This window comes from Melitaea cinxia, chromosome 13 (genome assembly GCF_905220565.1).
Source record: "Melitaea cinxia chromosome 13, ilMelCinx1.1, whole genome shotgun sequence".
Lineage (NCBI taxonomy): Eukaryota > Metazoa > Arthropoda > Insecta > Lepidoptera > Nymphalidae > Melitaea > Melitaea cinxia.
In genome coordinates, this window is record NC_059406.1 from 10,632,937 (window position 1) to 10,769,250 (window position 136,314).

The window sequence follows — 136,314 nt, forward strand, 5'->3', positions numbered from 1 at the left end:
CTGGCCTTAATGTAAAAATTGTTAACGGAACGTAAAAATCGGAAGACTTTGTTTTGAAGTAAAACTTTTTTACGCACGCTTGACTTAGGGAGTAAACTAGTGAGTGCGTGACGAGAGCATTATGAAAAGTGTGATCTGTTGAAGCGAACGGAAGTTGAAAAGGAGATATAAGTCAGTGAAGATAGAAAGAGACAGTTACTTTTCGTACATTACTGTAGGATCAAGTACAACAGTTTTACTTCAGTCGTGTGGTTTAAAGCATTTGTTTTTTTCTAGCTGTTTTATGAGGAGAGTAGATTTAAAACGAACTACTTATTTCATAGTAGTTGTTTCATAATATGATGATAGAATCCAATTATATGAAATATATCCGTAATTACTTTAAAATTATAATTTCAAATTTCCTTGAGCTTGGAACTCGTAACTTTACAACACAGTACACATAATAATAGTACTTGTTTTGTCCAAAAATTAGAAATAATATTATTTACATTTCTTGAAGTCGTGTTTTTAAAAATGGTAAATTATCATAAAATTTCACGAAAACAATAAATATGGCTACTTTCTTTCTAGAATTCTAGACATCATTATTTGTAAAACAGATTATATAAAATTTTAAATCCTGTTAAATGCATAGATCAAGTAAAAAAAGGTAGATAACGCACCTAGAACAGAAAAGTGAAGCCACTTTTTTAAAGATGTGTGAGTGAGTGAAGTGTTGACACCTTTTAAAAAAAGTCCCTAAAATTTTTATTAAACAATTAATTTAATATAGGTAAAATGGGTATGTGAAAATAAAAACCTGTTTATAGTTTTAAATAAATTTACTAAAAATAAAACAAAAAATCGGTAGAATAATAAAAAAATATATTCGTAAGATAATCGTATGAATGGACACTTCCTATCCCCTCTGTTTATCTCTTTTCAGTTTGCAGTCGGTTGTTTTTTAACTATTTTTCTTAAACCTAGAATCCTTTATGTTGTATAAGTTTTTTAAATTTTTGTCGCTTAGAACTCAGAGTCATCGTCATTGTTTGCATTTTACTAATGTGATGTAGTCTTATGTTCAAATATTTTTCAATCACTAATCGTATTAAATTGACTTTATGCGCATGGCCAGCATAATCGTGGTCATTTTCTCAGTCTTACAGCCGCTACCCATTCACCTCTTATTAAAATATTCGTTGGAAACCTAAAACCATGAAATTTGATAGTAAAATATGGGTATAGTTCGCGTCATGTAAAAAGAACGCTGGCCTTGAAGCTGCGCAGAAGCGATTTATCGGTCTATTTGGTGGTACGGGGTAGGGGGACAGGAGTGTTTATCACGTGTCGCATGCTTGCCGGTGTGCTATTGGTTGACAGCGGTTGACAGTTCGACGTCGACTCAAAATATTATCGCGCACAAAAGTTTTAAATTACAAAATTCTCCATTTACTATTTATTTCACTAAAAAACAAATATCAATTTATCATTTTAAACACATAAAAACTATTAAGATACGAATATCGAGAGTACAGATAATTATTATTTTTGAATACGACATTTCAATAACTAAAAAATTTGTTATTGCTTTTGTTTAAAAAAAAATTGTGATTTTGTAAAGTGATAATTATTATACTTATTTAGTCCGAATTATTCACACTTGTATTTCTAGTATTTTTTAATGTACCTACCAATAACCACTATACGAATCCGCGAGTGAAAGCCTAATTAAAAAATAAAACAGTAGTACTGGTGCGCGAGTATACCCATGCGCAAACGCACCCCCTCCAGTTTCTTTCAGCGTTCTTTTTACATGACGCGAACTATACCTAGTTTACTCAAAAATTGTAAAAAGTTAAAACATAAAACAAACGAGTTAATAATTCATAAATATATTTTGATTTTTTTATTTTTAATTTATGTAACATAAAATAACTTTTCTTTCGTCTACTTTTTACTTAATTATTTTTCTGATTGCGTACAATTTACTTACCCACATTTTGGGGTATTGAAAAAAAGAACTACTGGCAACACTCCCGTAGTACGTCATTTCGTGACATTGAAATTATAAGTTCCGAATAACCTCAATATTATTTTGAAATAACAATAAATTTAAAGTTTTATATGTACTTACGTGTGAAACGATATTCCTTCAGATTTTTTGTTACCTTTGGTATTGTTTTTGCACCATTTAATCACACAAGACGGCATTTTATAAGCAAAGTTACTGTATGAAGCCTCGTGACATACTAACGAAAATGAGCGTAGTTTGATGCATATGTGTGCGTGAGCGCGTGTATTTACTTGAAGGAGCCGAGTTTTGTGGCTTCACTAACAACAAAGGCCGCGCATTATCTACTTTTTTTTACTATATCTATGGTTAAATGTCATAATTTGTGGTTTCCTTTTTATTGTTATCTCTTTCTTATGTGATATAGGTATTATACGTCATTCTCTCACGTTCGATGTGTGGTGTCATAGAGAAGTATTCGTGATCATTCAACTTACAGAAAAACTAATTCCAAATGCAGAATTTTATTTCATACATTAACTATGTAATATATGTTTAAAAATATGGTCGTGTCGTGCAGCTACTTGATGGAAATATAACAAGGAAATTTTAGTTATAATAGCTCATTATGAACTGTCATCAAGTACTTAGTGGTGCCTGTAATTCAGGAGATCAATGTTTTGCTGTTGGTTCTGTCGAAGGAATACCTTTTACAGTAAGTGTATAGTACGAACATGAAACTATGCTAGTGGTGTAAAACTCGTGACTAAATACTTCATATGGTTGTCATCGTTTCACAACAGCAATGGTCTTAACAGGAAAGTCTAATTTAGACCAGAATTATAAGAATAAAAAAGTTTATTGTGCTTGCTTTGTATAATGTATATAATTTTTAAATATTTAGTTTATTTAAACTAGAATTATGTCACTAGACCAATGGATCTAAATATTTCCATTAACATTAATTTGCATCAGTTTATATAAATATTGTAAAGGTATTGTTTACCTTGAATATCTATTATTATGTTAGTATTTTGTTAGATATACACATCATTTTCAAGCACAAGTAGAGATATTTTAAAGAACAAATATGTTTTGTTTGACTTATATATATTTTTTATTTTTTTATCAATTACTTTTTCCTAAATTTTGATTTACTTTCAAGTATATTAAAGAAACTAACAAGTAGTAAGCTACTCTTAACTGTATTTAATTTTAAGTAGAATACAAAGTTCTCTATCACTATTATATAATCTTTAACTTGAGTAACTTGAAACTATTTTTAAACTATGCTTTTTTCATTATTTTCTCATTTTAAGTAAATTTTTAGGCTTATGCAGCGGGATGTAACATAGTAATACTTGCATCAAATTTTGAACGTGTCCAAATCATTCCTGGTGCCATCCATGGCTATGTTCGTATCAGCTCACTCGACTGTAGCACGGATACTGGTAAAATCGCAGCCGCATATGGTGCAGAAGTCTGTATCTTTGAACCAACACCTCTAATACATACAGCTGCCACTACTCATGTAAGTAAAAAATTAACTACTTTGGATTAATAGCTATTTATATTTTATTTAAGACATAGTGTGTTGTTTTGTAAGTCTAAATGTTAGTGTCCAATAAAATAATAATCCTTAATTGGACATTATTTTAAATATTGTAAGTATTAAAATAGTACTAATAACAACGTTTGTATCATTTCAAAATAAAATATAGAATAAAAGAAAAAAATTAATAAGTATAGATTTATTTAAGGACACATTTTATTATTACTATTAATATAAGTGTTATCTATGTTAAATATTATGTGCTCTTTGTTATTATCACATTATTTCTTCAAATCAAATGTAGTGTTCTTATGATTGACTACCCAAATAAGTCAGTTCCTAAACAAAAATTAGTTATTATTTTATAATACATAAATTAGTAATTATTCTTTGACATTAAAATAATGTTATTCATAATTTCGAAACATTTATACAATTTGTCAAATTTTCTAAATTTTCACCAACCATCACATGATTTTGATCATATTACATAACCCTTTAGGGTGGTTTTGTCTAGGCATGAAATAGATAATCTAGAGTATTTTAGTTCTTAAAAAGAGAGTAATGTCCATATCTATTCAATTTATGTCTGGAAAATGGGGGTAATGTTTTTTTAAATTTTTAGTTTAGGTTACTAGAATTATAAGTTTGTTTGACGATAATGATGATTAATGAATTATTAATTAGTCTTCTCTGTGACTACAACTTTTGTTTGATTGCTTTATATTATTTTGAATCTTATTAAACTGTTTAATATGACTGTGTGGTCACAAATCTCATTTTATTAGACAGAGTTTAGATTACAATCTATATTTAAAAAAAATATATAATTATATATATCTCATAATTTATACATATAATAAAACTTGATGCATACAGGCAGGCACAGGTTAGCAAACTAAAAAGTTCTGATATTGTTTTCTAATGTTTACGCGAATTTCACTCATTATAATAAAACAATTTTTCGGATTTTATCGCGGTTTATTAAGTTTTTAGAAGGCCACTGTTTCGGATAATTTACAGCAACCATCCTCCCATGACCATGAGTTCATTATAAAAAGTTTTGTTTTTAGGGTTCCGTACCTCAAAAGAGAAAAACTTAACCCTAAGGTAATGACGTAACATTCCGGCGAGAAATTTATGGGGTTGGGAGAAAAAGGGGGGGTGGGGGTGGGAGGGAGTGTGGGTTTTTCATCCCCCCGGACAACTATTTTCGTGTGAACCCCGTTGTTCAGAGATATCGTGGTTGAAGTTTTGAGGTTCAATTTTTAAATCGGAAAAAATTAACCTACCACCTTTAAGGTTAGAGTAACGCTTGGCTCCGGCGCTGCGGGAAGTTTCTCCCTCCGCGCCTCCGGCTTAAAAAAAACACTAGGGGTAGGGCAGACCAAGTCCACGTGGACAGTGGGGTGCTCCGATTCGGTTTTGGGTATTTTTCGAATTTCTATACCTATATTCTAGCACGCCATGTTATTAATTTTATTAGAATATTATGTCTGACGCGTTATTATGTTTAAAAGTGTCTATTTGTCAGTCCTTAAAGGTCAGTTCGTATCGTATTTTGAGTGAAGATCGTTTTTACGTAAATTTACGAATGTTCGAAAATAACGCGTGATAGTCGAAGTACGGAGCATGAGTACACTTACCGCAGCACCGGAATTAAGGTAGTCAGAAGTAACAAAAATTTAACCATCCAAAAAAAATCTACCTGTAATGTACATAATAGCTAATCCTTATATCACATTGTTGTCTGTTTCTCTGTCAAGACCTTTTTTCTCAGGAATGCGTAAAGGTAGCAAGCTGAAATTCATATTAAATACTCAAGTCTACTGTCCCTAAGACCAGTGAAAAAATCAAACTTCTAAGCTTACGCAATCAAAAGATACAGCCGTTTATGCTCCAAATTTTCGATACTCGAAAGGGAGTCAAAACTTACTGGGTACTTTCCGTGAACTTACAATCTTGATGTTTGGTACAAAGTTATTTTAAAAATTGTGAAAAGCATAAGTTTTTAGTTACATCATATTATAATAAAAATATTTTTAATAACTTTTACGGAACCCTTCCTTTTCTGTTTGCCGTTTTTTTATTTTTCTGTATAAAATACACCAGTGTTAAACAATACTGCTTCGCTTCGTGGGATACCTGGTGGCATTTTGTTTTACTTAGTTTTTAGAAAACTCGATAACAAGCCTGCTAACCCGTAAAATGTAGATTCTGAAAAGATGAATCTTCGAAATCGATATTAACGATAACAAGTTTTCGAGTCATATTGTGATGCAGAATCGGTTTTCATGCGGTTTCGAACCGTTCAGACGTCATCGCGTTTCGATAGATGCATGGCTCATTATTCCACTGATATCGTGGAGCCGTCAATACTAATAACAAATAATGTAATTAAAATCGTGCAAAAACGTTATACGCGTGTGTATAATATTGTGAAACAATGAAAAAGTTCAACCTCGACCGAATATGGATAGCACTTTTGGCGTGAAATATGGAAAAACAAAACTTAAGTGTACATTTAGTATTATTACGATCATCTTCCGCAACCTGTTACCCAATTAACATTCCTAACACGACAAAGATGACAGGTTGGGTATAAATTAAAAACGCCAAAAACGCGCCGAAGCGTTTACCTTGACACTAAATATTCAAATGTCTATTTTGTTTTCAATTACACGCTAAGAACACATGATATCTAGGTACATTACAGCATTCCAGTGGTGGTAAAATTAGTCTAACGATAAAAGTTTTAACTCGCTGTGACATGTTTCGTGGTGCCTGCATTCGTATCAAACGAGTTTATAGAATTATAGTAAATTATCCACTGGAATGATGTTTTTAAACTATATTAAAACATACTAAAAGTTTTCATTGTAAAAAAAAGGTAATTTAGGTACACGATGCGCTTGTATTGTAATAATTAGTCCACCCGCCATTTGATTGCTTACATTCATTTAAGGCTATGTAGATACTCATTAGCGTCGCATGGCTATTATGTTCATTACAATATAAATAAAAGTTTATTCAAGAGGAGATCTCGTACATACCTACGTGTAGGCAATAAATAAATATAGATGAAACATTTTGCTAGTGTTCAATTCGTTCAACGCTCTCGTAAGTCACATGATGTGCAATTGTATATTAAATTGCTCTTCATGATAATGCATTGTGATCGTGCTCACCTCGCAGTTACATCACGGATATATGAAAATTATTAATAGTTGTAAAATGCAATTTTCTCTTTTAATTAATTACGTATATATTTATTCACAATTTGTAAGGTAAGGTTTGTAAGGTAATATTATACCAAGTATAAATTTAAAAAAGTTTTGAATCAATAGTTTTTTACTATTATATTATAAGATAAAAGACTTGTCGAATTGTTATCGTACTTTACGATTTCAGTCGAAAGATATAAGATAAATCTTTAAATATAAACCAATAAATGTTCTTTTTAGTGGACGTTAAAATGTCCAGATATCCGCATCGTCAATTAAATGTATGGTTTAAACAGTTAACGTGCAAAGATTACAGTAAAAATAGAAACTCCAATTGAAAATGAAGGCTATCGCCCAAAGAGTTCTTCCAGGCTATGTTTAGCATTAATAATAAATCTTATCGACTGTATATCTTCCGAAAGTGAACTTATTACAATTTATGAATTTTATGACATTCATAATTAATTCTGGAGTTTCTAAGATGATGACGACGGTTACTCTTTACTAGCATACAGTCACAAAGGTAGGATTTACTTTTTTCCTGAAATTATCCCAGGATCGAACAGTAATACTCATAGGCCGTGAAAAAGTGTTTTTTTTTTCACGACGTTTTTGAATACATATGTAATACTAGCTTTTACTCGCGGCTTCGCTCGCATTGATTTTTTTTTAAAGTATCCTATTTTACTTCTAATACCTCCAAGAATATGTGTACAGAGTTTCATGATTATCGGTTAAGTACTTTTCGCGTGAAAGCGTAGCAAACAAACTTATATTCACATTTATAATACTAGTAGGGATGTATTCAAAACATAATCCTTCTACTCTCATAATTTATTTTTACATATCCAAATATATTCGAGTATGTATTCATATGAATGAGTATTGTGTCTATATACATATTAATTCATTCCGGTTTTTGGTTATAAAAAATGCCTTAATTTGAAAGCAACGTAAATTAATTTATTACTTGAATTACTTGTCCGACGAAAGCTAGGTACTACTTTTCCCTATTTATCGGTTAATTTACGAATTCCATTTGGAAAAATAATTCAACGTTTGAGGCCATTTCAGTTTCATCTATTTTTTAACCGACTTCAAAAAGGAGGAGGTTACTCAATTCGACCGTGTATATATATATTTTTATGTATGTTCGGGGATAACTTCGTTGTTTATGAACCGATTTTGATAATTCTTTTTTTGTTGGAAAGGAGATATCCCTGGTGTGGTACTATGATAAGGAAACCAGGATCTGGTGATGGGATCCCAGAGAAGACAAGGGAAACTCTCGAAAATCCGCATAACTTTTTACTGGGTGTACCGATTTTGATGATTTTTAATTTAATCGAAAGCCGATATTTCTCATGTGGTCACATTTAAATTTCATCGAGATCTAATTACAAATTTTGGAGTGATCTTTGATAATGCGTATTTACTTGTCTATTTTTTCATGTACCTACGTTGTATGACTTGTCGATATACCTAATTGAAGTCGTTTTTTTTCGTTTGCCTGCAAACACAATTATTTTAACATTTTCGAAAGAAGTGAACTGTTGGTCTGATAAATCACGCTGCGTCTTTTGGAACAACCACTAATCATAGGGACCCATATCCGACAAACACAGCAGGAATGGTAAAATTTCGTACATACCTACACGCTATTTAATAATGTTCCACCAGTACCCCAACACCAACCTAACTAACTTTGTCTTGTGTTTTCTCGTATACTGGTCACTTTTTTCTTAAGACCCGGTTCAATGGCGTTTATAATGAATAACTGTAATGAAATCACCAGGTTTTAGCAGATCATAATATACGATATCCTTTTAGTCCCGCCAGATACACAACGTTACCTTCAAAACTTGAATATTTGGTTTTGGTGTTGATAGAGGACTTAAGAGTACGTTTTATTCTATGAATTGTCTTACAATATCCATTTTTATTTTTCCTCATAACCAGATGCAAAAACCTTTTTTTTTTTTGTCTTTGAAGTAAAAAATCACCTTCCTACGACACTCTAAACTATTTTCTGTCTCCGAATTTTTTGACTCCCTTGTCCAGGACTTTCTCAACACTAAAATCGCCATTCTTGACACGTGTCTTTCTCTGCGTAATTTATCAGTTGGAACATTGTCACCATAAGGTTCTTAGAGCATTATTATTATTAAAGCATTATTATGCGCCTCAGCTAGGGTTGCCAACCATACTTTATAATAAAGTATTCTACTTTATTTTTGGTAAATATACTTTATACTTTTGCATTCAAATAAAGTATATAAAAATACTTTATTTTCAACCTTTACTGTGATGCGTGAAACAAAATATTCATTATGGGTACTTAACTATTTAACGGTACACATAAGGTAAAACGGATGATGGAAAGGATTTAAAATTACTGAACGAAATGTTAGATGTCAGATGTGGTGTTTTGAATGTGACAGGACAGGTGACAATCTGACATTTGTCACAGATGTCACTACTCACTATCAACGATATTGTAGAAAAATTGACCGTTGGCTTTGTTTATATGTAGTTAAGGAATCAATGGTTGGAAAAATGGTTTGACCTTAGCGAAGATAACTGGCTTTCAATACTTCCTAACGTGTACTTAAAAAATGCGGTTGAATTTGAACATTTTGAAATGATAATTATAAAAACTAAATTACAAGACAGATTAAATATTAAGATGTAGGATATATATTCCGAATGTATAAGACTTAAAGAGATCCAAAAAAAAAACACTAATGATGATAAAGAATTTTTAGTGGAAAGTACAGTTGAAAAATGGCAATATATACTTAAAAATGCACCTGATAGCTTACCAAATATTAAAAAAAATCTTACTTACTCTCTGTTCCCACTACTTAAGCTTTCACTGAAAGGGTTTTTTAGTAATGAATCTAAAGTAGCGAGAAAAGAGAAATATAGCGTCAATAAATTTAATTAGAAACGAATTTTTATTTATATACATTTAAATATTGATTGTAAAACGAGTTTGAAACATTTAAACATAACAAAAAATTGTTAGCATGTGCTAAAGGCACACAAAAATACGTTTTTAAAGCAATAAAAACATAAAATTTGAAAAATACTTTTTTTTTATTCCAAATACTTTATTTTTTCCTATCCAAACCTTTTTATACGTTTTTTTTGTCAAAAAAAGTTGGCAACCCTAGCCTCAGCTCCAATTTTCTTCAAATTAAAGCAGCAAAGTAAAATCTCCCGCAAATTCCACTAATTACAAGAAATTCTGTATATTTTCAACTCAAAAAAATAAGTAGTTTTTTTTTTTAAACTCAAAGCAATATGTACTGTACATTATGTACAGCTGTCTAGCTTTTTAGAAAACACCACAATCTTCTATTCCTACATAACATACAGCCATCTTTTAAAAACTGACCGAATATGTACACCCAATACATAGGTACTATTTACACGTGTCATTTGCAAACGGTTTGAATAAAAAAAAAGTTATTTAATGGATTACTTATTTGTTTGTACTTATTTTCATTAAGGTTAAGTTACGAGCGGCTTTAGCGGTTACTACGAGTGATATTTAATCCTTTATTTCTTAAGTCGTAATAAAACCCTTTTATTCAGACAGTTGTGAGCCTCACTACATTATGTTTAAAGTGATTAGCAGATTAAAATACACGTCATATACAGATTAACCAAAGAAAGTTTTTTTCAAAGATATCTAATCTCGGAATAGCGGTCCGATTAAAATTTATTTTCTTTTGAAATTCTCATAAAATATAAACGTTTAAAAATATAACGCTATATTAGAAGCGAAACAGTGCCTAATCGTTAACAACGGTAAATAAATAAATGAGAGCTTCACACTCAAAGGCCCGTAGTAGTAAAGTGAAAACCATGTTTAGGGAGTCCTTAAACACACACAAGACTAATACTAAAATCCAGGCTACAATAAAGTGTATTGCCAATATGTGTTTTTTTATTAGAGGGCATCGAACCCGCTACCGCTAACGCAGCCGGTGTTTTAACCTTTGCAACAAACCATGAACGTTAAATGGTGTGATTTTTGTTTGTTATAAATAATACATATTTATAATAATATGTCCCATTTTTGTTATTTTTATTATGCATAAAGTTATGATAACTTTATTAGAAATATCATTTAAGTACCTAGTGAATTATATAACAATAAGATTTTTGTGCTGTTGTTTGAAGGGCCTAGAATATCGTTGGGTACAAACGGGAAAATTGGTGGCAGATGGTCCAATAACTGCCCTTTCATGGAACCTCGAAGGTACGCGGCTCCTGACCGGCGGTAAGATCCTCCAACTATGGCACCAAGCATCGCTGTATCAGGACGACAGTCAACGTAAGTGCATTCCTTTCCTCCCAGAGTATTTATTTTTTTGAATATTATAGTATACATTTTTTTGGATATCGATATTGGACATTTGACTCTCATGTTTTGGTTTTAAGTACTACAAAATGTAGATAATATATAATAATAAGTAACTGTGTGCCAAATTATTGACCCCTAGTACGAGAGATCGTAGGCGAAATGGCACTTGGTGGTTACATTTGAAAAATGATCTAGCAAAGTTAAGCTTTAGACTGTTAAGTATGCCAGAACCCTTTGTCTCGTTAAAAATGAGTATAAAATATAATATGCTCTTAGTTATAAGTATAAGCCGTATTGGCGCGATCCTTTTGTTCGGAGCGAAGCATCGTAAAATGATTACCAAAGTTGCGGCTCCAGCCGTGAGACGAAAAGCCATATCATGAATAAACTGCCGCACTGGCACATTTCCAGCACGTTTCTGGTAACAGTTTTATCGATTTTGTGTTATTCACTTAAATTAAATTGATATAAGATTTAAATAAATTATAGCTTAAAAAAAAACTAAAAAACCACGCTTTTATAACTAATCGAACTAAAAAATAGAAAATAATTTTTAATTACAAAGAGTTTATATTACTGTAGTAGAAGATCGAACAATAAATCATAATTAATTACTTCAAAATAAAATTATAATAAAATTTAAGTTATTAAGAGAATAATTCAATTCAGAGTAAAAAACGTGGGGTTGCATTATACTATATTTTCATAACTTTTTACTATGTTTTTATAACTCTCCGCACATAGATAGTTGCAAGTAGAATAATTGTTACATTTAATATATCAAGCATATCATTGGTTTTGTATTCATTATAAGAAGGATCGGAGCTTAATCCACCACGCTGCTCCAATGCGGATTGGCGGATACCTAATAAGAGTAACGATCGCTATCAGGTGTACATGATAACAACGGGGACCAACGGCTTAACATGCTCTCCGAGGCACGGTGGGGAAACCCACAAGGACTGCACAAACACCCAGACCACGGCAAACACCTGTGTGGCCAATACAAATGTTTGTCAGGTGCGGTGATCGAACCCGCAACCGCCAGCGCAACAGGTACAATCCATGGCTGTGACCGTTGCGCCAACGCGGCATCAATATTATTCATTTATTAATCCTGGCGATCCTGATAAGAATATTAGGAAACTGTTATTGAATTATTGCATTGTCATCGGTCCTTGATACGTGCAAAGTTTCAAATTAATCAAACATCTGGAAGTTGGTGAAAATTATGCTCAAAAATTCCATTACATACATACAACCCAAGCTAATAAAAGCGTGGTAAAAATCATTACTGTTTGTTATTTTCGTATTATCTAAACAATTTAACTAAACATTTAAGTAACATTCATTTATTTCTAAAACTACAGTAGTCTAATGAAGCGAATTCGTATGTAAATGTACCTAACATGTTATATGTGTGATTCAGGTGCATATAACTTGTGAAAATGTGACGAACTTTTCAATAATCTGAGATTTAAAAGAGTTTGATTTTACAGCTCACTTTTATTGCGCAACCTGCATTGATTTTGAGAGACCTGCAGCGCGAAAATGGCATTTCATAACATTAGATAAAAAAATAATAATAACATACATTTGATAACTTTTTGAGAATAAAATAAAACGTTTTATTTTAAAAATATAAGATGGTATAACGTATTTTTGATTTTTTTAATACGAAATTTTCTTTTATAAAATTGATACGCCAGTTATTATATTTGTAAATAAACAAATATTGTGATTCAAAAATTTTGCCTACACAAACTTTTTACCGACAAACGTCGGATAGTAAGAAAACACCCCAAAATATTTAATTATTTTTTTTTTTTTTTTTATAAAAAAGTCGTTTGTTATACGTTATTCTTAGTTTAATAATACCTAAGCTAAGCATGAAATTTATTGATTGCAGCAAGTTCGGGAGTCACATTCCAAATAGGCGGTGATAAAGATGAAAAAACGAAACCTCCCGAAGAAGATGAACCTGTGAGTAAAACGCTCGGTGATCGCGGGCTGTCTGATAAGATAACGGATACTACCTGATACCTTTCTTCCGCGCAGCGCACGAGTATTTATAGTGTTATTTATAGTTTGCCATCGCGCACGATTTGGATTTGTTTAAACTGTGTATCGCCGTGACGCTCGTTAAACTGACTATTGTTTATCTACCAGGCTGTCACTTTAGATATTGAGATGATAACGCGATCATAATACGTTTTTAAATTTGGTTTTCTTAAAAAGGTTATTTGAAATATATGTATAGTAGGTTTAATTAAGATTTTAATAATAATAATACGTTACATACATACAAAATAATTAGCGTAGAAAGAAAGAAAAACAAAAATAAACATAATTAAACAACAAAACGTTAGAAATCGAAAGCAAAATGCATACATATAGTTATACCGAGTAAATTAAATATATATATTTTTTAATGTCAATAATTAGGAAATGCTATGACAACCAATAAAATAAAATAATTAATTAAACAAAAGAAAAAAAATCATTACATTCAAAATGTCAAATATAAAAAAAAATAAAAAAACAATAAGTCAGTGGTGCCCTAATACAAAGCACATCAACCTATGTTGGATCGGGTAGTCTTGTGTGTGAAGCAATTATCTTGAGGATGCCATTGTTGCTGTCTCTCAATCGTCTTGATAAAGAGGCAACTTCAGAGAGGAACTTAAGAAAAACATAAGCGACGCCGACCAATATGGAGGCAGCCCGACAGCATCCTAGAGATGTTGTTATATTGAACACGCAGAACTCTGGCGGCCCGACGGTTATGACTCACCTATAGCTGCTCGTGTAAAATGATTGACAATAGGCCTTAAATAAAGTAATTTTTACTGAAATGAAGCATCGAGCGAATCTTCGGGCTATCATATTCCATTGGACCGCCAGTACCCTGCGCCTCCGCTCCAGAAAAATTGTCATCGGACAAATTGTCCATTACAATGTGCCCGAGATACCTAAAACAGGTTACCCACTGCAATTTCTCATCATATAATTTAATTGGAGAAATACAGACCGACACGGACACACTTAGTTTCCTCTTAAACAGGACTATTTGGCTTTTCTCTGTGTTATATATGTCAGTTCATGTTCCTCCGCGTATGATGCACATATATCTAACATTTTGCGAATAGACCCCACTGTTGGTCCCAGAAGCAACATATCGTCCTCGTAGCTAACATTATTGATACATACGTTATCAATATCAGAACCGGTATGAGTGCTGCTGAGCTCAGTGATGAAGATTTAAGAATATATTATAAAAAAAATTACTTGTCATCTCTCTGTTGGTATATTTTTATTATACTTTAATGTAAAAATAATATTTAAATTTTATGTATAAGTATTGTAAATGATATGTTGTAGGGGTGGATATGTGTCTGGCAATGTCACACGGCGACGCCTGCGCATCACTTAGCATTTTCACCGGACGGCGTTTTGTTCGCTACTTCCGGAGTCAATGATAGGCTAGTCAAAATATGGTACCAAAATAAAGGTTTGTTCTTTAACTGACTGATAGTTGATTGATATTTTAGTACGGATACATAATATCAATGCATTATTTTCAGTGTTGAATCAGGCGAATAGCGAACACAACCAACCCGAGCTAAACTACACCTTCATCTACGTAGCGCATCCGCGCGCCGTGACCCATCTATCATGGCGAAAAACAAGCAAATACATGCCCAAGTTAGTTCTTTATCGCTGTATAGTTTGACTGAGCAGAATAGGGGGTCCAAAGTTTTCCAAAGACCATTGGGGAGAAGCCTTCTTGCGAAGCTTAAAACAGCAGATGGCAGAACCGTCTGCTCTCGCCCTCAGGTCCGAGAAGAGGTTGAGAATTTTTATGGACAGCTGTACTCGTCGAGCGCACGCAAGCCTGCGACTTGGGACACCGAAGATCCACGGGCACCACTGTTGCGCCATTATTCGGAGTGTATCCCGGACTTCGAAGAGGATGAGATTGGTGCAGCGCTCGGGCAGCTTAAAAACGCGAGGGCCCCGGGGGATGACGGAGTTACCACTGAACTCCTTAAAGCCGCAGGGCGACCTGTCCTGAAAGCCTTGGCAAGACTATTTAACGCCGTCATCCACCGAGGTACCACGCCGGAGGCGTGGTCCAGGAGTGTGGTGGTGCTGTTCTTTAAGAGAGGCGATAAGTCTCTGTTAAAGAATTACAGACCGATCTCACTTCTGAGCCACGTCTATAAGCTGTTTTCGAGGGTTGTTACGAATCTTCTCGCCAGAAGACTCGACGAATTCCAACCACCGGAGCAGGCTGGGTTTCGAAATGGCTACAGCACCGTGGACCACATCCATACTGTTCGGCAGATTATCCAAAAGACGGAAGAATATAATCAACCGCTGTGTATGGCATTTGTGGACTACGAGAAAGCCTTCGACTCTGTGGAGACCTGGGCTGTCCTGGACTCTCTGCAGAGATGTCATATCGACTGGCGATATATCGAGGTACTAAAATCTATGTACGACGCGGCGACGATGACCGTTCATGTCAATGACCAAAGAACAAGACCTATTTCCCTCCGGCGCGGGGTAAGACAGGGGGATGTAATATCACCGAAACTGTTTACCACTGCGCTAGAGGATGTTTTTAAGACCTTAGATTGGGGGGAACGAGGCATCAACGTCAACGGTGAATTCATCTCTCACCTTCGTTTCGCCGACGATATTGTCATCTTTGCGGAGACGCTGGATGAGTTAGGCCAAATGCTGGCCGGCCTAAACGAGTCCTCTCGACGTGTCGGTCTCTGTATGAACTTGGATAAGACGAAAGTTATGTTTAACAACCAAGTCATACCGATACCGGTATCGGTCGATGGTACCCTTCTCGAAGTTGTTCAGGATTATATTTACCTAGGCCATACTATCCAACTAGGCCGCAACAACTTCGAGAAGGAGGCCGATAGGAGGATTCGGTTGGGCTGGGCGGCGTTTGGCAGGCTCCGTCGAGTCTTCACTTCGAAGATTCCGCAATGCTTGAAGACAAAAGTTTTCGAGCAATGCGTCCTGCCTGTGTTAACATACGGAGCCGAGACGTGGACACTGACGAAGGGACTGGTCCACAAGTTTAAAGTCGCTCAACGTGCAATGGAACGGGCTATGCTTGGGGTCTCTCTCAAAGACAGGATTAGAAATGAGACTATCCGCGAAAGAACGAAAGTAACCGACATAGCCCACAGAATTAGCAAGTTGAAGTGGCAGTGGGCTGGTCATCTGTGTCGCAGGACCGATGGCCGTTGGAGTAGACGGGTCCTAGAGTGGAGACCGCGTCTTGGCAAACGCAGTGTGGGACGTCCTCCGGCCCGTTGGACCGACGATCTACGTAAGATTGCCGGTGTAGGCTGGATGAGGATTGCGGAAGACCGGGATGTGTGGCGCGAACTTGGGGAGGCCTATGTCGAGCAGTGGATTGCGATAGGCTGAAGTGTGTATAGTTTGAGAGGGCAGTATGGATCATTATTGTCTTATAAAAGTTTGTGAAGATAGATGGATATTTCGTTTTATCCTGAAAATACTGCAGGATGGGGTTAAAGCTAGGCCCCGCTAGTAATAAACATCGAGTAGATAGGTATAATGTTCTTAATTTGTTCCAGGGGCAGCGTGGGCAACGTCCTGGTGACGTCGTGCGTGGACAACATCTGCCGCGTGTGGGCGGAGACGCTGCTGCCGGAGGACGAGTGGGGCGGCTGCGTCACTGCGCACGCGCGCTCCCCGCCGCGCCGCCAGCGCGCCACGCACCGCCACAAGCACCGCTTCATGCAGCGCTTGAAGCACATGAAGTGAGTAACTACTTGTTGGACGTCGTTTTCGTCTTTTCTTTCGTCGCAAGTCTTCACCACCACTCATTTATTGTACGTCGCTTTTGTGCAGTGCTTAAAGCGAGTGTTCGCTTCTTCACTCACGTGGAGCAGACGTCGCTTTCGTGTAAGTCTTGAAGCACATAAAACGGGTAACTCTGCGGACTTCGTTTTTTTGTCTAGTGTTCTTAAAGTGAGTCTACTGTCACTTATTGTGGGTCGTTTTCGAGCAGCGCTTAAAGCGAGTTCTCGCTGCGTTACTAAGTAGACGTCGTTTTCGTGCAGCACTTAAGAGAGTCTCCACTACGTCACCAGCTAGACTACGTCTTCGTATAAATATTACGGTGAATTCTAATTTTTAACAATAATTCATTTCAAAATACCCATATCCCGTTTGCGTCTAGCGTCTATTATGTTTCTATTTTATCTTACTGCTCAATAAACTATCGGTCATATCGGGTTGAGGGTGTACAACGCGCTTACAATGCTCCTGGTGTTGCAGGTGTCTATAGGTTACGGTAACCGTTTACCATCAGGTGGGCAGTACACTTGTTTGTCGACCTACTTGTATAAAATATATGTCTTTATTTGTTAAATTACTTTCTGTTAAATTAAAAAAAAAAAAAAAAACTGTACTAAATAATAACTTAACCTTAAAGTACTATTATTCAAATAGTACTTATGGTCATATTAAACAATCAGTATAATTTTCGTAACCCAGGACATGTTTCCACATCCGGCGGAACGCGCAGTCTTCGAAGCAGCCGGGCGCGCCGATACCCACACTCCCCTCCACGTACAGCGCGCATGACTTCCACAACCCCTACCACTCCACTTCCTATACTGGAGGTTAGTACAAAATACAAGTACAGATACTCTTTATTGTACAGTATCAGAGAAAATATTTACATCGAAAGAAAGAAAATATAAACATGTACAAAAGGCGGTCTTATCGCTAAAAGAGCGATCTCTTCCCGACAACTTCTAGCCTCTAGTTAGTATTAAATATTATTAAAAACTTCTTTACGTCAATAGATTTTTGTGAACGTTGTTACTTTATTATACATTGTTTCAAGATTTATAACTCAATGGGAATATAGGAACTAATAAAATTAATATAATTATAATTTGAAAAACGAGGATTCAAAACTGCATTTGAAATCTACTTGGATAAAGATTTTTTTTTTATGAATAGATTATAAACTAATAATATTCACAGTAACTCAAAGAATTAATTCATCCATTTTATTATGCTTTAGCTCTGTGATTATACAGTTACTGATGCTCTGATAATCACAATAAAATACTCGCTGATAACGAATATATTTAATTTGTATCGTATTTATCATCATCTGAGTGTTGTGTGCCCTGGACTGGGATAGTACTGATCTTTAATAATTTAATTTACGTTAAAATCCCATTTATTTAAATATGATTTACAACACCAACAACTCATAAGTAGCATATATGAATTATAAACAATTTTAATTATTAATTTATACTTTATTGTACGTTACGGTGATACACGTTAAATTTATTTTAAGGTAGGTACAGACTGTGTAGTATACTCGTAATAGATGTACTTAGTGCTAGTCACAGCTATCGATATATATCGAGCTCCTGATATAATTGATCGCAACGTCAAGTTACGCGGTTCGCCAGGGCTCCACTTCCACCTGGCGGCGTCCATCAACGCGGAGACGGACATCCCGCTGGTGCCGTCGCTGGCGGGCGGCGGCCGCTTCATACTGCACTGGCTGCACAACAAGGAGATGCACTTCACCAGCCAGGCCGAGGCTATACTGCATGATCTTACTAAAAAAGTTCGTCGAACTAGCCTAATAGATTCATATTATTTTATAAGGGTATATCTATCCGTGCATGAGATATCTTCTGGTGCACATCATTTGCATACAGATTACAATTAAAAACATAAATACTACTCATAACTATATCATGTAATTTCCCCATTTTATTGGTAAATTAAAAAAAAAATGCTTGCTTCTTTAAAAATCTGTAGATGCTACCCTTCTCGAAGTTGTTCAGGATTATATTTACCTAGGCCATACTATCCAACTAGGCCGCAACGACTTCGAGAAGGAGGCCGATAGGGGGATTCGGTTGAGCTGGGCGGCGTTTGGCAGGTTTCGTCGAGTGTTCACTTCGAAGATTCCGCAATGCTTGAAGACAAAAGTCTTCGAGCAAGTCGTCCTGCCTGTGTTAACATATGGAGCCGAGACGTGGACACTGACGAAGGGGCTGGTCCACAAGTTTAAAGTCACTCAACGTGCAATGGAACGGGCTATGCTTGGGGTTTCTCTCAAAGATAGGATTAGACATGAGACTATCCGCAAGAGAACGAAAGTAACCGTCATAGCCCACAGAATTAGCAAAGTTGAAGTGGCAGTGGGCTGGTCATCTGTGTCGCAGGACCGATGGCCGTTGGAGTAAATGGGTCCTGGAGTGGAGACCGCGTCTTGGCAAACGCACTCTGAGACGTCCTCCGGCCCGTTGGACCGACGATCTACGTAAGATTGCCGGTGTAGGCTGGATGAGGATTGCGGAAAACCAGGATGTCTGGCGCGAACTTGGGGAGGCCTACGTTCAGCAGTGGACTGCAATAGGCTGAACTGACTGACTTTAAAAATGGTGATAATAGAACTACTTAAGGTATGAACCTTGATTATATGGCTTCAAAGCCTTAAGCGTGTCTTAAAACGTCCAAAGTGTACGAGAGACTTAAACATAAATGCAAATGGTCGAGTTTTCAATGTCACTTACCTTATATGATAAGAAGTTTATAATGTATTTTATTAATATACATTATTTTGTTTTGCTTAGATTTTAGATAAAGAAGAAACAGATGAGGGTGGTTCAGGGTCAGAGCACACTACACATCAGGATGGAGAGAATGAAACAAGTATTAAATTTATTATAAATAATAATCCCCCTTCGGAACCTTCGTTAGATCGTTTTGCTTAAGTCGGTGTTTTTAATAATGATGATAAGCTTCTTCATCAGTTATTACATTATTAAATAGTTAACTATATAATAATTGACGCCGATAACGCGCATTACAATTTCGCTTAATGTTTTTTTATTTTATTTTATCATTTACCAAAGTGACTTAATAGCCTAATCTTATACGATGTTTTATAAGCTGTCATAATTTAGTTTTTATCGTTTTGTATACATATGTAATCAATCTAAAATGCTTCACTAGGGAATTGCTGGGCATACCTTAGATAAATGATGCAATCGTTAATAAATTGCCTTTTAAAATGTCGTGGCGCTATATAAACAAATGCTTTATATTTTTACTCGACTGCCTATTTCATGCTGCTATGTAGGACATAGACGACCGAGCCAACATTTAACTAAAGTACTTTCTGAGGATAACAGCACTAGTGACGAACAACCAGGTAAAATATATGTAGCAGCTGTATGACGTTGACATTTCATCTAGAATTATGGTTATGCTTCCTAGCGAATAAATGAACAAGAGACACTTCATGCTGTTATATAGCTCTTTTTAGCAATATTTGACTTCCTGAATAATTGTAACTAATTTAGTTTTACTGTTTATCTCTTTCTTGAATGATGTAATTTATTCTCTTTAAGAAACTATATACAAAATAAATAATTTTTCAGCCAGCGGCAATCACAGCCACCCAAGCTTGTCTAATACAACATCAATAAACTCGATAGCGACGGACGTCACTTGCACGCATCTCCCCGACTCGCTCGATGCTAAGATAGAGGCCTTGTTGCGTGACTGGCATCAGAGTCCAGATTTGTTATTTTCTATACACCCCGTCGACGGCAGTTTTCTTATATGGTAAACTTAATATAAATTTCCATAAAGTTAAACATTTAGGTATTAGGTGTTTTTTTACGCAGAATTACAAAACAATTCTGTGCTTAAAATACTGTTTCTCTGGCTAATTATTTTTACATAGGGGCCTGTCCATTAAATTCGTTACACGACATTTAAAATTAAGAAAAAAAATTAAGGACGTGCTAACGTCATATTTCCTCAGATCCCTCCAACCCCCGTGTCACACTTTGTCACGCTAAGCAAAACCTTCCTCCCCTTTATCTGCGAATGTATTTTATGGACGAACCCGTAGCCTAGAGATAGTTGTATTATATTTGGTTTAATTTATTGCTGCTCCTGTATATTATAAGTGTAATATTAATTAATGGATGAGCGGTGCTTAAACGCTGACGGTCGTGGGTTCGATTCCCGCTCGGAGTGGATATTTGTGTTTATACAAATTTTTATTTCCGGTCTGGTTGTTAATCCTTGTGGGTCTCCCCACCGTGTGCCCGGTCGTTATCATGTACACCTGATAGCGATCGTCACTCATAGTAGGGAATATATCCACGGTGGATTGAGCTCCGATCCTTCTCGTACGGGGAAGGAGGCCTATGGCCAGCGGTGAGCTATGACCGGCGAAGCGTGTGAGAGAGCGCGTGTAGCGAGTACAAGTGGCGGGCGCAGGGTGTGCGAGTGGCTGGACGAGCTGCAGGCGGGCGCGGTGCGGCAGGCGCAGGTGTCGTTCTCGGCGCGCATCCCGGCCGCCTTCCCGCTGGGCGACGCCACCACCATGTGCACGCCCGCCGCGCTCTACCACGCCGCCGCGCAGCCGCTCTACGTGCGCCACCGCACCAAGCCCGTCACGCCCGGTGAGCCAACCGACGACTCTTTATCGACTTCCGAAAGAATATTCTCAAATCTCTTCACTAGTTCTGTGGGTGGTTGTAAATTAAAATAGGTTGTTTCTATTTGAGAACGAACACTATTATTGATCATTACAGCCTATACAGTCCACTGCTGGACATAGGTTACGTCAAAAATAACGTGAACTCATGTGTTTTGCCCATAGTCACCACGCTGGGCAGGCGGGTTGGTGACCGCAGTACTGGCTTTGTCGCACCGAAGACGCTGCTGCCCATCTTCGGCCTGTGTATTTCAAAGCCAGCAGTTGGATGGTTATCCCGCCATCGGTCGGCTTCTTAAGTTCCAAAGTGGTTTTGGAACCTTGTTATCCCTTAGTCGCCTCTTACGACACCCACGGAAAGAGAGGGGGTGGCTAAATTCTTTAGTGCCGTAGCCACACAGCACAGAATATATGGACTGGGCGTCAGTGCGTCTGCGAAACGGACGTTATGTGTACACTCGTGAATGCATTGTGCACTTGTTCTTAAGCAGAAATGGGTTATTAAATTAAAGAATTATTTATAATTAATTAATTGTCATTGATAGGTCAGCCTGCAGGAGAAACGATCACAACACCGCTCGCGAGCGTACAGGAAGAAAAAGAGGAAACGGAGTGGCCTCAAAGCGACGACAAAACGACACAGCAGGAGAATGGTAACGATAATCTAAGAGTTGTTATAAGATTAAATATAATGATGACTGTGCTAAAGATGTTTGTATTTTCTAGGTGCGCGGGAAGAAAGTAGTAATGACATGAAAAGAAAAACAAGTGTCGCTACTGAGGAGAACAACGAGATTCAAGAAGGAGACGTATTGGAATCGGCACCAGTCATATCTATGGTCACGAACCATACGAATGGAACGTTGAATTTGTGGCAATTAACATTCGACGATAAGTCGAAATTTTCACAGGTATTTTCTTTAATGAAGTTTAAATTTATCGTTTAGTACATAAAAATTTATATAATAAATATAACTTTTTATTAAAGGTGCTATCAATAGGACATGCTTCTAGAGCGTCCGGACATAGATTTAGAGTTAACGACATCACATGCCATCCAGTATTACCACTATTACTTACTACGAGTCACCACAACATATCAGGTAAAACAACTGTTTACATATGTGAAATAATATGAATTAATTAATCGATCAAGCTCTAATGCTTCATATATTAATAGAAGATTGTACAACAGTGATTGTAGGTTCGATTTCCTCTCGGGAGCGAAGTTTGTATTTTTAGAAGAGAGCACGTTAAGCAGTCGGTCTCGGTTGTTATTATACACACCTGATAGCAGTCGTAACATAGAGTAGAAAATGTAACGCCGTTTTTTGATATACATTTGGTATTAACAAAACACATTTTGATTTGAAAAAATACGTCTACAACTCTACACCCTACATGCAGAAAAAGACATCTCATTTGCCCGGCCGTGGGATGTTTTAGGTTGAATCATGTAATTGTATTGTATTGTATTGTTGTGGGCTCGGTTTTCCGCATTTAGAAAGGTGGTCCGTTGTGTGTGAAAAGAGGGCTGACTAATTCAGCCAGCCTAGCTCCTTCCAGAAGCTCCTGGGGCGTTCACAGGCTTCTTGGAGCGTCCTTGTTTCCTTAAGGATGGTAGCCCGGTGTGCGGTCACTCCCTCGCATTTCAGGATTACGTGGGTGGCTGTTTCTTCAGCAGCCAGACAGCCCCTGCAAAGAGGGCTGTCTGTTGCATTCATGATGAATAGTTGGTGATTTAGTGCCATTATGGCCGGTAATCGTGCCAACAACTATTCTGATGTCCAAACGGTTAAGACTGAGCAGTCGGCATGCTAGGTGCGGTGATACTTCCGTGAGTATCAATTTAGACTGTCTACAGCCGGTTTGGTTTGCCCAAAGGGCATTGTGATTTGCACGTGTACGTTGCCTTACCCACGAGCGCAGTTGTCCAAAAGGTAGCGGCATTAGGATAGTTGGGTTGGATCATGTAATATAATAATACAAATATAGGTATCAGCACGAATATTGAGCGCTTGGCACCAGAGTGTAGATCATTGTGCGTACCGTGCAGGCAAAGGAAAAAAAGTTTTGTTCAGTACAAAAAAAAAATAAAAACTGTAATGGTATTTGGTGTTCATTTAATGTCTGTATTTATTTATATTGTATTCATAAAATGTTGAAGTGCAGGTTAGCTCACAATCCGTGGCGATAACTATACGTATGAGAATGGCAATAAATGAATATGATAATATTTTCGTGGTCAGATAACGAGCGCGACGCAGCTGGCGCGACTGGGGCGGACGCGGCGGCGGGCGGGCTGTGCTCCGAGCTCATCATGTGGCGCGTGGAGTGCGTGGGCCCGCTGGGCAAGTCGGGCGGCGTGGCCGAGCTGGCGCGCGTCAACTCGCCGCACCTGTCCGCCTTCAGCAACGTCGCCTGGCTGCCCACGCTGCTGCCCAGGTAACAGACCGACCGAGCCCGTCTCGAGCTCGTCATGTGGCGCGTGGAGTGCGTGGGCCCGCTGGGCAAGTCGGGCGGCGTGGCCGAGCTGGCGCGCGTCAACTCGCCGCACCTGTCCGCCTTCAGCAACGTCGCCTGGCTGCCCACGCTGCTGCCCAGGTAACAGACCGACCGAGCCCGTCTCGAGCTCGTCATGTGGCGCGTGGAGTGCGTGGGCCCGCTGGGCAAGTCGGGCGGCGTGGCCGAGCTGGCGCGCGTCAACTCGCCGCACCTGTCCGCCTTCAGCAACGTCGCCTGGCTGCCCACGCTGCTGCCCAGGTAACAGACCGACCGAGCCCGTCTCGAGCTCGTCATGTGGCGCGTGGAGTGCGTGGGCCCGCTGGGCAAGTCGGGCGGCGTGGCCGAGCTGGCGCGCGTCAACTCGCCGCACCTGTCCGCCTTCAGCAACGTCGCCTGGCTGCCCACGCTGCTGCCCAGGTAACAGACCGACCGAGCCCGTCTCGAGCTCGTCATGTGGCGCGTGGAGTGCGTGGGCCCGCTGGGCAAGTCGGGCGGCGTGGCCGAGCTGGCGCGCGTCAACTCGCCGCACCTGTCCGCCTTCAGCAACGTCGCCTGGCTGCCCACGCTGCTGCCCAGGTAACAGACCGACCGAGCCCGTCTCGAGCTCGTCATGTGGCGCGTGGAGTGCGTGGGCCCGCTGGGCAAGTCGGGCGGCGTGGCCGAGCTGGCGCGCGTCAACTCGCCGCACCTGTCCGCCTTCAGCAACGTCGCCTGGCTGCCCACGCTGCTGCCCAGGTAACAGACCGACCGAGCCCGTCTCGAGCTCGTCATGTGGCGCGTGGAGTGCGTGGGCCCGCTGGGCAAGTCGGGCGGCGTGGCCGAGCTGGCGCGCGTCAACTCGCCGCACCTGTCCGCCTTCAGCAACGTCGCCTGGCTGCCCACGCTGCTGCCCAGGTAACAGACCGACCGAGCCCGTCTCGAGCTCGTCATGTGGCGCGTGGAGTGCGTGGGCCCGCTGGGCAAGTCGGGCGGCGTGGCCGAGCTGGCGCGCGTCAACTCGCCGCACCTGTCCGCCTTCAGCAACGTCGCCTGGCTGCCCACGCTGCTGCCCAGGTAACAGACCGACCGAGCCCGTCTCGAGCTCGTCATGTGGCGCGTGGAGTGCGTGGGCCCGCTGGGCAAGTCGGGCGGCGTGGCCGAGCTGGCGCGCGTCAACTCGCCGCACCTGTCCGCCTTCAGCAACGTCGCCTGGCTGCCCACGCTGCTGCCCAGGTAACAGACCGACCGAGCCCGTCTCGAGCTCGTCATGTGGCGCGTGGAGTGCGTGGGCCCGCTGGGCAAGTCGGGCGGCGTGGCCGAGCTGGCGCGCGTCAACTCGCCGCACCTGTCCGCCTTCAGCAACGTCGCCTGGCTGCCCACGCTGCTGCCCAGGTAACAGACCGACCGAGCCCGTCTCGAGCTCGTCATGTGGCGCGTGGAGTGCGTGGGCCCGCTGGGCAAGTCGGGCGGCGTGGCCGAGCTGGCGCGCGTCAACTCGCCGCACCTGTCCGCCTTCAGCAACGTCGCCTGGCTGCCCACGCTGCTGCCCAGGTAACAGACCGACCGAGCCCGTCTCGAGCTCGTCATGTGGCGCGTGGAGTGCGTGGGCCCGCTGGGCAAGTCGGGCGGCGTGGCCGAGCTGGCGCGCGTCAACTCGCCGCACCTGTCCGCCTTCAGCAACGTCGCCTGGCTGCCCACGCTGCTGCCCAGGTAACAGACCGACCGAGCCCGTCTCGAGCTCGTCATGTGGCGCGTGGAGTGCGTGGGCCCGCTGGGCAAGTCGGGCGGCGTGGCCGAGCTGGCGCGCGTCAACTCGCCGCACCTGTCCGCCTTCAGCAACGTCGCCTGGCTGCCCACGCTGCTGCCCAGGTAACAGACCGACCGAGCCCGTCTCGAGCTCGTCATGTGGCGCGTGGAGTGCGTGGGCCCGCTGGGCAAGTCGGGCGGCGTGGCCGAGCTGGCGCGCGTCAACTCGCCGCACCTGTCCGCCTTCAGCAACGTCGCCTGGCTGCCCACGCTGCTGCCCAGGTAACAGACCGACCGAGCCCGTCTCGAGCTCGTCATGTGGCGCGTGGAGTGCGTGGGCCCGCTGGGCAAGTCGGGCGGCGTGGCCGAGCTGGCGCGCGTCAACTCGCCGCACCTGTCCGCCTTCAGCAACGTCGCCTGGCTGCCCACGCTGCTGCCCAGGTAACAGACCGACCGAGCCCGTCTCGAGCTCGTCATGTGGCGCGTGGAGTGCGTGGGCCCGCTGGGCAAGTCGGGCGGCGTGGCCGAGCTGGCGCGCGTCAACTCGCCGCACCTGTCCGCCTTCAGCAACGTCGCCTGGCTGCCCACGCTGCTGCCCAGGTAACAGACCGACCGAGCCCGTCTCGAGCTCGTCATGTGGCGCGTGGAGTGCGTGGGCCCGCTGGGCAAGTCGGGCGGCGTGGCCGAGCTGGCGCGCGTCAACTCGCCGCACCTGTCCGCCTTCAGCAACGTCGCCTGGCTGCCCACGCTGCTGCCCAGGTAACAGACCGCGTCCGTATTAATACTAGACTTTTACGACGGTGATTACTATTTTTTTCGACGCTAGATCGGCATTAATATTGCGTGCCCGAAGCACTTGCGCTACGTCGTGCCACACCAGCACATGTATAATTGCTTTCCGTTACTGTTGGATGAAGATGTTCCGTCAAAATTACCTTTTAATTATCGAATAAATTTTGCATTATGGAGCACTAAATTTTCTCATTCATCGTACTAATGGGGCTTTCATACCGCTCATTCGTTTAGAAGTGAAACCTGCATTATTACAGCTCAGTACTGTTTTATTATTTTGTAAAAAAAATCCTTTAAGACTAAAAGAATAAGATAATTACTATAAATAGAATTTGTTATGCTTTAAAAAGATGATCAATATGATTTCTATATGTCGATACCAAGGTTTTTTGATAGAAAAATTTAATGACCTTAAATTTTTATGGTACAAAATTTAAGTAGTATATCTTATTTTTTACAGCACTACACTAGGAAATCTCTCGAATTCCCCATCCGCCTGCTTCGTGGCGAGTGACGGTGAAAGTTTACGGTTGTTTCAAGCCGTTATCGATGCACGGACTTTATTAGCTGAAATCGCTACCTCGGAAAGACGTCACAAGGATTTTATGGTAAGACATACTCAATTATACATAATTATAATAAAAATGTAACGGATCGCTGTCTGTACTTTTAAGATATAATTATGAGAAAAAATATTATTAGGACCTTCATCAACGCTAATAGCACCCAAAACAATTATTTGCGAGAATTTTTGTCTGTTTGTCTGTGCGTTTGTGCACGCTTATCTCAGAAACGGTTAATCCGATTTAGATGTGGTTTTTATCAATATATTGTGGCAAGCTTAGCTTAACGTTTAGTTTTTGTTTCATGTCAATCGGTTCATAAATAAAAAAGTTATGCCGATTTAAAGAATCACGTTGAATGTGTAAAGTCACTATTCCACGCGGACGGAGTCGCGAGTACAGCTAGTATTATTATAAATACTTACAGTCCTAAATTGTGTTTAATTCTATGTGGCAATTATGAGTACCTTATAAAGTACGTTTCTTATATTTAAATACTAGCTAACCCGAAATACGTTATCCTCTATTAAATGTTGAAAAAATCAATTTTCTAATAAATACATTCCAAATTTCTGGACAATTTTTTTTTTCATAAGAACCTGCCATTATTTAGAATACAAAAAAAATGGCTAGTATTGATCCGCCTTAGAGCTTTGCACTTTGGATACATTTAGCGATTTTTTATATATAGATCCTATTCTATTACTATATTCTTCTTAAATACACTTTAAGCACCTAAGTATGAATTATATTTACACTGGAAGTTGATAAGGCTAAACTTATTTCTAAAAGTGTTCTCTACAAGTCTACCCATTGGGGTAGAAGTTATGTTACCGCGAAATTATATGACTACTTATGTATAAAAAAACTAGCTGTACCCCGCAGTTTCACCCATGTTGATTTGAGGAAAAAACATACTAAAATATTATATACTTTAGATTAGCGCATTTAAACAATCATTTTAGCTTTATAATATTAATATAGATATATAACACCATTAGTATCCATTAGATATATATTACATTGAATACGATATAGAAAATAACCTAAGGAATAAGGAATAAAGTAATAAAGTGGATATCCTTGTGTTTTCCTTCCTGTCTCGAACGAACTCGTTTCAGCACGACACGATGTCGATGTCGTCGGAGTCGTCGGCGGGCCCGGGCGGCGTGCCGCTGCACGACCGCATCAAGATCGTGTCGCAGCAGTCCACGGCGCGGCCGGGCGCCGTCATCCAGCTGCACGCCATCGCCGACGCCACGCACGACTGGCACAACACGCAGCTGCTGCACGTCTTCCAGGAGCAGCTCATCACCGGTGACGTCTGTTGTTTAACCCTGCCGCATTGTTGTCGGTCATTATGCCACCACTGTATGTCCACCCTTGCCCTATTATTGTGAAATAATAAAGCACGTTTTTTTTTGTACAGTGCACCTGATGGTAAACGTTTACCGTAGCTTATAGTCTCCTGCAATACCAGAAGCATCGCAAGAGTTAAAGTATCGCATCTTACTCACTACAAAATTCTAACACTGCTTGAAAGCACTATTATTTAGCTATGTTCTCCTGTAAAGTCCAGGCACTTGCCCTGTTGGGTTGCTCCAGATTTTAAAGAGGATATTTCCTGCTGTGCCCTACCTCAGTTATATAATTGTATATATTATTTATTACAAAAAAAAAAAAATATTAAATAAATTGATACAGTTGATCATATACAAACTTTGCTAGCAATGGTGAACTTATCTTTAGAAAAGATCTCTTCCAGCACACCTGGATAGAGAATTAATGTTACTAAAAACATGCAGTAATATAGATAATATACTTGAGAAAATATAGAGAGATATTTGAAAAAATATAAATATACATTATGCGTCGTATACCTAAAATAAAACTACATTACATTGTAAATGGTGGTTTGTGATGTTAACTTAGATGAATTTGTGGATTTCAATAAAATTGGCTTATAAACAGTTTTTGAATATAAAAGCTAATAATTCCTATTCTCCACATTCTTATTGTTGAAGACAAAACAGTATTCTAAAACTTTTATATAATAAAAAGAAAATTTATAGTTAGATAATAAATTAATAAATATTATATTTGCAGGCGAACGAACAACAAGCGATACAGAAAGTTCAGATTTGGGTGTGGAAGGTTCTGAAGTGAACACAATCACAGAAGCCGGCTTGGAAGCAATAGTCGACTTAAGGAAGGCTGCCGTTTTCAATGAACCATTCTATATTGTTGTATTAGAAAGGACTGATGGTGGCTCCACAGTCCATATGTGGCGGCTCACCGTGTCTTCCCAGGCAGATCCTTCAGGTATAATAACATTTTTATTTAACTTTATTTTGTAAAATTGATGCTCGGTGACAGTAGATAAATGTGATTTAGATACTAAATTTTCTTTAATTTTTCAAAAATGAATATAGTACTACAATGTATAAATAAAGCCGACCGGTGGCGGGATAAACATCTAACTGCTGGCTTTGAAATACACAGGCCGAAGACGGGCAGCAGCGTCTTCAGTGCGACAAAGCCAGTACTGCGGTCACCAACCCGCCTGCCCAGCGTGGTGACTATGGGCAAAACACATGAGTTCACGTTATTTTTGGCTTAAACTTGTGGAGGCCTATGTCCAGCAGTGGACTGTATAGGCTGTAATGATGAATGTATAAATGTTTAAGTCATATTGACATGCCGTGCTATGTCTATTAAGCTTGTGTACTGTCAAATAAAATGTAATTAACTTATAAATATAATGTTTTGTATTGTATACTTAAATCAAGGCCATGTGTCAAGGTAATTTCAATGACGTAGTTCACGAAATGGGACGAATATTAAAAATTATTTTTCATATTCCAGATGACTTTACCAACAGTATGATGTACGTCCCAGACAGCGCGCTAGTGCAGGAGGAGGAGGGAGAGTCTAGAAAGAATTCAGTCTCGATAGACGCGGAGCGGCCCGCCGCCCCCACCACCCTCTCACACCTCTCTATTACTACGAAGAAGGTAACTGACAAAAATAATGCACTATTTCGTCAGTCCATTCTTGTACTTCGTGATCATCGTTGTTAGCAGTGCTACCACGCGACTGCTATATGGTCGCGCTTTAACCTAGCGGGGGTATTGGTAGACCTCTCGTCTAGAGAGGGTGTACCAATACTGCGCTTCCGAATCATTATCTTCGAACCTCGGATTTACGGTGACTATATTATGTATGTTTGACAATACATTTTTTATTATGATTTGACATTTATGAGGACGTTCATGAAAAGGAAAAAAATAAAATTACCAAAAATTGAAAAATGCTCTCATTTCAGATTGAATATTCTGTCTTTGATTTTAGGTTTGCGAATGTCCACTGGCGTTGCCCGACGGCGTAGATGTTATTCACGCTACTCCGGCTGCTGGACATCTAAGTTCCGCGTCCATTTACCCCGCTTGTTTAGCGCCTTATATATTAGCCACAGCTTGTTCTGATAGTACTTTGAGGTATTTGGAAATTAATACAGAGATTAATTTACATGTGTATATTATCATTAAAATTATAGCAATACATTTTTTTTCAACACAGATTTTGGAAATGTAACGTTACTAAAAAAGACAATGATGAATTCGAGTACACATGGAAGGAGTGGGAAATGATGAATAAAGATCAAGAATCCACGATAGACATTCCAGGTGAGACATATATTGAAATTAATTAAGACTATTATTATAAAGCTGAAGAGTTTGTTTGTTTGAAGAACTAACTGGTTTGATTTAAAAAATCTTTTTGTGTTGGATAGTGCATTTACCGAGGAACGCTAAGGGCTATATAATATTGATATATTAAGTATCAGTATTATAAGGATTGCGGAAAACCGGGATGTCTGGCGCGAACTTGGGGAGGCCTATGTCCAGCAGTGGACTGCTATAGGCTGAACTGACTGACTGACTGAAGTATCAGTATATATTTTTTAATTATAATTAAAAAAAAATTTCAAATGAACGTGAGAGAAACCTCGTAGCACACCTAGTGTTAAAATAAAAACACGCGATATTATTACTCGACGTACATACGATAACCCAGTTCCACTACCACCTTGGAACTTAAAAAGCCGACCAATGGCGGGATAACCATCCAACTGCTGGCTTTGAAATACACAGGCCGAAGACGGGCAGCAGCGTTTTCGGTGCGACAAAGCCAGCCCTGCTGTCACCAACCCACCCCCCCAGCGTGGTGTGGGCAAAACACATGAGTTCACGCCGTTTTTGGTGCGAACTTGTGGAGGCCTATGTCCATCGGTGGACTGTAGTAGGCTGAAGTGATGACGATGATGAGTGATGTACATACGATGCAATACTATTCTCCTAAGCCGGCTTATAGCATCGTTCGCTCGGCCGCAGGGCAGCCGCTGCACATCAGCGCGGCGTACTCCGGGCGCATCGCGTGCGCGTACAAGTGCGGGCGCTCGTTCACGCGGCCGCGGGCGGGCGGCGCGGCGGGCGGCGCGGGGGCGGGCGGCGCGGGCGGCGCGGACGCGCGCTTCGTCAACCTGTGCGTGTGCGTGTACGAGTGCGAGAGCACGGGCGGCGCGGAGTGGCTGCTGGAGGACACCATCCCGCTGCGCAACGTCAGCCTGCCGCGCGTGGGCGTGTGCGCGGACGCGCAGATCGACCTCTCCTACCTGCACGACACCTCCTTCATGCAGAAGAAGCACAGGCTCACGCAGGTCGCGCGCTCGCTTCTCACTTCATCAGTTCACTTATTTCAAAATTATTATAAACGACACTAATTTTCGTATTTTACAACTAAAAACAATAGTTCAATAGTATAATTATAACCTTTGTATTTAATTTTGTTGTTTTGATATTTTTTTATTTTATTCTCTTGGTATAGGTTCTACAAACGTTATCGTCGGACGAAGGCCGCAACGGTCGTAACGGCGAAGGCGACACGGGAAAGTCGGCCGGCTTACTAGCGGTGCCGTCGTTCAGTACACTTCAATCGTTGCGCAAGAGTATCATGGAAAACGGCAACACTTGTCCGCTCACTCAGAAACATCTCGTCCAACTCGACTGGGTATCTAAAGAAGATGGTTCACATATATTGACCGTTGCGGTCGGTTCCAGAGTGCTGTTGTTCACTCCAGTCTCTAGTGACTTGGCTCAAGCGAACTTAAAGGTCAGACATTCATCTATTACGACATAATAAATAACTTAGTTAAGATATTAGACTAAGTTTTGACTTTATGTAAACATTTAATAAATCCACAGTGCACATCCTGGTTTCGACATAAAATTACCTCGAAACAAAATATTTGTAAGATCTCTGGTATTAGACTTTCAGAATTTGGTTAATTCAACTTCTTTCAAATAATTTTACATAGGTTATTTAATGCGTTAATTATACATAAACTATGGCACTTTAATAAAAAAACAACGCAAAATGCTTCACAATTGCTTTTGTTTTTAGGCTATGAAGGAATCAATAAATAATAACCGTCCCCTACTACGCAAAGCTTCTTCGCTAGCGGCTCCATTATTTGTAGAAGAAATACGTTGGATGCAGCTTAGAAGGATTCAGCTTAAGACTGCTGATGGCTTGCCTCCACTACCCATGCAGATATCTTGGGTCCGAGACGGAATCTTAGTTGTTGGTATGGACTCGGAAATGCACGTATACTCGCAATGGAAACCCGAAACTCCTCAAATCACCTCTGGACAAAACGGTATTCAGGTAAAAGACTTTAAATTAATGATTTTTAATCTATTAAATATAATCGCAAGATAGCAAAAAAAGAAGATATATTTTAGTTACATAATAACAAGTTTTTTAATGTCTATGTAGAACAAAATAAAAAAAAAAAAAAAATTCTATACCCCCAACTAACTTTTTTCTTGTAGTGCTATAAGTGATTTAGAGTTGTCTAAAAAGTAATCTAAATTCAATTGTATGTCTATGTATTTTTGTCAGGAACAAGATGAAGGCGGTGAGTCACGCGCTCTCCGCGACTCAGATTTGCGAGTGTCCGCGCCGCACTTGCAGCGAGTGTCGTCGATCAACCTGCAGCTGTTAGAGCGAGACGCTAGACGGCGGAACAAAACACAACCGGACCAACCGCAAGTATGTATAGTTTCTCCACCTCTCCTATTCACTATACGCAATACTCATGTGTGTGTATTAAAGCTATAAGCGACCTATGTTTATATATACAATAACAGAACAAATTGTGATATATGTAGGAGCCATAATATTAAAATGAATCTTTTTAAAAGTTTTGTCGGTCAGCTATGTATTTGTTGTGCAAAAATTTACTTTTATTTGTTGTGTTCTTAAAGGTGTGAGTCATAATATCTATTGTTTTGTTATACTGAGTAGAATGATTATAGTTACAAAAGATAGTCACGCATTGCTTATTATTACTAAATATTTTTGAAGTAAAACTTCTTTACTCACGCTTGCCTTGGGTAGTAAGCTGGTGAATACGTGACAAGAGCGTTACGAAAGGTGTTATCGGGCGGAGTGAACAGAGCAAGAGAGAGAGATGCAAGCTCACAGTTTCTTTCTCTCTTTTACTCATAGCCAGTTACATTTCGTATATCTAAAACACAGTGCAGGCCTATTGCTAAAGGAGTTTTACTTCAGTCGTGTGGTCTAAAGCATACTTGTTTTTTTAATTGTTAGAAAACATATTTTGTAATCAGGAAAATGAATAACATTTTGATATTTTTTTGCAGCCCCTTTTGGACTACATGCCGGACTACGGCTTATTCGAAGCATCGCAGATGGCTTGTCCAGTATTACCGCAGTATCACCCCAAGCAGTTGATGGAACTTCTTAATAGTGGAAAAATTCGATGGGTCAAAGCAATCCTTGCTCATTTAGTCAGGTAACTTTGAATTTGTGTGAAAGAATTATAAAATATTTTAATCTTCGTTCGTTATTATAGATGCTTGTTAGAATAATAATATTACAAAGTTAATTATTTTAGTTTTTTCGAATTCCTCGATACAGAGATATAAATTTAATGTAGTGTTGTAAGTGTAATAGCAATTTTTCGTAGATGTCCTTATATGAAATTCATGATATACATATGTTATATTTGTAAAAATATATATTTGTATTTATAAGGTGTATGGGTGGCACTTACGCGAGTCGCAGTTCACAAGGTGATGAGGACAGCCTGTCAAGACAAGTATGACTTTTTACTCTTATTACTGTAAATATGCTTGTCACATGTATGTTGCTAAAATGCATTGTTCGATATCACTATCAGATTCACGTAAACATAAATTAAATATTTTACGCCGAGTTGGACGAAACAAAATTAAAATTTAAGTAGAGATTAAACTAATTTAATCACAAGAATTTCATACAATACTTGCGATTAAATTAGTTTAATCACTACTTAAATTTTAATTTCTTTTCGTGCAACTCGGCGTATGTTATAAAATATAATTAAAGATTTTAACAAGAAATATGTATAAGATTATATATATCACTGGAGAATGTGACAACTCTTGAGCATTATGATTATCAAGTGTAATAAAAATACATTTATGTTATAAATTATTGCTTTCACTGTAGTGATAGTTACCACGAACGTCGAATGATGATAACAAGCATTTAAATTTACACTGTGATGCTATAAAACGATATGGCCGTCAATCTATCGCTTACACTTCAATTTGTAATCGCATCAAGAACGTTTTATATCCTTTCTAGCTTTGCATATATGAGTTGCACTACATGTTGAACTGCCATACGATCGGTCTCAGTATTGCTCTTTTTTATTAGAGGTTAGACATTTAAATAAAATACGGTTATTTTTATAAAAAGTGGATGAAGTGTAGAATATTTGGAGAAGGTATTACCTATCTGTATCCACTACCTTTCCACGTCAGTTTAAAGCGATAACAATTTATAAAATGCCGAACTGCATAATTTTTCTCAAGATCTAATTTTTTTAATAGCGTGGGTACAGTAGCTGGCTATATATAGCTAGCTGTGACTAGACCTTTGGTATCGCCGGAAGTTGACGACTGCGTTTAATTCAACTCAGTTAACATATAAATATTTGATAATGATAAAAAATGGCAATCTGAAAAGGCCGACTAGGGTACCATAAAGGTATGGCAGCTAGCACGAGGCCGCGCGAGTATTGCACGAGTGCCGTGTGTTGCAGCGCGGCTGGTCGCGCTCGCGCACGCTGTCCGTGTCGTTCGCCGCGGGCGCCGCCTCGCCGCTGGACGGCGCCGCGCAGGTACCTTACACTATACGCTATCTACACGCCTGGTACCGCGACTGACGACCACTATTTAAGGACTAGCGCCCTCGCTGCACACGAAACGGCTATGTGTGTACAGACTGCGTGCTACACTTGTGTGCCACTTGTACAGTCTGACCGCTGCATCAGCCTATACCACTACACGAATACTCGAGCAGATCATGACTATTTATTTTTATAATGACGTTGCAATAGTATGTAATGAAATTTATGAGAAAGTTATGAGTTCCACACTAACGCGGAACTCGTCACGTTCGTTTAAGCTAAAAAGGAGCCAACATTATATTTATATCGAACTAAAATTTATTTTTATGCATACAGCTTTACACAAATAAAACTTGATTTTTTTTGGTACTTTAATTAAATTTGTTTTCGAGTACCAAACTATCGATAAGTACTAGTTGTAAAGATTCGACAATATTTATCTTTTAGCCAAAAAAACGTTTCGGAATGGTTTTAAAATTGCAATCCAAAAAACGATTTTTTTACGATAGTTTGTCTGAATATCTATTTCTCTGGCTTCTCTGTTATTTAAACAAGTTACCTAAACAAAATAATGTTAAAGCAGTGTTTAAATTATATTAATAACGTCTAGATAACCGAAGACGTGCAACTAGATTACGCAGAACTGACATCGGTACCGCCGCTACCTCTTTGGACCTTACTAGTGGCGGACAAGGAGTCCGCACATCATCCGTCCACTATTCAAGAAGCTAAAGTAAGATATAATAATAATTATTATACTTTACACCTAATAAATGTATTTATTTGTCATTAAAGAAGCAACCAAAAGACTGAAAAAGTTCTAGATACTGCAATAAAATAAAAACTTCTGTATATTTTATTTTGTGGAACTTGATCTTTATACTAAACATAGATCAAGTAAAAAAAGGTAGATAACGCACCTAGAACAGAAAACTGAAGCCACTTTTTTAAAGATGTGTGAGTGAGTGAAGTGTTGACACCTTTTAAAAAAAGTCCCTAAATTTTTTATTAAACAATTAATTTAATATAGGTAAAATGGGTATGTGAAAATAAAAACCTGTTTATAGTTTTAAATAAATTTACTAAAAATAAAACAAAAAATCGGTAGAATAAAAAAAAAATATATTCGTAAGATAATCGTATGAATGGACACTTCCTATCCCCTCTGTTTATCTCTTTTCAGTTTGCAGTCGGTTTTTATTTTAACTATTTTTCTTAAATCTAGAATCCTTTATGTTGTATAAGTTTTTTAAATCTTTGTCGCTTAGAACTCAGAGTCATCATTGTTTGCATTTTACTAATATGATGTAGTCTTATGTTCAAATATTTTTCAATCACTAATCGTATTAAATTGACTTTATGCGCATGGCCAGCATAATCGTGGTCATTTTTTCAGTCTTACAGCCGCTACCCATTCACCTCTTATTAAAATATTCGTTAGAAACCTAAAATCATGAAATTTGATAGTAAAATATGGGTACCTAGTTTACTCAAAAATTGTAAAAAGTTAAAACATAAAACAAACGAGTTAATAATTCATAAATATATTTTGATTTTTTTATTTTCAATTTATGTAACATAAAATAACACGAGAAAAAAAAAAACAATAACTATGTCTACTTTTTACTTCATTATTTTTCTGATTGCGTACAATTTACTTACCCACATTTTGGGGTATTGAAAAAAAGAACTACTGGCAACACTCCCGTGGTACGTCATTTCGTGACATTGAAATTATAAGTTCCGAATAACCTCAATATTATTTTGGAATAACAATAAATTTAAAGTTTTATATGTACTTACGTGTGAAACGATATTCCTTCAGATTTTTTGTTTACTTTGGTATTGTTTTTGCACCACTTAATCACAGAAGACGGCATTTTATAAGCAAAGTTACTGTATGAAGCCTCGTGACATACTAACGAAAATGAGCGTAGTTTGATGCATATGTGTGCGTGAGCGCGTGTATTTACTTGAAGGAGCCGAGTTTTGTGGCTTCACTAACAACAAAGGCCGCGCATTATCTACTTTTTTTTACTATATCTATGATACTAAAAAAAAATATCTATACATATAATAAAATGGTAGGAAAGTCAAAACTGTACATTGAATATTTTTTAAAAGAATACTTGGGGTGTGATCTATAATCGATACCGAAGCCAAAAATATGGTTTTTAGAATTTTTGTCTGTTTGTCTGTTCGTCTGTATGTATGTCCGGGATAAACTCAAAAAGTACTGCATGGATTTACTTCAAATTTGGCACGAATATTATTAAGAAGTCGGGTCAACATATACGCTACATATTATCACGCTATCACTTACGGGGGACGAGCAGTGAACCTTTATTTCTTCAACGCATTCTGTAACAACGCGTAATCTAAAGACGCATATTTGAATGTTGTTGTTATTATGTTAATAACCATGCTATATAAGCTGGCTTCACACTATAAAAATCAAGCAATATAAGTAACTAAGCCGATAAACGTAATTAAATGAATATAAGTAGACAAGACAATTTTAAAGCAGCGCCATCTATGAGATTTTTCCTGTAGATATGAAATGTCAAGAAGAAACGGGTAAATGAATGTTATTTTAAAAGGTATAATCGTAGGTATTTTTGGTGCTGTATAGCGTTCACGCGAAGACGTCGTGGGCAGCAGCTAGTATAGATATGCGCTAATTTGCTAATAATTAACTACTACCTCACTATTTTGATATAATTGTAAGCAGAAGACATGCTTTCAGTCACTGTCTAACTTTATTTTAAAATTATATTCCAGGATTATAATGAACTATTTGAGGGAACTATGGAAATAGAAGAAGATCTCGACACTCTGCTGCTTGGCGAGGAAGAAGGTATCGATCGACGACCTTCTATGCCGGAGCGGCAGCCTCTCTCGCACTTTGGACCGCGGCAAGGTGATGAGAATAATGTTTCATATTTTAATTATAGATTAACAATGATTATCGTCAAATTACAAATATAAATTCTACTGTAATCTAATATAATAAAGTGAATCGCTAAATTTGCTAAGCTCTTCAATCGAGGTTGGCTGAACCAATTTAGCAGATTTTATTTGAGATTATGCCAGAATATTAGAAAATATCAGAAAATGTAATGATTATATGATACTAACTTAACGCGTTCGACAGTTTACAAAAAGGACGTCTGTCGCACCAGCTTTACTGAATTCATTTTTGTAAGAACAGTGAGATTGTGATTATTTAATATTTTCGTGCAGGACGTATCCTGTCCAGACTGCTAACTCACACGCACCTGCCCGGGCTGAGCTCGCTGGACCAGATGCACCTGCTGGCGCTGGCGGACACCGTGTCCACGTGCGACGCGGACTTCGCCGAGCGCCTCACGAACAACGCCAGGGTGGACGTGGCTCAGGGCGCCGGCCAGGAGATACTGCCTGGTATTCGAATTTATTTGTTCTCAAATTAACGGTCATAGAGTGTAATGGTTTCATAGAACTGTGTTTAAAAATGGATTTAATTTTCAGTTTACAGTTTTCTTTATTCACCTATTTTCAATTAAGAGATGAAAAAAAAAACTTCAACTTTAACATTCATTTTTATTTAAAAAAGTAGATGTCTGTCATAGGATTTTTTAATGTTTTTTTTTTTTTTTTTTTTTAATTAATATAACAATTATACATGATCTAAGTTGGCCGTGTCTTTCGTTGAACGTCATGCATTATAATGCTCAGCATACAGGCGAATAATAATTGTTCCGATGTCGCTGAAAGTTTAAAATGGCCGCCCGCAGACTCGCTGGACGACTGCGGGCTGCGCTTCCTGCTGGCCATGAAGCACTACGGCTACCTGCTGCGCTGCCTGCCGCTGGCGCAGCGCGCGGCGCTGCAGCGCGCCGGCGTGGGCACCTGCAACCTGGTGTGGGCCTTCCACTCGGAGACGCGCGAGCAGCTGCTGGCGCTCGTGCCCGGCTACTCCAAGGGGCAGCCCAAGTGGGCCACTATGAGGGAGCTCGGTAATTCGTAGCTAGCTTTTTGGTTTGCTTCTAAACTCGCTTTTTGTGGGTTTTTTGTGCGATTACGGTTGATACGAACATCCTGACATTTTCATTTGAGACCTCCTAGCGAATAAAACCAGAAAAATTTATTTCTTTGATTTTTTTAATGATATTATGTATTAGAATTAAAAAATCTTAAAACTCGTCGAAAGTCATGTTCGAGAGCAGGGAGTAAATAAATAAATATAACTTACAAACACTGTTTTCTGTTTCTAAGATAGGCAACTTAATGCCTGTGATATATATTCGACTGATATAACTATATTTTTTTTATACCTGCAAATAATTCATATATAAATAAATACATATATTAAACCTAGGCTCATAGTTCAAGATAGACAAACTGAAAGACATATTTAATGACATCCTCTCGGTATAACGTCGGTGATACTGCAATAACTCGTAACTAACACTATAAAAGTTGGTTTCTCTAACATTGTACAGCAAACTCCAGTTTTTCTCTCCGGCCGTCATAATGAACGTAAGGGATATAACGATTATAATTAGTTCCCGGAAAATGCTGTAAACAGAAGGGCACAGCAAGAAATTTCCTGCTCAAAGTATGAAGCAGCCCGACTGGGGTAGTACATCGACCTTGCAGAAGATCACAGCTAAATAATACTTTTTTCAAGTAGTGTTGTGTTCCTGTTGGTGAGTAAGGTGACCACAGTTCCTGGAGGGAATTCGGGGATAGCCGGGGAGCTGTACGCTTGACCTTGTTATATGTAAAAGAAAAAGGCTATTCTCGAAACTTGGACAAGACAATTAAACAAGAAGCTTATGATACTGAATACAGAAAAACGTATATCGAGCTTAAGAAATTCTATCAAATGGAACCAAAGCCTGACAAAGTTTTGTGCTCGTAGTAAAATTTTGTTTTCCGACAACAAATTTTTAAACGCGTTTGGATCATGACATAGACGAAGAAAAAATCTCAATAAAAAAAAAATCGAACAATTTCAACGATCTCGTGCCGAAACACGAGTCGTAAGCAAAAGTAAGAAAGCTTTTATGTGACATCTTGGTAGATGTAAACATTTTAGTTTCAACCTTAAGAAGATTTATATAAGGTAGAAAACATTTGTATGGAAATTACCGGAACCACATGATTATACTAGACTTAAATTTTTGGTTGAGGAGGCTTTATACGACGATACATTATATTATATTATACTTTATACGTCCCATACTGCGTCTTGGCAAATGCAGTGTGGGACGTCCTCCGGCCCGTTGGACCGACGATCTACGTAAGATTGCCGGTGTAGGCTGGATGAGGATTGCGGAAGACCATGATGTATGGCACGAACTAGGGGAGGCCTATGTCCAGCAGTGGACTGCGATAGGCTGAAGTAAAAATACGACGATACGTGTATGTAGTCGCTCGGCAGTGTGTATAGTGTAGCGACGTGTCCCGTGTGGCAGGCGTGGGCTGGTGGGTGCGCGGCGAGCTGCTGCGCGCGTGCGTGGAGCGGCTGGCGCGGGCGTCCTACATGGCCAAGCAGGACCCCATGGACGCCGCGCTCTACTACCTCGCCATGAAGAAGAAGACGCTGCTGTGGGGCCTGTTCCGCTCCAACCGCGACGACAAGATGACCGCCGTAACTTACTTCTTTGTTTTGTTCTTCTCCACTAGAATGTGTGACATTATACAGATCGACAGTTACTAACTCGGTGTACCTGAGTAGTTTTGTTTCGTATTAGATGTCATACTGTTTTGTGAAAACTATTATTAAATTGTTATAAATTTGATGTATAAATAGGATATTATCTCGAATACAAAAATGAGCACAAGTATGAACTCTTCGCTACATTTTATTGAGGTAAGGCACGGCGTGATCCTACACATAAAATCTAGAGCAGCCCGTCTGGGGAAGTATTTCAACCTTATAGAAAGATCACAGCTAAATAACACTGCTCTCGAGTTGTGTTCCGGTGGTGAGTAAGGTGGCCAGAGCTCCTGGGGAGGGTCAGGGATAGTGTGGGAAATGCCGTGTTATCATTACACGAATTATTTATTATCGATTGATGGTTTTTATTTAATTATTTTTCAAATTAATTTATTTTCCTACTTATAGTTCTTTGCGAACGACTTCTCCGAAGATCGTTGGCGTAAGGCGGCGTTAAAAAATGCCTTTGTCCTCCTTGGAAAGCAACGCTTCGAACATGCAGCTGCATTCTTCTTATTAGGTGGTGCCTTAAAAGACGCTTTAGAGGTAACTATTATTAACATACCTAATTGCGCTCAAACTTTCCACCTATTCAATTTCAATAAGCAAATAGTTCAGATAGTAATACTTTTGTTGGCTCCAATTTGAAGCCCAACCTGCAAATGTTCTATTTTCTGGGTTATCATAACTTTGTAATAATATTAAAATTTTATATACTTATTTGAATAGTATAATTTTTATTTTAGGTTCTCATAACAAGATTAGGAGATTTACAACTGGCAATGGTCGTGGCTCGTCTGTACGAATCAGAAAATACTTTGCCGAACAGCTTGAAGAAATTACTCATGGATGAAATATTGGGGTGAGTAAAGGAAAAAGTTTTACATAGATGACTCAAATGTGCACTAATTGTGTTTGCTCTTCAACGCAAAGAAAAATTTATTTGAAATTTCATCGATAAGTAATACAACATAGGTATTCGAATAAATATTTAAATGAATACAACCAAATTTATGTGGTACCACATGGCGAGCACTAGCTTCACTAGCTTCAAAGTATTTATCAGGTCTCGATCAAATTTAAATGGGACCACAAGTCAAGCATCAGCTTTGGATTAAAACAAGAATTATCAAACTTATTTATAAACAATAAATTGACACTCTGCCCTCTTGTGGATAATACAGTTCACAACGTTATACAATAGTTCGAACCGAAAATAACTGTGTTTGCAGGCAAACGAAGAAAAACCGACTTCAATTATATCGACAAGTAATACAACGTAGGTAGACGAAAAAATAGCCAAGTAAAAACGCATGATCAAAGATTACTCCAAAAGTTGTTATCAGATCTCGATGAAATTTAAATGTGACCACATGATAAACATCGGCTTTCGATTAAATTAAAAATCATCAAAATCGGTACACCCAGTAAAAAGTTATGCGGATTTTCGAGAGTTTCCCTCAATTTCTTTGGGATCCCATCATCAGATCCTGGTTTCCTTATCATGGTACCAAACTAGGGGTATCTCCTTTCCAACAAATAAAGAATTATCAAAATCGATTCATAAACGACGGAGTTATCCCCGAACATACATATGTGAATGAGTATGAATGAGTGTGTCATAAACGCGATCGAACGACTCCCTCAGCGGCGAGCCGGAAGAGGGCGCGGAGGAGGGGTGGCTGGACCTGGAGCGCGCGCACCCGGACCCGTTCGTGCGCTCCATGGCGCTGTGGGAGCTGCGGCGCTACGGCGCGGCGCTGGACACGCTGCTGAGCGCGGCCGGCCGCCTGCACGCCGCCGCGCGCTCCGAGCCCGTGCCCAGCGTCTTCAACTTCTACGTCTACCTGCGCACGCACCCGCGCCTCAAGCGCACCAACATGCCCAGCCAGGCGAGTGCCACGTCGCGAACTAGATATGTGTACACGGAGTGAAGGGTGCAGTCGGAGCTCGGCAAAGTATTAATCGAGAGGTTTGCTCGATTGGTGTTAGATGAATGCCTTAGTTCGTAAACATTTAGGAAGCTAGAGAATTAGGAATAGTGCGATAAATATATAGGTCATAGATGTAGATTTGCTTCAACTAACTTCTGCCTAATAAAATTTACTTCTACTTACTTAACTTCCAGGGCGGCACCCTAGCGTTACTGCAGCAGGAGGCGGATGAAGGCATAACGCGTCTCGAGCGGCGCCTGTACTTCCAAACAGCGCATGGACACTTCAAAGCGGGCTGTCCGGCGTTGGCTCTGGAAGTGCTGTCCAAGCTCCCGGCGCGCGTTCGAGACGAGCGACCTCGAGCCGCCGCACCGACAACCGCGACTCGGCCCGACCACGCCGTCATACACACCGGCCAGCTCAGCGAGGACTCGACTGTTAAAAGTACGACTCATTCACGTCCGTTTGTACGTCGCTATATCTGCCTTTGTTTTAGTCTACGATTCACTAATAATAAGCTTAACGAGCGATAACGATAGAAATCATTAATTTTATGCTAGCTTAGGTTGGTAACAAAGGATGAGGAGCTAATTGATGCGAAATAGGAAAGAGTATCGAAACTCAATAAGAGTATTGAACATGTTTTATGATAATCATCCCCAGTTCAGGCAATTTACCTTTGAGATTAGGCCAGTTAGCCTTACAGCTAGACGCTGCTATATACAAAAACAATCCAATCAATAGTTTTTTATCTTTTTATTAAACCTTCAATTAAAAAAAATTACAAAATATTAAAAATATAAGGCATACCATCTACATATGTATAAACTTAGTCTTGCCCTAAATATTGTTACAAAGAAAAAAAAATTTATTGTACGTACCATTAGTCTGTTAGTTTAATGCATTAATATAGAACCATTATATAAAGCTTAATTAGCAAAAATATATAAAGCTTATTGGAAGTGGACTAGATGACGGCCAGTCTTCAGCTCTGGTGAAGTCTGCAACGCTGGTTTTCTAACTAGGATTGGGAGGATCGAGCTTTATGGCCTGGCGACGAGTCTTGCTGAAAGGACCATTCTTGTTTACTGCAATGTTGTTGGGGGCTTAACTACCTTCTCAAGAATGGTATCTTGATACTCTTGTGCCGATGTTTTCATACCTCTTTCACAAAAATATAGTCACTCAATCACTCCTTCATAGCTTACACCCCAATAAACCATCACTGAAGTAGGATAATGGCGACGTTGTACTCTGTTGATTAATTGGGAAGTTTCTTTAGAGCTTTGAGCATAATATGGTCATTTTGTTTGTTAAAATATTGCTCAATTGTAAAAAATTTCTCATCTGTAAACAAAATATTTCTGTGATTCCCATTGCGTACCGCTTAAGTAGTTGTTTTGATTTTATCACTCTATTTTTTTTAATTATCACTCAAGAAATGACCAGTGTGTCTCTTATAGGCTGCAAGTCCTAAGTCATATTTTAAAATACGCGACATGGTTTGACTTTGGACTAGCTGCTATGTTCATCTCCCGAGATAAAATCCTTTGCTTTCTAACAGGATTTCTTCGAATTCTTTCCCTTACTGCTTTGCAAAAGGCGATCCTTTTTCTTACAATCAATAAGTGGACGGCCAGATCTTTTTCTGTCACAAACAGAAGAGGTTTTATTGTACCTATCAATAGCCCGGTACACAAACTTTTGACTACCAAGAATACCAAGCGTATGGAGAGTTTTAAAAATTACATTTGACTCTATACCTAGTTTACAGCGATTCGGTTTTCTTTATCATCTCACTCCATTTTAATATCACAAAATATTTTACAACGTATTGGTGCGAAAATGAAAAAACACAGGTTCTTTGCTTAATGGCTTTTAGTTGTGTCATGAGAGAACACAATGAACAATCATATAAAAATGACAGATTCCAAATTCAAATGTAATATTTTGTTTATTTTTAATAGTAACAGTATTTACGGCCAGACTATGTATATCTTATGATAAATTATTTAATGAGTATCTGAGTAAGTAAAATATGAATTTGTTTTTAACAGAAGAAGAAGAAAATATGGATTGGGGTACATCAAGTGTAGACTGGAGTGCACCAGTTAGCACTGCTAAGACTGATGAACTTGTCCTCAGTTGGGATGACGAGGAAGAAGAAAAGTAAGGATTGTTCTTTAACAAAAATATTTTTGTATTCTTTTGAAGCAAAAGTCTGCTATTACTATGTGGAACATCATTTTCATATATGCAAATTTTGTTTTAGTTGCTTTTAGTTGAATCAAAGTTTACCAAGTAACACCATGATCAATAACTGATTTTACAGTGTGATATGATTTGGGTAGTAAACTCCATGCTCTTGTAGATCTATCAATTTTTCTTATTTGATTTGGAATTCTGAACATTGCTACTTGAAAATATACTCAAATATCTTAACAATTTTCAGCATCTTAAATGTCTAATATTTTGTATTTATTGGTTCAATAATGTTATTAATAATTATTATGTACATCATAGATCAGAAGCGTCCGAAGCGTCTACGCCACCAATAGGAATGAAAATGGATCAAAACGATGAGGTGTTCGAGAACAACGAGAGTGGGAAACAAGAAGAACCTCCCACCGTTGACATCATGGCGCAGCAACTGAAGTTTGTAGCGTGTCTCAAGATACTCATGGAGGAGTTGAGTACGCTGGCCACGGGCTTCGAAGTGGACGGTGAGCTAGTACCCTTATGCTATCTTCAGGGAGTTTATGCGAAAGAGTAACAAAAGTACATTTAAAATATTTAGTAGGGATCAAAAGTTGTAAAACTAAATGCAAAATTGATGATGGGATAAAATTTGATGCACCACTTGGTTTTGAATTTTTTCCGATTGAGCATCCAAAATACATATTCAGGTAGTCAAGTCTGAACACTTAAACAAAGGAAAAAATTGATAGATCCTGTATAATGTTTTTAATGCCTAATACTATCTAGTCCATAAGACAAAGTCGAGCGCGTCCACTCGTCGGTCGTGTATTATGTTGTGATGAGTCATGGCTAACATAACGTAGCATCGAATGTTATAAAATGTACAAATGTTTACAAATTTTTATGTGTTTCAAAAAAAATACTTGCAAAATCGCTTTTCATTTCGGTCTCTTTACTGTATGTATGTATGTAAAACCTCAATCACTTACTTGCATTAATCAACCTATAGATTCATATATTTATTTTTGTACTGAAATTTTTACTGAATAGTGATATGATAAATGACATTGCTTTAAGACATATATAATTAATTCAACAGGTGGGCATCTCCGCTACCAACTGTACATCTGGTTGGAACGAGAAGTGGAGGCTTTACGTCGACTCTGTGGCTATGTGTCGACGCCCGGCGCCGCTTCCGGAGGAGAACTAATCTGCGCGGACTCGGATCCTTTGCCTTTGCCAGAAAAACCGACTTTGCATCAGCTGCTTATTAGAGAGAAAGCTGATTTCGAGGCTAAAGTGCAGAGAGCGGTGCGACGCAAGAAGTGGTTGAAAGGTATGTTTTAACGTAAAGTTAATTCTGATTATTCTAATCTGATATACGTATATTAATATTTGTAAAAAAATTAAGATAAAAGTATTTAAAGTAAAAATATTCAGCTATTTTATTCATTTAAGATAGTATCTGACTTGGCCTGGTGAACTTAAAGTACCTGATTCTGATTGTACCATACCTGATTGAATCCGAATTGTCCATAGAATTGTAGAATTGCTTAGATAATTTTTTGTAAAGTTGTCTGTCTGTCTGTGAGTCTATAATACTTATGAATTTTAACTTTAGTTTATTCAGTATTTGTGCTTAATAGTAATAATAAATAACTTTATCTCTTGTGACATACTAACTAAATTAATATTTTACATCAATGTTTAAGAAACTAAATAACTTAGAAAGTAGAATGTGGAAGTATTTAATATCATGACGATGATTTTTGTAATTATTTCTTGTATCAATGTTTGATTCTGATGTACTGCGTCTTAATTAATATAAACTCCACAGACGGTTTCAATAATATCGTACAAAATATGCATTGGCAAAAAATGCTTCTTTCTCGAACATTTTATCGTGACTGACACTGTAGAGCATGAATGATTAGAATAATCAGAGGGTATAACACATTACATTTATATATTTAAGTTTATTGTAATAATCGGCGTCAGTATCACGTACGTCTTAGTATAGTAGCATTGTGCACTTGTCTGATCTCAGCAAACGAAACTTTACTGCGCACGCTGCTCTCGTACTGCTCGCTGCATGGCGCTGGTGGCGGTGGGCTGGCGTCCGTACGCATGGAGCTGGTGCTGCTGCTGCAGGAGCTGGGCCAGGACAAGCAGCACCAGCAGCTGCTGTCGCCGCTGCCCTTCCCCACCACGCTGCCGCTGCTGGCCGCCGCCGTGGCCGCCAACAACACTGTCGTCGCCGACCCTGTGCGCCACCTGCAGGTACTTGTACCCTACGCCACCACGTTTCCGCTGCAGGAGCTAGGCCAAGACAAGCAGTACCAGCAGCTGCTGTCGCCGCTGCCCTTCCCCACCACGCTGAAGCTGCTGGCCGCCGCCGTGGCCGCCAACGACACACGTATCTATGATGGATTTTCACTACGTTACAAAAAAAAAGGATTGTCCGCTGGTTTCTCAGGGTAGAGCCCTAAAGCCCGGTCATTTGATCTCCCTTCTGGGGCGTAATCTTCCACTCGCTTATATTTATATATGCAAGTATATGTAAATTTATTATATAATTTTTATGTATTTATTACTATATGCATATATTGTTTATTAAACGGGTGGAATGATATCCAGGATAAGGTACTTTTATTTTATTATTATTTTATACTTTATTGTACACCACAAATATATTACAAACAAAGCATAAAGATAGTTACAGACAGTGAAGTACAATGGGCGGACTTATGGCTAATTAGCCATTTCTTCCAGACAACCCATACATAGAAAGGAAAGTTATTATCTAAATTGGGTAGGTGGTGTAGATGTATAATAAACTTACATACAAATGTCTACAATCAAATACTTATAATAAAATAAAGAATTTATTATTATCATTAGCACTATCATAAAAAATACATAAATAAATAAAAAGAAGAATAAAAATATAATATAATATATATATTCTATTATAAACTAATAAAGTATGTAAGCAATGAACGTAAATTGAAGATAACAATTAAGTGAAATGATATAAACACAAATATACATATATTATAAACAAAATGAGAAGAGAAAAAAAAGAAAAAAGAAAAGAGATTGCACCATATATACACTAAATCGTCTCCGTCTTAAGATAATAATCCTTAACGTTTTTTTTAAAAGTCAACAGTGATTTGGCCTCCCTTATGGCTAAGGGCAGACTATTCCATAATTTAATAGCCTGAACAGTAAAAGACTGACTAAAGTACTTGGACTTATGTACGGGTAGCTTCAGCATAAGTCTTCGAGATGTTCTTAATTCTGAAGCTTCGCCGAGATATATAAATTTATCTTTTAAATAAGAAGGAGAATTTGGATTAAATAGCACACAGTACAACAGAGAAAGAATATGTAGGTTCCGGCGAAGGCGTATAGGAAGCCACTTGAGCTTGGAACGAAACTCCGAAACATGATCAAATTTGCGTAGACAAAATATGAACCGAATGGCAAGATTTTGAAGTCGCTCAAGCCTATTAAGTTGATCCTCGGTCAAATTAGTGTAGCTCGCATCTGCATAATCTAGAATGGATAAGAGAAGAGAGTTTGCTAACATAATTTTTGTAGGGATTGGCAGAACGGATTTAAGGCGACGTAACGAACTCAGTGTCGCAAAAGTTTTCTTAGTAATTACTTTTAAATGATCCGACCATGACAGCGTCTTGTCTAAGTGAATGCCGAGATCTCTGACAGTGGAGCAGTAAGGCAAGCTAGTATCATTATAGGTAATAGGTGGTAAATTATTTATTTTTGCGATCATGCCAGGACTGCCTATAACAATGACTTCCGACTTGCCAGGGTTGATACTAAGCCCATATCGCTTGCTCCAATCAGAAATTTTTTTAAGGTCCATATTAATTAAGTTGATTGCACTCACAACATCCTCAGGCGTGGAATGGCGATAAATCTGAATATCGTCTGCATACATGTGGTAGTGAGAAGAAATATAGTGAGTAATTGAATTAATAAAAATTTGTTAAGTGCAATTAAATATTTTATATTGGCAACATTGTTAAAACTCAAAATACTCTGTGGTGAGACGCAATGGCGTTTAAGTTGGTCTTCTTGTTGTGTGTGCTGCGATTATATAAAAACAGAATAAATGAGCATAATAAAGAAATATAAGCTAGTTTCCTTCCAAAGTCCTAACAGGTTATGGGCCCAGTGCTCATAATTCTGTTTTAGGTGAAAATCGCAGAGATATTTTTTGGTGCGATCGTGCCGGGTGGCGCGGTGACGGCGCGAGCGGTGTGCGGCGTGTTTCTTGGTCTGGTGAACAACACGGGGCTGTGTTGTTGTTGACAGCGGCGTCTGAAGGAGGTCGTGTGGAGTGCACGAAAGGCAATCACGGCATCAGATTTCCGCGGGGTGCAGTTTGCAAATGTCGGAGACAGACCCTAGCATCATGGCGATGGCGTCACCCTCGGTCATCAAACTGGAGGGCCAGCGCAACTGGAGCGTGTGGAAGTTCCAATTGACAGTCACTCTGAAAGGAGTTGATGTATTTTCAGTGATTGATGGAACGTTGGTAAAACCAGAAACTGGCGATTTGACAGCCTGGATAAAAAAAGATAACAAGGCGCAGAGTATCATCGTATCTAGACTGAGTGAGGAGGCCATGATTCACGTTTTAACATGCGAGACGGCGGCTGAAATGTGGAATAAGTTGCATAGCGTTTTTGAGGCAAAGTCTGCTACGAGTACATTGATGTTGCAACAACGTTTTCTTCAGTGCAAGTTTGAAGAAGGAGAGCTTTCTATATACCTAGCTAAGCTGCAAGAAATGGCGAGTCAATTAAAACAAGCTGGTGAAACAGTGTCTGAAAAGTTTTTAATGACTAAGGTCCTAATGTCATTACCAGAATCATACAGCCACTTTGTTTCAGCTTGGGAATCGGTCGACACGGATAAACAAAATTTCAATGATTTAGTGGCGCGGCTACTCGTCGAGGAGGAGAGAATTAAGTCTAAGGGCCATGAGAGTGAAAGCACGGCGCTGTTTGTAAAGAAAAGCGGCTTTGTCAAGCGCTGCAATCGGTGTTATATTCCTGGTCATCTGGCTAAAGACTGTAATAGTAAAGTGGAAAATCGTCGTTGTTTTTCTTGTGGAAAAATCGGACATTTAAAAGCTCAGTGCAAAAAGGGAAATCTAAACAAAAATAGTGGTCAATATGGCGGCGGACATTCAAAGGGAAACGCATTTACTGTGATAGGAATGATAACCGGGACCGGTTGTGAATATTTGAGTGACTCGAGTGGTACAGAAAATCGTTCAGTGAATCAGTTCAAAAATAAATGGTTGATGGACAGTGGCGCTAGTGCGCACATGACCGGTGAACGAGAACTGTTTACGAACTATACGTCAGTGTCAAATCAGTTTGTTATTGTCGGAGATGGACGGCGTTTACGCGTTGCCGGGACTGGAAAAGTGGAACTAAATATATATAACGGTGAAAGTTATGTGCAATCAACACTCCATAACGCATTGCATGTACCGGACTTACGAGTGAGCTTGTTTTCTTTGTCGACTGTTACAAAAAAAGGTCACAAAGTTGAAATGACGTGTGGTCAGTGTTTACTATGGAAAGACAATAAACTGTGTGCTGTAGGTAATCGCGAAGGTGATAACTACATACTAAATGTAATGAGCGATGTTAATAACAGTGTCGCGGCAGTTGCCACTTTGTCAGACTGGCATGAAAGACTTTGTCATCAAAATGTTGAGCAAGTGAAACAAGTGCTCACCAAGAATAACATCAAGTACACAGGAGACAGTTTCAAGTGTGTTTCATGTCTGGAAGGTAAAATGCATAAACTACCATTTGCTAAAAGTGAACATTGTGCTAATGCACCTCTAGAACTTTTGAGTGCTGATCTGTGTGGTCCAATGGAGGTGGAGAGTGTTGGAGGCTCCAGGTATTTCTTGCTAATCAAAGATAACTACTCAAACTACAGGACGGTCTATTTTTTAAAGAAAAAGAGTGAGGCAGTATTATGTATAAAGCGGTTTGTTGCTTGGGCCGAAAGGCAAACTAACTACAATGTAAAAGTCATACGTACGGACAATGGACTAGAATTTTGCAATGATGAAATGTGTAAATTTGTGCAAGAGAATGGCATACAGCATCAAACAACAGTGCCCTACACGCCTCAGCAAAACGGCAAGGCGGAGAGAGACATGCGTACACTAGTTGAAGCGGCAAGGACCATGCTGAAAGCGAAGAGGTTGCCAAAGCAATTATGGGCAGAGGCAGTGAATACATCAGTCTATGTATTAAACCGTACTTCGAAGAGCAAGCAGGAAAACCAATCACCATACGAATCCTTTCATAAACGGGAAGTAAACATCAATGATCTAAAAGGAGTATTTGGTGAACGAGTATTTGTGCATATACCTAAAGGAAAAAGGTTGAAGTGGGACGATAAAGGAGAAGAAGCAATCTTTGTCGGCTACGAAGACACAAAGGGATTCAGAGTGTATTATGAGAAACGACGAGAGGTTCATATTCAAAGGGATGTAGTATTCCTGGATAGCAAGAGAATAGAGGAACCAAAATGTGACCAGAAGGAGGTGATAGAGGAAGTGGTTTTGCTGGACATGTCATCTGAGGACGAAGAAATAGAACAACATGAGGAAAGTGAAGAAGAGTTCCATGACACAAATACAGTTGAAGGGAAAGAACAGGATAAGATACCGGAGAGGACAGAAAACATACCGGAGAGGACAGAAAACATACTGGAGAGGACAGAAAACATATCGGAGAGGACTGAGGAAGGGAGAAATCAAAATGAGAATCAGACTACAGGGATAGGAAGTCAAAATTCAGCAACGGAAGATCAGAATCAAAGACAAAGAAGCAAAAGAAAAATAATAAAACCTAAGAAGTTAGAAGACTACTGTATGTATGTTACTCTAGAACCTAAAAACTATACAGAAGCAATGGCATCACCAGAAGCTGAAAACTGGAAAGAGGCCATGAGAAAAGAGCTCAACCAACTAAAAGAAAATAACACATGGACAGAGATAGAGACAGTACCGGAAGGAAAAGTAGTAATCAGCTCTAAGTGGGTTTTAAAAAGAAAAGGAAATGACTACAAGGCGAGGTTGGTAGCTAGAGGATTCGAACAAGAATGTAATGAAGATTTATATGCGCCTGTAGTAAAACTTAATACTTTTAGAATTTTTGTATCTGTAGCTACAAAACTAAATTTAAATATTAGTCAAATGGATGTTTGTGGGGCCTTTTTAAATGCTAAGCTTGATGAGGAGTTATATTTGTCATTGCCAGAGGATACTGAGGTAAAGATTGTAAAACTAAATAAATCAATCTATGGTTTAAAGAGGTCTCCTAAATATTGGAACGAAACATTTAATAATGTAATGTTATCTATAGGTTATAAACAGTGTGATAAGGATTATTGTCTATATTCAAAATGTGAAGGGGAAAATAAAACATTTTTATTGTTATATGTAGATGATATATTGTATTTTGGTAATAACAAACTTGAGCTGAGTAAATTAAGAAATATGCTATGTCAAACATTTAAAATAAAAGAATTGGGGGCTATAAGTAAATTTCTGGGTATTGATGTAAAGCAAGATTTAAATTTAGGGGTCACTATAATTTCACAAAAGGACTATTTAAGAAACATTTTGTCAGAATATAATATGTCAGATTGTAAAACATTGTCATTGCCTATTGATAAGAATTTTAATTTTCATATTCTAAAGAGGGAAAATTCAGAGAGTGTTCTTATTGAAAATAAATGTAGAAGATTGATAGGAAGTTTAATGTATGCGGCAATGGGCACTAGGCCAGACATATGTGCAGTTGTTAATATTCTAAGTCGGTATCAAAACAGTGCATCCACACTTTTGTATAAACTATTGTTAAATATTTTGAGATATTTAAAGGGTACACTTGATTTATGTCTTATATACTATAGAGATTCTAATGTTGATGAGGTTATAGGCTATGTTGATAGTGACTGGGGTGGGTGTAATGATCGTAAGTCAACAACAGGGTGTATTTTTAAAGTTTTTGGAAGTTCTGTAATGTGGTTTTCGAAGAAACAGCCGACTGTTTCATTGTCCTCTACTGAGGCTGAATTTATTGCTTTGTGTTCGGCAACAAGTGAAGCTTGTTGGTTAAAAGATATTCTTTTCACTTTTGGGTTTGATATTAAAATAGTAATTTTTGAAGATAACCAGTCTACTATCAAGATGGCACAGATGGCCACTGGTAATTCTAGAGTAAAACACTTAGAGATTAAGTTATCATTTGTAAAAGAAAAGTTAGATAAAAATATTATTGAATTGAGATACATAAATACCAGTGACCAACTCGCAGACATATTAACTAAAGCGTTGGGGGGAATTTTGTTCAGAAAATTAAGGGATAGGTTGTTTAGTAAATAAGAAATCATAATGTTGTTAAAAATATTTTATTGAGGGGAGGTGTTAAGTGCAATTAAATATTTTATATTGGCAACATTGTTAAAACTCAAAATACTCTGTGGTGAGACGCAATGGCGTTTAAGTTGGTCTTCTTGTTGTGTGTGCTGCGATTATATAAAAACAGAATAAATGAGCATAATAAAGAAATATAAGCTAGTTTCCTTCCAAAGTCCTAACAAAATTGAAAAAAGCAAAGGAGATAAAACGCCGCCTTGAGGTACCCCAGATTGGACGTCGCACCATGAGGAGAAAGCCTCATCAAGACATATGCGTTGACGACGCCCCCTGAGATAACTCAGAAACCAATCTGTCACCGATGGAGATATGTTGAAGGAACGCAACACACTCAGTAGGATGTCATAATCAACACAATTGAATGCATTACTGAAATCAAGTAGAGTCAAAATTGTGAGTTGTTTATTGTCCATAGCTAATCGAATATCATCAGTAACTTTGACTAGAGCTGAAACCGTACTATGACCTTTGCGGAAGCCAGATTGGAGAGGACTGAGAAGCAAGTTTTTGTTGAGGAAAAGGTTTAACTGGTGAAAAACTAGCTTTTCGAGAATTTTTGAAAGGAAAGGGAGGATGGAGATTGGTCGGAAGTCACAAAAGTTGGAAGCATTAGCTTTTTTAGGAAGCGGGATAATTTGAGCCTCCTTCCACGCGTCAGGGAATTTACAACTGGTGATAGAATAATTTATAATGTGAACTAGAACGGGAATAATAATATCTAGGATAGGAATGATCATATTACGGCTTATATAGTCGGTACCAACAGCATTCGAAGCCACGGACAATACGCTCCTTCTAACATCACATTCGGTAAAAGAAGAGAAGGTAAACGGTGAAAAATTAAAAGTTGGAAGCGAAGAAAGAAAATTTAGCGTTCGTTGTTTTTCTATATTATCGAGTAAAGTAGAAGAGGAAAAATGTTTATTTAAAAGTTCAATGTCGATATTAATAGAAGTTTTACGAGATGCTTTACCAACTCCAAGTGTTTCGAGAAATTTCCAAGTCTTACCAGGGTCGCCGTTTTCGACTGATTTTTGGATGTAGCGACGTTGAGCGTCCCTACAACATGCATTGCAGCGATTTCGAATTTTTCTATAAATTTCGCGGTTATGTTCAGTGTCATTGGACTTGAATCGAGATTTGGCTTTGTTCTTTTTATTTATTAGCTCCTTTAGATCTTCAGACAACCAAGGAGCTGGAAGGTGCTTAAATTTAATCGGCCTAATTGGCGCGTGGATGTCATACAGTTGAATGAGCTGCGTATTAAATAAGTCCACTTTCTTGTCTATAGTGTCAGCGTCAAAAACTGATGACCAATCTATGTGACAAGCATCGTCGCAGAGTTTACTTCTATCCATTCCCCCAAAGTTACGTCGCAGAAGTGTTTTACATTTTGCTTTTGGAGGACGAATTTTATACGAGAGGAAAATCAAGTCATGATAGGAAAACGCATCAGCGGAGCATTGTCCGTGCTTGGAAACTAAGTCAGGAGAAGAGACCAGGATTAGATCAAGAAGCGAAGGAATACACTTTTATTGTACATTAGAAAAAAATTCATCATCATTTCATTTCATTCTATGACAGTCCACTGCTGGACATAGGCCTCCATAAGCTCGCGCCAAAGATGGCGTAGTCACCACGCTAGGCAAGCGGGTTGGTGACCGAAAAAATTTAAGTACCTAAATTACAAAAACAAGAAAAAGTACAAAAGTCGGCCTTATCGCATAAAATAATTTCTCTCAGGCTATCATATATAGAATTTAGCCGTATTAGTAGAATAAATAAATATAAAACATTAAAAAATTTATACTAGGATACATATTGTGCCATAACCTAATAAAAAACTATCTATATTGTACATATTTATGTCATTGATGGACAGTGTCTGACCAATACCACTTGTCCCTGTTGGGTCACCATTTTCGATCCCGTGTCAGTCTATAACATGCCAATGCTGGACATATGTCTCTTTCTCCATTTAAGAAAAAGGAGAAGAATTGAAGCTGAATCCACCACACTGCTTCACTGCGGGTTTTCGGATATATTTTCTGTTATGAGTAACAATCTTTATCAGTAATTTATGATAACAAGCGAGACCGAAAGCTATAACTGCTTTCCGAAGCTCAGTGGGGAGATCCACAAGGACAGAAATCCGAAACGGAAAATAATTGTGTTTGCTCGCAAACGAAAAAAAAACCGACTTCAATTACATCGACGAGTAGTACAACGTAGATCGACGAAAATATAGTCAAGTAACTGCGCGGTATCAAATATTACTCAAAAAGTAGTTATCAGATCTCAATAAAATTTATATGTGACCACATGACAAACATCAGCTTTCGATTAAATTAAAAATTATTAAAATCGGTACACCCAGTAAAAAGTTATTGCGGATTTTCAAGAAGTTCCCTTGATTTCTCTGGGATCCCATCATCAGATCCTGGTTTCCTTATCATGGTACCAAACTAGGGATATCCCCTTTCCAACAAAAAAAGAATTATCAAAATCGGTACACCCAGTAAAAAGTTATTGTGGATTTTCAAGAGTTTCCCTCGATTTCTCTGGGATCACACCATCAGATCCTGGTTTTCTTATCATGGTACTAAACTTGGGATATGTCCTTTTCAACAAAAAAAGAATTATCAAAAATCGGTACATCCAGTAGAAAGTTATGTGGTATAATACAACGTAGGTCGACGAAAAAAGCGTCAAGTAAAAACGCATTATTAGATATAACTCGAAAAGTAGTTGTTAGATCTCAAATAAATTTAAATGGGACCAATTGGCACACACCACCTTTCGATTAAAAGAAAATTTGTCGAAATCGTTCCACCCAGTCAAAAGTTCTGATGTAACATACATAAAAAAAAAATACAGTCGAATTGAGAACCTCCTCCCTTTTTGGAAGTCGGTTAAAAAATGTATAAATACAAATTTGCAAACCAGTGTGGTTGTTGTCGTCATTACGTCAGGTTAAAGTTCGCCTCGTATTTCAGTCCGTAGCCCACGACATGCTGGGTACGATCGGCGAGCTCGGCATCCCGGGAGGTTCGGCCACTCGCATCCTGCATACCCTGAGAGAGCTCGCCGTGGCGCTGTCCGCTTGCATCTACCAGAGTCTGTGCGACTCGGACACCTTCAGCGTCAAGCATACGCAGCATTATGACGGGTGAGGTTTAGTTCGCTGGTTTTATACTACTATGTATTTAGTAGAAAATAGACTTAGTTATCTATTTGAGCTAGTAAATGAACTTTTTAATGTGGTTAATCCTAAGAAGATGTAAGAATACCATTGTAGTCGATTCAACAAATCTAAAAAGGGATTTTTTTCAAAAAGTATTATTTCTCAATATTGTAGGATGGTTGCTGACACACCTGCTACTAGCAACTTCCTAGTAAGACCGAGGCGATACTCTATAGAAGAGCTCACAGTCACTACGCCGCCTAATAAATGGCCAGGTAGATAAAAGTATATTATTACACATCATTTTGCAAAGCGTTGTGGTTGTTTGAAGCCTAATCACAGAATCTACTAACTTGATTTTTAAATCATTTTAGAAATGATGTTTATTTTGGAAGCTAAAGTACTTGAAAAACGAATAATTAAAATATTTTTTGCAAAATTTCAATTAGATTACCCGAATTAAGACTATTATATTATCGTAGGTGTATCAGCGCTTCGTGGCCTAGCACTTCGCGCATCAGAAGAGGAAGACGCTCCCCGACTTCCAGTTCTTCTCGCGGAAGCATTCTGCGCTGTGTATTTAGCTTTACTGGGGTGGGCGCTGGCGGCCAGAGACGCGCACTTACTGTACAGGCTAGCGGCCCATACTGCGGATAATAAAGCGCATTCTAAACTATTCGGGGGTGGAGTCAGAAGACTTCTGACCACAGCGCCAGCGCAACCACAAGTAACGTTATTAATTATTTTTTTTGGATTAACTAGTCTGCGTAATTTATTTCATAATTAATTTGTAGTTCTTTTGGACTTACACAAAAAAAAATGCTCAACTATGATGAAAAACACTTAAGGGTACAGGCCTTTGAAGACATTTTGGAAATCCACTAACCCTTAGTAAAGAAAGTTGGGAGATTGAACTCTAGTTTCTCTTTTGTCTTTGTCTTTGATCTAGTAGCATATTAACAGAATTTAATTGATATTGTAAATCCTTGTAGTTTTTTCAGACTGTATTATACACAATTTAAATATAACTATCTAGATCTAAGTGACTAAGAATTATACAAAAATTGAGGGAAAATAATTTTTATTATGGTTCTTACAGCCGAAGCTAGTTGAAAGGACCGAAGGCACCTCAGTCTGGTCGTCCCTAAGAGAGAAGAGAGCTCTGTTACACATGCGGTTACTTGGTCTTGGACCGACCGCGCCACATAAAAACATTCAAGAAGGACGACCCACATACAGGGAACAATTTGTTCCACCCCTCTGCAGTATACTGACCTTCTTACTAACTAAGGTATTACATCAAGGCTTGCTAGGTTACGCATAAGAATCTTATGTTTTCTTTTGCTTTCTTAAATGGATAGATGTCCTTAAGAATGTCTTTCATTATTTTATCTCCAGTTTTAACACTCACTTTTTTGATTTTATATAAAAAAATTGTCTTTAGTAGACAAAATAACAGATATTTACAGATGTTACACGAAAGTTAAGAATGATAAATTTTAGGAATAATAATTAAAATAATAACTTTCTTATTCAGCCCACTCCTGAACAAGATCCTGAAAACAATGATTACGATTCTGCGGAATCAGGAGCTGAAGATGCAGAGGAAAGCGGAAGTGAGCCTGATGACGATGACATCTTCGACACCTCTACTACAAAGTGAGCATTTTTTTTGAATTCCTTAATCCTTAAATACTTTTGTGTTGGTTTTCTAATACAATCTACAGTAGTATAATAGTGAAATATAAACAGGCTTTCATCGTATAAATACATGATTACAATCAATTTAGCCATTCTTAGCAACTGGCTGACAGTTATCGATTGTTTTAAACAATTAAAGAATTAGTATATAAAAATGGAACTACTTTACTGGTACAATTGAGTATTAATTTATACAGATTTATTGGAAAATTTTCAATAATTGAATATTTGAAACAGAAGATCAAAATTAAATCGATAACTAAACAATACCAATTACTATTTCGATAAATTAGCAGTAATGAAATAAAACTGTGTAGGACGGAGAAGCGGCGCAAGGGCGCGAACACGGAGCACTGCGACCCGGACTCGTACTCGTGGCACGTGATGCGCGTGGCCGTGCTGCGGCTGGCGCAGCACAAGCTGCAGCACTTCCTGCAGCTCTGCGGCATCGAGATGTCCGGTGCGCGGCTGTACCCTAGCTACTGGGGCGCGGGCGTTCACTGGGGATGCTTGTTACTCTAGCGCGCTAAACTACTCGTTGATTGCTCTTCGCATCGCGGGTTCGATTCCCGATCTGAGTAAATATTTGTATTTGTACAAAAAAAAAATTGGTCTGTGAGGAATGTGGATATTCCACCTGTACCTCTGAGAGCATGTTAAGCTGTTGGTCCTGGTTGTTATTTTAGACACCTAACAGCGATCTTACTTGTATTTGAAAATATATCCTCCGACTTGGAAGTTGAGCAGCATTGCGAATTGAGCTCAGACCCTTCTTCTACAAGGAGAAATAGGCATAGGCCTATGCTGGACATAGGTCCAGCATTCGGATTTACAGGCTGAATCAGCCACCAGCTAAAGCCACTTAACTGACCACATCAAAAATCGATACTTAACCGGAATAAAATAATAGTGAATGCCTTATTTTAAAATATGTTACTTCACCTTTTAATAGAGTACTTTCGGTAGTGATAAATAAATTATAAAATTTGATAAAAATTAAAATTTATGTAGAAATACACTTAAATATTCTGATTTGGAATCATAAAAGCACATTATTGTTTTATTATATGGAAATTAAAAGTCGTATATTTTAATCTGTATATCACGTGACCTAAAGCACGACCCGCCATGGTATGACGTCATATGGGCAAAAACAAAATTCTGTCAGTGCTGTAAACAGCTAGGTACATAATTATCTATCAACTTTAACTTCAAGGAGTAGTAGTTGTGCTCTTTCGTTAGTGCATTTCATTTGTAGCTATTTGTTTATTAAAATGCAAAAAGGTTTTGTAAAAACAAATAGTACGAATCTGCCAAAAATTGATTCAATGATAGTTGCTAAGTTTTTTGCACGTAACCCAGACTTCGGTTCTGTCGAATTTCGGAATGTTAAAACATCTTTGTAAGTATTACTTGTTATATTATACTGTTTTTTTATGTAAGTGCCAGGTATACCTAATTTGAAAAATAATGTTAGAAAGTGTTAGGTTATGTTTTATTCCTTTTGTTACTGCCAAATTAAGACTTAATAGTTTTTTTTTTAATACTATTATAGTATTTGTACAGCTAGACACTACACACCAACGATAGCTATTGTAATTCATTGTTTTACACAAAAACACTAAATATTAGTAGCTGTTAACGTTGAACGACAAAGAGTATATGTATAAGGTATTGAACTTTTGACTTATTGAACGAGTTCGGTCTTACATACGTCATACACGACCACCAAAATGGCTGATAGCGTTTTCACGGAAATAAAAAAGGTTTAAAATGTAATTTAATTTTATGGCATGAAAGCGTGTTTATTTTGCCAATTTTTTTTATGGCTTTTAAGGGAAAATCAAAATTTTCAAGTACTTTTACAAATATAGTGGAATACCCTATTCAAAAGAGTGATCCAGATTAATGGTGTCGTTTGTAAGTTATGCGCGTACATACATTTCGGTGATATATTATATAGATAATGTATATTATGCCAAACACAGTATACTATCGTCATACATCATGTGGGCAAATAGATAGTCGAGCAATGAAATTACGTAGTAAATGCCATAATCTTCGTTTTAAGATTTACACAAATTGTTCAATCGTGCGACGTGTCGACGTCCTGTCATCTTGACCGAATTGCCCGACAGTGCTGACAGCCACAAGACGCCGCGCCAAACTTCTTTTCCGTTCCGTATTAATGAATGTCTCCGACATATATACACATTATGTACAATTATTGATGTCAAGGTAAGAATGTGCTATGTAACGGTTCCGGTGTGTCGGTTCCAGAGCTGGCGACCACCAGTCCCACGGTGCACGGCGCGCTGCGGCGCTTGGAGCAGTGGCAGCAGCAGCTGAGCGAGGCGCTGGAGGCGCGAGCCTGCCCGCACGACTACATCCCCGGCTGCTTCCCCGACCAGCAGACCGCCGGCCCGCCCATCAACAAGTACAGGTAGCGAGGCCCGCACGACTACATCCCCGGCTGCTTCCCCGACCAGCAGACCGCCGGCCCGCCCATCAACAAGTACAGGTAGCGAGGCCCGCACGACTACATCCCCGGCTGCTTCCCCGACCAGCAGACCGCCGGCCCGCCCATCAACAAGTACAGGTAGCGAGGCCCGCACGACTACATCCCCGGCTGCTTCCCCGACCAGCAGACCGCCGGCCCGCCCATCAACAAGTACAGGTAGCGAGGCCCGCACGACTACATCCCCGGCTGCTTCCCCGACCAGCAGACCGCCGGCCCGCCCATCAACAAGTACAGGTAGCGAGGCCCGCACGACTACATCCCCGGCTGCTTCCCCGACCAGCAGACCGCCGGCCCGCCCATCAACAAGTACAGGTAGCGAGGCCCGCACGACTACATCCCCGGCTGCTTCCCCGACCAGCAGACCGCCGGCCCGCCCATCAACAAGTACAGGTAGCGAGGCCCGCACGACTACATCCCCGGCTGCTTCCCCGACCAGCAGACCGCCGGCCCGCCCATCAACAAGTACAGGTAGCGAGGCCCGCACGACTACATCCCCGGCTGCTTCCCCGACCAGCAGACCGCCGGCCCGCCCATCAACAAGTACAGGTAGCGAGGCCCGCACGACTACATCCCCGGCTGCTTCCCCGACCAGCAGACCGCCGGCCCGCCCATCAACAAGTACAGGTAGCGAGGCCCGCACGACTACATCCCCGGCTGCTTCCCCGACCAGCAGACCGCCGGCCCGCCCATCAACAAGTACAGGTAGCGAGGCCCGCACGACTACATCCCCGGCTGCTTCCCCGACCAGCAGACCGCCGGCCCGCCCATCAACAAGTACAGGTAGCGAGGCCCGCACGACTACATCCCCGGCTGCTTCCCCGACCAGCAGACCGCCGGCCCGCCCATCAACAAGTACAGGTAGCGAGGCCCGCACGACTACATCCCCGGCTGCTTCCCCGACCAGCAGACCGCCGGCCCGCCCATCAACAAGTACAGGTAGCGAGGCCCGCACGACTACATCCCCGGCTGCTTCCCCGACCAGCAGACCGCCGGCCCGCCCATCAACAAGTACAGGTAGCGAGGCCCGCACGACTACATCCCCGGCTGCTTCCCCGACCAGCAGACCGCCGGCCCGCCCATCAACAAGTACAGGTAGCGAGGCCCGCACGACTACATCCCCGGCTGCTTCCCCGACCAGCAGACCGCCGGCCCGCCCATCAACAAGTACAGGTAGCGAGGCCCGCACGACTACATCCCCGGCTGCTTCCCCGACCAGCAGACCGCCGGCCCGCCCATCAACAAGTACAGGTAGCGAGGCCCGCACGACTACATCCCCGGCTGCTTCCCCGACCAGCAGACCGCCGGCCCGCCCATCAACAAGTACAGGTAGCGAGGCCCGCACGACTACATCCCCGGCTGCTTCCCCGACCAGCAGACCGCCGGCCCGCCCATCAACAAGTACAGGTAGCGAGGCCCGCACGACTACATCCCCGGCTGCTTCCCCGACCAGCAGACCGCCGGCCCGCCCATCAACAAGTACAGGTAGCGAGGCCCGCACGACTACATCCCCGGCTGCTTCCCCGACCAGCAGACCGCCGGCCCGCCCATCAACAAGTACAGGTAGCGAGGCCCGCACGACTACATCCCCGGCTGCTTCCCCGACCAGCAGACCGCCGGCCCGCCCATCAACAAGTACAGGTAGCGAGGCCCGCACGACTACATCCCCGGCTGCTTCCCCGACCAGCAGACCGCCGGCCCGCCCATCAACAAGTACAGGTAGCGAGGCCCGCACGACTACATCCCCGGCTGCTTCCCCGACCAGCAGACCGCCGGCCCGCCCATCAACAAGTACAGGTAGCGAGGCCCGCACGACTACATCCCCGGCTGCTTCCCCGACCAGCAGACCGCCGGCCCGCCCATCAACAAGTACAGGTAGTGAAGCACGCTCTACTACAGCCCGCACATCAACAAACAAGTACAAGTAGCGAGACCACTCCGACTATACCATAATTCATAATTGGGTACTATATTCAAATCGGTATACTTAAAACTTAGTAAAAATTCTTATTTTTAAGTTTAATCCAAAGGTTGAAAGAAATTGCTTTACATGATAAGGCCGGCTTTTATACATTTTGTTATTTTTGTAATTTACTATATTTTCTATTTCTGGCGTACAATAAAGAATGCATTATTATTATTAATAAAAAGCTGTAATTATACTTTTGTGTTTAAAAAATCTTTTACAATAATCTACATACGACACAAGGGTGAAAAAAAAGAAATATATAATAAACGTACCTACTTTTTTTATAAGGAATTGGTTTGGATGAAATCAGATTACAAATTTGGTTGGAGTATGATTGACAAATATATAACACTCGCGGAATTTTTATTTTATATTATCGAAGTTTTTATTGATGACCCGGTCTTTTTATAGTCGGTTAATATAATTATAGTTTGACCTTTGTTACATTTTCAGATGTCTCTTGGAAAAACACAACACACCATTCAACTCGGCACTATATAGCGCGGCGCCGGCTCAACGGCTATGGAACTTCTTAGTTCGACAAGAACAAGTTCAAGTAAGATTTATTATTTAAGTTACGATATCATTTCTTTTTAATGAAGTGTATGACAGTAATAAAATATAGCATATATATAGATTTTAAATTAATAATTGCACTTTTGCTCCTATATTCCTCAAGTAATACTGTATATAGCTTTGCTTTTGCAAGTTTCTCTAGAAGTCTAAATCAAAATTTTCTATATCATTAAATTATATTGATGGTTACCATCTATTATTGAAACTTAACATATTAATATAATAATGGATATATCTAAAGGTATCTTCCACGTATTTAAAGTCAGACATCTGACATGATATGACCTGCCGCAGGAGGTGTTCATCCGCGCTGTGTTTTCCCGGCACCGTTCGAGTGAGGCTCGCTCGGCGCCCACCCGCGCGCTGGAAGACGATCACGGAGCCGTGAGAATCATACACAAAGAGCAGGACTCCATCGCTGCCTTCTGCCTCAACCGGGTACGTATTTTTTTTTTATACAACTAGGTCGGCATGCAAGCGTACAGCCCACCTAATGGTAAGCGGTTACCGTAGCCTACAGACACTTGTAATACTAGAAGCATCGAAGGGTGTTGCCGACCTTACCTCCGACACTCCCCAGGAGCTTTGACCACCTACTCAAAACAGGAACACAACACTATTTGATTGCAGTCTTATTCAGTTATGATCTTCTGTAAGGTTGAGGTACTTCTCCAGTGAGGCTGCCCGAGATAAACTACTTTACTACGTACTTAATAATACCGTTTACGTTACGTAATAATACCGTTTATTTAGTTACAAAAAATACGATACTTTGAACACATATTTAATTATTTATACGTTATTTCTTTTACCTAAGCATAGCTGAACAACCCTGAACACACACACGCACAAACATTACCCTCCTTCTGCAGTAGGATTAAAAAAAATGTAACTCTTAATAAAAATTTGTAATCATTCAGGTGGGCGGCGGTCTCCTGGCAGTGGCCACGGCTCGTGAAGTGCAAGAGATGGACGTATCGCTGCTCCTGAAGGGCGGCGCGTGCTGGGCGGAAGACGAGTGCGAGGTCGATCTTCTGGCCCTATCCTCAGACCCGGCGTCCTTACCGGATACCGGTTTCCTGCTTATACAGCATCATGATAAGTAAGTAAACTCTTCTTTAGAAAAAATTCTAGACTAATAAAATTTGCACTTGTATCATAAATCCATTTTTTTTAAATAATTGAAAAAAGAAGGTTAAGCGAGTATTAACAGAATGTTACAGTGAGTGTACAAAACTTATGTTTCAGCCCTTTTTGGCTATATACTTATTTTATAAACCTACATATGTTATGGATAATATAATGACATGACGTCTCTCAAAAATTAAATCGAACCACCTTTTTCACGAATTCCATTACTTGTGATAGATCAAATGGCGGTTCTGTACCCGGCACGGGTAACAGTTCACCGCTCAACCCCAATGCACCGCAGGCTCCCGTTGGGATGGCCGGCCAGAGCGGCAGGGGTACTAGCGTGGTAAGACTTGTAACATTTAATACCATTAACAAGGAAACATATAAAGGTTACTAATATAGCTTGTAGCATTTTAATTAATTTTATAGCTTGTAGCATTTTAATTAATTATAATATTTTATTATTAATTAATACTGTCTTATCACTTATCAGCTATATATTAATATTACTGCATTATACAGAATAAAACTAAACCACTTGTTGAAAATGTTAATATCATCATGGAAATTACAAAAACAGTTTCTTAAGTTCTATTCCAACTAATATAAAATTCACAGCACGAGCGAAGGGCAAGCCAATCAAAACCAACTGGTCACGAAGCGTACGTTGTCACAGTACGTGTACGATGTATTTACTAACGACGTGTGTCTTATTTATGAATGAGATAGTGAAATTATTCCTAACTCCTCTTGTTGGGTGTTTAAAATATGTTTTTGTTATGTCTGAGCTTGACATTCGGTCTCAATAAACAAAAAACTTAAGAAAGATTAATTTCTTTCATTCTCTCATTCATCAAGCATTGGGCAGTTGGTACGGTGTGGGTATGGTGTTTGTTTTTACGTGGTATTGTTTCGTGTCGCCAACGCGCTTCGCTTGTACTTTTATAATACTAACAACCTAAAACCGTCTGCGATTAATACTCTGCGATAGTAATTTTAGTTGCGTATAATCATAAATATATAAACTATAATATATATTAATTATGAGATTGTAGAAGTATTCTTAGGAGGTGTATCTTAGGATTTTCAAGCTCCTGATTTTGGCGATCGGATCTTAAGCGTAGGTCTCTTTTGGTTCAGTCTCAATGAGAATATGCGAGCGTGAGTGTAAGATGTATGGGTGTAACCGAGTGTTGGCCGCAGGTGAAGGGCCTGCAGTTCCCGGGTTGCCACGACGCGAAATACTGTCGCCTGGTGCTGCATCGCTCCAAGCTTCTCATGAAACCGGTCAGTGGTAACCGTGTCCCCCTCCCCCTACCTTGTCCCTTTCCTCGCCCGATTTTACTAGAAATAACTCCTACACACAAATGTTTGCCAGGTATGTAATACTGCGTTACTACTCTGATTCGCGTTTGGTTTTATTCCACCATTAATACTGATTTGTACTACTGAAATGCCGAGAAAATATTCAATTTGTATAGTTTCGTAGTGACTTATCTGGTGGACATAATCCCATGCACAACCATTTTACTACTTCTCCTTCTTCACGAATTTGCACCCTATTTTTTAAATACTGCAATTCCGCAGTACTTCTGGTCTTCGTTGTGTATTTTTTTCTATTTTGTTTTGTGGTCTTTTATTTTCTATCACGAGCCAGTGTCCATTGGTTTCTTTACCTTTTTGGTTTAAATCATTCTTGTTTTATTTTGTTCATCTCATTGTAGTTTATGCAGACTTAAAATAATTATCAGTATAGTGTTTTTATTTTTCAATCGTTTTTCGTTTTAGGCTTTAACTGTAAAATGAGAATCATTGCTTTTCGTTTTTCCTGGAGCTTTACTGTTAGCTGTATCAATATATCTCAATTGGCTTTTACTGTTTTTAGCAATAGCTTTTGTTAATTATTAATGATGTTATTGTTATGTTAGAATATAGAAAAAAAATATACTTTTATTGTTAAAATATTTAGATATATTTTCAATCATCATTTATACATAAAAATATCAACATATTTATATGAATGACGTTGTATACCTGTTAATATTTGTTTTTATAGAAAAAAAAAATGATAATTCCTTATTTGTTAAGTTTGGATTAATATTTTCATAATTTTATTCAGGTACTAAAACACAAAATTGACAATATTAAACGAATGGCCGCGCATCCTTCTCAACCATTATGTAAGTAACGACAGATTTTTAGTTTTCTCTTATCTGACATGGAGACAGAGACAACATATTTTACATTTTTATATGTAGGAAAAACATACCAACATAGAAAAAGTCATAACATTCGAAAAGTAATTAAAAAATAAATAAAACAATTGCAGTAAATCTGAGTTTCATGCATACTTATTCATATTAAAACTTACCTGATTTTTTTTTTACAGCTTTAATAAAATTCCCTTGAAAACCAATTTTGATAACTTTGGCCTCAATATTAAGATTTTTATAGGAACTAGAAAAAAATGATTTAAATTTTTTAAACTTAAAACTAGCAATAGTGCTCACCATTTTTTTTACCTTACAATTCTCCTACACAGAGAAAGACACCTATAGACTTACACTCAGCCTCACTCCCCCGTTCGAGGCTAAATCGTATTCGATCAATATCTTTATGTATAAACTTGCCAACGCTATAATAAAATAAGTCAGTTCGCTCAAAGCGGCGTCGACAATAATTGTGGTCCTTGTCAGACCTGACGGGCGGCGCGGACGGCTCGGTGCAGCTGTGGGAGTGGGGGCACCCGTCGTGCGTGTGGTCGCCGCGCGCGCCCGGCGCCTTCGCCAAGGTGACGCGCGTGCGCTTCTCCGACTACGGCAACAAGTTCGCGGCCTCCGACGCGGACGGCAACCTGGCGCTGTGGCAGCTGCACCCGCCCGCGCAGCAGCCCGGCCAGCCGCACGCCTCGCCGCGGCCCTTCTTCGTGAGTACCACTTGGCGATGCGTTGGCGCCCACAGCGCGGGCGGCTGGGGCAAACATTTGTATTGGCCATACAGATGTTTGCTTTGGTTTGGGCGATTGTGCAGGAGTAAATTTTAGTCGGTGATTTGAGGGTTAGGCGTTTATTATTGTTAGTATTATAATGCTCTGTGCCTGTGGTGTTGGTTGATAGCTACCCGAATACGTCGGTACGAACGAATGGTTAAATGTTTAAATGTTAAATGTTCGCCAGTATCCCACACTGTCTCCCACTTCGTGCGAACCGCAAGCTAGATCTGCGAGTTGACTGTTGACCCGCTAACGACATGCGCGCTCTTTTCCTTAATAGCACTAATGCCGTTATTTTAAAGAATATTATCGGATATATTATCGCTGTATTGTCAAGGCTCACCCAACTAGGAAGCGAAAAGAAAGAAAGAGGACGCTGTGTCAGTAACTACCCGTTTATCCACAGACCTTGGTGTTTGAAAATTAGTATATTCTTTTTTTTACTTTTTTTTTTCTAAACTAATTGGAGACAATCAATGACAAGACATGTATAGAGCAAGGAGCGCCGCCCCTTTGCTCCCCGCGCCCGCCCTGTATTTCCGCGACTCACTTTCACCTATTTTTATGTTTTCAGACTCACCAGTGTCACAGTAAAGGGATAAGCGATTTCGTTTTCCTCGGTTCCTGTAGTTTAGTCGCCACAGGTAATTGGTAACTTTGTTAAAATGTACGTTTATTTAAAAGATGTAAAAGTTTTCAATAACAATGTGTTATTATTATTTTCTTTCTAGCGGGTCATAGTTCTGAAAGCAAGAATGTCGCCATATGGGACACCTTGATGCCCATTAAGAAAGCTCTAGTGGTTTGTGAGTATTTTTAATTTATTACTATGTGCCTGTAGTGAATATATTATAATATTGGCTAATCTCATAAGAAAACTACGAAGGAACAACAAATAATTGGTGATACGAATGTCTGTCTATACAAGACGGTAATCACTTAACAAGCATATATGTTTTTGCCTCTATATATTTAAACGAAATATCGCCTATGCGAGGGTTCGTTCAATGGGCTCGCGGCGGCGCGACGACAAGTAGTGTGCGCGTGTGCGCGTGTGAGTAACGCGGAGCGGTCGGTGCAGCGTGGACGTGCCACGAGGGCGGCGCGGCGTGCGTGTGCTGGGCGGCGCAGGCGGGCGCGCTGGTGTCGTGCGGGCGGCGCGGCGACGTGCTGGTGTGGGACCCGCGCGCGCGCGCGCCGCGCCACAAGCTCAGCGCGCACCACGCGCCCATCAAGTGCGTGGCGCTGTCGCCGCGCGAGGACTACTACGCCATCGGCGCCGCCGACGGCGACATCAAGGTGACCTGTGTCTGCCGTCCTACTCGACGATTGCCCTTCCCGTTTTAATTTGTCTCAAATAATTTCATTCGGGTGTTTAAGAAATGTAAATAGTAGATTATTAACCTAGGAGATAAAGCAGTGTCTTCTGTCGCGGGTGACGATTTAAATCGCGAGCGTAACGAAGGACTCGAGGTTTACTCCCGAGCGTAGGAATTTAAGACGAGTCTTGATTGTAGCGAGGGATTTAAGTTCACCCAAGACTAAGACAGCTTTGTCACCGAGGAAAATACTCCACTTTTCGTACCATTTGCGAAAAACAATTAAAAGTAAAAGCTAACATTCGAAACATTGGTCCAATTATTGATAGAGAGAGTTACATTTTCTACATTTTTTTATGTATTTGAAGAAAACAAAAACGCGGCAAATTCCTAGACTAATATTTTTTTGTCGGAAAAACAAAGGCATCAAGCTCATACGGCCTCGTCGGTTTTCGTAATTTTATTTAATAATCATAACTGCATAATAAATGCGTACATATTTAACAGGAAAAAAAATATATTTAACCGGTCACCTGTGACATGTGCTCAACGTTTTTTTTTTTTTTTTTATTTAATTTTTAATGAACCTTCAGACTGACCAGTGTAGATCGGCAACCATATTGTGAACATTAAACAAAACTTTCTTTTTTGCCTTAAATGACCTCCAATGACCATTATTTTATTTTCACGCACGACCCTGTGCGTAAACATTTTATTCGCGCTTAGCTAAGTTTTAATCTGTTTCATCTCAAAACATTTTTTCGACACAGGTCTTTTCGTTAGCGACGCACCAGTTACTGCATACATTTGCAGGAGAACATGCTAGAAGCTCTTTCTTCAAACACATCGGTCAAGGCGTTACACAAATACACATAGGTAATTAATTTGTATTTTTGAACAATTTTTAATTTTGATGTTTTTTATTTAATTTTATATTTAAGTGACATATTTTTGAAATTTAAATATATTTAAATAATGACCACGTTTTTATGTGATTTTTTTTTCAAATTTGCTTCGACTAAGTTATTGTATTTTATTCGCGTTGTACTAGTACAAAGAAATTTACTCTGTCTGACCCATCGTTCCTGTAATTTGAGTTGGTTAGTTACCGTTAGTATTAAATGTGGCTAAAGCGCTAAAGTTTCAAGATTTAAATTTCTTTAAAATATCTTAAGCTAGATGTCAAATGAACGCATTTTCTAAACCCATAAATCAGCTTAAAGATTTCAAGTGCTTAAGTATAGCTAGCATAAAGTAACCGTAGCTAGTAAGTAACAAAGCCGCGTGGCGGTCCGCAGACGGCGCGGGGCGGCTGTTCTCGTGCGGCGCGGACGGCACCATGAAGGTGCGCAAGCTGCCCGAGCGCGACGTGCCGCACGCGCACCACGCGCACCACCACTACGCGTAGTAAGTAACAAGTAACAAAGCCGCGTGGCGGTCCGCAGACGGCGCGGGGCGGCTGTTCTCGTGCGGCGCGGACGGCACCATGAAGGTGCGCAAGCTGCCCGAGCGCGACGTGCCGCACGCGCACCACGCGCACCACCACTACGCGTAGTAAGTAACAAGTAACAAAGCCGCGTGGCGGTCCGCAGACGGCGCGGGGCGGCTGTTCTCGTGCGGCGCGGACGGCACCATGAAGGTGCGCAAGCTGCCCGAGCGCGACGTGCCGCACGCGCACCACGCGCACCACCACTACGCGTAGTAAGTAACAAGTAACAAAGCCGCGTGGCGGTCCGCAGACGGCGCGGGGCGGCTGTTCTCGTGCGGCGCGGACGGCACCATGAAGGTGCGCAAGCTGCCCGAGCGCGACGTGCCGCACGCGCACCACGCGCACCACCACTACGCGTAGTAAGTAACAAGTAACAAAGCCGCGTGGCGGTCCGCAGACGGCGCGGGGCGGCTGTTCTCGTGCGGCGCGGACGGCACCATGAAGGTGCGCAAGCTGCCCGAGCGCGACGTGCCGCACGCGCACCACGCGCACCACCACTACGCGTAGTAAGTAACAAGTAACAAAGCCGCGTGGCGGTCCGCAGACGGCGCGGGGCGGCTGTTCTCGTGCGGCGCGGACGGCACCATGAAGGTGCGCAAGCTGCCCGAGCGCGACGTGCCGCACGCGCACCACGCGCACCACCACTACGCGTAGTAAGTAACAAGTAACAAAGCCGCGTGGCGGTCCGCAGACGGCGCGGGGCGGCTGTTCTCGTGCGGCGCGGACGGCACCATGAAGGTGCGCAAGCTGCCCGAGCGCGACGTGCCGCACGCGCACCACGCGCACCACCACTACGCGTAGTAAGTAACAAGTAACAAAGCCGCGTGGCGGTCCGCAGACGGCGCGGGGCGGCTGTTCTCGTGCGGCGCGGACGGCACCATGAAGGTGCGCAAGCTGCCCGAGCGCGACGTGCCGCACGCGCACCACGCGCACCACCACTACGCGTAGTAAGTAACAAGTAACAAAGCCGCGTGGCGGTCCGCAGACGGCGCGGGGCGGCTGTTCTCGTGCGGCGCGGACGGCACCATGAAGGTGCGCAAGCTGCCCGAGCGCGACGTGCCGCACGCGCACCACGCGCACCACCACTACGCGTAGTAAGTAACAAGTAACAAAGCCGCGTGGCGGTCCGCAGACGGCGCGGGGCGGCTGTTCTCGTGCGGCGCGGACGGCACCATGAAGGTGCGCAAGCTGCCCGAGCGCGACGTGCCGCACGCGCACCACGCGCACCACCACTACGCGTAGTAAGTAACAAGTAACAAAGCCGCGTGGCGGTCCGCAGACGGCGCGGGGCGGCTGTTCTCGTGCGGCGCGGACGGCACCATGAAGGTGCGCAAGCTGCCCGAGCGCGACGTGCCGCACGCGCACCACGCGCACCACCACTACGCGTAGTAAGTAACAAGTAACAAAGCCGCGTGGCGGTCCGCAGACGGCGCGGGGCGGCTGTTCTCGTGCGGCGCGGACGGCACCATGAAGGTGCGCAAGCTGCCCGAGCGCGACGTGCCGCACGCGCACCACGCGCACCACCACTACGCGTAGTAAGTAACAAGTAACAAAGCCGCGTGGCGGTCCGCAGACGGCGCGGGGCGGCTGTTCTCGTGCGGCGCGGACGGCACCATGAAGGTGCGCAAGCTGCCCGAGCGCGACGTGCCGCACGCGCACCACGCGCACCACCACTACGCGTAGTAAGTAACAAGTAACAAAGCCGCGTGGCGGTCCGCAGACGGCGCGGGGCGGCTGTTCTCGTGCGGCGCGGACGGCACCATGAAGGTGCGCAAGCTGCCCGAGCGCGACGTGCCGCACGCGCACCACGCGCACCACCACTACGCGTAGTAAGTAACAAGTAACAAAGCCGCGTGGCGGTCCGCAGACGGCGCGGGGCGGCTGTTCTCGTGCGGCGCGGACGGCACCATGAAGGTGCGCAAGCTGCCCGAGCGCGACGTGCCGCACGCGCACCACGCGCACCACCACTACGCGTAGTAAGTAACAAGTAACAAAACCGCGTGGCGGTCCGCAGACGGCGCGGGGCGGCTGTTCTCGTGCGTTTAAACGAAAAATACACTTGATATCTCGATTTAGCCCCTCATCGTGATATTTCGTGATATTTTGCAGAACTGGTCATCGCTCACGTGATTAATGGACGACCCCTTATTAGGGAACTCAAAAGATCAGATCTCGCTTAAATTTAAATGATCGTCTCAAGCACTAGCTTTCGAACTAAAAAGAGTCATCAAAATAACACTCAGTAAAAAAATTGAAAACTGTTGTCCTCAAAAATGTGATTCCACAGTGTGAGTCCACATTCCTTATGGGCTAGCTTTCATCAAAATGCAGAATGCAGCAAAGCAGAATATCACTTTAGTCACAAGCCAAGGATCAAAGGCGTCAAATTAAAAAATATGGTGACACAAGTTACAGGTGAGATGTTTAATGTTTTATTTTGCATGTTTTCAGGTTTAGAAAGGAACAGAGCGAGGTGTCCGCGGTCCGCGAACGATGTGACGTCTGTTCATCTCAGTTCAGGTCGCGATTATACGCCGTTAGACTAGTCACTGAGTAGGCGATGTTATATTTTATAGCGTAATACGTATAATGTTTATGAATCTTTAGTTATTACTAGTACGAAATATTCGCTATTTTTATCTTAACCTCATCCTAGATGAGATATACGAGTTATTTATTGAAGTGGTGTGCTCGCGTCGGCATTGAGCGACTATTCGAGTGCAATAAATCTTTGCAAACTTATGATTTCGATCGCGATCGAAGCCTTTCCTTGTTAAAATAATCCCTTGAGATATTTAGCTTATACGAGTGCACTTATATTTGTAACTTGTTGACGCATAATAAAATGTATACTTCTATTATATATCGTGCGTTCGTTGTCGTGGCTTAATATGTGTAATATTTAAATATATATCACTATGTAACCATATTATCGGTTCGCGTCCTACGAAATTCTCGGAACGTTCATTGTAATCGATGACATAAAATTATGTAAACCTCATTAGTTTTCGCATCCTATATCATAGGTGTAAGTGTTTTTATTGTTTATGTGAATGTGATCTTTTCCAAATTACACGTCCACTTTGATTTCTAAAAGCAATACATTCTTTGAAATCATGATAATAGAAGCAATAAAGCGGATATACATAACATATCGCGGTGACAGACAGTATTATGGATCACAGAATGAACGATGGATGCAATATTATTTTTTAAATATATTTTTACACAAATGCTTCAAACTGTACATTTATGCGTATTTGCAATGTGATATAATCTGGAAACAGACATTATACCGGCATTTTATTCCAATAAAATATTTTATTAACTATTAAAATTGGTTACCACAAATGCATGTATGCGTATGTAATTTATTTTTGTAAAATTTCATTTTCTATCTAATTCATGTAGGATTTAGAAAACTTTTAGTTGAATTTCGATTTAAACTCACAATTGTGGTATATTTAACTAAAGCATTTTTCTTGTATTAAATTATTTTTATTAAGGCACTGTATCGTATATTTAATCACATCTTATGGTAAACGTATGAAGTTTCAAGAGACTCATTCTGTTTGCTATATAAATATATGTAACTAATACACAGACCTACACTGTCAAAAGACATTTCATTAGACAGTTTTGTTATTTTTATCAGTTAACTAATTGTAATATTTTAGGTTAATATTATTTAATCGCCAAAGTTATGTACATAATGTACGTTTTAAATTCGTTTTTAAATAAGTTACCAAAATTGTAGATCATATCTTTTAAAATTCGCACAATCTTGCAATAAATTCGATTGGAATAATAAAAAAGAACCCAAAAAACTCAAAATATAACACATTATCAAATGAACAAATATTTTTTAACTCTTGAATATATATTACAATTTATAATGTCATAAATTAATATGTTTACGTGAGCTTATATCTGCGAACAATATTATTACATTTAGTAAATGAAAATGTCTAGGTAATTTGTATATAACTTCGTCCAATTATGGAATAGCAGATTATAAAATAAAATATAGGAAAAAGAAGAATTCACACTTATTTATATCCTCTTCAAATCCAATTTTAATCAACGATTATCAAATAAAATATACCTATAAAATACTGTTGATTTATTTTTAATTCTTTAAGGTGTGAAGTATTTGAGTTTAAAAAGTAAACTTCGTTAATGTTACAATTATTTAACTTTCTTTTTATTGGCAGGTTTGTAAATAACAAAACGATCTCACTATTAACTGTTTTGTCAAATAATAATTATTGTTTAATTGAATTTATCATCCTTGGCGATTTTTAAATAAATACTTCAGTATATGCATGTATCGTATAAACATTTGTTCAATTTAATTTAATTGTTAATAAGTTCGAAAAAAAAGAAAAAATTTTTCAATATAAAAAGTAAAAGATAAATATTATATTTCAGTCAATTTATAGAGTAACATTCTTTGCGAGATTCAAATTCTAGTGTCTATATTATCAACATAAACTTAATTCAACTGTTATAAAAATAAATATCTACAACATCTACAATATCGACGTCTATCCGGTGTTAAATATGCCTACTTAGATCATTTTTAAGAAATATGTAAAAGATGTGATTGTACACATGTTACGTCTGTGTTAAAATAATAAACATAAATTATGGAATATGATAATATTTAATGCTTATGTTGTTTTAATTATGAAAGAACGTTTAAAATAAAGGTTAATTTAATTCATGTGTTTTATTTCTGTCTCAATATAGTGGTAACTAATGAAAACAATTCAAATCAACGTAAGTTTACTTAATGGAGGAAAATCAACAAAGGACAACTTTATTATTATAATTCTTCTTCTTCTTCTTCCTCTTCCTCTTCCTCTTCTTCTTCTTCTTCTTCTTCTAACACAGGCAGGGCGTATTACTGGAATACTTTTGTCTTCAAGCATTGCGGAATCTTCAAAGTAGATAATGTCGACTAAATAATGAGAAACGTGTTTCGACACGAAAAAATTCTGTGTTTCCGCTTAAAGTGAAAATAGAAATGCTCATTCAATGTCAACGAATAAACTATACGATCGATAAAAAAATATATATGATATATAAAATAAGATCGTCTGTAGCTTCAACTTCACTGTCAGCGAAAATTGTTCGTGATCCAGCACGTCATTATGGATCGAAGACTGCAACCAACAAAAGGATGCCGCTGAATGGTGTAGTCCAATGGTCTGTGAGAAGGCAAAGCCAGTGGCGTAGCGTGGTTGTCGGCACCCGGGGCGAAAGAAAATTTTGCCGCTCTCTTACTTATTTCAATTTAATGTATACAATATATTACATACATTATTATAGAAAACTTTGCGGCAAGAACAGTCATCATTATTTTGCTTTGCACGGGTGCAATGCTAATCCTAAATAAAAAATAAATAGTTGTAATGTGTTTATTTACGACATCACGTTAGAAACTTCTAAAACTAACAGTGTTCCTCTACTATATTATGCATGTAAGTATTATACAGTACGTTTAAGTATTTGTTTTATACTATATAGTGATGTGTAACTTTTTGAAAAATCGATAAAAAAATATTCACTGAGGTTTTTTCCGATCAAGTGTCTAGATTACACCACAATTCATGAATTTTTTTACATTGTTATTTTTAATACTATAAAAAAAATGGTTGTCTGTAAAGTTGGTTTACGGACGATAGTTTGACGTGTCAACGTCATAACAAAACATCTCCTCGGATGCATTGGCCAATCGAGTGGAAGAGAGATAGATTCGGCGCAAGCGTACAATGAGCGTAACGCTAAAATGAGTCATCCTTTTAGTGCATGCCGCCGGCGTTCATCGATTTATTAGACGTTATCACGTCAAAAAAGCTCTCTACTTTCTGCTCCGAGGGTTGTGGGTTCGATTACCACCCCGAGTCTGGGTGTAATAGAAATATTTATTTATATATTTATATATATATATATTATTTATAAGTATGTTTATCGGAAATAAATATGTAGCTATATACCAGTCGGCTGTTACCTTTATTAAGTTGCTTACCTTATGAAAAGACGATCGTGTGTGTATTGTGTAGATAGTCGATATTTAAAAAAAAAAAACAAATTTTGGAGCTTTATTTCTATTTAACACGTTTTTAATCGACTTCAAAAAAGGAGGAGGTTACTTAATTCGACCGTATATGTTTTTTTTTTTTAATGTATGTTCGGGGATAACTTCGTCGTTTATGGACGGATTTCGATAATTCTTTTTTTGTTGGAAAGGAGATATCCCTAGTTTGGTACCATGATAAGTAAATCAGGATCTGATGATGGGATCCCAGAGAAATCGAGGGAAACTCTCGCAAATCCGCATAACTTTTTACTGGGTGTACCGATTTTGCTGATTTTTAATTTAATCGAAAGCCGATGTTTATCATGTGGTCATATTTAAATTTCATCGAGATCTGAGTACAACTTTTGGAGTAATCTTTGATAATGCGTATTCACTTGACATTTTTTTTTTTTGTCTACCTACGTTGTATTACTTGTCGATATAATTGAAGTCGGTTTTTCTTCGTTTGCCTCCAAACACAATTAAAATACTTGTTCAACTTGTTGACTAGACTATTTGTACGAAACCCCGGGTACGCGAGTGTAAACTTGAAAAATTCAATTTTTCACAAAGTTGTTGAATTACTTCACAACCACTACACGTACTTAGGCTAGTCCTTAGATTAAGGGCCGTCATTTTGAAGTGAGATACGTTAGGGTTTTTTTTGTAACGAAATTATGTCGATAAACGATCTAATTTTGTAGTTAGATACCTTAAGGTCTTTTTTTTGTAACGAAATTATGCTGATAAACGATCAACTTATGAGCCTAGATCATTCGACGGCCCTTAATCTAAACTTAGGTACCCGTACTTATTTGCACAAAAATCACAATTTGGAAAGCGTAATATAATTAAGATACGAGACGATGTGAAATGGACAACTGACGATCCATCAATAAAATTTTCTTTTAACTGTCAAACTTTTTCAAAGAATCGCGTACCTACTTCCCCATACCTTAAAGGGACTTCCCCGTACATGAAATAAATTATTTTCAACTTAATATGTATACAAAATGTAAGGGCAGCAATGTTTTAACTTTGCCAGTTTACTAATGACACTATTCTGAGTTTAGAACTAATGGAATTTCTTGTTAAAAAATTTCGAAAATTTTAATTTTTTTTTTTTTTGGTAGAATTATTTTGAAAAATTGTCTTAGAATCTGATCTCGGAAATGGCTCGAACGATTTTCATGAAATTTAGTATGCAGGGGATTTCGGGGGCGATAAATCGATATAACTAGGATTCATTTTTAGAAAATGTCGTTTTATCCCTGTTTTTAGGCAATGAAAAAATGGCTACAATATCGTTAGAATGCGTAGGTAAATTTCGCAATTGGCAACATAGTACGCCAGGGTATGGAATATTTTATACCATACTCTGACGTAGCGACGAATGGAAAAGCTCGCCCATAGTTTGATGCGGACTGCTATCGTGCAGAAACCAAAAAGCGGTCGCCATACACTGCATGGGCCGAAGCTCGAGCGCGCAAGTCTCCGAATTCTCGGAATTTGAAGAAAGCTTTTAACCAAGCCGCCAAGTCATGTAAAAGGACGTTACGCAGGGCTAGATTTAACCATATTAGCCGCATTGGGGCCAAACTAGCTTCTTACCCTTCTGGGAGCAAAGCGTTTGGGTCCCTGGCAAAAGCCGTTGAATCTAACTTTTGTCGGCCGTCACTTCCACCATTGCTGAGGATTGATGGATCACTGGCCCATTCTGCGAAAGAGAAAGCGGATTTGTTAACATCTCTTTTTGCTGAGAACTCGCGTCTGGATGTTGCAGGAAAAGCTCCACCAATCTCAACTCGTGCTAACTACATTATGGCAGAAGTACGCATACGCCAAAAAGAGATCCTTAAAATCCTGCAAACTCTAGACGTGAACAAGGCCAGCGGACCGGATGGTATACTAGCGATAGTCCTGCGTACATGTGCCCCTGAGTTCTCTCCACCTCTTACACGCCTGTACCGCCTGTCACTTAGGACTGGCAAAGTGCCGAAGTCTTAGAAGCTTGCCAACGTGCAGCCTGTGCCCAAAAAAGGTAGTCGTGCAGACCCTGTCAATTACCGTCCCATCTCGGTCACGTCCATACTCTGTAAGATTATGGAACGTGCACTGAACAACAAAATCTTGGCCCACTTGGAAGGTAACGATCTCCTCAGCAACCAGCAGTGCGGTTTCCGCCAGCACCGTTCGACTGGGGACCTTCTAGTGTATGCCACACATATATGAAGTGAGGCCATTGACAAAAACGGCGAAGCACTTGCCGTGTCTCTCGATATCTCGAAGGCCTTTGACAGGGTTTGGCACGCGAGCCGTATAAGCAAGCTTGCTTCATATGGTATTCCACCTGGCCTTTGCACTTGAATTTCTGACTTCCTGAGCGAACGTTCAATACAAGTTGTCCTTGACGGGTACTCGTCGGACCAAAAGGCTATCGACGCCGGTATTCCTCAGGGATCAGTCTTGTCCGCTACCCTATTCCTGCTGCATATTAATGATCTGCTCGTCCCGGTGCCTTTGGGTATGCTGACGAGAGCACAGTGACGGACTGATACTTTTCGAGTGCAAGGGCTAGTAAGGATGTTATCCAGTCTTGTCGAGAGGATATGGTCAGCCGCTTGAACGTCGCCCTCCAGGCAGTCTCCGATTGGGGCGATGCCAATCTGGTCACGTTCAACGCTACAAAAACACAGGCGTGTGTGTTCTCCTCTAAACGGAGTGCTTTACACCTGGCTCCGACTTTCCGGGATGTTTCTGTGGAAATTACCGACTCCTCGGTGTAGAGCTATCGTCCAGTCTGAATTTTGGGCAACACATCGAGTCCAAAGCAAAAACTGTAGCAACTCCACTCCAGAACAGCTGCTTTTTTTATGTCACTAGGTCGGCCAACAAGCATACGGCTCACCTGATGGTAAGCGATTACCGTAGCTTATAGACACCTGCAACACCAGAAGCATCGCAAGCGCGTTGCCGACCCAATCCCCAATCCCCCCAGGAGCTCTGGTCACCTTACTCACCAACAGGAACACAATACTGCTTGAAAACTGTATTATTTTGCTGTGATCTTCTGTAAGGTCGAGGTACTACCCCAGTTGGGCTGCTCCATATTTTGAGCAGAAAATTCCTGCTGTGCCCTACCAATATATATATCAAGCACAAGTTCGCTCTTGTATGGAGTATTGCTGCCATCTTTGGGATGAATCGGCCAAATACCAACTGGAAACTTTGGACTCGGTGGAAAAACGAGCTAAGAGAATCATAGGTGACCCTACTCTGACAGACACCAAGTTGCAGAGTCTCGATCATCGGCGTAGGATAGCTCGTCTGTCGGTGTTCTACAAAATATATTTCGGTGAGTGTGCGAAGGAATTGCACGATCTAATTCCCCCAACAACCTTCCGCCATCGGGACACTAGGCGCGGTCGATCGTTCCATCCTTATGTCATCGATATGCCACCTACGCGCACAAAACGCTTTGGCACTACTTTCCTGATGCTCACAACTAAGGAATGGAACTCATTGCTCGCGTCTGTGTTTCCCGAACGATACAATCTGGGTGCCTTCAAGGCCAGAGTGAATAGGCTGTTATTAGGCAGGCATGCTCCACCTTCGACCGCATCGTCACTTAACATCAGGTGAGATTGTGGTCAAATGCCTGGCTATTTGACATAAAAAAAAGTTGTCATAGCTCAGGTGGGAAATCGGTCGGTCGGGATTCACACAGTTCAAATCCCATGTCACCAGATCTGATCGATTATTTTTCTTTTTTTTTAAATTGCACTCACGATTTTTTATTTCAATAAACAGTTCATATTTTTTATTATTATGTCGGTAAAATCGAAAAATATTATTTATATTTTATCAATATGTAATTCGTATTTAAATATAATTTTCAAAAAACACGATTTACTAAAAATACCGAGCTAAGCTCGGTCACCCAGGTAGTCATAAGCGGTGAATGCACACAAGTAAAGACGCAACCATTGCCAGTCGCTACAATATATTATTGAAAGAAAAGGGATTCTCCACAATTCACGGGATTCGCCACCCTCCTCCAAAAATTCCTTGTACCTTTCAATCGGTCCGAATTTGTACTTACGATAAAAATAATATAACATGGTTCTGATATTTACAAAATATTTTTATTATTTAAGTATTGTTAAATTTTGCCGCCCTCTAAAAAGTGCCGCCCGGGGCGGGCTGCCCCTGCCCCCCACTACGCTCCGACACTGGGCAAAGCGTTTTTACACACATTTTAAAAAACCGGATGGTAGTTGTAGTGATGAATGTACAGATGGAGCATTTCAAGCATCGGAAGGTTGGTTCAATAAATTTAAGTTGAGACAATCTGTCGGCGACGAGACTCCAATTCAAGTCAATACCTACATGGCAGAAAAAGTAAAAGACATGTCAGGACAAGTCAAGAGATGTAATGAAACGAAACGCTAAAGCTAATTATTATTATTATTTTATTGTAATAAAGGTAAAATCTTAAATAAATTTTAAGAAAATATAATCGCAATAAGAACCAACTCGGTCATGTTAGTTAAGTGGCCTCCAATTTATGGGGTGAAATGGGGGTGGGGGGTAAAGGGTGGTGGGGAGGGTGGGTTTTTTAGCCCCCCGTAGTGTGCGTTTCGCGTAAACCCCGTGGTTTCGAAGATATCGTGTTTGAAGTTTTGGGGTTAACTTTACGTGATTCAGAGATATTACAATACCTTAGAGGTCCGCGTCTGACTCCACCTTAACTCCGGTGCTGCGGGAAGTGCACTCATATGCTCTGTTCACCAACTTTTACACTTTATTTTCGAACAAATTTACCTAAAAACGATCTCGATTGCAAGATCAACAAACGATATGAACTGACGCTTAGCGACTGACAAATCGACACTTTTAAACAAAATAACGCGTCAAACATAATATTCTAATAAAATTAGTAACATTGCATGCTAGAATGTAGGTTTAGAAATTCGAAAAATACCCAAAACCGAATCGGAGCACCCCACTGTCCACGTGGTATTGGTCTGCCCTACCCCTAGAGTGTTTTTTTTGAGCTGCGGAGGCGCGGAGGGAGGGCAGCCCTCGCCCGCCGTGCCGCGCACCGTGCACTTCCCGCAGCGCCGGAGCCAAGCGTTCCTCTAACTTTCGAAATTCTTCTTCTAACCTCAAAACTTTAACCATGGATATCTCCGTAACCATGGGGTTCTGAGGTGTGACAGTGGTACCAGGGGTAGCGTCCCCCCCCTTCCCCCGACGGTCCCGAAATTCGGTTTTTCCTAATCTAAAGCTTTGTGTTTTAAAGGAAATGCTAAGTGACGCGTTATTTTGGTCAAAAGTGTCTATTTGTTAGTCGTTAAACGTCAGTTCGTATCGTTTGTTGATCTTGCAATCGAGATCGTTTTTACGTAAATTTGTTCGAAAATAAAGTGTAAAAGTTGGTGAACAGAGCATATGACTGCACTTCCCGCAGCACCGGAGTTAAGGTGGAGTCAGACGCGGAGCTCTAAGGTATTGTAATATCTCTGAATCATGTAAAGTTAACCTCAAAACTTCAAACACGATATCTTCGAAGCCACGGGGTTTACGCGAAAAGCACACTACGAGGGGGGTAAACCCCCCCCCCCCCCCCTCCCTTCACCCCCTCTCCCCCCAGGACCCCATAAATTCGAGGCCACTTAACTAAAGGTTTACCACCAACTCTTTAAATTCTGTATCCTTAGCTAAGTGCCTTTTTAAAAAAATTAAAAGTGATAGTATGTAGGTAAAATTAGGAATTTCAATGTAAATTCAATCACTGGATATCCTCCTAAGAAATAATAACACAAATACTGACCAATAAAGTAGGTAAAATTAAAATTAGGAATTCCAATTAAAATCCAATCACTCATTGGATATCCACATAAGAAACGATTACACAAATACTGACTGATAGAGTATGTTATATCCCAATTCAATTCTTATATTTTCTATCAAGAGTGTGATAAGTTGTGTTTTTAATGTAGTCTAATGGACGTTTCCTACAGGGTAGCCAGACTTGTACAGAGTAAACGACTAACCCGAGTAGCAAATTAAGATATCAAAAATAAAATGGCGCAAATTAGGCGCCACATTGTAAGATTCCATAACCTTTCCTTCAATTTCTTCTGGTGTAATATTAGTCTGAAGTTAGAGAGAATTATTTACTTGTACTGGGCAAGTGTGCTATGTACCCCTCTCTTCCCGTGAGTGTCGTAAGAGGCGACTAAGGGATAACAAGGTTTCACTACCATCTTGGAACTTAAGAAGCCGACCGATGGCGGGATAACCATCCAACTGCTGGCTTTGAAACACACAGGCCGAAGACGGGCAGCAGCGTCTTCGGTGCGACAAAGACAGCCCTGCGGTCACCAACCCGCCTGCCCAGCGTGGTGACTATGGGCAAAACACATGAGTTCGCGCATTTTTGGCGCGAACTTGTGGAGGCCTATGGCCAGCAGTGGACTGCAATAGGCTGGAATGATGATAATGATGATGATTGGGTAAGTTCTCAAGAAAAATACAAAATGGTAAAAAAATGTATTTATTGAAATAAGTAGCATCATTTTGTTACAAACTACATGATGACACTAGGTGATAATATACTGTAGACACTGTAGTTTCTTTCATAACAATACACTCAACACACGCTTTGACTAGTGAGATAAGTTTCGAAGCCAAAATAAAAAGTCACTTTAGCAAAGTAACATAAAATACAAAACATTCAATAAATAGTTTTGAATTAAAACATCGTCTTTTCTTATTTAAATAATTTTGAATCAACAGCTGTTGGTTTTATACCCAAATACTCCGAAACAAACTTTACAGCTTGTTCTTCATTCAGAGTTTTCTTTCCTTTTGGATTTTCTATAAAGAAAGTAGCGACTTTTTTACCATTAGCGATGTTAACAAATTTGCAAAAAGGATTATTTTGATAGCTAATATTATCTGTTGGTTTTGACGGTGAAACAACAATGGTTTTAGCATTTAATTCCTGGGTATTTTTTATTTCAGTACCATCACACCACAGTGTATATTTCATTCCATAGAGCCCAAATAAAATCTCCACTTCTTTAGACAAATGATCCAAGAGTATGTATCTATTATTTTTATCTTTTAAAATAATGCTGCCCTGGTTTGAGCTGACTCCCAAACGTGGCTTCAAATCTTGTAAGATTACATTAACCCACGGATTAACTGGTAATTCAACTTCTTTTCTCCAAGTAATCACCAATTTTAATAGGGAACCTTTCAATTCTTGCGTTTCTTGAATTATAAGTTGCTTGGATGGGGAAAGCTCGTCAATACCTTTTAATGGTGCTTTTACGGTATTTTCAATAAATTCACGATGAGAATTTATAATACGTAAAATATCACTACTTTTATTTACTTCAAAGAAAACATCAACTTCATCAGTGGGAACCAAGTGCGCTTTTTTTCGTAGTTTCTGTACTCTGTTTACTATTTCTCTAGAAAATCCTTCATCCAACATATCTTGATCAGGTGTGAAATTCAGTAAAACTAAGACATCATTATCACTATGAGCTTCATATTTATCACTACCCTTAGCCTGGAATATTAGTCGCACTTCTGAAACATCAATACGCTGTCCAATTAACTCAATGAAACCATCAGATATTAGTTTCTCACATTGACGGTTATTTAAATCTTTCAAAGCTTGTGTCACAGCTTTGAAATCCCCTTTTAGCCTTGCACCAAGAATCTTATAATCTGGTTCTGCCCTTAATGTAATTCCATATTTCTCTTTATCACCTGACAATTCTACCTTTTTTACATTTATTTCTTCAAGCACATATGTCAGCAATGATTTAATATCTTTCAGGTAGGTTTCGTCTTGGTGTATTATTATCATTTCAGGCAAAGGATACTTAATAGGAATAGTTTTTCTATCTCTTAACACTCTACCAAGTTCAATTACTGTTTGCATTCTTTGGACAGCTCTTTCAATATTTATATCAATTAAATCAAGCCTCGGTTCTGGTATCATATTAAAGTGAACACTTTCTAAAGAAGTTCCAGGTAAAAGTTGACGCAATGTTTTATACATTACTTCAGTCAAAAATGGAGTAAATGGTGCCATCACCCTTATCATATCAAAAAGAACCCCAAATAACGTATCCAATGCTATTTGACAATCCTTAACTCCATTTTCTCCCTTTAGCCTTTTTCTGTTCATTCTCACATACCAGTTGGTAAGATGATCAATAAATTTAGTCAATCGAGGAACAACAGTGTATAATCTATAAGCTGTCATTTCCTTTGTAACGAAGTTAATTAATGATTGTGTGAAAGAAGTGATCCATTTATCCATAACATTTTCCCTTATTACATTTTCATTGTATTTATAATTTATATTGTCTTCTTGAACAATTCTTTCAACATTTTGCATTAAAAACCTGAAAGCATTGTACCAGGGTAAGAAAACATCTTTGATGACATCTCTAACACCATCTTCTTTAAATCGGAGATTTTCGGCTTTAACAACTGGAGAATTTACAAGATAGAGTCTTAATGCATCAGCTCCATATTTAGTTACTACTTCTAATGGATCTGGATAGTTTTTCTTTTTCTTAGACATTTTTTGACCATCAGATGCCAAGATCAATCCATTAGCTATTAAATTTTTGAATGGGGGTTTATTAAACAAAGCTGTAGATAGCACAATCAGTGTATAAAACCACCCTCTTGTTTGATCTATGCCCTCAGCAACGAAATTAGCAGGAAAAATCTCATCAAACTCTTTTTTATTTTCAAATGGATAGTGACTTTGAGCATAGGGCATAGATCCTGATTCAAACCAACAATCAAATACTTCAGGTACTCTTTTTAAAGGTGGGTGTCCAGGTCTTGCAGATGGTATTACAAGATGATCAATGCTTTCCCTATGCAGATCTTTTATATCTTTACCAGTTAAAGCATTAAGTTCTGCAATACTTCCAATGCATACAACTTCTTGCTTGTCTTCAGACATCCAAATAGGAATAGGAGTCCCCCAATACCTATTTCGACTTATCGCCCAATCTCTAGCATCTTTCAACCAATTACCAAAACGTTTTTCTTTTACATATTCAGGTACCCAATATGTAGCTTCACTTGACTTCAAAAGGTCCTGGTTCATTTGCTCTACTCTTACAAACCAAGAAGGAACAGCTTTATAAATAAGGGGAGTTTCAGAACGCCAACAGTATGGGTAACTGTGTTTGACCTGTCCAGCTTGAATAAGTCTATTGCGACCTTTGAGATTTGCTATGATATTCTTATCAGCATCTTTAACATGCTGCCCAAGAAAGTCTTTTACAGGTTCTACAAATCTGCCGCTGGCATCAACAGGGCAAATTATTTCTTGATCTCTTGTAATAACACCTGCAGCTAAACATACTCTGAAATCATCTTCACCAAAATAAGGAGCCTGATGTACAATACCGGTACCAGAATCATCGGTAACATATCCATCAGTAAGCACACGAAAACCCTTGGGACATTTTTCTATAAAATAATCAAAAAGTGGTGTGTAAGTAACATCTTTTAGCTTTTCACCTAACATTTTATCAACTATTTCAAAATCGTCCACATTTTTAAAAATAGCTGAAAATCGGTTTTCTTGTAAAATATAGCAATTATTTGATGCCTTTTCTTTAACTTTAAGGTAGGTAAGTTTGGGATTAACACAAAGTGCTAAGTTGCTTGGAAGAGTCCATGGGGTGGTAGTCCATGCAAGCAAAGAGTATCCCTCTTTAGTAGGAAATGAAATAACTACTGCTGGATCAACAACATCTTTATAGTTTTGTCCAGCTTCAAAATTAGAGAGTGGTGTTGAGCAAGCAGTTGAATATGGCATTACTTTTACACCCTGATATATCAGGCCTTTATTGTAAAGTTCTTTGAATGCCCACCAAACAGATTCCATAAACCAAGGATATAGAGTCTTATAATCATTCTTAAAATCTGTAACAAAAACATAGTAAGCAAACAAAAACATGAAAAAATATCTAATGTATTAAAAATTGACTATTTATATGTAAATAAATACCTATCCACCGACCCACACGAGTCATAATTGTCTCCCATTCACTGGCATATTTCATTACAATCTTTCGACACTCTGCATTATATTTATCAATTCCCATCTTTTCTACATCTTCAGGTCCCTTTATACCAAGAGTTTTGTCTATTTCAAATTCAACAGGCAAACCATGGCAATCCCAACCAAACCTCCTCTCCACATGAAAACCCTGAAAATTATAAATAATAGATTTTATTTTAATAAAATAAGATAATAAAAAATTCTTACACATATGTTTGCTTCTACTGACATACAAATCACACTTATAGTAATTAACTTACACTTATAAATTACTTAAAATAGTGTTACAATTATGATTAATTGTAAAATTAATAATTGAAGTTATTTACTTTCTGATGGGCATATCTGGTGACTACATCTTTAATTGTTCCTGCAAGTATGTGGCCATAATGCGGCAGTCCTGTTGCAAAAGGAGGCCCATCATAAAATGAATACCTGAAAAATTAATTTATATTATATTTTTATATATTTTAAAGTATATTTATCACAATATAAAGTGTAGGTTAGAATTTCGAACCTGGGTTTATTTTTTGATTGATTAAGACTAGTGTGAAAAGCGTCGACTTCTTTCCAAAAATTTAAGATTTTTTCCTCTTCTTTGGGAAAATCAATATTTTCAGGCACCCTATCTACTTTTTGCGACATGATGAAATATCGCTGTAATGAGTTCCACGCAGAAACTTACCACCCTATCACGACAAATTTGACAGTTGCCAAATATTTGACTTGTAGCATTCACTGATGACTCGACTGATATTGGGCGCGTTTCACTTAAGGACCGACGACGACGATGACGAAGATTTACTGATTTTTGTTAGTTTATTTGTTTACAACGCGGGTATTTGTTATTTTGCCTTAAAAAATTTCTTATTTATTTATTTAAATTCTTCATTGTACAATAAATACACTAATACAAGTGTGTACAAAAGGCGGGCCTAACGCTAATGCATTTTTTACCAGCCAACCTTGGTATGTGCAAGAAAGTATAGTGTGTAGGTGTACAATAAAAAAATATATTAAAAAATAAAATAAAAGTAAAACAAATAATATAATATAACATTACATATCATAACATAATACTAATAATATAATAATATACGATAATATAATATAGCGTAACATAATATAATGAATTATATAATACAACTAGCTGTGCCCGCGGCTTCGCCCGCGTTGAAATCAGTGTGTCACAAAGTTTTCCCGGTAAACTTCCAGTGAAACTCTCATCAAAATCGGCTTAGCCGTTACGTAAACCTTCCTCTTAAACCGCATGAAAATCCGTTCAGTAGATTTTGAGGGAATCTATCACATACGCTTTTGGAGACTTTGTTTTATAATACACTAACTGTTGCCCGCGACTACATCCGCGTGGTTATAAAGATATGCATTACTATTAAGATGTTTAACGCAAATTATTGTTTTATTTCAGTTACTTGAAATGCTTATCACACTGAGTAACTTTTTAAAAGGCACAATTTAGTATAATTTAATAGTTGTTTTTATAAAACCTCTCTATACACCACATTCTTAGTTTTATTTTCAGGCAGCAGTATAAATAACCTATCAGGCGAACTTATATGTTTCATACAAACTATCAACCCCAATTAAGCCCCTTAGCGGTGGAATATCGCAAAATCCGTTCTTAGCGGACGTCTACTAACTATAATCTACCTCCCTGCCAAATTTCATCTGTGTCCATCCTGGATGGATGAACCCTCCAGCGGTTTTTGAGTTCTCGTGATGAGTGAGTCAGTGACCTTTCTCTTTTATATATATAGATTACGATGCATTATTTGGACACCATCTCATCATCTATAGAGCACACATTTTACATTTTGAATTTCATAAAACCAGTTCTTAGCAGATGTCTACACCCCATAAGGAAACTACCTGCCAAATTTCAAGTTTGTATCTGTTATAGTTTCGGAGATTTCGTTATGAGGGAGCCAACCTACCATCCCCCGGTTTAACCCCAAAAAGGAATTGATCTCTAAAAATACATTATTTGGACACCTTTTCACCATCTATAGAGTTTACATTTTAAATTTCAAGTCTCTTACTTCAAAAACATAGGACTTTCATTCAAACTACCAACCCCCGTTTCACCCCCTTAGGGGTCGAGTTTCGTAAAATCGGTTCTTAGCAAATGTCTACGTCCTATAAAAAACCTACCTGTCAAATTTCAAGTTTTTAAGTGTTATAGTTTCGGAGATTTCGTAATGAGTGAGTCAACCTACCATCCTCCATTTTAACCCCAAAAGGGTGTTGATTTCTTAAGATACATTATTTGGACACCTTTTCACTGTCTATAGAGCATACATTTTAAATTTCAAGTCTCTTACTTCAAAAACGTAGGACTTTCATACAAACTACCAACCCCCTTTTCACCCCCTTAGGGGTCGAGTTTCGTAAAATCCGTTCTTAGTAAATGTCTACGACCTATAAGGAGCCTACTTGCCAAATTTCAAGTTTTTAAGTGTTATAGTTTCTGAGATTTCGTGATGAGTGAGTCAACCTACCATCCCCCGTTTTAACCCCAAAAGGGAGTTGGTTTCTAAAGATAGATTATTTGAACACCTTTTTATCATCTATAGAGCATACATTTTAAATTTCAAGGCTCTTACTTCTAAAACATAGGACTTTCATACAAACTTCCAACCCCCGTTTTACCCCCTGAGGGATCGAGTTTCGTAAAATTCATTCTTAGCGGTAGTTTACGCTGTATAAGGAACCTCTTTGCTAAATTTCAAGTTTGTAGGTGTTATAGTTTCGGAGATTTCGTGATCAGTGAGTCAACCTAAGATCCCCCGTTTTAACCCCAAAAAGGGGTTAATTTTTTAAATATTCATTATTTGGTCACCTTTTCACCATCTATAGAGCTTACATTTTAAATTTTAAGTCTCTTACTTCAAAAACATAGGACTTTCATACAAACTTCCAACCCCCGTTTCAGCCCCTTAGGGGTCGAGTTTCGTAAAATCCGTTCTTAGCGGATGCCTACGTCTTATAAGGAGCCTACGTGCCAAATTTCAAGTTTATAGGTGTTATAGTTTCGGAGATTTCGTGATGAATGAGTGACCTTTCGCTTTTATATATATTATTATAGATTACGATGCATTTTTTGGACACCTCCTCACCATCTATAGAGCATATATTGTACATTTCAAGTCTCTTACTTCAAAAACATAAGACTTTCATACAAACTTTCGACCCCCGTTTTTTGGATCGATCCCCCCTTAGGGGTCGATTTTCGTAAAATTAATTCGTAGCTGTTTACACTCTATAAGAAACCTACCTGCCAAATTTCAAGTTTGTAGGTGTTATAGTTCCCGAGATTTCGTGATGAGTGAGTTAATCTACCATCCCCCGTTTTAACCCCAAAAGGGAGTTACTTTCTAAAGATACATTATTTGGTCACCTTTTTACCATCTATAGAGCATAAATTTTAAATTTCAAGTATCTTACTTCAAAAACATAGGACTTTCATACAAACTTCCAACCCCCGTTTTACCCCTTTAGGGGTCGAGTTTCGTAAAATTCGTTCTTAAAAGATGTCTACACTCTATAAGGAAATTATCTATCAAATTTCAAGTTTGTAGCTGTTATAGTTCCGGAGATTTCGTGATGAGCGAGTCAATCTATCATCCCCCGTTTTAACCCCATAAGGGAGTTGATTTCTAAAGATACATTATTTAGACTCTTTCTCATCATCTATAGAGCACACGTTTTAAATTTCAAGTCTCTTACTTCAAAAACATGGGACTTTCATACAAACTTCCAACCCCCGTTTTATCCCCTTAGGGATCGAATTTCATAAAATCCGTTCTTAGCGGATGTCTACGACCTATAATGAGCCTATTTGCCAAATTTCAAGTTTTTAGGTGTCATAGTTTCGGAGGTTTCGCGATAAGTGAGTCAACCTACTATCCCCCGTTTTAGCCCCAAAAAGGAGTTGATTTCTAAAGATACATTATTTGGACACCTTTTCATCATCTATAGAGCTTACATTTTAAATTTCAAGTCTCTTACTGCAAAAACATAGGACTTTCATACAAACTTCCAACCCCGTTTTACCCCCTTAGGGGTCGAGTTTTGTAAAACCCGTTCTTAACGAATGTCTACGCCTTCTAAGGAGCCTATCTGCCAAATTTCAAGTTTGTAGGTGTTATAGTTTCGGAGATTTCGTGATGAGTGAGTAAACCTACCATCCCCCGTTTTAACCCCAAAAGCGAGTTGATTTCTGTAATGTTCTTGGTATTTATTAATTAAATAAATATCTAATATAGGAAAGGGTTTAATGAAAGACGTGTTCACTGTAGTTGAAGCCATAGACGGAAGGGAAGGAAATCTTTATTTCTTTTTTAATTAACCATAAATCAAAACCATAGACAATGACTACCTAACACCTCCCTTACAAAGTAAATTTTTCAAAATTATCTAATAGACGTTATACATTTACAATCCTTATATTTATACATTTACAATCCTTATATTTATCTTATATTATCTAATACATTTTTCCTCTGAACACAAAAAAAAAATACATTTAGTAGACAATTTTATTATTATGTATACATTTAGTAGACAATTTTATTATTATGTATACATTGTGCTTACAACACTATGACCAAAAGACATTTTATTTTAAGTTGACAACTATGACATAATGACAAGTAACATTTAATTTCGATTTTGACAGTGACTGTGACAATTGATAAGTTAACATATATAATTATTTATTATTCAAATGTACTGTGTACTACTTAACTAATAAAATCTATCGGGTTTACGAATTTGACGACCATATTTGGAACATTTTACTGGAGTAGAGGTACTGGACGACAAGGATGGATTGCAATTTGATGGAGAATGATGTGAATTAGGTGATGGCTTTGATGGAACTTGAATAGTCTGCGAATATTTTGGCGAATGAATCTGTTCTCTATTCCTACGAAATTCACCTTCTGGACTTGAAATTATATAAGAACGTGGCTCTGGGCCTACTTTTGAAATTATTCCTGGAATCCAAGCATTATAAGCATTATTTGGCTGTTTTTTGAAGTAAACTTTTTCACCTTGTTTTAAAGAAGGAAGTGACTTTGCATGTTGATTATAATAAAGTGATGTTTTTTGTTTATACGTATCTATTTGTTGTTTTAATTTTTTATAATTAATATATTTAGGTTTCAAATTAGAATCAGAGACAGGTATCCTAGTTCTAAGTCTACGTGACATACACATTTGTGCTGGAGAATAACCACAGCTTTTAGGAGTATTTCTATATTGTAATATGGCAAGATAGGGATCTTTTTTATCAGAATAACATTTCTTTAAGATGTTCTTTATAGTTCTTATTGAACGTTCAACTAGTCCATTTGAACGACTATGATATGGGCTAGAAGTTATATGCTGAATATACCATTCTCTCATAAAATCACTCAGTTCTTTTGAATTAAATGGAGGACCATTGTCGCTTATGACAATATTTGGGATTCCATGACGTGCAAAAATAGATTTTAAATGAGTAATGACACTACTAGAATTAGACGATTTTAAAAGAACAATTTCCGGATATTTTGAAAAGTAGTCTACGACAATTAAGTATTTTTTATTATTTATTTCAAACAAATCCATACCCACTTTATTCCACGCCAAAAGTTTATAATCATGAGAGATTAGTGGTTCTTTACTATTGCTACTGCGGAATGTAAGACATATATGACACTGACTGACAAATTTTTCTATGTCTTTGTTAATGTTATGCCAATAAATTGTACCTTTAGCTAGTCTTATACAACTATTTATACCTTGGTGACCTTCATGAATTAAATTAAGTAAATAATTACGCATATTGAACGGAATTATTATGCTCGTATCCTTGAATACAATATTATCTATGACATATATTTGATGTTTTAAATCAAAGTATGGTTTGACCGACGGTGAAACACATCTTTTGTGTTCAGGCCAACCATTTTGACAGTATGTAATTATTTGACTTAGGACTTCATCTTTTATTGACTTTTCTTTAATTTCTTTTAGTTTTTCTTGACTGACTGATAATGTATTAATTAACATATTTATATGCAGATCTAATTCCTGATCTACTTCTTTCAAAGTTTGTTCTGACAATGCAGCTCTAGACAATGTGTCTGCTATATATAAATATTTACCAGGCTTGTACGAGACTTTAAGATCATAAGGCTGAAGTCTTATCATGATTCTTTGTAACCTAGGTGGTATATCATAAAGAGGTTTTTTCATTAGTGAAACAATTGGCTTATGGTCGGTTTCAACTAATGTTTGACGACCGTATATGTATTGGTGAAACTTAGTACACCCAAACAATATAGCTAAGAGTTCTTTCTCAATTTGAGAATAAGATTGTTGACAAGGAGTTAATGATGCTGATGCATAGGCTATTGGTTGACTATTGTGACAAATGACAGCACCCATTGCATCTTTTGACGAATCGACTGACAGTGTAATATCTTTATTAGGGTTATAGTAAGTTAAGACTGGAGTTTTCGTTATAATTTCTTTTAAACTGTTATATTCTGTCTCATGTTCATGTGACCACGACCATTTTGTGTTTTTTGACAATAAAGACCTTAGACAAGAAGTTTTTTGAGACAAATTATCAATAAATGGACCTAAATAATTGACCATTCCTAAAAATCTTTGTAGTTCATTGACATTGCTAGGTGTAGGCATATCACAAATTGCCTTGACTTTACTTTCGTCAACTTTTACACCTTTTTGACTGAAAACATGACCTAAGTAACTAACTTCCTCTTTACAAATTACTGATTTTTCTTTATTAAATTTAATATTAATCTCTCTAGCTCTTTTTAAAACATTTTCTAGACGTTTGTCATGAGTTTCTTTGTCAGGAGCATATATTAAAATATCATCTATCATTATTTTTACTCCTTCCAAATCACTAAATCTTTTAACCATTTCACTATGAAAAATTTCACTAGCTGCACTAATACCAAAGGGTAGTCTTAAGAAACGATATCTCCCCTGGGGAGTGTTAAAAGTACAAAGTTTTGACGATACTTCATCCAGCAATATCATCCAGAAACCTTTATTACAATCTAATGTACTGAAATACCTGGCACCATTCAATGTAGATCTAATTTCATCAATCGTAGGTAAAGGAAAATGAGGTCTCATGAGAGCATTATTTAATTTTTTAGGATCAATACATAATCTAAGTTTTCCATCTTTCTTTGAAGTAAGTACTAATGAATTAACCCATTCTGTAGGTTCCTCTACTTTTTTAATGATATTTTTTCTTTCTAGTGACTCTAATTCTCTTTTTAATTTATCAGCAAGACGAAATGGGACTTTCCTACAGGGATCTATAGAGGCTACGGCATCGGGTTTTAGGACAAGATGGGCTTGATAATCTTTTAAACAACCTATTCCTTCAAATAAGTCAGCATATTTGGACAAAATATCTGTTTGTACTATGTTAGACTGAAATTTGACATTATGAATTCTTTTGATTAACTTTAACTTTTGACAAGACTCTTGACCAATGATATTTTTACACGGCAAATCAACTATATGAAATATTATATCATAAGACTGGTCATTACATATTACAGGCAAGCTACACATACCTACAGTTTGTATAACTTCTCCGCTAAATGTACTTAACTTATGATTACTTTTTTGTAAGATGTTTGTCGATAAATTTAATTTTCTAAATTCATTGAAAGATAAAATATTAGTTTCCGCACCTGTATCTAATATGAAGTTAATTACAATGTTATTAATTAATAGTTCAGTTTGAAATACACTATTTTTAGTTGAATCGCACAATAAAATTTGACTTACAAATACTTCTACATCGGAATCTGACTGACTGACAGCATGGACTTTCTTAATGGTGTGACATACCTTAGCAAAATGGTTTGGTTTTCTGCATATGTTGCAGATTACTCCAATGGCTGGACAACGAAGACGGTGTATTTGACCACAACGATGACATGGATTGGCTTCTTTTTTCCTGTGGGGACTTTGACTGATGACTGACGACTGACTGAGGTTGCTTCGTGACTGGCTTCTCCCCGGACTGCTCTTCCGTGAACTTCTAAAATTGTAAAGATGTCTATTAGTTGACTCTTTTTGACTGTATACCTTTCCGACAAATGACTGTGACGTAGTAGACTGTTCCCCTTGTAGAAATTTGGCTTGTTGTCTTGACGTTTCTAATTTTTTGGATAGATCCAGTGACTCCTGAAATGTTTTAGGATTATTGATTAGAAGTTTTTCCCTGATGTAGTTGTTATTATTGTTTAGATTCCATGAGAATACATCTTTAAGAATATTGTCGCGCAGCTCATCGAAACCACATTGTAGGCTGATGTTTTTGATGTCTGTAGCATAGGACGCAATATCTTCATCTTGACCTTGCTTTCTGTTAAAAAGTTTGTGCCTTTCCATCGTAATGTTCACCTTGGGAAGGAAATATTCTTCAAATTTCTTTAGGAGTTCATCGAAAGTGACTACATCGATGTCGACGTTAAATGAATAAAATATCTCTAATGCCTCGCTGCCGATGCATGCTAACAAAATGGCGACCTTACGTGATTCCGACTCATTTTCAAAGTTATTTGCCCGCATGTAAATCTTTAAATTTGTGGCAAAGTTTTTCCACGTCAGCGGCATATTTGACGAATGTACGTTGAGTTTCTCAATATTATTAATAAGTGACGAAGACGATTGTATAAGATTAGACTGACCAGCGACCGCCATGTGTCCGTCGTCTGCAGATCTTATTTTTTTCTTCGCTGCTGGCGTCTGCGACATTTTTAATATTCGTCCACTTGTTTACGTTCACTTCTGACACCATGTAATGTTCTTGGTATTTATTAATTAAATAAATATCTAATATAGGAAAGGGTTTAATGAAAGACGTGTTCACTGTAGTTGAAGCCATAGACGGAAGGGAAGGAAATCTTTATTTCTTTTTTAATTAACCATAAATCAAAACCATAGACAATGACTACCTAACAATTTCTAAAGATTCATTATTTGGACACCTTCTCATCATCTATAAGGTATACATTTTAAATTTCAAGTCTCTTACTTCAAAAACATGGGACTTTCACACAAACTTCCAACCCCCGTTTTACCCCCTTAAGGGTCGAATTTCATAAAATTCGTTCTTAGCGGATGTCTACGCTCTATAAGGAGCCTTTCTGCCGAATTTCAAGTTTGTAGGTGTTATAGTTTCGGAGATTTCGTGACCAGTGAGCCAACCTACTATCCCCCGTTTTAACCCCGAAAACGGGTTGATTTCTAAAGATACATTATTTGGACACCTTTTCACCATCTATAGAACTTACATTTGAAATTTCAAGTCTCTTACTTCAAAAAACATAGGACTTTCACACAAACTTCCAACCCCCGTTTTACCCCCTTAGGGGTCGTTTCTCTTAAAATCCGTTCTTAGCGGATGTCTACGTCTTATAAGGAGCCTACCTGCCAAATTTCAAGTTTTTAAGTGTTATAGTTTCGGAGATTTCGTGATCAGTGAGTCAACCTACCATCCCCGTTTTAACCCCAAAAAGGGGTGTATTTCTAAAGATACATTATTTGGACGCCTTCTCATCATCTATAGAGCATACATTTTAAATTTCAAGTCTTTTACTTCTAAAACATAGGACTTTCATACAAACTTCCAACCCCCGTTTCAGCCCCTTAGGGGTCGAGTTTCGTAAAATCCGTTCTTAGCGGATGTCTACGCCCTATAAGGAGCCTTTCTGCCAAATTTCAAGTTTGTAGGTGTTATAGTTTCGGAGATTTCGTGATCAGTGAGTCAACGTACCATCCCCCGTTTCAACCCCAAAAAGGGGTTGATTTCTAAAGATACATTATTTGGACACTTTTTTACCATCTATAGAGCATACATTTTAAATTTCAGGTCTCTTACTTCAAAAACATAGGACTTTCATACAAACTTCCAACCCCTATTCCACCCCCTTAGGGGTCGAGTTTCGTAAAATCCGTTCTTAGCGGATGTTTACGTCCTATAAGGAGCCTACCTGCCAAATTTCAAGTTTGTAGGTGTTATAGTTTCGGAGATTTCGTGATCAGTGAGTCAACGTACCATCCCCCGTTTCAACCCCAAAAAGAGGTTGATTTCTAAAGATACATTATTTGGACACTTTTTTACCATCTATAGAGCATACATTTTAAATATCAGGTCTCTTACTTCAAAAACATAGGACTTTCATACAAACTTCCAACCCCCATTTCACCCCCTTAGGGGTCGAGTTTCGTAAAATCCGTTCTTAGCGGATGTCTACGTCCTATAAAGAGCCTACCTGCCAAATTTCAAGTTTGTAGGTGTTATAGTTTCGGAGATTTCGTGATGAGTGAGTGACCTTTCGCTTTTATATATATTATATTATTATATTATAGATTATAGATAATATATTATAAATGATAATAAAATATATACCTACATAATATTATACAATATAATACAGCAAAATATAACAAAATTTAACATAATATAATGTAATGAAGTGTAAAAAGTGATAAAATAATATGACGTTACTCCAGCTTAGTCATTGCGACCAATATTCTTTTGATTAAGGAGATATTTTTTACGGACATTTCGAAGGACTCCTTAGACTTGGACTTCCGCCTTCCTAATCTGTTCAGGCAGTCCATTCCACACTCGCACGGTTTTTGAATTGAGGGTTTATTCAACAACTGAACTATTAAAGTAATATAAACTATGTGTACAGCCTTTTTCTTTTTTTAAATGTTTTTAATCTGGTGTTTTTACTTTTTGTATTCAGTACTCAACTGTCGTCACGACCGATCGCTGGCCCATGGTCGTCAACACCGATCGCACGACGCTATATATGACGTCACTGTTCGTAACCACATCGTACCCACTTCGCCCACAAAATATAGGTGGGTCAGAGTTGGCTTTCATCTTTAGTGATTGAATAATCCATTCGTTATTCACTATTTTATTTCTTAAACTACCAAATTACGTCTCACTCACTAGCCCTTGTCAAAATTTTTGATCCTGCGCCCTAGGCTCTTTCTAGATCGTTCCATTAGAAATACCAAAATTAATTTGTATAAAAATCGCGAGAGAAAGAGCTAATGTCACAAACGCCATATACTACGACATATACTACATGTCATATACTACGGGTATCATGCGGATATTCTTGTTTATTAAATATATATACAAAATAATATTTTATAAATTAAATCATCACTTCAGCCTATGGCAGTCCACAGCTGGACATAGGCCTCCCCAAGTTCGCTCCAGACATCCCGGTTTTTGCGCAATCCTCATCCAGCCTACACCGGTAATCTTACGTAGATCGTCGGTCAAACGGACCGGAGGACGTCCTATACTGCGTTTTCCAAGACGCGGTCTCTACTCCATGACCTGTCTACTCCAACAGCCATCGGTCCTGTGACACAGATGACCAGCCCACTACCACTTCAACTTGCTAATTCTGTGGGCTATGTCGGTTACTTTCGTTCTCTCGCGGATAGTCTCATTTCTAAACCTATCTTTGAGAGAAACCCCAAGCATAGCCCGTTCCATTGCACGTTGAGCGACCCTTAACTTGTGGACCAGTCCCTTCGTCAGTGTCCACGTCTCGGCTGCGTATGTTAACACAGGCAGGACGCATTGTTCGAAGACTTTTGTCGTCAAGCATTGCGGAATCTTCGAAGTGAAGACTCGACGAAGCCTGCCAAACGCCGCCTAGGCCAACTGAATCCTCCTGTCAGCCTCCTTCTCGAAGTTGTTGCGGCCTAGTTGGATAGTATGGCCTAGGTAAATATAATCCTAAACAGCATCGAGGAGGGTACCATCGACCGATACCGGTATCGGTATGACTTGGTTGTTAAACATAACTTTTGTTTGTCCAAGTTCATACAGAGACCGACACGTCGGGAGGACTCGTTTAGGCCTGCCAGCATTTGGCTTAACTCATCTAACGTCTCCGCAAAGATGACAATATCGTCGGCGAAACGAAGGTGAGAGATGAATTCACCGTTGACGTTAATGCCTCGTTCTCCCCAATCTAAAAACATCCTCCAGAGCAGTGGTAAACAATTTCGGTAATATTACATCGCCCTGTCTTACCCCACGCCGGAGGGAAATAGGTCCTCTTCTCTGGTCCTGGACATGTCGTCTGGTCATCGTCGCCGTGTCGTACATACATTTCAGTATCTCGATATATCGCCAGTCTATATGACATCTATGCAGAGAGTCCAGGACAACCCAGGTCTCGACAGAGTCGAAGGCTTCCTCGTAGTCCACGAATGCCATACACAGCGGTTGATTATATTCTTCTGTCTTTTGAATAATCTGCCGAACAGTATGGAGATGGTCCATGGTACTGTAGCAATTTCGAAACCCAGCCTGCTCTGGTGGTTGGAATTCGTCGAGTCTTCTGGCGAGACGATTCGTAACAACCCTCGAAAAAAGTTTATAGACGTGACTCAGAAGTGAGATCGGTCTGTAATTCTTCAACAGAGACTTATCGCCTCTCTTAAAGAACAACATCACCACACTCCTGGACCACGCCTCCGGCGTGGTACCTCTGTGGATGACGGTGTTAAAGAGTCTTGCCAAGACTTTTAGGACAGGTCGCCCAGAAGCCTTAAGGAACTCAGTGGTAGCTCCGTTATCCCCCGGGGCCCTCCCGTTTTTAAGCTGCCCGAGCGCTGCACTAATCTCATCCTCTTCGAAGTCCGGGATACACTCCGAATAATGGTGCAACAATGGTGCCCGTGGATCTTCGGTGTCCCAAGTCGCAGGCTTGTGTGCGCTTGATGAGTACAGCTGTCCATAAAAATTCGTCGTGAATGTTATATGTAATTTGATTCGTCAAAAATGCAACGATAAATTCCCAGGAATTCATGTTGAATTAAGTTTTACTCCAATTCATGTGAAATATTTGCTCACAACCCCCACAGCTGCATGATTTTAGTATATCATGCCTTCACAATGCGAGCACACAGCTGACACCTGACAGCGCGCAAATTTGCGTTCCACTTATAAAATTCACCCACAACACCCGATGCGTTTTTTACGTTAGTACATAGGGGACATCCATTAATTACGTGAGCTCAGAATGGGGGAGGGGGTGTCCAATAAGGCAATGAAATGTCACCAAATCTCGTTTAAACCAAAAAAGTACACGAGTCTCCATGGATTCTGTAAAAATTTTTAAAAAGTGTTGTTTTTAACTGTTTTAGCTTAAAATTTTATTTAATTCAAATTAAGTACAGTATACCTGAACGGCTTATTATTTTCCCGAATAATAAAAATAAATTTAGTTTAAAATATTTTTAGCCTCAATTTCACGTAAGAGGAGGGGGGGTCCCAGTTAATCTCACTAAATCTCAGCTAAGGGGAGGGGAGGTCCAAACTGATCGAAAAATAGCTCACACCGTAATTAATGGATGCCCTCTTAGTGGGTTATTGGATTTCAGCGGTCGTGGTCGGTAGCGTTGTGGCTCTTAGGTGGAATGCGCCCAAAGTCTGATTTAACAAATTATAAAAACGACAAGTGTCCTTCGGAAATTGACAATTGATAGTCTATCAAAATCAGAATTTCTGCTACGTTTGCAAACAACTTTATATAGTTAACAAGTAGTTAACATTTACTTACATAGCTTAAAACTAAAGTTAATAATAAATATTTAACAAAATCAATTGGATTTCCAAAAATTCCATGATATTTAATTATTTATTTTTATTTAGTTTTGTGCTTACATTATTATGCCACTAAATATATAGACTTGCTACTAACGTCATGGAATGTATTTGGCTTAAAACCTCCCCAAGGTATTTTTGGCGTTTTGTATAATATTCCTTATAACACGCTTTTTGATTTTTCCACCAAAAAAAAAACTCATTATTTACCCTTGTTTATCTTGTAAGTAAAATGTATTTCTATGTTACAGTTTAAAAAAAGGAATTGATTTGATTAATCAGCTAGAGGAGACAAAGTTTGAACAGTTTCTTAGAAGAATTGTAGTCAAGTTAAAGAATCAAGACACAGAAATTTTTACAGAAGAAGAAAGAAGAAAACTTGAGAAGATTTTTAAAGTTAATGAAGAACAATTACTTTTATCTATTAAAACTTTAATCTACATATTTAAAAGAATGCTTAAATTCATATTTATGCCAGCAAATTTGAAAAGTGATTTACTGAATATAGGTTTTAATGAAGAAAAAGTAAATTCTTTTATCAAAGTTTGGTCCTATGAAATCAAACTAACACTGAATGATTTGGCATCTACATCAAGTAATAAGTATGAAGATAACCCAAATCTTCAGTGGAAGCTTAATACTGAATTAAGTTCAGATTATCATAAGAAAAGTAAAATACCAAAAGCTTATATATCTTTTCTTGGTAAACAAAGGATAACGGAGATCGAACTAACTCACCAGGAACTAAACTCATTTTTTTTACAAATTGAGTCTATTCAAAATGAATTAGATAATGTTATGTAATCTTGTTATTTATAAAATAAGGTAAGTGCCTTCTCTGTTGAATGTTAATAAAATATTATTTTTACAATAAATTTTTTATTATTATAGGATTTTGTATCAAGTTAAAAATGACATAAGCAAAATGACAGTATAAAATTACTACTTTTGAATATTAATGGTTTTTTTATTAAGTTAGGGGAGGGCAGAAAGAAACTGGTGCTAATTGTCGATAACCTCCACTTGGTGCTTCCTGGGCAACGGAGTCGGCTATACTACGGCTATACTAGTGTGTCAAGTTATTGCTGGCTGGGGAGGATGTGAAAGCGAACAAGCCTCTGGGCGGCCATACATGCAAATTTTAACGTAAAATAATTAAACTTTTTGACGCCTTTGAATTCTTACGAAATAAGAAACCATGGTCCGGGAGCCAGGTACAAATTTGTTCGTTTTCTCCCATGTGAAATTTTGTAAAATACTTGAGTTTATGGGGTATTATGAATATTCGCGACCGTCAGCTACGACCCCGAGGGTGGGGATGGCAGTGGCAGCCTCCCAGGCATGGAGAAAAAGAAAGTTTTCTTAGTCATTTCCCGCAACTTTAAAATTTGTCGGATTGTAGTTTAAAAATTAAACTATATATTTTAGTTACAATTTAGCGTTTTAACAATATATATTATTCACAATTTTTCATTTATTCAAAAACCAAATTATGTTTTTCTCGCTTGCCCTTGTCAAAATTCTCAATCATGCACTCTGAGCTCTTTCTAGAGCGTTCTTTAAATCCTAAATTAATTCCAATTTTAAAATTGCGAGTCAAATAAATAATGTCAAATACGCCGTATACCATGGCGTATACTATGGGTATCGTGCGGATATGCTTGTTTATTAAATATATATAAAATAATATTTTATAAATTAAATAATAAAACATTTTTTGAATATCATATCAAAAATTGACCGCTCCAGCGGGTTCGAACCCGCGTCTCCGACTGACCGTGTCGGCGCTCTAGGCAATTAAGTTATGGAACGATGTACCCACTAGATCGAAATTTTTGATATGATGAATTTTATTTTCGGTTTAAGCGAAACCGTGGCGCCGTCTATAGTGAGTTCTTTACAGAAACCCGTAACTATTCAAAGTTTCATATTACAATGAAAATCTTGGACAGGAGACGACACCATGCTATTTTTAATATGTACGATTTTATTTTTGTGTTACCCGAAATAAACCGAAAACCGAAAATAAAAATCATCATATCAAAAATTTCGATCTAGCGGGCACATCGTTCCATAGCTCTTAATTGGCTAGAGCGCCGACACGGTCAGTCGGAGACGCGGGTTCGAACCCCGCTGGAGCGGTCAATTTTAGAATTCCTAATGTGTGGGTAACACAAAAATAAAATCGTACATATTAAAAATAGCACGGCGTCGTCTCCTGATTGCATTTATTTGCGAGCTGATATTCCGTACAAAATTGTTTATTCCTCCGCAAGCCAATATTCGAAATCAGCAGAATTCCTTTTCCTTGAAATCAACTTTGGGTTTTCCAAAACACTTTAAGGCGTCCTTTACAGTCCTTCTATCCATATAGATTATTTCTCCACTTTAGAAAACATCCTTTTTAATTTTGTCCCTCCCTATCTATCAAAATTTTTTACGCGATTTTAATACGTGTTTAATTAAAAACGATGCTCGTTCGTGTAAACTTCTTTCTATTCTCTCTTCAATAAACTTACATTGTCTTCCACTGTCTGCTACACATCACTTTCCAAATACCACTCCTTGTTTCCGCTCATGGCCAATTAACCTCTTGTTTTTCCTACCATGATCTTATTTTTATATCTTTTAAAATCCGTCGCTCTAATCGTAAAATCTTGTATTCATATCGCCGAGGCTTCAGTCATATCGATGTTGAAAAATTGAAATTAGACATTTCCAAAATTGATTGTGCACCATTTTATAACGAGGTAAGTATTGACGCTAAGGTTGCTTGGTTTAACTCTACAATAACTGATTTATTTAATCAACATGCTCCTTTAAAAAGAGTAAAACGGAAACAATTTTCGATTCGATTTCGATTCCTTAAATCTTTTGGTATTCGAAAATCTCCGTCTTGTGACAATTCTGTAGATATCAACGCTTTAAACTCTTACTTTTCAACTTCACCAATTTTTTTGGATGACCAAAAAAAATCAAAAAATATATCGTACTTATCCAAATCTTTATTACCAAATTGTTCTTCTTTTGCTTTGCAACCGATTACCGAACACAAAGTTAAAAAACATCTTTTATTTATAAATTCTACTGCTGCTGGTCAAGATGGAATATGTTCCAGAATGATAAGCATCATTCTTCCAGAATTTCTTCCCATACTAACTCATTTATTTAATTACTCTATCTCTAGTTGTGTTTATCCGTCAGCGTGGAAAAAAGCCCACGTTGTCCCTTTATCAAAAATTAACCAACCTACTTAACTAACTCATTTTCGTCCTATCTCCATACTTCCTTTCCTTTCTAAAGTGCTGGAGCATATTGTGCATGAGTAATTGTCTCGATACTTGCTAACTAACTGTCTTCTGGACCCTTGGCAGTCTGGATTCCGATCGGGACATAGCACTGTTACTGCGCTTGTGAAAGTTTCGGAGGATATCAGATTTGCTATGGAGAATCAGAATCTTACGGTTGTTGTTTTGCTGGATTTCAGCAATGCATTCAATTCTGTGGATTTTGACATCTTATTAAGTATTTTAAGATCTTTATCTTCCTCTGCGTGTAGCTGGTTCGATTCTTATCTCCGGGGTCGTTCACAGTGTGTTTGCTTGAGTGAATTTTATTCAAATTGGTGCACACTTAGGACGGGTGTTCCTCAAGGTGGAGTTTTGTCTCCCTTACTATTATCTATTTTCATAAATACAATTACAACGGTAATCTCTTCCAATTTTCATCTCTATGCTGATGATCTACAATTGTATCGACAATTTAGTGTTGCGGATGTTACGGCTGCTATTGCTCATATTAATGAAGACCTTAATTGTATTAGCTACTGGGCTGAGTGTTTTGGTCTTGTCGTCAACCCCGAAAAATCACAGGCGCTGATTGTTTGTAGCCGTTATATGCACTATTGCCTATCTACTTACAATATTCCTACCGTGACGTATAATGGCGTACCTATTAATTATGTCGACACGGCAAAAAATTTAGGTCTTCATTTTAGCCGCGACTTGTCTTGGTCCAAACATATCAGTGAAATCTGTAAAAAAATACATTATTCATTTCATTCACCAAAAAATCTCCAATACTTTCTTCCCATTAAAACTAAAACTATTCTTGTTCAATCACTTTTACTTCCTCTCCTTGATTATGCTGATGCTTGTTATCTAGATGCTACTGAAGAACAACTCAATAAACTAGAGAGACTACAGAACTCATGCATTCGTTTTATTTTTGGACTTCGTAAGTTTGACCACGTCTCTAAGTTTCGAACTGAGCTCAAATGGCTTCCCATTAGGCTTCGCAGGAATTCTCATATTCTTTGTCTCCTTTATAACATTTTATTTAATCCCTTGTCACCTAATTACCTTCGCGAGCGTTTTGTATTTTTACATCCTACTGGTTCCTCGTGCCGATCCAACGTACAACTACTGTTGCGTATTCCTTCACACTCTTCTAGTTTCTATACTAATTCATATACCGTCCACGCAGCTAGGCTGTGGAATTCATTGCCGTCATTAATTCGCACTTGCACGTCTATATATACTTTTAAAAAGAAATTAAAAGAGCATTATCTTTCCTTATCATAACTTTAACTATGTGGGTATAATATATTTATATTTAAATATTATTATTTTGTGTGTCAGCTATATTGTATATATATTTTTTGTATGAGTATATATGTATATGTTCTGTGTGAGTATATGTTTGCGCGTGTGCATGTCCGTATATGTGTGTGTATGTGTGTGTGTGTGTGTGTGCGCGCGCGCGCGTATATGTGTATATATATATATATCAATGATTTAATATTTTCGTTTGTACGTCTACCTACTTTAATTTCTGTCTGTAACCGTTCCTTTTTGGGTGTGCTGGAAGAAATCTCTTACAGGGATAAGCACACCCATTATACGTGAGTCTCCATGACAAAATATGGTGTATAATCCTATACGTATAAAAATTGTTAAATAAAATAAATAAATAAATAAAAGTTAATATATGTGTAATACAAATAAATATAATATACATAAACGAATAATAAATGCCAGGTAGCCTACAGTAGTTTACGTAATATTGTGAAGAAATAGTTGTGTTTGCTCGCAAACGAAAAAAAAAACCGACTTCAATTACATCGACGAGTAATACAAAGTAAATCGACGAAAAAATACTCAAGTAACTGCGCGTTATCAAAGATTACTCAAAAAGTAGTTATCAGATCTCAATGAAATTTATATGTGACCACATGACAAACATCAGCTTTCGATTAAATTAAAAATTATTAAAATCGGTACACCCAGTAAAAAGTTATTACGGATTTTCAAGAAGTTCCCTCGATTTATCTGGGATCCCATTATCAGATCCTGGTTTCCTTATCATGGTACTAAACTAAGGATATCTTCTTTCCAACGAAAAAAGAATTATCAAAATCGGTACACCCAGTAAAAAGTTATTGCGGATTTTCAAGAATTTCCATCAATTTCTCTGGGATCCCATCATTAGATCCTGGTTTCCTTATCATGATACGAAACTAGGGATATCTCCTTTCCAACAAAAAAAGAATTATCAAAATCGGTACATCCAGTAGAAAGTTATGCGGTATAATACAACGTAGGTCGACGAAAAAAGCGTCAAGTAAAAACGCATTATTAGATATAGCTCGAAAAGTAGTTGTTAGATCTCAAATAAATTTAAATGGGACCAATTGGCACACCACCTTTCGATTAAAAGAAAATTTGTCAAAATCGCTCCACCCAGTCAAAAGTTCTGATGTAACATACATAAAAAAAAAATACAGTCGAATTGAGAACCTCCTCCTTTTTTGGAAGTCGGTTAAAAATAAAGTCAGCTGACTAAAAATTTACCTGGTGATAGTTTATATGTTGGCTGTATCTCGGTGAAAGAGTTCGTCAGCTGGCACACTCTTAAAAACTTATTGTTACATTGCTCAAGGTTTCATAATATAAATCCCTGATTCATTTTACGAAGTTTCGATTAAGAGGAAATTGGTCATAAAAATCTGTTCCTGGCTTCCGGACCACCACCATTACCCCTCTTGAAAAATAGCACAACCTTACTCCTAGAACACTGCTCTGACATTGTGGGTACCATGTCAGACCAGTGGTCCTCGAGTAAAGTTAAACGACGGTCATACCGCAACCACTTAAAGCACTCTATTGAATTCTTTTATCAAACAGCACTCAATAGCTAGTTAAGCGTATCAATCGTAATCGTAATTTCAAAAAATTTCGTCCCGACCGAGAGATGAGAACAAATGGTTTGGTCATCGCTATTTTAATCTTTTAAGGATTGCTGCTGAACAAGTGTCTCTAATATCCTGAAAATTACTGCTTTACTGTTTTTTTTTTTTTAATAGTAGATATGCTATGTGTATCCATAACGTTATTCTTTAATGATATCTATTAACATCACCATATCTATTAAATTTATAGTGGTAATTGCTACTACAATTATCTTAATGTTTATTCATAAGCCACCATTTAAGTGTGTGCCACTAATTAGTTGTGTGTTAATATAGAAAAAAAACCTCATCAATAAGTAAGGACAGCAAAACTTTTGCCCGGCTCCAGGCCCACGCTAATCTACGTTACGTCCATAGGCGTATTTACTTTAGAGCCAAAAGGGCTATGGCCAGGGGCGGCATTCTACGAGGGGTGGTGCAAACTGAGCATGAGGGGTGGTGATATCTGAGCATATGTAGTAGGGATGTGAAAAGTTAATCTATATGCAATGGATATCTAAAAAAGTCGACTGAAGTATATTTCGGATATTTTTCGTGACTCTATTATGTGTATTATGGAATAGGTGGCCTAAAAAAAGGTCGGCCAAAAAGTTTCAACGAAAATAATCGATTATTTATTAACACATCCCTAATACACATGCTGCTTTTACTTTTTCCCCATAATTTACGGGGTGGCAAATTAAAATAGCCCGGGACGCCACTGGTCCTTTTAATGAATGCCTATAGGAAAGGATTTCTTTATACACTTAATACGGATTAAGCTATTCCATTTTTGTTTGACTCGTTTATCAGGTCCAACTTCGTATCTGAGAAGCACACAGGTCAAAGCCACATATTATAAGTTATTTTTAAAAATATATATATTTTTTTTAATTTCAAAGGTTTCTTAAAAAAATTAAAAAAGGAATTATAAGATTTTTTTTAACAATTTTAATAATTAGATAATGCCTCTAGTAGATTTATGGAGACAAGTCGACTTTATCTACGAGCACATTGACTTTACGAAGACTTTTGACTGAATAAACCACAAACTGTCAGTAAAAAACTTCTCTGCTTTTCGAATAGGTTGCACTTTCCACTCATAACCCACCTCGTACTTATCTAACAGATATTCGTACGTCGCAATCAAATAGTACTCATCTACATCAGGAGTGCCCCAGGGACCTATCCTATAACTAGGGGCGTAGCTACCGCCGTATCTGCCGTATCAATCATACGGGGTGTAATGGTCTGATCTTTATTTATACATTCACCTATGCTTACACATTTATTATTCACCTACCCTCACATCTTCCCCCTTTATTTAAGAAAACAAATGAAATTAAATCTAATACAACTTATACATAATCAACAATTAATCAAAATCACAAATTAATCAATAATTCAATTACCTCGATAAACACAATATATCACAAAATGTTATTAAAACATTTAACAACTTAAATAGATGTGATCATAATAATAAAAATAATGATTTCTATCCAAAACTTTGTATATTCATTACATTTAATTTCACTATATATATATATATATATATATATATATATATATATATATATATATATATATATATATATATATATATATGTGTGTGTGTGTGTATATGTATATATATATTATTTATTTTTTATTTACTTAACGTAACTATAGCATTACAACAAAACATGCATCATTCATCAAATCTTCTTGAAGAAAAATGTTAACCCCAATCTATCCGGAGGCCTCACTATCCTGCCAGAACGAGTTACATAATTGTTGTTATTTGTTTCTATTTTTGTTTCTGTATTACAGTTAATATCATCATATTGACAACTATTATATATATATATATATATATATATATATATATATATATATATAGTTTATAAATTCGAATTTAAACATTTAGTGAAGTGGGGGAGGTACTTACAGAATTCGACTTTTATATATATGTGTTATCTCGTAACTTTAAGTGTGTATACTGATATTTGATGTTACTTTTTTATTATAAAGCTGGTTCTTGTCATGTCCATTTGAATTTGAGCGAGGTCTGAGTAGTTTTTGAGTTTTCCTATCTTTGTAATATATCTTTATAAAACCTGATTACAATACGAGTATAAGTTACACTGACTCTTCCCAATAAGTTATCGGAGATACTTGTTGTGGGAATGACTCGCAACTTCCTAAGTCTTTAACTGGCGCTAAATGGCGCGAACTCATGTGTGTCGCCCATAGATATATATATATATATATATATATATATATATATATATACCGCCGCATAAATTATATACCGCCTATTACGGATTAATTTTTTACCGCAAATCATAAATCCTTACCCTTTGACCCTTACTTAATTCTTTTAAGTTTTTTGCACTCTTATCGTAGTAAAATTTCCGTTTCTTTTGCCTATGTAAGAATTTCTGTGATATTTCTATGAACGTTTGGCTTAAGTAATTTTTTCGACATCGGAAGAATACTTTTAAATTTTCTACATTGTAATATTTCTGCTGGAAAGGGTAATTCTTTTGCCAGCGGAGTATTTAAATATTCTAAAATACCAAACATTTTTTAAACAATAACATATGTGGATTCCGTTGACTGTAATTCAATTATCTCAAAAAACTTACTGTAGTAATCAACTATCATAAGATAATTTAAACCCTTAATTTGAAACAAATCAACACCAGCTTTAATCCACGGACTATCAGGAATTTCGTGAGATTGCAATTCCTCTTTTTGATTTAATTTTTTATGAGCCAAACAAACATCACAACTATTTATTAAATTACGTAAATCATTATTTATACCCGGCCAAAATATTGTTTTTCTAGCCCGTAACTTACTTTTTTCTAAATCCATATGACCTATATGTAATTTATTTAACATTTCTTTTCTTAAGATCTTCGTTACTACTACCCTTTCATTTTTCCATATTAACCCATACGCAAAGTATAAACTGTCTTTGTAATGCCAAAATGGTTTAACTAATTCCGTAACACAATGCCTTTCCTCAGGCCAGCCCTTGTTTATGTATTTAATTACCTGTTGTAGTTCGCTATCTCTCTGTTTCTTTCTGTAAAGCTATAAACTGTGCATTATCAAAGTATTGTGAAAGTGCGGACGACGCATCTCGAGTGACTGCGCACACCTCGTCGTGAAGAGAATCTCGGTTCGAATGCAAAACTGCGGTCCCAGCCGTTTCATATGCACGCGATAGCGCCTCGGCAATATAAAGTTGTTTACCGGGCTTATATATCAGTTTAAATGTATAACGTTGCAGCCGTAATAACATTCTTTGTAATCGTGTTGGTGCGTTGGTAATAGGCTTATTAATAGTACTTATCAGCGGCTTATGATCGGTTTCGATCGTTACATCTGACCTTCCATAAATATACGCATAAAACTTCTCACATGCAAACACACAAGCATACAGCTGGATCTCTATTTGCGCGCATCTCTGTTCAGCTTTAGTCAAAGCTCTCGAAGCATAACACACTAGCAGATTATTTTGCATCAGAGATGCACCTAATCCACTCTTACTCGCGTCTACTGATATTGTAATTGATTTATTTTGCTCACAATATTGTAAAACAGGACGACCAGCCAAACAACGCTTCTAATCCAAATATACATTTATTTTTGTTTAATTTAAGATTTATCGTTCTACATCTTTCTAACACTTGCTTCAATCTTTCATCATGTTCTTCTTTATTACACCCGTATATTAGCAAGTCGTCCATGTACATGCAAACTCCCTCTAAGTCATCAAAATTCTCAATCATTTTTTTTTATGAAAAACTTCAGATGCTGAACAAATTCCTAAGGGCATTCTCAAAAACTTATACCTCCCAAACGGAGCATTAAACGTACAATACGCACTGTTAGCTTCATCCAAAGAAATGTTCCAAAAACCTGATGATGCATCTAAAGTACTAAAATATTTAGCTCCCGATAACTTTGTTACAGTCTCATCTAATGTCGGTAATCTAAAATGTTCCCGCTTAATCGCTCGATTTAATTCCTTCGGATCTAAGCATATGCGTAAATCACCAGAAGGTTTTTTAACTACCGTTATACTGCTAACCCAGTCTGACGGACACTCAACTTTAACAATAATTTTTTGTAATTCCATTTCCATCAATTTTTTCTTTACCTTTTCCTTAAAAGCAAACGGCAACTTTCTAGGCGCGTGAACAACAGGCTTACCATCTTCTTTTAGATGAATTTTGTATTGACCCGGCAAGCAGCCAAGGCTACGAAACACATCTTCAAATTTAATAAGAATATTTGGATTACCATCACTACTACGTACAGACATGACACGCCTAACCAAGTCTAATTCCGTGCAAGCATGACAGCCTAAAATGGGGACTGAATGCATTCTGGCCACTATAAACTCGAGCATGTAAATATATTTTTATATGTAACATTTAAAAATATTTTCCCCAGAACGTCTATCCTTGCACCAGAATAACAACTTCATTTAGTATTTGTTTGCAATAAACAATCTTGAGAAATGTTAAATTTTTTACAATATTCTAATGGGAAAACATTTACATCAGCACATGTGTCTAATTTAAAATTAATACAGATCCCACATATTTTTAAGTTAACATTCCACTCACTACTATTATTTAATGAATAAATTACCTTCTCATCTGATCCCACTATATAATGAATTCCACACACACGAGCAAAATGATTTATCCCTGAACATCGCGCACACCTTTGACCATAAGCCGGACACTCAAACTTTTTATGCACATTTCCACAATAATTACACTACGTACTTGAACCCGGGATCAATCGCCGCTGCCCGACGTTGTATCCACTGGTTACATGGGAGCGGCCGCGCGGTACGCTCGCACGCACCGAGCGCGCCTCCACCCCGCGTTCGCCCCGCACCGCACCGCCTCGTCGCTCCGCTTCTAACTCGCATCCCGCGCGTCTTGCTCGCCCGCGCGATGACGTCAGCTTAGACCCCATAAATGACACGTTTCTTTGTGACTGATTTAATCGATGCACGCTTAACTCTGATCCCTTACTTTCAGGTTTAATCCTTTCCGAATATGTTCGGGATGTTATTACTGCTCGACATATATCCATTGCTTTTTTTAGCGATAAGTCTTCCTCCCTAAGCAAACGTTCACGAATTGTAGTGCTTGAAATAAATCGCAAACCTATCGATCTTTTATCAATTCATCATGAAAGTCTCGAAATTCACACGTTTGAGCTAATTTCCCAAGTACGAAAACGTATTGTTCAATAGATTCATTCTCCTGTTGATCGCGAATGAAGAATTTATGACGCTCGACAGTAACGTTCCTCTTTGTTTGAAATTGTTCATCTAGTTTTTTCCAAATATATTCTATAGTCATATTTTTCTCCGGTAAACTATCTTTAATTTCTCGACACTGCTCACCCACAATGTGTAACAGGATATTCATTTGTACTACTTAACAAAATAAAAAATAAAATCGAGAACTAGAAAATGTACTTACATTATATAAAATTCAACATTTTTTTTACAAATTGTGTTGCTTCTATATTACCCGAAGGAACTTCGTTCCTACCTGGTATCCCATGATAGCACATATTTTTTGTTTTGAAGTATTCTATTATTTATTCTAGATGTATAAATTTATCTATGTTTTTTTTTTACATTTTTTTTGTTAACGTTATTTTATATAATTATATCTTACATCATCAAAATGAACAACACATTTTTTAAATAATAATATATTTATATTTAACATATAATCTTACATTATTTACACGAGTAAACATTTTCTTAAAACTACTGCCCAAGCAAAGCAACCTATTCGCATTTTACTTTAACATCGCGAGAACACTCTCAACGACGGCTCTATTATGAATCACCATCTTGAGATTATGTTCGAGAATGTCTTTTTCCGTAGCCTCCTGACGAAACGACAGATCGCGCGTCATCCCTGTTGTCGGTGTAGCAGACACAGGCCTTGGTGTGTCTTGTCACCGCGACTACCGCGTGCGAAACGTTGTCGTGTATTCATAGCCTCCCACTCGTCGTCTGGATGACACTCTCATTCGTCTGGCCCTGCGCCTCGTGGATAGTCAAGACACGCGACCCCTCCCCTTCCCCGTAACCTTGGTCCACCAGCAACTTTTTTTCTTCCAGCGTAAAAACCAGGTACAGGGTCCAGTTCTGTCTTGCAGAGATTCGCGCGCCCGTGAAGTTTTCCACGCGCAGGGAACGGATAATTGGGCTTGAGCCATAGATGTCATTGTAGATCTCGCTGATGGCGAAGGCGACATCCTTGGGGTTTTGGTGCGTGCAAGACAACTCCCACGATATCCCTGTTATCAGGGTTGGTCTGCTGTACCGCATCTTGAACAGGTTTTCCCTGTCGATATGTGGCAGCTGGTTAATGTCTCCGACGAGGACCACCTTCTTGGCCCCTGATAATCGGGCTCCCATCACTATGGCCCCGAAGTGGTTCATGAGGGCTTCATCTACATTAAGACAGCCAATTTTTGCGCCCCCTCGAAAGCCATTGAATAGTACGGAGGCCATAATGCGCACCTTGGATTTGGCTTTAACGTCATAGCGGTGTGCTAGCTTCTCCTTAAGATCTTTGGCGCTACAGTTACAGCATTAATTTGTGACTGTTGTGCTGGCGGTTGGGGGTTCGATCCTTGAACACGACAAACATTTGCATTGGCCATGCAGATGTTTGCCGTGGTCTGGGTGTTTGTGCAATCTTTATGGGTCTCTCCACCGTGCCTCATGGGGAGCATGTTAAGCCGTCGGTCTCGGTTGTTATCATGTACACCTGATAGAGATCGTTTCTCATAGTAGAGAATATACTTATCCGCCAACGACAACGAGAGGTCTCATCCATTTCATCCATCCTATATGTATATATATATATAGAATTAATGAAATAGAATTATATAATATATTTTTTTACGAGATAAACCTCCGAAATAAAAAAATATTTTTAAACCTAAGGAAAGATAATTGTTGTTGGAGTGGCTGTCGGTTTTGAAAAGCAATTACTCTTAATCTCAAAATCTTGTAATTATGAATGCACTTGTCACTTTTTAATTTACCTTTATGTTTTATTTTATTATTACCTTTTTTTTACATGTCGTTCGAGACAGTTAATTAATCAATAAAAAATACTTCATCCAAACCAGCAGCAAATTATTTTAATTACTCTTTCTAACTAATCGTTCAATTGTTGTGTCATATTCACATGTAACTTTATTGATGATTCATATAATGAATAAATAAAATCGTTTTGAAGCTCGAATTTTTATGGTTTATTGTTCAAATTATTATTATAACAAAGTTGTAAATACCATAAAACATAGACAAATACATTCAAAGAGTCGAAGGAGTGACGTCATAGACACTAACAATACGTCAGAGGTTTTGGCAGTCCGTGGGTGAACTATTTTCTTCATTGTTGACCTTTCCTAAATCTTAGGTGTAATTATTTCATCATAAGAATTATTGTGGCAGTACCATCATTAAATAGCAAACAATAAATTTATCTCGACAATGGACTCGGAAGATGACACAAAGGATGATGTGGATTCTGGTAACGAATCCAGCGGAGACGATGTAGACTTTGTCATGGATGAGACTCACAGTACAAGGGAAAGACAAACGGAACTTGAAGAATATCCATACGAAGTGTTATCGACTGAGGAAATCGTCCAACACATGGTTGACTGCATCAAAGATGTGAACACAGTAGTTGAGGTCAGTATGTTTGTAGTAAACAAGGGATAGCTTGAATGAGGTTACTCGTACATTGCTTTACTTCATTGATTTTGCTGCTTTTAGATTTTCTTTGTGTTTTTGTATACAAATGCAACTTGAAATATTCTTAAAACTTATCAAAATTGACAATGCCTGCTGTGTGTCAATATTATGTTATTGGTCAATTGAAAAAGAGATTCCAATTATTGTTATTGTTGGAGAATTAGATCCTCAATTGACATAAAACGTAAAATGACTCATACACAGACAAAACTGTTCTTTTATATTTTAAAAAAGCTAAGACATTCTTAATGTAGGTCATGATAATTTTATGTAGTGAGTTAATTTAGGACATGTCACTATAGTACAGTGATTTCATTTTGTTTTGTGTAAATACAACATCAAATTTAATAATTGTTATCATTCTATTGCTGTTGTTTTGTGGACAGGTAGAGCAGTAAAAAAAAAAAAAAAATATATATATATATATATATATATATATATATTTATATTTCTGTTATATGGGAATAATGTGTGATATGAGGATAGTCTGTAAATGACTATGACAGATGTAAATAGTTTTGAACAATTATTGGATTATGAATTATACCTGCTATTTTTACCAAATGCTATACCAAATTCTATAATACAGTGTTATATCAGTCATGATTATAAACTGAACCCATAATATATATAAATGAGTAATGAAAATTATAATAAACTTAATACTTGTATTTAATAAATATGTTTTGTGTTTTATCATAATATTTTAAATTTAATGATTGGTGCTATTTACATATCAGATTCCAGCGACGACAACTCGCATACTTCTTAATCATTTCAAATGGGACAAAGAAAAGCTTATGGAAAGATTATATGACGGTGATCAGGACCAGTTATTTGCTGAAGCTAGAGTTATAAATCCATTTAGGAAACCTGTTATACAAAGGCCAAAGGTATTTTTTATTCAACTATTTCAGATACAGTGTTTTTTTAATTTTTCATTTTTGTGTGATTTGATGATCACCTGAAGTGTTAACTTGAGGAAAGTGTCTTATAATCAAATGGGGGAAGTGTCTTATATAAAAATATTTACATATAATTAAGCTATAGTATTTTTTAACTGTCATAGTTCTAATACGGTGATATGTAAAACAAAATATATTTACCAATGCCTATAGGTTGGTAAAAGTTCCCATCATTTAGGCACTGTTCTAAATGTCATGGTCGGAGTGTACCTGTGACCATGGCACTTGCAATAGTGCTGAAAATATTGGGAACTAAAAATTATTAACAGTCATAATGCTACATACCCAGTCTACATATCAGTCATAAACTACAGTTGTCTCGTGTGACTTTTGTTACACATTATAAGTTAGTATTAGATATTTTATGATATCAAAAAATATATAACTTATGACCTGGGTTGTACTTACTCAAGGTATTAAATTTTTTTATAATTATTCAACTAAATTTTAAAAAAATGTCATTTTTCTATCAGGAAAGAGTTAAAAATTCTGTTTAATGTTAGTATGGTAAAGTATTTTAATAATTTTAAATACAAATATTTATTTGTTTCAAATATAGGCATAATTTTAAAAAACATTGTATGGGTACTTTTTCTTGTGTTTTTTTTTTGGTTTATAATAATATTATGTACTTCCTTAAGAAAACATAAATAAAGTTAATAATTACCCAATTGAAATTTGAGCAATTTCGTAATATTTTTTCAGTGTTTCTGCTCTCTATTTGTAAGATAATTTTATGTCTTTTTCATTCTTACAGTTACCTAGAAGGATATCAACATCAGGAACAGAAGAATGCGAAATATGTTTTTCAATTCTCCCTTCTTCTGTAAGTTTTATTAGAATTTATAATTTCAATTTCATTTTAAATTAAAATTTTAAGATTTTTAACAAATAATATTTAAAATAATTTTTATGTGTATACATGTATATAATTTTTTTTTCAGATGATGACAGGCTTAGAGTGTGGTCACAGATTCTGTACACAGTGTTGGTGTGAATACTTAACTACTAAAATTATGGAAGAAGGATTAGTGAGTATTAATTTAACTTTTTTAACAAAAAAAAAAAAAAATTATTGTAAACATATCTGTGCGTCCTGTGATAAGTGATATAAGTTGAGTTTTTGTGATTTTAACATAGGCATTATCAAAAAAAAAAAAAAAAACAATTTTTGGTCTTCATCTGCTATACTTACAGAAATATTTTTTTTTACAAAGTGATATAACTGTTTAAAAATTCATGAAAATAGATATTTGTCAAGCTATTCTCCTTTGTCAGAAATGAATCATTGGGAGTTTTGTTTGTTTTGTTTTGGTGGAAGGACCGAACCTGGTCCACTCCACCTCCTTAACTAGCTAGCTTTCCCTTGCCCTTGCCCTTTCCCTTTCCCTTCCCCTTGCCCTTGCCCTTTCCCTTTCCCTTCCCCTTCCCCTTGTCCTTTCCCTTCCCCTTGCACTTTCCCTTCCCCTTGCCCTTTCCCTTCCCCTTGCCCTTTCCCTTCCTTTTTCCTTTGCCCTTTCCCTTTCCTTTGCCCTTTCCCTTTCCCTTCCCCTTTCCTTTGCTCGATGCTTGGGTGAGGGCGGGGAGCTCCTCCGAGTTTAAATGCGCACCCACGCTTGTGCTAGAGGCCGCCGTCATTCTGTTCTTGTCCGCCCTGGCGGCCCTTGTGGTTCGCGTCAGCGGTCTGCTGTCCCCAGCCAGTGGGGGGGCCGCGAGGAGGGGCGCTGGGAGCTGAAGAGCCGCCATGCAGTCGTTCACGATGTTGCCGACCATAACAGCTATATCCTGCATTAGGTCGGCAGGTCCCTTTGTGCTCGTGGATTCAGCCACTTTTTTGCGACTGTCCTCGAACTCCCGTCTGTAGGCGCGCACCTACTGCTCTAGCCGGCAACCGCCTTTGGGAGCTAGTGGCGGAGGTCCTTGCCGAGACCTATTCCTATGTCTCGGGTAGGAGGGCTCTCGGTGAGAACCCCACGGTGGACGGTATTCTACGGGTGCGCCGGATGGGGCAAGAAGCACTAATGTGGAGGTGGGGGGGGAGGATGTAGCGGAGCAGCCGTGGCACACGTGTAACGGCTGCCTTGCGCCCGGTCCCAGAGCGGTGGTTCGGTGGGTAACGTCTGACGCAGGTTCTCACCGGGCATGGCTGCTTTGGTGACTACTTGTGTCGGACGACCCAAAGGGAGCCGAGATAGGCGGCGCTGCGTCGCAAACTGACGACAGTCCTCGGAGGGGACTTGTCACTGCCGAGCGTCATCACCGCGATGCTCGGCGACGACGAATCCTGGAAGGCGATGGTCTTCTCTTGCGTGACAGTAATGTCCCATAAGGAGAATGACGAGCGGGTGAGAGAGGAGGCCGCTAACGAGGCCTCTCTCCGCATGCGACGAACGGGGGTGCGTAGGAGGCGCTACTTAATGCGCTCATTTTATATTTCGTTACTGTTTTTTTAGTTAAAACCTTTTTGTTTATTTTATTGTCAGGACAGAATAATAAAACTTTGTAGTGATGACAGAAATATTTTTACATTAAGATCGTAAGAAAATTAGTTTAAATAAAGGCTTTAAATGTTGTTTTTCTTGTTTTAGGTAAGTGAATATTGTAATTATAATGTAGTTTAAATGCTAAGAATTGTAAATATAGAAAATATGTAATAATAGAAATAAATTTCTTGTGTTAGAGAAACGCAAATATAGTCTTTATTTTGGAATTTCTCCTAAAAGGAACAGAAACAGAATAATTACTATTATATATATATATATATATATATATATATATATATGTTTTTTTTTACGTGGGGAAAATCTACCATGGATACCCTCCGGCTCGGGGGCGCCAGAGGGTTATGTCAGACTCCTACTGACTAAAAAACCATCACGTGTGAGTAGTCGTCCGCCTGGGTGGGGCGAGATGGGGTCGCGCTAGCATTCGCCACCTCATATATATAGTGTATTGCTGAGAGGTTTCACAACATGATCCAAGACTGTATCTTGATACACTTTGGCTGAAGTTTTCACTCCTTTTTCACAAAAATGTAGTTTTGTGACTCCTTGATAAAACACCAAACCATGACTGACGCAGGATGATGACCACGTTGTATCTTTCCGACAACTTGAGCAGCTTCTTTAGAACTGTGAGCGTACACTTTATCGTTTTGCTTATGGTAGTGTTCTTCACTCGTGAAAATTTTTTCATCGGTAAAGAGGATATTTCTGTGCCTTTCACCTGCGTATCGCGACAGAAGGCGTTTTGATCGATCCACTCTCTTTAATTGTAAAGATTGATTTAGGGCATGTCCTGTATATCGGCGATAAGCATCGAGCTTCAGGTCTTGTTTTATAATACGCGACAGAGTCCTTTTTCGGGAACCTTTATTTCTCGCGATAAAAGTTTTTTGCTTCCTAATGGAGTTTCGACGAATTCTGGCTTTAACAGCCTTTGTAGTTCTAACAACATGCGGCCGCCCCGATCTTTTCTGGTCTTCGACAGGCGAAGTTATGCTGTATCTGTTGATAGTACGATATACGAACATACGGCTGATACCAAAAAAAAACTATTAAGTCACAATTTGGCAGTAACAAAAGGAATAAAACATAACCTAAACCATAACCTAAACACTTTCTAACATTATTTTTCAAATTAGTTATACCTGGCATTTACATTAAAAAAAAAAAAAAAAAATCAGTATAATATAACAAGTAATACTTACAAAGATGTTTTAACATTCCGATATCTGGTCTGGGATACGTGCAAAAAAACTTTGCAACCATCATTGAATCAATTTTTGGCAGATTCGTACTATCTGCTTTTACAAAACTTTTTTGCATTTTAATAAATAAATAGCTACAAATGAAATGAACTAACGAAAGAGCACAACGATTACTCCTTGAAATTAAAGTTGATAGATAATTATCTACCTAGCTGTTTACAGCACTGACAGAACTTTGTTTTTGCCCTTATGACGTCATACCATGGCGAGCCGTGTTTTAGGTCACGTGATATACAGATTCAAATATACGTCTTTTAATTTCAATATAATAAAACAATAATGTGCTTTTATGATTCCAAATCAGAATTTTTAAGTGTATTTCTACAAAAATTTTAATATTTGTCAAATTTTATAATTTATTTTTCACTACCGAAAGTACCCTATTATTGAACATAGTCCAATTAGTTCACAAATATATTTTTTTTTTGTTTAAGGTTGTATTTACTCTTGTCATTTGTCACAGGAGGCACAGAATTATAGTATTCCTTTAACATTAAAGGTCAAACGGCACAAGTATGTGATAATTTTTAAGGAAAATGGCAGAGGATAAAGTTATCAAATCATATAAGAATATATATAATTATAGTAAACTAGCTAGGGGACACCATTATAGAAATTAGGTATATAAAAAAACTATTCTACTTAGACCTATCAAATACACACAAAAAAAACTTAAAAATCACCATGGTCAAGCCTTTTTGGACGAGTTCTGTAACAAACACTGTGTCATGAGATTTTTATATCTTAGAAGATTATGAAGTTGGGTTCGTTCAAATTATAATCTTATTAATTTGTTGATAGGGACAAACAATAGCATGTGCGGCGCACGCGTGCGACATCCTCGTAGACGACGCGACAGTCATGCGACTGGTGCGCGACCCGCGCGTCAAACTTAAGTATCAGCACATCATCACTAATAGTTTCGTGGAGGTAAAGAACACATTAATTTTTATTTATATCTGTAATTTATATTATTGTCTTAAATAACATTATGTAATGTACATGTCAAGGTTAGGAAACATATCCATAAATATGTCATATAATATCATGATTTTTGATGTGGTTCTTTTTTTGGTATTTGATACGTTTATTTAACCTAAACGACTTAAAATTCTGTGTAATGGGCAAGTAAGAGGGAAGTTCAGACAAACAGACGCCTTAAGTATTCCGCGACAGTAATAAGCGCACGAGTAGTCATCGCTAGCGTGCGAGCGAGCAGGGTTGTGCTAACGGTCGCGTGCAGTGCAACAGGCTGCTGCGCTGGTGCCCGTCGCCGGACTGCAGCAACGCGATCAAGGTGGAGGCGTACGTGGAGGCCGCGCCCGTCACGTGCCGCTGCGCGCACACCTTCTGCTTCGCGTGCGGCGAGAACTGGCACGACCCCGTGCGCTGCTGCCTGCTGCGCAAGTGGATTAAGGTCAGCTTTTACTTTTGTTATTATTATTTCTTTGTATTTTAGGTCCACGGGCTGTACTTTACACCAGTGACGTTACCTTTATTTTTAATTTGTTACAGTGTAAGCGTACATTACGCGAAAACTCATTCTTATATCTAAACTTAGCGTCTACTAACTTAGCGTCTCTACATATCTACGTGAGAACCAAACTGGCCCTTATTACTACATTTTTTTCGAACCGGGGTTAGCATTGTATAACTGTCGACGTCGCGTTAGCTAGGCCGTACATGGCGTTCTTGTTTTCGTGATAAAATATCGCCTCAGGGTTATTATACAGGGTGACTGGTGAATTACTATCAATATTTGAGGACGTGTTATTTGAGGATCATATATGACGAAAAAAAATTACATATAAAATAAATATTCATAAACTTCTAAGTAAAGTTAACCAACAGTTATCTCGCTAATTACGCGTCGTCTGGACGCCCTAGCTGCGCAGTCGTCACAAAGCAGGTGTGTAGGTATAGGTTACATTTAGTTATCGCGCGGTCGTTTACCTACGTCCAAACACCGCCAAGTATTAACAGGGTAGCAGGCTACTTTTGATAAACCAGTATGATCCAATCCCCCTTCATACTTTAATTTTACCTTAGGACAGGCAAAAATATCAAAATAAGATTAGGCCGACCCCTTCCCCTTGATAAATATTCCCCTTGATAATTTGATAAATATTAATTTATTACGTAAGAATCTAAACGAAAAAATGAATACACGTTTGGTTTGTTTCAATGTTTATTTTTATTTGTACTTTAGGTAGGTACTAATAATTTTTATTTTTTGGGAGTAATAAACTTTGGTTTTAATTATGATCTTTATCGACATAAGATTTTCAGTCCAGAGGCTTAACAAAAAAAAAAACTACATATTCAACTACAATATTAAAATTTATCAACGAAATAATGAATGTTGTTTACGAAAGCAAGTGACAACTAGTCGGCACTCGCGCGGCTGCCCGCGATTTTTCAAGGTATTTTCACTTTGCGCATTTTTGTAATTTTACCTAAGAACTATCGAGACTAAAGACATGATCGACCCCCTCTCCCCCTAAATCGTTTTACGTAATAAATGAACCATACTTATTGTCTTTTACACGATATAACACGAACGGGTCACTTTTAAGTACTCTGCATTTGTGTATTGATAAGCCATACCTAATTACTTATGACAGGTCACATTCACACGAGACATATTAGGTATACGCGTAAGATCAATCACTAGGCGCGCGCGCGGGAAGATGGACGTACTCCAGCATACAAACCTTATGGCGGCGCTCGCCCAACTGACCTCATCATCATCATCATCATTACAGCCTATACCGTCCACTGCTGGACATAGGCCTCCACAAGTTTACGCCAAAAATAACGTGAACTCATGTGTTTTGCCCATAGTCACCACGCTGGGCAAGCGGGTTGGTGACCGCAGTACTGGCTATGTCGCACCGAAGATGCTGCTGCCCGTCTTCGGCCTGTGTATTTCAAAGCCAGCAGTTGGATGGTTATCCCGCCATCGGTCGGCTTTTTAAGTTCCAAGGTGGTAGCGGAACTGTGTTATCCCTTAGTCGCCTCTTACGACACCCACGGGAAGAGAGGGGGTGGCTAAATTCTTTAGTGCCGTAGCCACACAGCACCAACTGACCTAGTGATCTACTAATCGAATTTAGGGGGGAATTAGAATTGGCGGGGGTTGCCGCGGGCGGCGGCAAGCGGCACAGTACGAGGCCAAGTACGCGCCGCCATTATGGCTGAAAATTAATGTGTCTACATTTCATTTATTTAAATTGAAATGTGTGGGAATTTTGTCAAAAATTAAGTAGCTATTTTTTTTACATAATTCGAATGAGAATCATGTACCGAGTGTCCTCTGTAAATATTGATAGTAATTCACCAGTCAACCTGTATATCTTCAGCTAAATTTATACAAAATTGTATAGCAGTTTTATGGTTTCATAAATTCGTAATCCTTAGAAATTATCACAGCAACATTTATTTAAAGTTTTAAATACAATTACAATCTGTCCGCTAGTATATAATATATAAATATATATGATTTGAAAAATCAGTGTTCAAAAGCCTACTTATCGATTAAAATTATAAGTAATAAAATTTCAAGCTAAACTCATTAGAAGAGAGTAGGTAATAAGGTAAAGTGTGTATTCAATCTTAATATTCATTTTAACAGAGTTTAACGGAACTTAGAGGTGTGAGATATCAGTTACATTATATTTGAAACTTTGGTTATTTTTATTAATCATGTTAATAATATTCTAAGATGCTAAAAATAATCTATTAACAACTTGCCATTTTTTTTTTTTTTTTTGTAGAAATGCGACGACGACTCTGAAACGTCTAACTGGATAGCAGCTAACACGAAGGAGTGTCCGAAGTGCAATGTTACGATAGAAAAGGATGGTGGCTGTAACCATATGGTCTGTAAGAATCAGAACTGCAAGGCGGACTTTTGCTGGGTGTGTCTCGGCCCCTGGGAGCCTCACGGCAGTAGCTGGTACAATTGTAACAGGTAAACAGAGCCCGCCCGTTATTGTCCAGTCTTGGATTTGAAGTAGAAAGACACTTGAAATTACAGACTGAAGATTGCACATGGCTGCTAAAAACAATGGAAATAAAAAAGTAAAGATAGAGTGCCTTTAATTGAACTTTATTCATGTTAAATATTATGTTGCGGGCCAGTTTATGATTTGCTGTTTATCTTTTTAGCTTTTATCTTAATGAATAATTTGTATGCGGTGTTTGATTATTGTTATACTAAAATAATGCCCAATTAGCCATACCCAAAGCAAATAGAATAGTTAGTATCTTCAAATTTATTTAATTATGATCCCTCTTAAAGAAGGTTCGCGACCTTAATCAGAATCATATCATACACGTTTAAACTAACAAGTTTATGGAGGACCTGCTTCACCGGTTGTGGATTTGACGATTAACGTTATTCCACAGAAATAGGCTCTGGATATGTTATTCTTTTTTACAATCGAATTTCACTATATTTAAGAGACTTTTTATTAGCGTTGTAGTTTATTAATTAAGGAGAATCAGATTCGTCAACCTGCATTGGAGTAGCGTAATGGATTAAACTCCGAACCTTCTGCTGAATGGATAAGGAGGCCTAATCCCAGCAGTGGGATGTCACAGCACACTCGATGCAACCGGCCCTGAAAGTAACTTGCGTGTGTCTGCAGGTACGACGAAGACGAGGCGAAAGCGGCGCGCGATGCGCAAGAGCGCTCGCGTGCAGCTCTTCAACGCTATCTGTTCTACTGCAACCGCTACATGAACCATATGCAGTCGCTGCGCTTCGAGTCGAAGCTCTACGCCTCCGTCAAGGAGAAGATGGAAGAGATGCAGCAGCACAACATGAGCTGGATCGAGGTATACCGCTACCCGCACTACACTACCCGTACTACACTACCCGCACCACATTACCCGCACTACACTATCTGTTCTACTGCAACCGCTACATGAACCACATGCAGTCGCTGCGCTTCGAGTCGAAGCTCTACGCCTCCGTCAAGGAGAAGATGGAAGAGATGCAGCAGCACAACATGAGCTGGATCGAGGTATACCACTACCCGCACTACACTACCCGTACTACACTACCCGCACCACATTACCCGCACTACACTATCTGTTCTACTGCAACCGCTACATGAACCACATGCAGTCGCTGCGCTTCGAGTCTAAGCTCTACGCCTCCGTCAAGAAGATGGAGGAGATGCAGCAGCACAACATGAGCTGGATCGAGGTATACCGCTACCTTCACTACACAACCTGTACTACACTACCCGCTCTACACTATCTTTTTCACATAGGTCAAAATTATTTTATAGTCAATTCTCAGATCTTCAGCTATATTGTGACTACTCAAATGTCGGTCTCGCTCCACTTTTTCAAAAATATCGTCACTGTCATCCGTAACTATACGAGCAGAGCGAAAAGCATCTGACATCAAAATTTCTTGACTTAAAACGCTTAAACCAATTTCGTGCTACTATAACTGACATTGCGTTAAGTTCATAAACGTCACAATTTTTTTTCGCGGCATGAATCGCATTTTTCTCTATTTTAAAGTAAAACTTTAAAATGTACCAAATTACTACGTTGGATTCACCCACAATGGAGGAAAGATAATAAAAAAAGAGTCTGGAAATTGGTTTTTTACTTTTTAATTTCGTTTTTAAATATCACCTTTTCATGGTATCAACCCCTGCCAGTTACAAATAATACAACCAAAAAGATTTTATCCTAATTTTTTACTATAAAATACGAAGACTTTTCCCGATTTAAAGATAGTCAAAAACTTATAATTGACGAAGTTCATATGGCAAACGATTTAATGTCACTTTGAATAATTTAGTTATTTCAGGTTATTTCAATCTGTACTTCTTGTAGTAAATAGGAACAGCCAATACACTTACCTCTTAACCTTCCTGACTAAGTACAGTTACAGGAACAAACAGTTTGAGATTGATTTGATTTTAAATGTCTTTATTAAATCATCATAATTGTTTAACAAAATCTCATTTATGTTAACGTCACATTTATAATACATTTTTAGGCTAACTCACCTTTATAAACATAAACGTTGAAAGACGAAAAAGTAATTATAACATGTTTACACAAAAACACTTCACAGGTATCAGTGTAGTACCTAATCGTATGAGCTGTTTGTAAAACGCTGCACATTTTTAACCGACTTCGAAAAAAGGAGAAGGTTACTCAATTCGACCGGATATATATATATACTTTATAAACAAATAGTACGTATTATATTGCGGACATGATATTTAAAACTTATTTAGTAACAAAAAAATGAGCCTTTAGATATTTTTTTAAACAGGATAGAGATTGAACTTGCCTATATATATATATAATTATATATATAGGCAAGCTCCCGAACATACAAGTATATATATATATGTTCGGGGATAACTTCGTCGTACCGATTTTGATAATTCTTTTTTTGTTGGAAAGAAGATATCCCTAGTTTAGTACCATGATACGGAAAACAAGGATCTGATGATGGGATCCCAGAGAAATCGAGGGAACTTCTTGAAAATCCGCATAACTTTTTACTGGGTGTACCGATTTTAATAATTTTTAATTTAATCGAAAGCCGATGTTTATTATGTGGTCACATTTAAATTTCATCGTTGTTTGGTCGAATGATTACGACGAAAACCAAAGTGTTCCGATATAAGTAATCCAAGTAAGTCCAAATAATTTGCCAAGGCTAGGTAGTAAACTAAACCAACAAACTAACGCTTTTTGCCGGTTTTTTAATTGGTATCATTTTTACGATTTTCCAGGAAGATAGATAATAACCCAATATTAAACACCCATTAAATATTTTAGTTAATAAGACAAGACCTTTTTGTGATATGTTTTTTAGCAGATAGTTTGTCTAATCATATATACCAGGGGCCTTACGAGATTTGAGATTCCTAAGTAATATCTTTAGTTATGGTGGTGTAACTCGATGGTGTAATTAGATTTGAGACCATTAACTGACTCAGCAAGTCTGTGTTCGGTTTCAGAGTCACTGTACCAAGACTTTGTAAGATTCATATTTTCCAGGAATATTCTGCCAGCACTTCACACTGTTCTTGTGTGGTGGAAGTAGTGTGGCTATTGCTTATTTTCAATAAAGGTATGACATTTGGTCTAGGGTTAAGTGATTTGACAAATCGCCTATCTCTATATTATCTACTATCATCACTTGCTAATTTCCTGTCCAAGAGGCCATCATTAAACTATTTTCTTATCAATTATATATTGCAAGTTCTTAAATTTAGATAAGAGATATCTTATACCATTGTTTTCTGCTTTGAGAGAAGCTCTTCGGCAACATTCTTAAATTTTATTAGTTTTCGTATATGACGAGGAAGCGAGATTACCATGAACTTTAGTTACAGGAATACTAAAATTACGGGCATTCATAAGGGTTTTAGACAAATGTTCTATGTTGTAATCTATTTCAGATATAGATTTGAAAGGTAAATTGTCGAGAGTAATATTTTTATTGATATAACTTCTATATTTATTCCAATTAGCCTTAGTGTAGTTAAATGTGAGGTGAGATTTGCTAGTGTAGTTACTGTTAACCATAAAGAAGACGGGAAGATGCTTCGATGATAAGGAAGTGAAGGCGTTTACTTCGGATATATCTTGAACGCCTTTAGCTACATTTACGTCTGGTGCTGATTGGCTGTGTGAAGTATTATAATGGATTAAAGTCGGTGTGTTAGGTGCAAAGATGTCATATTCATTATTTATCATATGACTAAATAAAATATCACCATGCAAATTCGCTGTAGAACAGTTCCAGTAAGGATGCTTTGTATTTAAATCACCCATTAGTACTGAAAAATAAGAATTCATTATAGCATCCTCAACAACGGGAGATACGGCGACTGATAAGCAGTAATCTTTCCACGAATGCCATCGGCATTCCAAACTATTAGCCGTAATGTATCCGCACTAAACATATTGACCTAGATGGGCTAGGATCAGAAGAACCTTATCCATCATGTTCGTACACGCGACAAATTGATTTTTAATTGATTTAATTGCCTTAAAAAAATTATTAGCATATCTAAGGTTGCTTGATCATCTTTATTGGGGAATTGTGTATTAGTGGGATGTTTTTGGTTGTTTAAAGCTGCTACTTTATTCCAGGAGCGACCATCAACTTTTCCACCTGTCAATGATTTAGGCAAAATTTTGGTAGCTTGAGATTGTAATTTTTTCTCCTGGATAAATCGAAGGTAATTCATTCGTACACTACACTGTCGATAATTTGCAGTGTGACTTTTTCCACACAATTTGAGATTGTTACATAAGGAGTTTAGTCGGAAAAGTCTAAGTAGAGAGTTCTAACTGAGGCTCGCAAGGCAAAACATGTACATAATTAAACAAAATTTGATTAATGGTAATCATCGATCTGCACCGTAAAGAAAACCTGTTTGACAAACGCAATATCATTTTTTAACGTACCAAAATCTAATCGAATACAATAAAATCTAACTAATTAAGACGCACTGCGGTCACCAAACCGCCTGCCTGACAAGCGTGGTGGACTATGGTCAAAACAAGCCATTTTCATGAGTTCACGCCATTATTGGCGCGAATTTATGGAGGTCTATGTCCAGCAGTGAATTGTATTAGGCTGAAGTGATAAGTGATGAATTAAGACGTCACCTTAAGGATGTAATAAGTAAATTATAATATTTGGCTTCAGGTACAATTTTTAAAGAAGGCTGTGGATATACTCTGTCAGTGTCGACAGACCTTGATGTACACCTATGTGTTCGCGTACTACCTGCGCAAGAACAACCAGTCCGTGATCTTCGAAGACAACCAGCGGGACCTGGAGTCAGCCACTGAGACATTGTCGGAGTATCTCGAGAGGGACATCACTAGTGAGAACCTGGCTGATATTAAACAGAAGGTCCAGGACAAATATAGGTAAATGAAAAAGAATATTCTTATTTTTTCGAACTCCTTGTAACAAACAATAAAAGTATTATTATAAAATTCGTTTGTGTTTAGCTTAAATATTTTAAAACCTAATAACAAATACAGCTAGCTTGGTATCTTTAAAACTTTTGTTTTAATATTAGACTTTATAAAAAAAATGTGCTGAGTAATTTATAAGATATTGATCTTTAGATTTCTCTCAAGACTATGTTATCGACAAAACTTTATGACACTGGTTTTTGCTTACAATAACATTTCTCCATCTAAAAAACTTATTGTGATGCTTTTATAGGCCTTCCACGGTTAACAGGCCGTTTCATGAAAGAAAAGCAAATCAGAGACAGTAAAGTTAGCATGCATATAAAATTTCATACATTTTCCAGATATTGCGACAGTCGGCGTAAGGTTCTACTCGAACACGTGCACGAAGGATATGAAAAGGACTGCTGGGACTACACAGAGTAAACACATTTTTTGTCTCCAACCGTCATATCTATCTAATGCGGGCCCGAGACTGGAAACTTCAGTTGATAATTTTACGTGATTGACAGTTGCGATTGATCGTTCACAAAAACGTTATTTTTCAAATTTATGAACTAATCATTTGATGTTCCAATGCAGTCATGATTCAGACTGCTCAATGGCGAGTTATACTTGAAATTAATAAGTTAAAGTTAATTTAGTTTTATCTAAATCGCATTTGTGAATAACGTATACAGTTGACAATTGTGAATGATCGCCTCGGGACACTATCTCTCACCATACATGACCGCACGTTAATCACTGACGTAGCATAGACAATGCCAAAAATTGTGACAACTGTACATATGAGCCTTGAGCTTGAAAAGTCTACATTTTAAATACTTCCTCTGCCACAAGATTGACTTAATACATAACTAAATATGTATTCAATATATTTATGAAAAAAATAATAATATATATTTTGTGAAATGTCATAATTTTTGTTTTTAATAGTTTTTGAGACGTAAAGGACAGATTGATAGAATTATAACTTTTAGTAAATGTTAGTTTTTCTTCTATTAGTGAATAATCTGCTAACCTCTATGAATCCAATTGCGCTAGTAATAATCATATGTTTCTTTTATGTATTCACATTTCGACAAGGCATTAGCTATTTCGTGTATCACATTCGTTTATTTTGTTATCTTTTAGTATTTACCATTGATAGTAGATGAAATATCTCATTCATACATCTAATATACATTTACTGTATTTGTCATATCTTTGGTACTGTGAATGTGTAATGTTAGTAACAATTGTGTAATATTTTGTGTAAATTCGGTTTTATGACTGGCTAAATTTGTTGTCAAGTGTACATCTATTATGGTATTAACTTTTTTTATTATATAACAGAACATATCTTATAAATATAACAGAAAGACACTGGTAGTCACGATGATTATTATTATAAAAAAAAATATTAAAAAAATAATTAAAGTTCGATTTATTGAAATTATTATTGCTACATAATTTGATTTTATAATGTTGAGGTATATGATTATATGATAGTAAAAAGTAATCCTAATCTCATTAAAACTCTGAATCTTACAATATGTGTTACAAATTAATCCGGAGCAGGTGAAGCTATAATCAACAGCTTATATGTTTTTTAACTTAACAATAAAATTAGTTTATTAAAATTAGGTTATAGAAATTTGCATACATTCAAAATTTTTATTTTAGTAAATGCAAAGTTTTGAGTCCCTTTATTATATTGATCGTTTCATATTTGATGGTATGGCTGACATGGTGAAGTTTTTAAGTTATTTAGTACTATTATCTATTTTACATACTTATTTTGATACATTTACATGATTAGAAAATCGCTTTAATAATGTTTACGTTACAATTGGAAAAACATTCATTTGTGATTAAAATGTGGGCTCCAATGAGTTTCAATATTTTGACTCATTCACAAATACAGTTTAATTTATTAACGTATATTATATATAAAAATTAATAACTATTTTAGAATTCCTAAAAAAAAAACATTCATACCGTTAAATTTGCAACGAATATTAGTGGTTTTTTACTCATTTGCTTTGGTTATTTTTATTATTATTGATATTCATTTAAAAAGCTTCAAAGTCTTGTCGTAAAATAAAATGGTATTTATTCTCTGAATTTATCAATGAGATAATTTTAACGGCTATAACGAACTAAATGGATTTAAGACTTAATTGATTTATATGACGTATACCTTTTTATAAAATTAATTTAAAAAAAAAAATTAAATATCGAAGTACTATTCCGTTATTTGTGACAAACTGAAAATTTATTAGTGTCTAGTCTTTCTGTAATAGTTTGCGGTATTAATTTTTCGTATGTCGTATTCGTCAAAATTATCTTAAAAAACTTCCATTCAGATTGGGGTCAGTAATTGCATCTGTGATTGCTACTCGTTATTTAGCCGATGTCTATCTTAATGCATTAATCGGGACAGCCTGTCGGATCAGTATGTGGTTTATTGGAAATATTAGATATATACCTTTCAAAAATGCTTTTTTACACGGTCTTATTACACAGGTCAGAACACTAAGCCCAATTTTAATGGTAAGAGGCTATTACGATAATGTCTAACTTTTAGTTCGCTTCAACAACGCTGTACGTTGCTGTGCGTCATTACTATCGCTTAGTGGCGTCACGTGTTGCGGTGGCGACTTTCATTGTAATTGGTTATATTGAGTGACGTTTCATTGTATTGGTTATATTGACTGAGTTTTCATTGTAATTGGTTATATTTTAAATCATAAATAATAGAAAAAGAGACAGAATGCTATTCTGTCTTCGTTGCAAAGCACCACGGTCTTATGCACTAAGCGATCTTCACGCTACTCATGCCTCTGGCGGCTTTTAACCGTTAAGCCAACGTACCCCCACCACTGTGGTTTCCCGACCTGTGTAATAAGACCGTGCTTTTTTAACTGCCTGACAGTCAGTCAACATTTATGTAATAAGTTACTATCACAAATAATAAAAAATGTATGTATTCTGTCACAAAATATTTTGGTTTCCAGTTTTTGTGAGTGCAAAAAGTAGAAACCAAAATATATTATATATTGATTTATTATGTTTGCAATTTTTCCTTGGCATAATAAATCTTGGCGTATTTTTGTGAACTGATTTTGTCATTTATGTGCTGTAAATGGTATGGCAATACGTTACACGATTTTCAGTAACTGGCTTCATTCGCTTTTATGACGATAAAAAACTAAATTTTAATCAAATAGTGGTTTATCTATCGGTTAAGAGAATGAAAAAAAAATATTTTTTACCAAAAATCCTATTTTTTTTATTAGAATACTGTTTTCTACTCAACATTAAGCTAGTTGAAGGTATAGTGTGTTTTTTATTCTGTGATCAATTATTTTTGATGCCTCGAAGGCCGATATACTTTTAATCGTTGGCGAGTCCTTCCGTCGTGCAACTAACACGCTGGCATTGTATCGTTAATTTTAATGTCTTGTTATTAATTATTCGACTAGAAAATTGTTATAGAAAGGGCTTTTATACAATACTTTTTAAATTTTTTTTGGTAAATTCTAACTACGTACTCCTATTAAATTTCACGCGTAAAACATTTTGGAGGTCTTAAACTCTGTCTAGGTTGGTTAGTTAAAGCTGGCACGGTCACAATACTTATACCGAAGTAATTTTATTATTATCTGGAGCGTGCAAAAGGGACAGATTGTCACACAAATCACAAGCGACAAGCCACGCCCATCGCTATGTAGAACATGCCAGTTTTAGTTAATTTACCTGTTCTCTGCTTGGTTTGTATAATGATTCTAGCACTACATATCTGTCATTGGATTATGTATCTGTAGACGGTACGGATCGTGCATCAATCTTTTGCACTGCCAGTAAGCGTGTTATATTGAATTAAATCGAAGCTTGGTGTGTGTTCACATAGTGAACGTGTAGCGTGGCGTCCTCCCTGCCGCCGTCACTTGTGGTTGAACTGAGGGCTAACGGTGAACACGGAGGACGATACACACATACATTGTAAATATATAGATGCTGTATAAATATTTATATTGATAACGTATTCGCAACTTTTGTGTAATGACGGGCATCTTGTATGTGTGTCTTCGCGAGGACACATTTTGTCTTAAGAGTAAGACGGAAATAAAAATAGTAACATCGATGATGGTGTTCTTTTTTCCTTTCTCATTCCTCTTATCCTTTATTTAGAATATCATAGTATTTAAGAAAATGTGCTCAATATGTAGGTATACGTTTCTGTGCGCAATTTTCTTAAGTTGGTAAATTCTTTTTGTCGTTATGACATTCTCAAAGTCGGTGTGTGTCGCAATGCGTATTTAGTAGCTATAAATTCGATTTAACATAAATGAAAGAACATTTTATATCAAATTAGGTTACACACAAAAGGTAGTAATGTGTGATATATATGTATATTATTTTTAAATATGGTTAATGCAAATGAATTTATTTTAATTTAAGAAACAATTATTTATTAACGGTATATTTAATTATACAAAGATTTCTAGCAAGACTCATTAATCGAATTTTCTGTACAGGGACGCGTTGGCGCCTTCTCCTACAAGGTCTAGTAAAGCTTAATGAACAATTGGTTTGTACAGTTTGAATTTGAAATTGTCTTGTAACTGTTTCTTGTTCATAAAATATTATTCTAACACTTGTATCGTTTGAATTGAGCGCATTAATAATTCACAACAAATATAAAAAATAATAGAGATATATGCTGTCATGTTTTTATTAACTCTGTGGGGATAAATACAAATTATCTGATTGCATTCTGCCTGTTTCTCAAATTTTGTTTTAAGGGTTTTGTATTAAAATTGTACTGTATGTTACTATTTGAGTAGCAAGTTATTTAACCAAATATTGATACCTCATCGAAGGGATGTGGGAGTTGTTTGATTTCATTACAGTGTATTAATTTTTTATCGAAATAGGTAAAGCGTTTATGTCAATTCTTCTCTTAACTTTTGGTATTGGTTATTTTACAGGTCCTGGTAATCGCAGACATTAGTTGATAGCAATAAAATTAATCAAAAAAATAAATACTATATATTTTTTGTAATTTACATTTCATTTTAGTTAGTGAAACGATAGATTTGTCTATAGACATGTAAAAAAAAGTCTTTTATATTATAAATAAAAACAAAATAAAAATAGACAATGATATTTTATTCTTAAGTATTGCATGATATATTATAGTAGATATAATCTGGCAAACTAAAGTAGAAACTCGATTTTTTTGCATACTTTTTAAATGACAACACTGTAGGGTGTGTAGGGTTCCACCGTCGAATATAAGTTGGGGGAATATCTAGCGGAAAACTACTAAGATTTAAATACAAATAATATTAAAACCAATAGAAAACCTTTAATGAATCCATTACTACGTCTGAAAACAAATGGAATTTAGAACAATGTAAAAACTCGGCAACATAAATTTTATTAACATTGACAACATAACTTATATATTTATAACTACTATAGACATTTAACATATAAACTGACAATGTTATGAAATTTTAGCGATTTTAACAGAGATTGGGAAGAATCGGAATCAGAGTATGGTAATACTTTAAAACAACAAATAAACAAGATGGCGAGACGCGTCTGTTGAAGTTGCCAGACTGTGGTTTTTTAAATATGCCGCGTTTTTCCAGTATCTACTTTCAGACAGACTATACTCTATTAACAAAAACTAGGGGTCGATTTTATCACTGATTTTTATAAGAGAATTTTAACGAAATATCTGTGAATTGAATTAGTTTAAGACATAAAATGTTTATTCTATTAATATGCTAAATTTATATACTAGCTGTGCCCGCGACTTCCTCCGCGTGGAATTTAACAAAAAGTTGTTTAGTTCGCAGAGTTACAAAATAAATAAATTTCTAAATTAAAAATAGCCTAACTCCTTACATCTCATATGTACGTAAAATCGGTTCAGCCGTTTCAGAAATTAGCCGGAACAAACAGACAGACAGACAAAAATTGTAAAAAATAAAAATACTCCTCTTTACCTAGAAAATCGCTTCGAGTTTCTAAGTGACACTCATGAGCGTTCATTTAGGTCATCTTCAACCTTAAAACTCAACTCCTTCCCATACTACTTCCTTTTATTCAAACTCCTTCTCTGTTAAAGCTGTACAACTTTGGAACACTCTTCCCCTTTCTGTAAGGCAAGCTCAATCTCTATCCTGTTTTAAAAAATATCTAAAGGCTCATTTTTTTGTTACTAAATAACTTTTAAATATCATCTCCCCAATATATTATGTAGTATTTGTATATGCAGTATAGTATATGTACGAAGTAATGTATATGTAGTATGTATAGTAATGTGTATGTAGTGTATATATTAATGTGTGACCTGTAACACAGCTTTTCTTAAGCTAGCACAGGTCGCAGGGCTTCTAGATAATGTAAACCACATAATTTGAGCAAATAAAATTATTTTATTATTTATTATTATTATTATTATGCACCACGTTGTCGGTCATCTCGTCCGTGTTGCTAGTGGATACAGGTGAATTGAATTGATATTGCAGTTTCTGTTAAAACTAGTCGTTGATATATTTTAGAACTAGCTGTGCTCGCGACTTCATCCGCGCCGAATTTGACAAAAAAGTTATCGTTCAGTTCGCAAAGTTATAAAATAAATACATTTCTAAAATAAAAATAGGTAGTCTAAGTTACCCCTTACTACATCAGCTATCTGCTAGTGAATGTCCCGTCAAAATCGGTCCAGCCGTTTCACAGAATAGCCGGAACAGAGAGACGAGACAGACAAAAATTGTAAAAAAAAATGTTATTTTGGTATATGTTCCGTGTATATACATACCACACGGATTTAGTAAAAAAAGGTTATTTTAATATTACAAACAGAAACTCCAATTTTATTTATTTGTATAGATATATATATAGATATGTATAATTGTGTATATTATGTGTATATATGTATTATAAGTAGTATATTTACTTATTTTTACATCACATAGCTTATAAACTCCATGCTAATTCTTTATAAACTATTTTACACTTCCCTACCGCTTCTCATTTTATACGCCCTGTCCTTTACCCTGAGGTTGTCTGGAAGAAATCGCTCTTAGCGACAAGTTCGCCTTTGTACATCTTTCTTCGTATGTATTTACTTTTTTGTAATGTTTCTTTGTAGTGTAAAATAAAGAGTATTTATTATTATTATTATTATTATAGTTTGACCTATTTTAATTTCTTTTTAACTGACATCTGAAAAAGGAGAAGTTTCTCAATATTTAGTATTTTATTAGTATTTTTTAATGTATGTTACCTCGAAACTTTTTGCTGGGTGGACCAATTTTGATGATTCTTTTTTTAATTTTTTTTTATTTGTTCAAAAATACAAAAAACACATACTTAACACTTATACATAAGCCTGCCACGAAAACTCACAAGAGCTTATCCGGACAAGCCGCCGCGTCGCATACCACATTATCATATAATATCTATACCGTACCGTACTATATTATAGCAATTAAATCTAAACTAAGGTAATTACCAAAATTTGTGACTATGAAACGCTTAAAGATTTCAATAAATGTTCTTTTAGTGATCTTCTATATTTTTGCGTTTGTCCAGGTATAACTTTTGTAGGTCTTTGGGAAGTTCATTAACAAATGCAGGTATAATGATGTTTAACATTCTAGCTCCGTAAAAATTTCTAGCATTCGGTATAACAAATTTTTTTCAATTTTGAATATTTCTTAGTGTATTACGTGTGTATCGCGTATTTACTTGACTATTTTATTTTCCTCTACCTACGTTGTATTACTTGCCGATGTAATTGAAGTCGGACGTTTTTCGTTTGC

At 38.0% G+C, this 136,314-nt stretch overlaps 4 protein-coding genes across 5 annotated transcripts; 3 read left to right on the forward strand and 1 right to left on the reverse strand.

The window, feature by feature from the left end:
• Window positions 1–2,409: 2,409 nt before the first annotated feature.
• On the forward strand, window positions 2,410–74,826 carry LOC123659172 (dmX-like protein 2). The gene is made up of 63 exons (XM_045594428.1): window positions 2,410–2,711; window positions 3,327–3,527; window positions 10,964–11,117; window positions 13,057–13,130; window positions 14,529–14,658; window positions 14,732–14,852; window positions 16,778–16,963; window positions 17,703–17,830; window positions 18,644–18,804; window positions 19,823–19,901; window positions 20,332–20,403; window positions 20,633–20,819; window positions 21,486–21,670; window positions 22,251–22,358; window positions 22,432–22,616; window positions 22,694–22,808; window positions 23,955–24,150; window positions 27,188–27,335; window positions 28,412–28,607; window positions 29,397–29,612; window positions 30,156–30,304; window positions 30,642–30,787; window positions 30,870–30,976; window positions 31,685–32,010; window positions 32,178–32,462; window positions 32,754–33,017; window positions 33,255–33,404; window positions 34,019–34,170; window positions 34,413–34,476; window positions 35,467–35,544; window positions 36,164–36,286; window positions 38,335–38,473; window positions 38,797–38,976; window positions 39,330–39,551; window positions 41,016–41,191; window positions 41,669–41,806; window positions 42,007–42,122; window positions 42,909–43,152; window positions 43,389–43,653; window positions 45,255–45,363; window positions 45,718–45,917; window positions 46,493–46,729; window positions 47,441–47,673; window positions 56,902–57,074; window positions 57,264–57,364; window positions 57,572–57,816; window positions 58,189–58,380; window positions 58,627–58,748; window positions 59,108–59,250; window positions 61,071–61,233; window positions 63,731–63,833; window positions 64,148–64,291; window positions 64,774–64,955; window positions 65,222–65,330; window positions 66,191–66,274; window positions 67,107–67,167; window positions 67,684–67,913; window positions 68,554–68,623; window positions 68,711–68,785; window positions 69,061–69,278; window positions 70,069–70,174; window positions 70,597–70,705; window positions 73,239–74,826. Coding segments are annotated over exons 1-63 (9,663 nt in total). The 5' UTR covers window positions 2,410–2,624; the 3' UTR covers window positions 73,240–74,826.
• Window positions 74,827–83,418: 8,592 nt separating this feature from the next.
• Window positions 83,419–87,694, reverse strand: LOC123659317 (isoleucine--tRNA ligase, cytoplasmic). Its single transcript, XM_045594563.1, has 4 exons — window positions 87,513–87,694; window positions 87,325–87,430; window positions 86,942–87,143; window positions 83,419–86,856 (listed from the first exon to the last, which is right to left on the reverse strand). Exons 1-4 carry the CDS (start codon window positions 87,638–87,640, stop codon window positions 83,651–83,653), a joined length of 3,642 nt encoding a protein of 1,213 aa, XP_045450519.1. The 5' UTR covers window positions 87,641–87,694; the 3' UTR covers window positions 83,419–83,650.
• A 12,856-nt stretch (window positions 87,695–100,550) lies between these two features.
• On the forward strand, window positions 100,551–101,593 carry LOC123658868 (COMM domain-containing protein 10-like). Its single transcript, XM_045594158.1, has 2 exons — window positions 100,551–100,850; window positions 100,970–101,593. The coding sequence occupies exons 1-2, from the start codon at window positions 100,819–100,821 to the stop codon at window positions 101,520–101,522; spliced, it is 585 nt and encodes a 194-aa protein (XP_045450114.1). The 5' UTR covers window positions 100,551–100,818; the 3' UTR covers window positions 101,523–101,593.
• Window positions 101,594–114,337: 12,744 nt separating this feature from the next.
• LOC123659144 (E3 ubiquitin-protein ligase ariadne-1) lies at window positions 114,338–133,631 on the forward strand. 2 transcript variants are annotated; one of them, XM_045594399.1, is made up of 12 exons: window positions 114,338–114,700; window positions 115,504–115,656; window positions 116,486–116,554; window positions 116,673–116,759; window positions 120,299–120,427; window positions 120,741–120,914; window positions 123,274–123,470; window positions 124,150–124,339; window positions 128,208–128,434; window positions 128,830–128,907; window positions 133,009–133,035; window positions 133,462–133,631. In XM_045594399.1, exons 1-12 carry the CDS (start codon window positions 114,497–114,499, stop codon window positions 133,469–133,471), a joined length of 1,545 nt encoding a protein of 514 aa, XP_045450355.1. In that variant the 5' UTR covers window positions 114,338–114,496; the 3' UTR covers window positions 133,472–133,631. The 2 variants fall into 2 exon arrangements, with proteins under 2 accessions (XP_045450355.1, XP_045450356.1); XM_045594400.1 differs by lacking the exons at window positions 133,009–133,035; window positions 133,462–133,631 and having other exon boundaries at window positions 128,830–128,911.
• Window positions 133,632–136,314: the final 2,683 nt, after the last annotated feature.

Excerpts from the sequence above, each read along its gene's own strand:
- LOC123659172 (XM_045594428.1), top strand. The coding sequence starts at position 2,625 with ATGAACTGTCATCAAGTACTTAGTGGTGCCTGTAATTCAGGAGATCAA. Across the intron at positions 36,287-38,334 it reads CCACTATTCAAGAAGCTAAA|GATTATAATGAACTATTTGA; the intron begins GTAAGATATAAT and ends ATTATATTCCAG. Across the intron at positions 38,977-39,329 it reads CGGCCAGGAGATACTGCCTG|ACTCGCTGGACGACTGCGGG; the intron begins GTATTCGAATTT and ends GGCCGCCCGCAG.
- LOC123659317 (XM_045594563.1), bottom strand. The coding sequence starts at position 87,640 with ATGTCGCAAAAAGTAGATAGGGTGCCTGAAAATATTGATTTTCCCAAA. Across the intron at positions 87,431-87,512 it reads CAATCAAAAAATAAACCCAG|GTATTCATTTTATGATGGGC; the intron begins GTTCGAAATTCT and ends TTAATTTTTCAG. Across the intron at positions 87,144-87,324 it reads CCAGATATGCCCATCAGAAA|GGTTTTCATGTGGAGAGGAG; the intron begins GTAAATAACTTC and ends TATAATTTTCAG.
- LOC123659144 (XM_045594399.1), top strand. The coding sequence starts at position 114,497 with ATGGACTCGGAAGATGACACAAAGGATGATGTGGATTCTGGTAACGAA. Across the intron at positions 114,701-115,503 it reads ATGTGAACACAGTAGTTGAG|ATTCCAGCGACGACAACTCG; the intron begins GTCAGTATGTTT and ends TTTACATATCAG. Across the intron at positions 115,657-116,485 it reads CTGTTATACAAAGGCCAAAG|TTACCTAGAAGGATATCAAC; the intron begins GTATTTTTTATT and ends TCATTCTTACAG.
- LOC123658868 (XM_045594158.1), top strand. The coding sequence starts at position 100,819 with ATGGAATGTATTTGGCTTAAAACCTCCCCAAG. Across the intron at positions 100,851-100,969 it reads TGGCTTAAAACCTCCCCAAG|TTTAAAAAAAGGAATTGATT; the intron begins GTATTTTTGGCG and ends TCTATGTTACAG.